We start from the raw sequence: 141,913 nt of genomic DNA on the forward strand, positions 1-141,913 counted from the left end.
AAATAATTATATACAAAAACTATCTAATTTTCAGAAGTGAAAAACCTTAACAATAATTAAACTAATATTCTTTTTTCTGCGTCTTCCACATATCAGCTAACCCCCACCCCACAAAGCACCACCCTTGCATATCTGTCTTTATATGTGCCATGCATACTTTGCAAATTCTCCTTTTAGTAAGTGAGAGCTTGATTGACGCTTTCGTCGCCACTGCTGCGTTGGTTGTTTAGCGAGCCTGCATGCCCTTGCCGCACCTCTTTTCATCGCTTTTCTTTCAAGTTTACTTTGCTGCACAACACAGGAAGTGTCGTTAGCTTTGTTTGTCATTTTCATTCCAAGTTTTTTTTTTATTTTGTTCCTTGCTGATTTCTAGGTACGAGGTTTCACATCAACGTCAGTCGATTATGACAATAATTCAATTATGCAAATTTATTTGAAATTGCGCTTGCACATTGCAGCAGGCAATAAATATCAGAATATAAGAATAACTCATGGCAAAAGTGGAAGTATCAGTCGGATGAAACTTTTAATCCTCTTTCATTTTCGATTATGTGTGATTGTGCTGTGATAGCACACAAGCGTGTTTAAAGTGAAATTTGCCGAAAGAAATGAAAGCTTTAAGCGTAAGCTTTTAATCGGAAAACACTTCGTTAGTTAAAACTGGCTCGTAAAGTTCAAAGGTTGCGTAGTTTGATTAAGTTGAATGCGGAAAATGCAAACGAATTTGAAGCTTATGGGCATTTCATTTTACGTAGGCGTTTACTTAAAACTGCGTCATGATTTTTATATTTTTTACTTTTAAAACTGTGTGGGCCACAACTCGTTTTTTGTTTTGTTTTGTTAGTTAAGGCTATGCATACTTGTATAATACAATTGTGTTTACCTTAGCTTAATCGACTTATTCTCAACCTATGCCCTGAGAGTTATTATTTTTTTTTTTTGACAGAATGGGTCACTTTCCTTTTTAGCGCAGATTTATATTTTCACAAATTTTTAACATAACGTATTGAATTTAACGAATAGCTATTATTTTGGGATCGTTGATGGAGTAAGGAAATATTTTTCATGCATTTGTCCCTACTTATGTATTTTGAAACTCAACACACGCATTTGTATATCTGTAAGGATGGCGAAAAACTAAGATAAAGTGTACTTTAATGCCACCTAAGAAATCACCTAATTTCTTAAAATAGCTTAAGGCCGGATCATTTCAAATCTGGGATAAAATGTGTCGTTTACCCAATCGTTAAATTATTAAGAAAGATGGGCACCTTGAAACTAAAGTTGTAGCTTTTCAGCGTGTAAAAATAACTACAACAACAGCTATCAATAAAGTTTAAAATAATATGTTTGGTTGAAGGCTAAAGCCATGTGTACATTTTAAGGCGAGTGAGGAAAGTTCTCTGGACGCCATAAACTTGGAAGTGGCCAGAAACGATTATTTTACATACAAGTATGACTCAAGCAGTTCACGACTTCTGGTCTTAGACCAAGTATCCTCTGCGTAGCCAAAAAGCAACTGTTTGAAGGCGAGCTAAAGTGAGAAGGCATAACATCCGCTCCTCAGGGTTGTGTGCAGGGCTTGGGAGCCGCCACGTATAAAACCCTATCAATGAAAAGAGCAAAACATCCCTGCTGTTGTAAACTCGGCTATAACTTAAAGGCTTGTTTAAAAATTTATACTTTTCTTAAATAAGTTTTCAGCGTTATACTTTTTTAAGTAAAATTCTTTATTATATTTAATTCTTGTGACAGTATAAGTTAGGTTAAGTTATCAAACTCTCGCCTCACTAGTAGAATTCGACTGAATATCAGCAATGACTCCCATATTTGCATTAACAAAAATTAAATCCAAGCATTGATTATCTACAATGATCTAATATAGAATATTCTCAATAACCATACTTCGAAAATCCTCAATTAATTTGCTTGAATTTTAAATACTTTCAACCGCACATTAGGATAGCTAACTGCACTGATTAACATATTTTCATTTTCCAGTCATTCAGAAATTAAATTGGCGCAATTATGCAATCAACCATAAATTGGCATAATTCACCATTCAATGTATTGTATTTATCATTGCGAAATATTTAATTTAATATACACTTAATTAAACGAATTCGAGAGCTATCGATTAAGCTTCGTATTTCGAATTCGAGAGCTATCAATTAAGCTTCGATATTTTATTGGCATTGATTACCTGCATTTTATTGGCCACACTGTTTGTATATGTTTTAATGCAAGGATACTTGTATTAAATTTTAATGAGCTAGACATTAAGGAACATTTTTAATCAGTTTAGTTTTGTAGCTTTTCGACAATGCAGATTGATGACTGTTTCTTTGGAAGTATAGAATTTTGAAGAGTGATGCCTAAAAAACAGACAAACGTGTATTACGTTAATATTGAAAATACGCAGGATTTGGAATATTGGTATTCTATCTTAAAAGTGTTAAATGGTTCTAGCAAAGGCAACGTTATGCCAGAAACCATGAAATTACTTGCAGTTTTTTGAAGAGTCATGCGTTCGGCTCCACAACATCCCTGTACCACCCGTTGGAGCATTCCAACTTCGATAGTTGTCTTACTAATACACCTTTAAAAACTTTAGCTTACATTTTCGATTTATAAGCGCAATTCTCTAGGAAAATATTTCTGCATTAAGCGAAATTTCAGAATCCAACAAACAGCGCTTACAACCCCTTTACCCGACCACTTTCCGAATTCTCTGCGAAATTGCTTATTATTCCTGTGCTCATCTGCCAACGCACAACTTCATTTAAGGCTATTCAACAAATTCTAACTTTTTCCATAAAATAAGCAAGCAATAAGTGTTCACCTTTAACAGCTGCTGCCAGCACGAATGCAACAACAACGCAACAAAATAGCAACACGTCGTCGCTGAAACTTTTTAATGCAACGTTCCGCAAGCTCAAGGTATTTTTATATTTTTCCCCCACTAAAGGGATAGTAAAAATAAATATGTGCTGCTTTATAATATAATAATAAACTTTGTACACACATAAAAAAAAAACTAAAATGCATACAATAACAAAATCGAATAATGCAATCATGGCAACATCTGAAGTGCCTGAGGGAACTTTGAGGCGTGGAAAAAAAGCTTTTGGAAATAAGGTTGTTGGACAACATTTGTTTATAGCATTAAATATTTTGGGAGATTACAGCGGAACGCCAGCAAATATATTTAAAAATAATTCAATATAAAAAATAGAGTTGCCACCTTGCTGAATATAAATTTAATTTTAACAGATTATGAGTGCTGCCAAAATTACACAAATACACAAATCTGCAACTGATTCACCACTTTACTACTTTCTCCTATAACTGAAAACCAACTGCAGCCTCCCAATTACCGAAACTAGACAAAAACAACAAAAAATCACCATATGTAGAACAACTTAATATGCTTCCAAGTCGGTGTTTACATTGCGAGCCGCCATCACTAACTTCATTCAGTCAACATTTGGAATTTGACAAACAGCTTCCGCATCCGGCTGACATTATCATACGCACACTAAAACGTTCTCGCTCGTCCGCATGTGTGAGCGAGTGCCACGCGAAATATGGCTTCGCCTGAAAAAACAATGGCGCAGGGGAGGGGAAGTGGTAAGCGGTAAGCATTTACGCGCATATGTAAAAATAGATAAAAACGGCCAGTTGCAAACAGTTTCAGAAAATATGCAACAGCAGTGCTGGGCAGACAGTGATTTGATTTATTGCCAATTTTATGTAGTGTACACTACCGTAGGCAGGCACTTGCAGCCAACTGCATCCACGGTGGTGCGAAATTGTTCGGTCAGTCGGTAAGAAAATCAAATTTATACTACAACTTCTTGCCTTAGGCCTACTTGAGGAGTGTAATTTTTAGGCAAATTTTATTTTTCAACTAAAAGCTTTCAAAAAAAAATAAGAATATAATCTTAAAATTTTAACACTTACAATTTGAACCTTTACTATTAATTCTAGCTACTAAATTTCATTTTCTCCATAAAGGACAGGTTCAAAAAATGTATTCTTCCTACTTTTATAGTTTGACATTTGAGCATTATACATATGCCCAGAAGCATTAATTTTGAGAAAATTTAATGCTTTAACAAAAAGCAAGCAATTTTCATTGAATTTTTTCTACTATGAAACACAGCTCTATCGTGGCAAATGCGTCTGCGAATTCGCATTCTTCGCTGCAAAAATGCGTTTGCGCTACTGGAAGTATACGATATATGTGTGCTTGTATATGTTTAATGCACACAGCAGCATTCAGCAGCCAAATATCGCGTGCAGATTAATGTTGATTTCACACCGTACCGCTTTTGGCGTGAAATTTAATTTTTTGCCGCGATATCTCAGCAATCTGCGCGAAGCAATAAGCTGTTTCCGTCTCAAACATTTGTCATTGTATTTTGGCTGATTTTATTTTTCGCCGACGCTTTTTTCATACGACATGCAACAATTGTAACAACGAACATTTTTTAGCCGCTTTTTGCTGAACTTTTCCTTTGCTGAACTTTTTTTGTGGCTGCTGACAGCCGCGTCAATTGCCACGCGCACATTATTTGAGTCTCCTCTTTGGCTCACCGAAATGCAATCAAAATTGCTACGTTTTTACGCCGCATTCTTCATTTTTAAATTTTTAATTTCCTTCTCGCTGCATATTTGCCTTCTTGCCGCCCGCTCATTCGGTATAGTGTGCGTCAGGGCGTATGAGTGTTGCATTTTCATCAGCAGCGTGTCAACCACAGCGCCGCCAAGTGCTGTCAGCGGAGCAGTGTTAACAGTTTGAGTGGTGGTCGAGCAACTTTAAGTGATTGCGCATAGTTGCTGCCGGAAATTGTTGCACGTAACACTTGGCGCTGTTGCAACAACTGTGAATACAGTTGAAAACTGTTTCTTTTTTTACTGAATTTTTGCGTCGCGGTTAGATAAGTTTTGCTTGAGGGGTTTCATAAAATCACATGTATTTTCGAGGCCAGTATGACATCTATATATAAATATGTATGAATGTCGTAGTTATTCATGTACTTCCTAAGCGGCAGTACACATGCTGTCCATAGCTGCTAGCGCGGGTGTCATTTTTTTGCCAGTCAAATGTGCAAAATTCGTTTAGCAGTTGGTTCAGTCGCTTTTAGCGCGTCTGGCGACAAGAAAAGCGCTTGTGAAGACTGCTTAAAAGACGCAGCTGTGACCTTTAGTTTAATCTATTCTTGCATATACCCACTCTGACAAATAAATGTCCACACAAATTCCTCAATTACTCGGTTTGAGTTGTTTCCTCTCTTGCATTTCATTTCATTGCTTCATTCTTCGGCTTTGCCTAACATTATTAGTCCGGCGTAAGTGCGAAAGCATGTTGTGGCCAAAAAGCCTATTTGTACTGGTTGGTTTTCATCACTTCTGTGTACCACTTTATTTCCTTTTTAGATTATTTCTTGTTTTGTTGTTTCGCTCGTATTTATACGATTCCCTCTAGATCTGCAAGGCGCTTAAGGCTAACGTTTGTGCCGATAATTCTACCGACTTCTTCAACTACCATCAACTTGTTAATTTGTGCAGAATTTATTCTCAGCTTTTACCTCTTTCAGCTGCTGTTGTTGTTGCTCTTTTTTTGTTTTCTTTCGTATTCCCTGACGAACTTGTGCGTGGCTGTCATTGCGCAAAGCCCACAAATTAGTTAAGCTGCATTAAAGCTCTGTAGCTAAGCCACATCAGATGCAAGCAAACATTTCATTAACACAAGTGGTGAGTGAATGTGTGCCTATATAAGCTTGAAGATCTTTAAAAATTTAAGAAAAAACTAAAAAACTTATGTAACAATTTCTGTAAAGAGAACCTCATTCCTGATTAAATATTTAAAGCTTTTCCAATGCATTATATAACCGGATTTTTCCGAATCGATATCAGCCCCGGCAACTCAAAAATCGCGAGGTAATACATACAAAGGTACATTAAAATATCACGTATGATATAAGACAACATTTAGGTGAAATAACTTGCTAAGGAAGCGATTTCTGCAAATTTTTTTAAGAAACCTTTGGCTAATGCTTACGAAACAAAAAGTTAAATATTTTAAAATTCAATTTCAACTAAATCCTTACCTAAAATGCAAAACAACGTATCATCAAAAAATCGAAATCGAGTTTTTTATTGCTTACGATTCGCTATGTAGTCTTACATAAAATTTTCAGCAGCCGCTGTCAGATATAACCAATATATAACCATTTCATAACCAATATATAACCACTTCGTAACCAATATATAACCATTTTATAACCAATATATAACCATTTCATAACCAATATGTAACCATTTTATAACCAATATATAACCATTTTATAACCAATATATAACCATTTTATAACCAAAACTCAATTTTTTTTTAATATGAGAACCTGCTCATATCCGTTATATCCGTTTTCCCTTCGCCTGTAAACTTATGAAAAATTGTGTAACATTATTTTGCGTTTTAGTTGACGATGTATGTATGTATGTATACTATACTGTACAATAGGAGTGTGCATGAGTGAGAAGTGGAAAAGTTACGTATACGCCATGTACTGAAATTTTTTTCATGAAAAAGTGCCTGGGAAATAGCTATCAGAACGAAGCTAATATAAATCATTAATTAAAACTGAAAAGTGAATACCCAAGCAGCGGTCAAAAAATAACAAATAAGCAAGATAAGCAAAAGATCTTATTCTCCACACATTTTTGCACACAAACTAACTGAATTTTAATAGTTGAGATTAAAATTTTTAGTAATATATTGTTTGTTTTGTATACATTTTATTAATTAAAATTTATTTGCTTTAGAATATGATGCGCATACATATATTTATTTTATGTTTTCAACTTATTTCAATTAAAAAATATTTAATCCAAAAGTTCTGATGTAAAGTACTTTGCAAACTATACATTTTCCTTAAACAGCGTCAGCACAAATATTTATGCAATTAAGTTGCACAAATGCTACGTACGCACCAATAAATGCTTCTTGCAAAGCTGCACATTTATTTTACTTAACTAACTCCACTCTGTCATCCAATTTGTTATTTCATTTTGTTTTCATGCTTCAAAAATAAACTTTAATAGATGCTTCGGAATCACTCAGCCGTTGAAAAGTGCTTTGTAACTGTACAATTTATTATTTGCCATCCTCCCTTAACACAGTAAATAACAATCTTTTATTTGCCATGTAAGAGAAAGCAAGTGCTCCAAAGCAAAAGGTGAGTAAGGGGTTTCTTTAAAAAACAAAAATATAAATAAAATGAAATACAAAGAATGCCGTTTTTATTACCTTTTAATTCTTTTGCCGCTTCCCGAACCTCTTATTTACAAAACAATAAAAAAAAGAGAAACAGTACAAACGAAAGACAATGCTTTTGCCTGTAATGAAGAAAGCACTGGGTGCGGCATTGAGCCGAAGGCAAAGTTGATATAAAGAGATTAAAAGAAGGAAAACAAACAATGGCCGCCTCTTTCTTAACTCTTGCAAATGCGAATGTATATAATTTAATGTGATTAATTACATTAATTTTTAATTACAATATACGCAAGTTGTTCTCAAGTACTCTTATATTGTAATAGATATATATACAAATATTTTTTTTATACATATATTTTGGTACATGGATACATACAGTGTGTATTTGGGTCAAAATCTATAATTTGAACAGGACAACAGTATCATATCTCTATTCCAAAATATAATAAATACGTGTACATAGCAGAAAACGATGGTTTGGACTTGGGGTAGTGAAGTCCAATTTTAGAGTATCTCAACCTTCAGACAAAATAAAACATGCGATATACCGCAAAATTTTAATAGTGTTGCCAATTGGCTGCAGATATCTTACTTATTATAAAGCTAACCTATATTTAAGTTAGTCGGATAGACTAAACAAAGATCGCTATGAGGTCTTATGTTCGACATTAAATATATCTGGTAGTGAACTCTTTTAAATTCTGGTTGATATACTGAGCTTAAATCAACTAAATATCCACTTAGTTGTCGGAAATCCTCATTAAACCCTTAAGAACTCATATAATGTCGGTGGGTGCAAATAGAATGATCGCAAAACTGCTAATATTTGCTTTTGGTGCTTCACTTACATGTAAGTAGCTCCGAACTGATATCAAACAAATTGTGACTGCAAAGCCAAACGTCATATTTAAATAACTGTACTGAGATATTTTCTACTTTAACAAATTGGATGAGCATATGAGGCTAATGCAACTCTAACCAATTTCTTATTTACAATGAATTACTATTTAGCTAAGCTAGCTGTTCAGCTAATTATGTATTACAAAAGGCCTACTAATGGTCCAAAAAAGACTAGTACCTAGCTCAATAAATTTTTTCTCAAGTGTAATGATAATGTTAGGTATCAAACCACATTTAACTAACTATAATTCACACACACATAAAAGAATTTAATCCTCAGGTCTAGCGCACACATGCACGTAAGCACATTTAGCGCTTGTCACATATTCACTTATCTATCGCATTCATCAGCCGCTCACATTCGTTATGCGCCTTTAACTTGCTCATTTCCTCAGCGATACGCTCATTTACTCTACTTTACACTAACTTTCGCTGACTATTTGCACAGTTGTTGTTTTAGTAATTTACAACTTACATTGCATTTAATAAGCCAGCACTTTGCCGCCACGGCGCTTAAATATTGCTACACAACTTTCATTTAATTATCCAAAGTTACACATAAGCGCGCGAAGGCAGTAGAACACATGTGAACACTTCCACGTATATGCACATATACATTTACATATATATATATATGTATATATATATATGAGTGTGTGCGTGAGTATTTGAAAATTTGCTGCACTTAATTCCGCCAGCGCTTTTGTGCCACTTCTTCGACGATCAGTTGGTTGCCACAAATACCAACGAATGACTTTTATTAGACACACTCGTATCCGCGCAATTGCACCACACGCCACGTGCCCACATACAATTCACTACATTCACGCCAACTCATACCTCTTCACACTTGGTATTTAGCCACAGGGTGTGCGGTGTGCCCACCCGCCGCCACAATTACCGCCATTGAGGCATGCTATGCTCCAGTTTCGAGCCGATTCAAGTGTTCCGCCACTCTACACCGCTCTTATCTTAAATGTCAGTTTGCCACTCGCTCGCTCAACGCCACGCTGCTGGTCTTCTGCAATTTAAACTTTTTCCTGATCAGCTTTCATACTTTTTCCGCTTGCTAACTGTGCTCTAGTAACCAACATCTCAGACTACATGACGGCATCGTTTTATCGTTTCATTTTTTTTATTTATTTCTTCTTTTTTCCTCTTATTTTTGCTTATTTAACGTTCATTTACTTTTGCTGCTTCACACACTCATTTTAGCGGCAACTTTCTTGGCTGTTTAATTCTCACATACCCACTGCGTCCCTCTTTTGCACTATGCATGTGGTGTGTGCGGCGTCCTTGTGCACATGGCGTATACGTAACATTACCAGCCAACAGCATGCTGAGTTTTGCATGCTTGTTTTCCAGCGGCACATATTATTAAAAAACAAATCTACTTTTATTTCTCTGACGACTACGTCTGCGTATGTAAAAGCAGCGATGTTCGCAAGCACATACGTTTCTCTGTGTGCGCGCTTGAATCTTGTTAATTTTTATTCCGTTGTGGCGGTATGCTCCGCTGCGTCGTGTTCGTGTGTGTGTGTGCGTGAAATAGATTGCGTTTATCTGCTTTTGAGCAGGGATTGAAAATGCGAGTACGTAATTGCCCACAAAGACAATTATGCTCCAGCGCACACATTCATCGAAAAATAGCTCATCAACACCTACAGTTACATATACACATATGCTCGCATATTCATTTGGTTTCAATTTTGTTTGCTAATACGTGTGTAAATATTTACATTGGTGCTTGCAGACAAAAGGGTGCGCCGTAAGTTCAAGGCCAACATTGCTAGCGTGTAATCCAGTTCCAAAGTTTGTGTGGCGGAATCAGCGCTAAGACGTTGCGGAGTCGCTTCGATAAACGCAGATTGTAATTATATACTCTTTTAAGGGGTGTACTTTGTGCTAACGAATAATAATTAAGCAAAGTGCGTGATGCGTGTCCTTAACGTATGAAATTAGTTCCACAAAGCAGGAGATAAATACATTTGCTGCTGCTTCCAAGCACTGTATCTGTATCAGAAATTGGCTTTGATATAAAAAAATAAAAAATATTATTATGATAAAGCTGACAAAACCTACATCCGAAATGTTCTTCATGACGTTTATTTCAGGCGGACATTGAAACAGTGCACTTAGCAATGTTGTACATATACATAAATACAGCATATTTTTTTAATTGTGATAACAGATTGGTTGCTGTCAATATTGGTTAAACTTAAATATTTTAGAAGGTTTAAGGTTAAGGTTGTTGTCTTTGGTTATGGACTTTAATGTAAACTAAGGTTAAATTTAAACAAAGGTTGTTATCTCGGCTAAATTTAATCACTTTCACTTACGTCAAAGAATGTAAACAAAGATGTCATTGAACTAAATGTAAAGAGAAGAGTCAAATAGTCCTAATAATAATGTAAACAAGGGGGTCATAGACCCCGTAAATTGTAAAAAATGGGTCACTGACCTATAGTAAAACTCTAAACAAAGGTTGTTGTATTGGTTAAATGTAAACAAAAGGGTCAGTGACCCCAAATAATGTCAGAAAAAAGGTCAATGATCTCGGCTAAATGTAAACAAAAGAGTCAATGACCTCATGAACTGAACAAAGGGGTTATTGACCTCATAAAATGCAAACAAAGGTTTTTGACTTGGCTAAACGCAAGCAAAGGTTTTTGACTTGGCTAAATGTATAGGGTCATTGACGTCAAATAATGTGAAAAAATGTCAATTAACTCCGATAAATTTTGACCCCACAAAATGTAAACAAAAAAACTAAAAGTGTAAACAAAGGTTGTTGTCCTGGCAAGATGTAAACACAAGAGTCATTGAGCTCATAGTATATAAACAAAGATGTTATTGACCTCGGTTAAACATAAACAAAAGGCTTTTGGCGGGAAAAATTTTAATAAACTTAATACATAGCAGAGCCACAACCACTTTTTTTAAATATTTAAAACTACACTACCTTATGTGATTCGTTCTACCTAACAGCAGTCTCTATTCATCTTTATCTGTATGTGATTAAACTGCCATTAGCTTTTTCTATTACTAACATTGCTTTCATTCGATTCTGTTTTAGATATTCGGAAGAAAAAAATCTTTCTAAATATTAAAGACCGACTTACTCAATGCCAACATAGTTCTATTTAAATTTCTTTTATTCTTTGCGACTACAGCAATCAAATTTGTGTACAATTTATGAATTGAAAACAATAGACGACCATATATTTATTAAATTTCAATTGAGTTCATCTTAAGTTGCACAACTGAGGCTAGCAAACTAAATGCTCACTAAGAGTTATTTGAAAAATAAAATATTTTTGTAATTATTTTAATAAATGCATAGGTTTTATTGGAATTGTTGAGTTAAATGCTTTTGAAAACTTGAAGAAACTTTGAAAGAAAATATCACTTAAAACCACTTGTATGTGTACTTTGACTTCTGAATGAAAATCAGCCTAAAAATTCAAATTTCTACTCCATTGTCCATTCCAGCATTTAATTTATCACTTCTGAGGTAGAAAATTTCAAGAAAACAAAAACGAAAGCCAGGCATTTATACAACGCTTGCACATAGTTCAACAGTTTGTAACTCTGCCCTTAAGCTATGTGAGCAGTACTCAAACCATTTGTTGGTTTTTAATTTAAGTTTCACTCAAATGGATGCATAAATTACAGCAGCACCTATGGAAGCTGCCCCTGTTACATATCGAACTTTAGCAATTTACGCAACCTTATACATGCATGTGCGTGTGTGTACATTAAGCGTAGATTGTCTAGCCTTCGTAATCATTGCAAACACGAACGTTAACAGTTGGACGCATCTGTTCTCCGGCACATACACACAGAATCCCACAACCTCCCCATATAGATATGCACATGCTTTGGATGCAGCCGCGTGCATGCGGTGTATGTGTCGATTTGCAAGGAAACGGTTGAAGCAAAATGACTCAATTTCATATGTACATGCAATATAATGCAACCCACGCAAACAAGCAGCACAAAACAAATTTACACGTAAACGCACCTCCTTGCACGGATATATGTATGTATGTGTTAACTTGTAGTATATGTATGCAAACAACGCTGCAAGACAACAAACAGTTCAATTGCACTATGCTTGTAAGCAGACCTGGTTACATATTTAACCATATCTACCGCTGCACTGGACTAAGACAAAAGTAGAACAGCAGATACGATGCCTGCTTTTGTTTTATAGCACCAGCTGGCTGTTAGTTTCTCCAGAAGTCACATGAGAGTTACTTATTCACTGGCCACGTTTTTTTTCGCCTGAAGTCACCTTCAGATTTCCAAATCAAATCATATCGCGGCTTAAGAGTCCCCTAACATCGTTCAGTCCTTGTGCCTGCTTTTCTCATATAGGGCTATTGTTCAGTTCAATCTAATAAAGCATATAGTAATTTTTCAGTTAAGGTTGTGTGAAAGGAAGAAACTCATGCTGCTGCAGCTGTACGAGTACATAGGCTGCTATATATATTTCTGGACTAGACAACACTAAGTGTTGCCAGGTGCAATCTGACATTTCCATTGGAAATTTTGACATTTTTTAGCATAACATCACTCAGAACGTTTTGTCATTTAATCGTGAATTGTTTTATTTACAGGGAATTAAAAAAATTCATCTCGGCCAAAAAATGGAATTAACTCGTGAACATTTTCGTGCGATCATTTTTCACAACTTTCGACGTGGATTATCACGACAAGAGTGCATCGATGAACTAAAATCTTTGTATGGCTATGAAGCACCATCCTATAGCACTGTGAAAAACTGTTACAACGAATTCAATCGTGGCCGACGCTCGCTCAAAGACGAATTCCGTGAAGGTCGTCCAAAAACAGCCGTTGTGCCAGAAAACATCGATGCCGTACGTGAACTGATAATGCAAGACCGTCATGTAACATACCTTCAGATAGAGGCATGTCTATGCATTTCTCCCACCAGCATACATTCGATATTGCATGAACACCTGGCCGTAAAAAAGGTTTGTTCTCGTTGGATCCCGCACAATTTGACAATCGCTCAAAAAAGGCTCGTGTGGATTGGTGTAAAGAAATGCTGAGAAAATACGATCGCGGTGCTTCAAAAGACGTTTATAAGATCGTCACAGGTGACGAATCATGGATCTATGCGTATGAGCCCGAAACAAAACAGCAATCGACCGTGTGGGTCTTCCAAGACGAGCCAAATCCAACGAAAAAAAAAAAACAAAAAAAAAACCATTTTCGTTGATAAATATGCCTATTTTCATTATTAGGCCAGAAATATATATAGCAGCCCTCGTACATATGTATGTGTATTTCGAAAATTATCCATAGAACAGACGATAAACAATTCAAAACTTGTGGCGGAATAAAATGGCATATATCGAGATAAATTCAGACCACTTCGGTCACTAGTATTGTAGAGTAGTACTAGGACAAACACATGATGTAGTACTGCTTTTTAAAAGATATGTATGTTCATATAATTTACATAAACAGTAAATGTATAGACTATATTCAACTGGAACACGTACGCGAATGTCAAGCGGAGCAGCTCGAGAGCGAGCAGCTGTCTCAAGCATTTACCGATAGCTGGCTTGAAATTTCTCCGCAATTTCGCTATTATTAGTAGAGAAGCTAACCATAAATCAACACTAGCGATATTTTTGATTATAATATCTTGAATTTCTGCATTTGGAAATTTGATATAAAAATATGTGAAACTTTGTTTGTATAAGGGGGCATTGTACTTTAGAATTTGGAAAAATTCGATTTTTTTTTCATATATTCAAAGTTTAGACCCTTAAGAACATAGTATTCTCCAAAGGAATTTTAAAAATTAAAATTATTTTAAGAGCTACAGTTACTTTAGTGACTCAGTACCTAGCCCGGTAGGTAGTAGACTCACTTTTTTAAACGCAGTAGTTTTCTCGAAACTACTTTTTTCCACACGGTACCGGCATTATCTCAAGTTCTATACAACCGATTTACTTGAAATTTTTGGAATCTTCTTTATATAATCCTTTATTCTTCATCTTTATATAATCATTAATCCTTTGTTTTTAATATTTAAAAAAAAATCAGGAATTTCAAAAAAAAAGCGTAAAAAATGATTTTTATTTTCAGGCAGTCGCCATTTTTCAAATTTTTTTTCGTGTTCACTGAGGTAGGGACTATAAAGCATCCTTACTGATTAAGAATTTCTTTTGATTATTTTTTCAGACCACCAGGAGAGTCACCAGGATACGCCATTTTTTTACACCTGTCTCTTCCCCCTCTAATTATTTTAATTTTTAATATTTTTTTGTAAATTTTTTTCTGTATTCTTAAGGTATCAATAAAAACAACATAGAAAAATGGGTGGTGAAAATATTTTTGTTTTTTTTAAATAAAATTCAAAAAAACTGCCCAAAATTTGATTTCTCGAGTAGAATACCCCGATAAGCACTCAAGAACTTTCGCTATTGTTAAGTTAAGCTCTAAAATATCGGTAAGTTTCTTGGTACATTACTTTGCTTATTGGAGATTATTTATAATCAGATATTTAAATAAGTTGCAATTTCCCGCTTGAATTGGCAGTAGTTGTCGCTATGAGAATTATATTCCGATCATCTAATGAGGCTTTTTAGGGTCCAAAAAATTCTGACAGCTTTATTTACTTTTAAGAGTGTTAGAGGGGCAAATAAAATAGTAGAAATTATTGATGGCCCTATCTAGAGTGAACTCTTACTATTAAGTTAAATCCCTTGTACCCCATACATGATTTAATTGGACGCTAAAACACTTATACACAAGTCATCTACCAGAAATTCTGTTGCAACACTAAATTCCATAAACTTTTAAAACTACAATAATTACTTTTTCGAATTTGTAAAAATGTTCTCTAAGGAAACAAGTATGTATTTACATACCCCTACTTTATACTAACTGCATACAAATTTCATAGTTTTTTATTCACACCTTAAGCCGCTTTTCATTTTCATCGGCTGCACTGCACGAATGGTCCTAAAGCTTTATGCTATGCTTCTCTTGGCTCATGCTCTTCACAAATGTTGATGCTTTTGCTTTAAAGTTGTTATATTTTAAATTCTTATACATATCTCGTACATATATATTACGTTTGTACATATTACGTAGTAGTCCATCAACACAGTTGTTGTTGAAGCTAGTAATATATTTACTGTCCCGACAATTGTTGCATTTGTTGTACATACTCGCCACACTCGACGATTAGTATTTTAATTTATGTAGTTCAGTGAGTTTTGCGGAAACGTAGTAAGTTTTTGGTATGCAACTTGAACAGACTAACGGTTGCCACGGTAAATTGTTATTGATGGAGACGTTTACGAGTGTCTTTTAAAACTTTCAACATACCCTAAATTACGGTTCTCTCCAACTGTTGAAGTAAACACTTTAATCTTCGTTCACTTGCTTACGCTATGCTCTGAGCTCACGTATTCCTTTCTCTCTCCTCCACTCTCTCCCTTGTGCGCAAAATAGTAATGTCTTATTTTTCTGGAATTTCGCAATACTTTCGCATTCAACCGCAAGTTGTGTGTAAATAAAAGCGTAGTTAAGAAGACACTTAAATCTGCTCACACTCAAAATGCAGTTAAGGCAACGATTGCCTTCGGACGAACTCTAAACTGAAGTATTTTATGCGTAAATGCAGTTTATCAGCTTTTGAGTGCGATAAACGGTAAATGATATTATGCAACTTATTTTTGACTTTAGGCGATGAGAAAATCTTTAAAGAGAAGCCTTTTTGTGGTAGCTAAAGAGGTATTTGTTACTCAGATTATTTTTTATACAGTTAAATAAGTTTCAGAAACATGTTATTTTGTTTACATGGAATAACTCTATATTAAATCCTTACTATCGGGAGTACTTAAAGGGAAACAAAAACAACAAATTCATCTATAGCCATAACATATTCCTACGTAAAGTGTTGTCTAATGTATTGCTACATAACCCTAGTCATTACACATACTTGTACAATTTAATGATTACTAAAACTTTCAAAAGAGAGGGAGAGGCGGGCTATATATACGAGTACTTCACCAATAAAACTTGCCTTTCTCGGTTCTAGACATTCAGCAACACAGGAAGGAGAAGTGTGGTAAGATAAGTTTTTATAACAACCAGAACCAACTGCACTAAATTAGAAGTACCTTTTATGCATTTAAAAAGGTTTTTTCGTTCATACGAGTACGATCCGAAAAGTAGTGAAGCTGACCCCACGTTGGTATCACTATCGCAAAAGGAACTACTGTGTAGTACATTCTCGCAGAAAATTAGGACTCAGGATGGTCTAGAGTCTCTAAGAGGGGAATACAATCACAGGCAGTTGTAATGCCGTAAACTAGCTCTATCCTCCTTCTCCTGAGACCTCAAAAAATCGCCATACAAGAACTTGAATCGATGTAACACGCCTACTGACTACTCTGTTGAATAATAAAGTATAATTTTGTAAAAAATGTGGTTTTATTAAAATTAGTTCGAACATTTCAGATACGCACTTATGTGTACTGCAAGATATGCGTACACCATTATTATTTCCAATTCCACCGCACATTTTCCACGTTCGTGAAATCCTGCGGTTAATTAACCTTTACAAATATATAATAAAAATAAATATTTACCTGCTCACTCCATAATTTCTTACTGTCGTCAACAGCGCTTGGCTTGTCGCCTATACAAAAAGGGATAGTTTCCTTAATTACTCACATCGACAGGGAACGAAAATATTTCTGCTCTGCTCTCAAAACCCATAAGCATCTATGAAAGTCGTTTCAGATATTAGCCCCGGTGAACAAAGTGCAATTACAAGCACGTTGTTACAACGGAAAACAATAAGCGCCCACATACATATATATGTGAGCTATATTTATAAAAATAAAATAGCCTACTTTTTGATAAATATATTTTTATTGCAATCAAAAGCACCCATTGTAAGTTTTAATTACGCTACCTTTGGGTAAGTGTCTGCACTTGAAAACCGCAAAGGCTTTCGTTTATACATAAATAATCTTCACTTCCAGTAGCAATTGCTGCCCACTACTAACACAAGCTTGCACACACACTCATGCATATATCTCTAGACGTGCACGGCTTATAGAAAATGCATGTGTATGGCTTCGGGAAATACATACATGTATACACGCACACACACACGCTCGAAGTGTGCCATGAAAATACAATCTCTTATTTACCGTTCGTCCACTCCGTTGATATTATTTCATTTTTACTTTGGTTTCTTATTCACCTTGACCAAGTTGCATGCAGTTATCCTGGTTGGTTACATGTGTGTGTATTATCTTTTAGTAACTTTCTCCATGGCATCCGACGAGCCCCAGCGCTGTTAAGCTTGTTGATGCTAAAACCGTTGCCGAGAATTTATTGCTATGCAAGTGATAAGGCTCCCCTCAGATCGGTGTAGCAAATGTGTAGTTTTTCTAGCGATTTTTTGTTAGTGTAACATGCATACATTCAGCAGTGCATGATGACTCATATATTCATATCTATAAATATATGTACTATATATATACGCATATTATTCAACTCACAGGTATACACTCGCATATTAAGCCACCTGCTATATTCAACCAAGTTGTCGGTCTATGTACTCTTGCAATAAGTTTTTATCGCAGCCAATGCACTGGAGAATTCATAGTTTTTCAATTTTACTGCTTTCGCAACACATACGCACACACATGCCGCTTTTCCTGCTGTTACTTTGTTACTTGTTTTTTGATAACCCTCGGCAACATGGTTTTATGGTTTTTGGAATTTCGGTTAAAACTATTGTGGCACCGAAAAACATGCTATGTGCATTAGCGCAAACGTTTTCAAGAGAGTCTCATTAACCGATTACTCTTTCGGGAAATAACGAGTGGTAAAGAGAGTAAGGATCCTTACCCAGCCCTAATAGCATTGAGGGGATTTTCTTTGTTATAATAATTTGTATAAAGTATTTTATGTGCTCATATATACGCACAAATCGTAATCCGCCTTAGTAGTCGCTTTACTAATTTCTGATATGTATGTACATAAGTTAGTTCGCATTATAAATTGAAGCCAAAATGTGTCAGGCGATTTAAAAAAAAAAAAACCGAAAAATACAGTAGGGTAAAGGATAATAAAACAAAAATTGATCTAACGTGGTCAAAGCACAGGGCTTTGGTAACTAATTTGATCTTCTACTTTTTGATAAGACTTCATCACCAAAGTATTCAACTTATAAAATTTGCGGTTCTGTACAAAAAGTGGTGGGAGGTCTACCAAAAGATAATGCGGCTTGCAGTAAATATTTATCAGACTTCCAGAGTAGTAGATATAGAGTATAAACATAGAGAACTGCTTAAAATACTTAAGGATCTTATTGGAACCTTGAAAACATGGAGGCATTACTTTTCGAATAAACAGATTTCGGTTGATTGTGATAATATATGTATCTTCCACAGCGTACAATATTTTTATGCAAAAGCTAAATGCAAAGACCTTGAAAGAAAATCGCTGCATAATGTAGGTCAGGGGTGACTTAAAAAATGTAACTCCGGTTCCACAAGACTAAATTAAAAACTACGGCAGCATAATTATCGGAATGCAAAACGAATAATTCGAATCAAAACTATATTTCTGCTAAACAAAGAATAAGACAACGACAAATAAGAAAACAAACCAAATATTGGCTAGTCTAAAAAGTATTTTCGTATTTCTATAAATAAAGAAATGTGTACCGTTTTGGTCGACCACTTTTTGCCACTTTTCCGCTGGAGACAACTTTCCCGAATTTAATTTTAAATTTCCACAATGAGAGAGATCTCAACACTGGAGATATACGACTGCAACGACATCTATTGACAAAATACGTAAAGACTTTTTCGACTACCCAATATGTTTGCTACAGTTAAGTGAATACGAGCCAATGCCGTTAGTTTCGAGTGAGCCAACGCCAACGAGATTGCTCGTAGAAAACACTGTCTTTTCTTTTAACGTTTTTGTAGAGTTGTAATATCTCTCAATGCTGTTAAGAACCCAAATATGCCAAGTGAGCTTCGTCATAAGCACCACTCAGCTAGATAAGTAGAGAGTGCAAAAGGCTAGTGACCGCATGCGGTCAGGAGTTAAATGATCCCCCCTTCAACCAACCATTCAACAACAGTTATAAGAATCTTTGCACCAAAACCCCAAAAAAATGTATTTATGAAACAAAAAGGAAATATGTTTTCCCATCTCACTCTGCTCGCCGGCCAAGTAACTGTGGGAAAATGTTTGATTAAATATTAAAAATTGATTTTCTTATTCAATCATCTTCAGCATTCCATTTCAATACACTTATTATTTCATCAACCCGTTACAAATGTATACTTATGGTTCAACGGCACGTAAAATCCGTTTCCACAATTTCATTCACCAACTGATAAGCGATACAACTTTATGTAAAGCTTAACGTTGCGCAACTGCTTTTAACGATTCTCTTGGTACTTTCTTATTGTACGCAATACAGGCAAAAATAAAATTTAAATTTTTAATTTCCCTTTCGAAACAATCTTTCTTACAAATGCACACAGACAGGCAATCACACACACACACCACAGCTGATTGGGATCACTTGCTCGCACACGCACCGTTTCGGATGTGGATGTGATTACAGTATACGGGTAACGCAAAAAGGTGACGGTTCGCTGCGATAAAGCCATTTTCGAATAAGCTTAATTTACTTTCGGCTTGTCGATGCGCCGTTGAATAAGTTAATCTTCGCGTTTACTTGCAAACGACTATCCAGCGCTGGCAGGCATTGTGTGGCAATTCAACACCGACAATGACATCGACTGTCGAACCGATTACCCATTCATATACGTTTTGTAACGTATATATTTATATCTGTATATTCATATATGTATGTATATTTTATATGTATATGAAGACAGATATGTATATGTAGGCAAATATACACATGTGGTGGAAATTTTATTTATACCCACACACTTGAGAGCATGTGTGTGTCTGCAAATATAGTACGCATAAAGTTTTACATCGATTGCCTGACTATTGTATTCCATATCTGCCAGCTTGGCAGGTTGCGGTTGCCGCAGTAGCGCCACTTCGATTACATTTACCCACTTCAGTTGCATGTGGCGCAACTCTTTCGTTATATGTATGTGTGCATGTGTTGGCAGTGAACGTGTTTGTGTGTTACATTACTTATGTTGCGTATGAAATGGTTGTTTTTGTTATTGTTTTGTTGGTTTCTCCTGTTTTGCAGTGCGGCACTTCGGTGGAAATTGCGCAATTTTTTTCTCGCAAAACTTTTCTGCGGCACACATATGCAGCTACTTTATGGAAACATATGTACATATGTATATGGAAATGTATAAGTGTGTGTTTTCACTGGAAGAAGTTGGGGCGGACAGTTTGGGTGAAATTCACCTGATATCTGTGCCTAACCGCGCCTCAGCTGGGATGTAAATCCGTTCGACGCCACATTGTTGTTGCGCTGCTTTAATTACCTTTCATACCTTTTAGCAATTTCCCATATATTGGTCAGGTAATAAAAGAATTACAAAAGCATACATTTAATACTCAGTTTAAAGTGCACTATGGTACTTCGAAGAATCGTTTGCATTTCTGCGAACTTGAAATATGATGTAGGTCACATCAAACCAAAAAGCAAGTGTAATGTAAGGTGCTCAAGTGGGCCACTGTATTATTTCTTAGTAAATATTCGATGTTAAAAGTTTCAGTCTCTACAAATCGTTTTTTACAGTAACTTTTCTAAAAGAAGCCACTGAAACACCTCCGCAAGTATATAAGATATCAAAAGGCCGTTCACAAGTATGTTAAAACTGATTAATGAGAGAGTAAGTAATCGAGATTTTATAAAATAAATATTCTTATCTTTCTTAAGACACGATAGCACAGCTTTTTGTTTAAGAGCAGATATTCGTCATCTCTTTTCTCATCCCCTGAGGCGTTCGTTTTTGTTTTTACTAAAATTTAATTAATAATTAATTATTAAATAACAGGGTACGTTTTAGATTTTTTTATAAATTTTACCTTTCTACAGACATTCCCCACAACAGATTAGTGCTACTGCTTGAACTATTATTGCTAATTATAGGTAGAGGAAAGAAGTTGACAGTTAAATATCTCCAAAACATCGATTTATCGCATTTTAGCCGAACATTTGGGCTTACGAAAGGTGTGTGCATGGTTTGTTCCGCACAAATTGACTGACGACTAAAAATAGCTCAGAATCCAACATTCGATCGACGCTTGTGACCAAAAATCACATTTTCACCAATAACCATTTCCCGTATTCACCTGATATGGCACCGTGCGACTTCTTCCTTTTCGGAGAAATGCATTTGTCCATGAAAAGAAAGTGTAATGCAACGTAGAGGCCACTCAAAGGACTTGCACCGGCATACTGGCGGCCGTACCGTCCAACGAACTAACACACTTGTTCGAAATGCTTTTGAATCGTACAAAAAGCTACATTGAGGCATAAGGAGACTATTTTGAATAAGATTATTGCCGAAAAACCATTTGTTCTGATTTCCTGCTTACTTTGGAACGCACCTTGTACATACTTGTGAATCCGCATTGCTGTGGTATAAATTTTATACTATCATTCATATAATATCATAATACAGTGAAAATTTTATTTATGATTGAAGGCGAAAACGTTTTCGTCGGTATAAAAATCCAATTTTTTCTTTTTCTTCATTTTCTCAATGTCGGGTTACCAGCCTTTCTGTCCAGTTAATAGAGTTGTCCACTTAATAGATTGTACTTAATAAACATTAACAATATGCACGGTTAATGGAGTAGTCCGCTTAATAGAGCGTCCATTTAATAGAGCTTTCACTGTATTTTTTATTTATGAATTGTTTTTACCATCCCATCTTCTAAGTTGGTTCAAGCCGGACACAGTGAGTTAAATTTTACTAAAATCGGTTCAGTAGTTTAGGAGTCCATCGCGGACAAATATATATAAAATATATATATAAAGATATATCTATAGAATAATGTTTGACGCATTCAAAATATTAATGGATGTCAAAATTCAATTATGAAAAATCAACTTCAGTTTCAGTGCCTCTTATAACTACCATACAGTGCTTCAGGGCTGGTTGAGGGGTGTCTGGCGGCACTGTCCCTGGCGGCGGCAGTATTTATTATAAGACTTGTATGGGTGCCGGGCCACAGCGGAATAGCGGGTAATTGCAAAGCTGATGAGCTAGCAAGGAAGAGCACCCTAGAGTCACTATCGGTAGAATGGGAACGGGTCAGTGCTCCTGTATCCTCTTGTGTCCCACTACTGGAAAGTTGGGCCCCGCGGATGCTTGGTCAACGCTGGGCCAGCATTAGTACTTGCGCTGTCGCAAGAGCATTCTGGCCCAAAATATATCACAGAAGATCTAATGATCTCTTTGCCCTCAGTAAGGCTAGCCTCTCTTTAGTAGTGGGGCTCTTGGCGGGCCATTGCCCTATTGGCACACATGCTGTAAGACTGGGAATCTTACCGGATGCCGTTTGCAGAAGCTGCTTAGATGAAGATGCAGCAGAAACTAGCCAGCCCTTCCTTCTTGACTGTCCCGCATTCGGGAGGTTAAGACTTAGACACTTGGGGGCATATACCTTCAGACATCCTACCGAACTGGTGGGTGTAGATATTAAGCGCCTTTGCCTAGCGTTTTGCCGAACTGTAAGTCCGAACACGGGATTTTCTATGGCATCACAAAGGACTACGTATAGTCCACGTGCGATCTTCGTTCAGCCATCTAATCTAACCTAACCTAACCTAACCTAACCTAACCTATAACTACTATGTATTCTATAGATTCTTCTAGGTCTTAAACTCGAACTTGCTAGTAACATTTTTGCACTTTAACTACTTGCTAGCTGCTTCGTTGTAAATATTAGACGGGTGCACATCAATACAAGTATGTACATATATCAGCATATAATGTAGCTTTGCCCGTAAAGCTCTTTCGTTTCGACGTCAGTTAATGGCATATGTGTTGTCACCGCAATTCGATTTCGGAGAAAATTTTCGAATTTGGAACATGTCTGCGTTGGCGTGTGCCCCACACTTTTGCAATCATTCCCAATCTCCCGCAATCGCAATCTCGTTCACCTTTGTGCGCCTCCAGTCAAGAGAGCATCGCATCTCGTGGTTGGTTGTGGCGCGCAACGCCTTTTATGGTTCAATAAAAATGCTACTGTAACGATACAAGTACATACAAAGGGTCTCCAATTTCAGTAGCCACAACAAAAGCAAAAACAACAACAGTGCATGCCACCCGTGTTTGCTTCGATAAAAAAAATGCTGCCAAAGCTTCGCTATTGCACACTTACCATACATTTAGTGAATAGCCGACAACAACGACAACAACAAATTAGGTTAAATTGTGGGTCAATAGCCGCTCTTAGGTTACTGTAAAGTGTAATCGTCCGAGCCGCCGCAGCACAAACTATGCTTTGTCAAGTATACACCTGAGCGTGTTTATATTTAGTTAGGCGGCTATGTACATGTGCATGTATGTGTGTGCATATTAAAAATAGAAGACGTGAGCATAAGCGTAGGAAAAATTAAAACGGCACTGTATTACAACAACAGCGGTTTAATGATGTGGAAAGTAAGCAAGAAATTGGTAAATATGTGGAAGATTGTTGCACAATTTCTTTATAAACTTTATGGGTATATAAACCGATTTTAACACGTATTTAAAACCGTTAAAAAGGTTGTGTTTATTAGTGATTATACTGAAGTAGTATACTTCCCGCCGTAAGCGCTCACGTGCTGCATATAAAGTAAATAGATAAAAACGAAATTGAACACAAATTCAACCCTTCTCCAGTTCCGCATTAGCACGAGATAAAGGAAGGTATGGCGCAGTTGGCAACCATACTAAAACATTTTCCTATCGATTGGCTCGAAGAAATACATCTTTAGTATAAACAAGCTCACAAATAAACTGAAAATACTCAACGCACCTATCGATTGACGTTTAATGGCTTAAATTGACTCAAAGCGGTGGGCTCGAAACGATCGTTTGAGCTTGCTGAGTGGCCAGAAGTCACACGGAGCTAAATACGGCGAAAACGGTCAAAAATTTGTCGAAAAATTCACAAAGAATCAATTCAATATGCGACGGTCATTTGCGTGGTGTAAAAGCCAAGAGTTGTCGGCCTATATTTTCGACCTCTTTTAACGAATATCTTCGCGCAAACCATGCATAACAATCAAATAGTACTCCCTGTTGGAAGTTTTGCCGGTCGGAAGGAACTCGGACTGCACCACACATCGATAATCGAAGAAAACTGTCAACATAACCTTGATTTTTGACCCGCTTTGACGGGATTTTTTCGACCTCTGCCTACCTTTGCCACGGTATTCGGTCGTTTAGTCGTGTACTTCCGAGTCGTAATTGATCCAAGATTCATCGCCAGAAATAAAAGTTTGCCAGTTAGTAATCTTACATTCAATACTTTCTATATGAATGATGGTTTCGCTTTTCTTTTTCATGTTTTCGAATTATTTTATATACTTTTACTTCGATCAGAGCCCAGTAATTTTGAAAATTACTATCCACTAAACTCTGCCTGTAATAATACCATAGAGGAAAAGTTCTATAGTTAAAAAGAGGCTATGCTTTAATTGAAACTTTTTGAGGAAAGCGACAGGGGGAAGGTACTTGTCAACATGAATTGGCATTGACATAATATTCTTCGTAAAGCAACCTCGGTTATACCTGTCGGCCAAATAAATTGAGCGTCAATGTCGACTTGAGCGAGCGTCATTAAATCCTTTCTTCCACTAGGAAAAAAAAATTGACAGACTGCACCAAACATATAATTAAGTGAAACTAAAGGGATTGTAGTTTAAGCTTTAATTAAAATTGTCACCGATTTTCCAACTGATTAGACGCCTTCGCCCTTGGGTAAATTATATTTACCTTAGCTAATGCAGCGAATTTCCATTGTACACACTAAACTAGGTATATACGATTATATAATGAGATCCAACCGTGTGAGACACTGTCGAAAACTCACGTTCAAGCTTTGCAATTTGCATTTTCGCAGTAGAACGTTTGCTGGCGAAATGAGCTGAGTGTGTCGACGAAATAGCTGCAACTCACTCACCTGCCGCACACCAAAGAGTCAACTTAATGACCTTTTGTCCAACAACTACTGTGATTTTCCAATGATAACTTTGTAACACGTCGACCGTCATGTTGGCTCTTCTGATTTCCGTTTTAGCCATGTCTACGCTCGTGTACACGTAATCCGCACAGCTAAGTAAACTCATTAAATGACAATTTTGCCAGCAACGGATTAGAAAAGCCGAAAAGCAAACACTTAGCAAATAGCGCAAACTGAGCGCAATGCGCTTAATGCCAACTATGGTACTACAACTGCATTTGCCACTATTGCTGCCGATGTGACATCCACTTGCCTGCGGATAGCCAACCGCAAACTACTCGGCTTTCACTTCCATCCTCCCGATATTTGGCAGTTAACGCCAATAACTGCTTACAGTGTGTTCATTTAAGATTTGGTTTTGGGTTTCATTGGCAATTGAACGGAATTCTTCGACGTGAGTTGGAGTGAAAAGAAAAACATTAGAGCTTGGCTAGCTGACGGAAAGGAAAGTAGAATATTGGTGACTTCAGTTTGGCGCTGTTGGCTACAAACATAAAGTTAGTATATTGCCATAAGAGGCTTTACTATGAACTATGTACAATTGAGGAAAGGACCAAGGTTCGGCGGATCGCCTTTAGAATTGAGAGTTTCAGTGAGCTCGAATAATTACAACTACCGATTAAGACGGTTTGGTTAAATTTTGTTTCCTTCGTCCACTTCAGCGGCTTGTGGATTTCAGTGCTTCTACACAACTCTTGGAAACTTCAAATTCTAAACCAAAGTTTCCGTCGATCTGTAAGTTGGTTAACCACATACATCTGACACAGCCTTCTGCTCATAAGTCCGAAGTTTTGTTGTGAAATAAAAAAGCTTGCCAGCTATTAAACCCAAAAGTAGTTTATGCCTATTTTAAAACCTTTAGTCGGTTAAATAATTTAAAAAATTTGGCATATTTGAATTTTGAGAAATATTTTTCTAAGTCGTAACTATGTTGTGGTATACTTATTTTCAAAATAATTGTTATTATATAGCAAATACTTCCAACGATATTTTCTGTATACCGCCCCATAGCAATTTCAGTTATTTGCATATTATTGTATTCGCTTAATTACCGTATTGTAGTATAATTATAAAAAAGTTGGAAGTGCTGAAGAAAGTTTGTCCCCTTCAGAACAGCCTGGTGAAATAAGCATCAATTTGCAAACACTTAAAAGTGAGCTCAAAAGGCTATATTTATTGCAAAGAGATATCTGTTTGCGTAGAAAACTGCCCCATTAGTGCCGCTGCTTGGAATTCCTAACAAAAACAAACAAACTGGTTCGAAAATAACTAACAAACAAACTACCTCCAATGGAAAATAAAGTAGTTCGAAAAGGAAGTGATGTGCCACATTTATAAAACAATTTATTAATCGGTTTTAATGTGACCATAGATTTTATATATTTTCAGAATTTGAAACTAGACTATAGTTAAAATCCTTTTCTTCTTATCTACTTCCGATTTTATCAAAATCTGGCAATTGACTTCTTTTTGAAAATTACTTATTTCTATAAAAAAACGAAAGCTACTTATTTGGAGATTTCGCATATCTAAGTGATTTCGGTCAACAATAATCAATGGCTTTGATATATTTTCTCTTTAACAATTTCAGTAGGCTAGTAAAAGAGTATTGAACCAACTTAATAAAAAAAAACAAATTTAACAAGATGTCTTATGTATAGAACACGCCTGTATGCAAAGCTCTAATATACCTTACAAACCCAGACTTTCTATATCTTGTCAAATTTTCTAAGTACGAGTATCCCTCAGGAATCATCCGTGTGTCCTCTCGCAACCAAGCAGAAAGTCTACAATGTTAATTACCACTTCCATACCTGAGCTCCAAATCTGACACGATAAAAAGTGATGCCGTCATATAAGAAACATGTGTAAAACGAGTATAATTGATGGTCAGTCAGATAGTCCGTTCCTTCGAAGTTTTCTTGCAGCTCGCAATAACTTATGATTCTATTTTGACTGTAGCGTCGTTGAAGATATTTCGATAAATAAATATTCTCTACGCTCTCATTTGGATATTTTAAGATCGTATTTATATCTGAAGCTATAATATAATTATTTATAGTATTCCATAAAATGAGATAATATAATGTGGGGAGTTTCTGAGTTTCTGAGCACTGTCACCATTATTTAATATATAAAATTTCCTGTGAGTATTCCTTTATATATGTATGTACATTGTTGAAAAGAGACATTGATTCGTTTAAAGCTTTTGGGACAAGTTTTACAAACCTTATGGCTTTTATGGTTGCTGTAAAACTTCAAGCTCATAAGAAAAGTTTTGTAAAGGTTTCAACTTTTACAGCAGTATTTGATGTTTGTATTAACTTAAAGCTTTTAGCAAATTTGTATGGTTTGTAACAAACTTAAAGCTTCAAAAAATTTCGTAACATTTTATGTTTGAATTTAAAGCTATTTTCCAACAGTTTATTGGGTTTGAACCAACTAAGGAATAATCTTCGGGCGAAATAAAGTTCTAAAACTGCTAAAACTCAAACTTTTTTTATGAAAGTTATGTATATTTATTGATTACATTTATATTTTCATAAGTTAGAACTATTTATTAATAGTTTTAGGTTTCTACGAAAAATGTTTAAATACATTTACATATGTATATGTGTATTTATATTTATGAAATGAAAGCAAATAACAATAATATCGTTTTGTTCAATAACGCTTTTCTCTACATCTTGTCATTTTCGAAATTTTGGTTTATATAAGCACCACGTGTTGGTTCCGGTGTAACTGGCGCTGTTGGAGCCATTGTTAAGGGTACGGCATATACTGGATATAATGGCGCAAATTCACATGGCCCGAATGCGTGTAAGTCATCTTCGTTCACATCGCCTCGCATGGTGTGCGTAGACTCCTCGTAGCAGGGTGGTGCTTTAAAAAATATATGAGAAATAAATAAAGTATTGAATTTCATCGTTTTAAAAGCAATTGGTTAATGATATTCGAATTTTCATATAACGAAGGTACAAACCTTCGAAAATATTTAAGTTGTCAGACCGATGGAAATCAATTCCACTGATAGATAAAAAAAACTGTTAAAGTTAAATTCACAATCCATGCACTGGAATGTGGAACTTTTATAAACAAAGTCCATCCACAACATTCCAAAAATGAATTATGGACATTTCCTTAGTAGCTACAATCCACTCTTATATTCCACTTGTTTTGTGGGAGAGATGTGGGCACTGGAAATTTCCTGCTATTGGATAAGGAGTTTAAATGCCAGGACGACATCTAACGTCAGATTTCTTGTGGAATATGCATATGACGGTTTTTGTCATCAGTATCACAAGTTTTCATAAAGTTATGAAAATTTTCTAATATTAACACATATAATAACATTTTGGAAGGAAACTTTGTTCGAAATTTCGAATTTATCCATAAATGTTTCTGCTTTGAAGTATGTATATCTGAAATGTTGTATTTGCGTATGGGTGCGTGGCAAAAACTTATATTCAAATTGTATTCTTAGGGTAACAAAAAAGAACCAAAATTGTAATTTATTCAATGCTCTGTATTTTAAAAAATTACTTGCATTTAGGAAAGACAAATAATTAAATATACATTCGATCGGATCTGTTTTTCTTTAAAATCGCAGGAAATAGTCTATGGACCATTTTGAACCACTTTGTCAAGAGAATATGGGTCTAACCCCGGTTTCGAGCCAACGATTGTTAAGGGGAAATTTTTTAGGGTTTTTAAAAAATTTTTTCGCAGGAGCATTTTGAGATTCTATTGATAATTTCTCATAATCGGACAGATAATAATATCACATATTTCCCATAGAGCCGGTTGTTCAGTTTAATTGCGAATTTTTTTTTGAAAATATCGGTCAATCTGTGAGATATACTTGTATTGTAGTCATTCGCAGAAAATCGTTTCCTAATAATTGTACGCCTGTATGTTTAAAATGGGTTGAATCGTATCAACCATCTTATTTGCGCAAACATCTCCGTTATGGATGGTAGAGGCGGTAGCGAGTTTTCATTTGCATTGAAAACGCAACATTGCTCAAATGAAAACCACAACAACCATGTCGTCACTACGGTAGGTCAGCATGTCGGTTACTAATGGAAGCTTAAGGAACAGATTCCACAAATGGATTCCACAATGAGAATACAATCCACATTTGGATCGTATTTTTCTTTTGGATCGTATTATACATTTGGATTGCATTATACATTTGGAACGTATTATAGATTCTGCGCAAAAAGTGAATGGATGTTTACAAAACAAATACTTCATATAATATACATACTGCGGCAGTTGTATTTGCATCTTTCTATTACTCTACATATGAGCGATGTTTTGGATAGTGTTTTCTGACATATTACGGAAACTTCTGAACTTTATAAATCCCGAGTTCGGGGTACTTTACAAGCTACATTATGTAGTTTGTACAATATCGAGAAAGTTTATGTGGAAATTCGTTCAAAACAAAGCTTCAACTACAACTTTTTCGATATTTAAATAATACTCACGCAATTCCGGGTAAATATCCGCTGGCGACTGAACCCCTGTTAATGCTATATTCTGCTCATCCACTACTTCAGTCACAGCTTGTTGCTCGCCGTCCTTGCTCATTTCATTACCCTGCAACAGCACTTCCTCAGTTAGTGCCGGCATACAACTACTGCGTGGTTGTTGTTGTATAACGGGTGGTGTTTGCCACAATGGCACATTTCCAATAAGAACGGGAATTGTAATGGTCTGACTAGAATACCAACCCTTCATGCGTGCCTCGACTTCCACCTGATAGGAAATGCGCATAATACTGCAAGACCGCAAGCAAGTTGGTGGTGTGGACGGTACAAGAAGTTCGTGCGTTAGCGAACGCGTGCTATTACGCAGCACAGACTCACTTTTCGCCGTCGTCATGGTAATACGTTCGAGGCATGAGTGTAACGCTGGCGCCGGGCTGGAATACCGAACCAACATTACGAGCGCATAACGCACTTCAGCCACGGGTATGTTGGTGTTATTGATGACCAGCGCAGTGACGGGTATGCGCTGTCCGGGCACATAACCGGCCTGCGGCAATTGTATTTGCATTTTCAGTGGGTCCGTTTTGCAGGGTCCACAGCAGTATGAACGATAATTCTCTGAAGTTATTGGTATCTGTGGTTTAAAATTGTTGGTAAATCATTTAGAAGTAAGTATGTGAAAATAGTTACAAATAGTATGTCATGCACTCACCTTTATTTGCGGTGATTCATAGTTAAGATCGAGCATTTTCATCACTGTGAAGCCGCGCGTATAAGTCTGATTGAATTTCCAGGGTATCACCAGTGTAACTTTAACTATATACCGAATGCAGCCATGGAGGCCCTCAAATGATGTCGGACAATTCTCTGGTAGCTTGCAGGCAAAATTATATGTGTGCGTACCAGTTTGTATTGTAAAAATTTGACCTATCGATTGGAAAATTAGTAGCTAATTTATTTTTGTAGTAGATTTTGGTAGTAGCTTATCACACACTTACTTGTTTCCGATCCCATTAGATATGTTTTGGATTCCATATAATCCTCACGTCCCGAAAAGTGTCGTGTTTTACCGAAACGTTTTTCTCGCCATTTTGTAATAGCAAATCCGGATATATTCAAGATTACAGCTGGAAGAAAATAAAGTATATATTTACTTGCTAATTCAAGGAATTTAAGAGTAGCAAATAGTTCAAATGCCAGCGAATGTTAAGCAGAACTTTGAAATTAAGTCGATGAAGGCTAACTCTCAGCTATCGTCTTCTCACAGTTCCTACTAAAAATAGCTCTTTTACAAAATTTTGATCCCGTAAATTTATGCGAAATCAGGTCTCATATTCATTACACCTCACTGCCTTTCCTTTCTACTCCTGATGGACCTCTGTTATATTGTATGTTTGGGAACGTATGTAAAAATATATTAATCGGCGAAATCGTTCGGAGATATTGCAGTTTATTTTAGAACCTTGATGAATTCGAACACCCAAAAGTTGTGAAAAAATCAACTATTATTGAAAGGATATTCGGCTAATTGGGTCGAAATAGTAATGAAATGGTTTATTTATGTGAATGTCTATATTTAACTTAAATATTCCTAGAATTAATAAGTGATCCTTAAATACGTCATAAGTCACATAAGAAGCTATTTTTTTAGATCTAAGATAAGGGACATATTAATTTTTTCCAAAAAAATGCATTGGTTTGATTTAAGCAAAAAACCGGTAAATGGCAAACCAGAAAGAACAGTCTAGTCTAAATTTTAATAATCGTAGTCGCGAATATTAATTCAGCAAATACCTGCACTAGATAACGATAAGCAAAGGTAGCAACCACATAAATATGAATGTGTTTGTGGCGATAAAATATCTACTAAAAATTAGCCAATTAATCTTTAATTTTCCTACATTCCAAAAATAAATATGTACATACGATACTTTGTTATAAACAAATTATACCAAATAAACTGAATGGAATTTTATCAAGTCGACTTATACTGTGAGCAATTTTTATGCCCTGAGCTGGGTATATTAATTTTGCGGAAAAGTTTTTAAGTTTGTAATACCCAGAAGAATAGTCCGTAGACCCTATATGCATATACACATGATCAGCATAAAGAGTTCAATCGATGTAGCCATGTCCGCTGGTCCGTCTGTCTGTATATATGTGAACTAGTCCTTCAGTTTTTGAATTAACGATCTAAAATTTTGAACACGTCCTTGCCTTTCCAAGAAACTGCTCCTTTGTCGGAATCACCGTTATCGGGCTACTAAAACATATAGTAGCCATACAAACTAGATGATCGGAATCAAGTGCTTGTATGGAAAACTTTTCCGTTTGACGAGATATCTTCACGAAATTTAGCATGGGTTATTTTCCATGATAATGATGTAATCTCCGATAGGTGCAACCGAAACAATGACGATAGAGAAGATAATAATGACTATGTTTTTTAAACAAATTAAGATAAGCTTGATGTAACACTCTTTTATTAATTGCTGAAGAGGACAATTACAAATATTATTCTAGGTTCAAAGAGGTAGTAGAAAACAATTGTACGTAAAGTTTTCCAAAGATTCGTTATTCATAGCTCAAGTCAACTTTACTCTATCTAGTCCTTATGATAAACTCTCTTTTCCTTTAAAGTGGAAGTTTTTTGGTCTGTGCAGCATTAAAATTACGGCAAAGTGATTATACCCTAATCAGAGCTTACTAAATTTTCCACGATGATTGTAACAACCAGAAGAAAACGTCGGAGACCCTATGAAATATACATATATATATCTGAATTATCAACTTGACGAGCCATGTACATCCGTCTGTATATATGCGAATTAATTGAAATATCGAACTGAATTTTTGCACACGTTCTTTCCCCTCAGAATGAAGTGCTTCTATGGAAAACTTTTACTTAACGAAATTTGACATGGTTTATTATCCAATATACAGTATCCGAAAAAATTGGTCAGATCGGATCAATATAGCATTTATCTGCCGTACGTACAAACTAAACGATCGGTGTCAAATTCTTGAAAGGAATCTTTTGGATCTGTGAAAATTATTATAGGTTTTACTTGTGATTTTTTTGTTATTATATTTCAAGATGTGTTATGTTATATTAAGTTTTGTTATGATATGTCATGTTATGTTATGTTATGTTATGTTATGTTATGTTATGTTATGTTATGTTATGTTATGTTATGTTATGTTATGCTATGTTTTGTTATGTTAAGTTATGTTATGTTATGTTATGCTATGTTATGTTATGTTATGTTATATTATGTTATGTTATGTTATGTTATGTTATGTTATGTTATGTTATGTTATGTTATGTTATATTATGTTAAGTTATTTTATATTATGTTATGTTATGATATATTATGCTATTTTAAGTTATGTTATATTTTGTTATTTTATGTTATGAAATTGTTATGTTAATTTATGATATTATGTTATGTTTCTATATTATTATTTTTAAATACTGAAAATTTCCCGCATTATATTATATAATTCAATTTGAAACTGCAAACGTAGCGTTATTTTGCCATATTAGCTGAAGTGAATGAGTAAATATTTACATACAGTGCATGCATTTTTATTCCCCGCAAATGTATAGAACTTCAGTGGGTAAATTAGCTTTTCAGATAAGATTAGTGACTGATAACCTTACTTGCGAAATTGCTGCTTAAAAATCGCTTATTCCACAGAAATTGAAGTATGATTCCACACTAATTAACGTTAGCCTTATATAGTACTTAGCGTTACCTTTAACATTTTTGGGTTTATCAGCCTTTAGCACCACCGCGCCATCCACCAATTGGTCAGCGAAATAAATACCGTGCTCATTCTGATTGAACTGAATATCACAAGTTACGACCATTTTGCTACGACAACCGACCGACTCGGACTGAATGTGCCAAAATTGGACAAAGCACCATTAGCTTGTCGGCACTTAGGGTAAATATCCCGCATTAAGCACATATACATACGCATGCGAGTGAAATACATGTGAGTAATTGTGATAAAACAATAACGTAAATGATCTTTCAGCTATATGTACACATACAGTTAGAAATGTTTGATATTAAAACAAAGGAAACAACAACAACAACAACATTACGGTTTTAGATAAGCGAACGACGTTCTTCTGATATGAAAAATATTTGGTGGCGGAAACGTTGTAGAATCGAAAAGCTTTCTGTTTTTTTTCATTCACATGCTTCACCGCTTGCGATTTTTGTGCGCTACTGCCGCTGATAAGTTATTGAAGGTCGCTTCGAAGAAAAGAAACAAATTTTGGCGTTGCTTTGCTTATAAGTATTTATTTATTTATTCACACTCTCAACTCTAAGTCACAGCCAAGTGCTATTTTGGGCTGATAAAACACCACTAGTCGCTACACCATCAACCCTAGGCCCCACATCAACTTCGTCTTTGCCTGACGCGATCGGACTCGGCACCTTGAAGACAGGATAACGCGGTGCAAATTCGGTTTCGCCGTATTCTTGCCCTTCATCAAGGTTAAGTTTTGCTGGTTTTATATGCAACGCAGATTCATAGGACGGCGGTGCTGTGAAGGAAGAAAACTTTGAATTATACATATAATATTATAGAAAGAGGATCTTTGAGCTGGATTAGAAGTGATTTGATATTCTCGCATGTACGAGTGTATAGCAAATGATAAGAATTGTGTGAAGGAAACAGATAAACCATCAGTGTTGTGAATGAATTACTTACGTATACTGGCATCTGCATCCCAGGGATTTGGCAGTGTAGGTGTTATGACAGAACTTGTCGCAGCACCGCTGCTTACTTGTATCGGGTTCTCTTGCACTGTAGACTGCAACTGGTTAGCTTCGGTGAACATTTTTTCGTGAACATCGCCGCTTTTGTCATCCGCCACGAATGAACGGTTCGTAACACCACTACCGCTGGGGACGAGGTTATCAGCAGACGCCACTGGTTGCTTTTGTATGACGCCGAGCAACGGCACATTGCCTATCGTGACGGGCACACAGATGACCTGATCCGTATGCCAACCCTTCACTTTTGCCACAACCTCTACTTGATAGGCAATCTGTATGATGCGGCATAAATTGAAGCATGTTGGCGGCGTAGCCGGCACAATGAGTGTATAGTCGAATTGTTTCTTGCAATGCACCGGCACACCATCACCTTTCAACTTAAGCACCGTTATGCGTTGGTTCTTCGTACGCGTCAGTGGTACTTGACTGTAATAGCAAACGAGCATTACCAATTCTATTTTGAGTTCTTCGACTTTTATCTTGGTTTCGTTCGATATGAGTACGCTAACTGGTATCGCTTGTCCAGGTACATAGCCACTTTGTGGCAAGGAAACGTGCACCTCCAATGGCTGTGTTTTACAAGGCCCACAGCAGAAGACCTTTTGTGCTTCCGACTTGCTAGGCACCTTCGAAATGGATTTATAGATTGAATAGTTAATTAATAACCAGTAATTGTTTGAATTCAACCATAATAGTTTACTCACTCGCAATAAAGGACTGTCGTAGTTTAGATCCATCATTTTCAAAACCGTAAATCCGCGCGTAAAATTCTGATTGAACTTCCATGGTCGCACGAGTTCCACCCTAGTTAAATATCGTATATAACCGTAGATGCCTTCGAAGGACGAAGGGCAGGTGATGGGTAATAGGCAGGCAAACGTATAGGTATGTATGCCTGGCTCAATCACGGCAGATTGGTCTGTTGGAGAGATATTTGAATTGGTTATAATGTTAGCTAATTGTCATAACCTTTCACAAAGTCTACACACTTTCGTTGGAGCTGAGCAAATAAGTCCTCGATTTGATATAATCCTCATGACCTCTGTAGTGTGTTGTGTGGGTTTTAGTGCTCGAACGTCCATGTGCATCGGTTGTTGTGCTGCTGGAGCTTTCCGTCCAACTAGTGTCTGCACAACCGCTAATTTTCAGCACGATGGCTAAAAAGTAAAATTTTCATAAATAACCACTGGTGGTAATAATTTACTATATTGTAATCAGAGATGTCTGTATTAGTCACTCATCTGATAATTTTAAGCAGATGAGTAATGCACGCAAGGCGTATGAGTCATCACCCCTGCGAAAGTATCATTATTGATAACATACTACTGCTTACAATTATTTATTCGAGAAGGGAGTAAGAAATAACGCTTACTATCTAAGTGCTTTTCGGTTTCCGGTGAGAAGACTTATTTACATGTAGTCTGTTATATTTAAAGCTTTGTCCAGACTTTGAGAGATATAGAGCGCTGTTGTTTCACAATCGCAAATTTCATGGAATTTCATTGATACGCATTAATTTTCAACGATAGTATGAAGCTCCTAGTTTAATTTTGGTTTTTGAAATAGTATTTAGTATAGCACGATCTAGGAAGTACGCTTCAAATGATAGCAATTCGATATCCAGTTCGCCCCCTTTTCGGATCGTTTTTATACTCTCGCAACAAAGTTGCTAAAGAGAGTATTATAGTTTTGTTCACATAACGGTTGTTTGTAAGTCCTAAAACTAAAAGAGTCAGATATAGGGTTATATATACCAAAGTGATCAGGATGACGAGTAGAGTTGAAATCCGGATGTCTGTCTGTCCGTCCGTCCGTCTGTCCGTCCGTCCGTGCAAGCTGTAACTTGAGTAAAAATTGAGATATGATGATGAAACTTGGTACACGTATTTCTTGGCTCCATAAGAAGGTTAAGTTCGAAGATGGGCAAAATCGGCCCACTGCCACGCCCACAAAATGGCGGAAACCAAAAACCTATAAAGTGTCATAACTAAGCCATAAATAAAGATATTAAAATTAAATTTGGCACAAAGGATCACATTAGGGAGGAGCATATTTCTATCTAATTTTTTTTGGAAAAGTGGGCGTGGCCCCGCCCCCTACTAAGTTTTTTCTATATATCTCGGAAACTACTACAGCTATGTGAACCAAACTCTATAGAGTCGTTTCCTTCCGGCATTTCCATATACAGTTAAAAAATGGAAGAAATCGGATAATAACCACGCCCACCTCCCATACAAAGGTTATGTTGAAAATCACTAAAAGTGCGTTAACCGACTAACAAAAAACGTCAGAAACACAAAATTTTACGGAAGAAATGGCAGAAGGAAGCTGTACCCAGGCTTTTTTTAAAGATGGAAAATGGGCGTGGCGTCGCCCACTTATGGACCAAAAACCATATCTCAGGAACTACTCGACCGATTTCAATGAATTTCGGTATATAATATTTTCTTATCATCCTGATGACATGTACGAAATATAGGTGAAATCGGTTCACAACCACGCCTTCTTCCAATATAACACTATTTGAATTCCATCTGATGCCTTCTCTGTATAATAAAGGGTGATTTTTTAAGAGCTTGATAACTTTTTTTAAAAAAAAAACGCATAAAATTTGCAAAATCTCATCGGTTCTTTATTTGAAACGTTAGATTGGTTCATGACATTTACTTTTTGAAGATAATTTCATTTAAATGTTGACCGCGGCTGCGTCTTAGGTGGTCCATTCGGAAAGTCCAATTTTGGGCAACTTTTTCGAGCATTTCGGCCGGAATAGCCCGAATTTCTTCGGAAATGTTGTCTTCCAAAGCTGGAATAGTTGCTGGCTTATTTCTGTAGACTTTAGACTTGACGTAGCCCCACAAAAAATAGTCTAAAGGCGTTAAATCGCATGATCTTGGTGGCCAACTTACGGGTCCATTTCTTGAGATGAATTGTTGTCCGAAGTTTTCCCTCAAAATGGCCATAGAATCGCGAGCTGTGTGGCATGTAGCGCCATCTTGTTGAAACCACATGTCAACCAAGTTCAGTTCTTCCATTTTTGGCAACAAAAAGTTTGTTAGCATCGAACGATAGCGATCGCCATTCACCGTAACGTTGCGTCCAACAGCATCTTTGAAAAAATACGGTCCAATGATTCCACCAGCGTACAAACCACACCAAACAGTGCATTTTTCGGGATGCATGGGCAGTTCTTGAACGGCTTCTGGTTGCTCTTCACCCCAAATGCGGCAATTTTGCTTATTTACGTAGCCATTCAACCAGAAATGAGCCTCATCGCTGAACAAAATTTGTCGATTTCGAACATTTCGAACCGAACACTGATTTTGGTAATAAAATTCAATGATTTGCAAGCGTTGCTCGTTAGTAAGTCTATTCATGATGAAATGTCAAAGCATACTGAGCATCTTTCTCTTTGACACCATGTCTGAAATCCCACGTGATCTGTCAAATACTAATGCATGAAAATCCTAACCTCAAAAAAATCACCCGTTATATACATTAGGAACCAATGATGATAGCGAAATAAAACCTTACAAAAATACGGTATTTGAGCTGAGGTATCCCTTGTGGAAAAATTGTCGTGATCGGACTATAACTTTTCAAGGTCCCTGATATCGAACACGAAGAACTCAGTGCCTAACCTAACCTAACCTAACCTAATTTTTCACCGAAAATATCGGTAAATCTCTCAGAATTTAATTCTAATTAATTTTACAGCAAAATAAAAAATATGTAAATGACGGATACTTAAATCTCGATTATCACTTTATCAAGCGAGAGTATAAAATGTTCGGTGACACCCGAACTTAGACCTTCCTTACTTGTTATTGATGTAAATAGTATCATTATACCCTGAACAGGGCATATTAAGTTTGCCACGAAGTTTGTAACACCCAGAAGGAAGCGTCGGAGACCCTATAAAGTATATATATAAATGATCAGTATGTCGAGCTGAGTCGATTTAGCCATGTCCGTCTATCTGGCTGTATATATAGTCCCTAGTTAGTTTTTAAGATATCGTGTTGAAATTTTGCAAACGTCGTTTTCTCTTCAAGAAGCTGCTCATTTGTCGCAACTGTCGATATCGGACCACTATAACATATAGCTGCCATACAAACTGAACGATCGGAATCAAGTTCTTCAATTCCATACAAACTGAACACATAGTTACTAAAAGAAATGCACCTGTGAAAGGTATATTAGCTTCGATGCAGCCGAAGTTAACCTTTTTTCTTGTTTTACCGTAATTTTGTACTTTAAAAATCTAATAATATCGCATTTTTCAAAGTTAGTTTTTTTATTCTAATGGTGCCTGCTTGCAAAATCGATACGATCCATGTCTTTATCTCGGTTCTCAGATGTCTTGACGGACAGCCAACGATAAATTCATAAGTCAAATGTCCCAATAGTTCGAAAGTCTTATATAAATACATAATACATAAACAGCAGAGTCCATCCGCCAAAGTGCGCAACAATTGAGTACTTTATGAAAGATTTTGTGTATCTTGGTTTGCGAGCTTACATAATACAACTCGTGCATGAATTGAAGCCGAAAGACAATCAAGAACGTTGCACGTTTGGTGAAAGTGCTCACAACGAGATGTCCACCAATCCCGATTTGCACAAGAAAATTTTGTACAGCGATGAAGCTCATTTTTGGAATAGATACGTATAAAACAAACTTGTAACATTTGGAGTGACGATTTGCGTTTCAATTTGATCAGATTTATTCTTCTTTTACTTTTATATAAAATACTTGCAGTAAAGCTCACCTTTTACCTGCTTCGGCATGTCCGCTTGCAGCGTAACTTTACCCGTCATGACTTGACCAGCAAAGTAGGTGCCGTAGGGATTATTGTCAAACTCAATGGCACATGTTACAACCATATTTAACACATATATTATTTATTTGAATATATATAACTATAAAAACACAATTTGGGGTTTTCACTTTGAGTATCAAATGGTAAACAATGCGTTCTATCCCGTGCTGTAGCGTCGTATCAACTGCTTGATTCGCAAAGAGAATACTAACGTTTTAGCAATTCTTAAAAATGCTTCACGACTACAATACCAATCGATTTCGGGCCAATATTTTCCCGTTTACTTGCACGCTTAGTTAAAAAGTTCGCCATAACTTTGCTCACATGTAGCTGCTTATCAGTTCGTTGATAAATGCTCCATATATATTTTAACAAATTTAATAACACGAAAATATCGACACACATGCTTACACTGAGTATTGTAGTTAGATTTTTGCATGTGTGCAAAATGTTTTGGCCGTGAAAAACTATATTTGTGTTGCAGAAATGTGATAACGCTTATCGAAGCGTTCAAAGCTTGGTGTTAATACAAAGTATTCACTTTTGTAAACTGTCAATTCTCAGAGAGTAAACGAAGAGATTAGAAAACACTTCAAAAAGTTTTAATTTTACTGTTATCATATGCACATATACAGGTGTAAATATTAAGCTATATGACAATATGACATGTTTCAGAAGACCGTCGTTCATTTGTCAAGGCAGATATGTAGAGTATGGACTTTTCTATATGTCATTAAAAAATAATTGAACACATTCTTCAAATAATTTATGGTATCTATTGGCTAACATAAATTAAATTTCGAAAAAATGTCATATTTTGCATTAAGTAGAGCCTAGTTAGTTGGAGTTTCCTTCTATAGAATCGCTTCTGCAAATACAGTCGTGACAAAGCTTTTACCATCTTGAAATGTTTTTGGACTAAGGCCATAGACTTTAAATTTCATTATTAGATCTCTTTCCTTCATCTCATCCCTCGTTCAATTAATATTTCAATGAGTTATCTTAGAAGGGTTTAATATACATATATTCAAACTGAATATTTTTTCTAGAATTCGAAGTATTTCCTCATCCCTACTTTAAGTAGCTATTAACCGCCTTTTAAGAGCACTTTGTATTTCAGTCTACTTTGCGATAAGTTACCAACAAAAAGAACTCGACTTCATCCACAGATTTGCGAGTGGAAATAACGAGCCACCAATCATCGCTGTCTACTTCCGTGAACCCTCTAAATTAGTTTGGAAAACATTTTAGTCCAGCTTACGTGGTATTACTCAAGAGGCTATTGGTGCTATATACTACATAAATTTTTTTAAATTGTAATAAAAATGTCTTTTCTCGAGAACTTTATATTTCGAAAACTGAAATTGTTTACTCAAATACCTTTTTTGGCGACATATGTTGGCCTCACCCGTTATTCTGATCGCTCTACATTCATAATAATTATTTGTGAATTGAAGCAAACACCAACACATTTATATTATTATCTTTGTCAGTTAACAAACAAACCACTAGCACGCTAAAGTGAGTGAGCAAAAGAAAGATAAAACTAACAATTGCAGCTTTTTTTAAAGCGCTTCCCACACATACACCGTGCCATCGCAGCGTCATAAGCACCTGCTCACATATTTAGGCACAAAGATTGCTTGTCCATTGCGGTGTAACTGCGTGCGCCGCTCACCTACATTATTAACTATTATTATTATTGCCTCAGTTCACCGCTGTTGCGGCTGGTGTGCGGTCGTGCCATCTGCAATAGATTCCGCAGCGTTCGCGTTGTCTCAGTGCTAACGCGCATACAGAAAAACGATTAGAAACGAAGTCGCTACTTTTTCAAGTTGAAGTGCAGCAGACACCTCATACTTTTTGGCGAACGTACATATTTTCGTGTTGGAATTTTTTTTGAAATATAATATAATAAAACAAATTTGAGTGATTGTTGAATTTTATTTCGATTTCAAGATGGGCGATGCTAAGAAATTTAACAACTGTGTTGTTGTATTTGATCAAAATGATTTCGGCACTTATTTTACCGGCCAAATTGTTAGTGGTAAAGTGATTATAACGCTGGAGAAGACAAAAAAGTTGAAAGGTAAAAAATCGGAAATTTATGTTACCAAATCATGTTGAAATACAAATATGAGGAATACAAAACCGTTGATATATAAGTAGAAGAAGAAGAATGAAACAAGTGTGTAACGAGAATCACTATTATATTATAATTTCAAATATTACTGCTAAGTTTTCTAATTAAGTTTATTGAAACACTTATTGAAAGCACCCGCTTCAATATGCCAGTATATACTTCGCTCAACCACTTTGGATAGAGATTTCTTTTACACACTTCTATGAGGCTAGCAATCATACTTATTAGCTAGATTAGCATACACTTCAAATCTGATATCGAGACAAGTTAAATGAAATTGTAATGGCATCAAATAATTTCTACAGACCGCCTGGTCATTTGAGATAGTACGAGTACACTTACATATGTATCTACCTTACCGGAAATGGCTAGCACTCTGAACAGTGGATGCATGTATTCTTGTTCATCAAGTATAAGTACAAGTTGACGTAGTAACACCTCATTTATAATGCTTATCTTCAAACATATCAGCGTTTTATATATTATAAATCCATAATTATAAAAGCATGTCCGGTGGAAAATAACTTCGTTAGAGTATAAGAGAGTGAATTTGATTATTTTACATTCTTGCCAAAAGAGCTGATAAATTGTTTCGAAGATATGCGATAAAGTTCCAAATATGTTGAACAAATGGTCATGAGAACGTCTTAAGTTAAGGTAGCATATTTTGAACCAAACGAGCAAGAACTCTGTTAGGATTTGTTGCATGAACTTAAGATCAGCTTCGCATGCTGAAACTACTGCAAGTTCTCGAGAGTTTTGAAATGATTTATGCATTTTTTTCTATTTTTTTTTTTTTTTTCAAGTAATGCAACTCTGTATGATTGGTCTATTCTTGACAGCGGAATATCACCTTTTCAGTATTTCTCTCTGACACTCTTTTCTATTAGAGTGATATTTGAAAACAAAAATACCTTAAGGCCTTATAAATTCATGTTTTAAGTTTTTAAATCCATATCCAAGTGGGCGCTTTCTCTTGTAATATTATATGCTTGAAGAGCAAACAGATACTTACAGACTTAAACATTTTTCCCAACAATCTTAGTTGCTTAAATTTCTACTTTATTAGTAATAGTTTCAATGAATTTCTTCAAAGTTTTAGGCTTTCCGCTTTTGTAAGTGATTACACTTGTATGTATTTTTTGCTGATATTTGGCCGCCTACGCATTCATCGCTTAAAAATTACTCATAAGTGATTCAGTTAGGCCAAAAATTGATAAACAAATATCTATTTTCATTACTGAATCATATCCAACGCTAATTCAGTCTGCTATGTTTGATAAATGTTGAGTTTGTGTCAAAGCTTTACTCTCTTCTAAATGAAATTGGTTATGCACTGACTGAATCTGATATTAGGTACATAAATTCCATATGTGCCTCTCAACAGTGAGAACATAGTGATATCTTTTAAAACAAAATATATGTCATTATCTTATCTTTACTGTTATCCATTTTTGTTTATGAAATTATCTTATCACCATATTTATCATTCACGTAAAGAAAATATTTTGTTTTAAATCCAGTTATAGACAATACTTTAAAAATTATAATAACACATACATACTTATGTAACATATATCTTAAAGAATCGGAATTTTGAATCGACTAATAATCTTTATATACCTTTCGAGAGCACTTTTCTGCGAAATTTGGCAAAACAAATTTGCGCAACTTAGGAGCACGATCCAATAAGTACTTAATTTCACCGCCCAACGGCGCCATTGTCACAAAAGAAATTTAGTTTGGTTTAGTACGTTAGGCGACTATAAATGTGTTGTTTAAGGAATCATTATTCTAAGAAATATAAAACTGAATTACTTGTTAGAAGAATGTGGTTAGTAGGGTCCCATACACCAAAGCCATATTCCAATATAGGTCTAGCCAAAGTTGTAAAAACTGTTTAAGAAACATACGGAGATCTAAATTTTTCAGGCCAACGTTTAACAAAACTGAAAACACCTTTTGATTTGAAAATTATGGATGAATGAAAGACTAAAATTAAGTTTATCGTTAATATAAGTCCCAAATGAACAAAGTTAAAAACTAGCTCTAGTCTATAGTACTTTATTACATAAGGAGATGTGTAAGCAGATCTAGGTGAAAAGCACAGTACATTTTTTGGCAAGCATTGGAAAATCATTTCTATAATAGACACCTTTCCTCAGTTGAAGTATAGAATTTAAAAAAGCTCTACGTCGCTGGCATATAATAACATTTTTGATAATTCTATTACAGAATAGATATCGTTAATAAATAACAAGAACAGAATCGAACCGAGATGACTACCTTAAGGGAATCTGAAAGAGTATTCTGAAATATCACTCGTTGTGTTTTATTGTATAGATAAGAAGATATCCATTGAAGACATTTCTGTTGAAAGCGCAGACGATAGAGTTTAGTTATGAGAGTCGAGAGTTTTAGCTAAGAAATAATTAGCTGCAGATAGGTCATCACAGTAAGTTGACGCGGAAAGCCACCATGATTTTTTTTCTGTGAACTCAAACGATAGGAGTTTTCACAGTTTAGTGTCTTACAATAACACGAATGTTGAAGATAGCTTAGACCATATTGTCCACCAACTACATTCGTATACATCTCTAAAAAAATATATGATACTCTCTTCTAATATATTTTTATTCAACTTTGCTTCTACACTCTTCCCACTTTTTAGGCATTAAACTACAAGTTTGTGGATTCGCTGCTTGTCAATGGCGTGAAAAGTATGGAAAAAAGATAGCTTTAGCAAAAATTAACCCAAGGGACAAGCATGTGTACTTTGGTCGCGAAGATTATATAGCGTCTACGACATATTTGGTAGGCTCGGAGTTTGGCAATAATTTTTCCATGGAGGAGGGCACTTACACCTATACATTCTCTTGTCCCATACCACCTCACTGCCCATCTTCCTTTGAAGGCACTTACGGCCATATCCGTTACCTCGTCAGGGTTACTTTCATAAGAGCAGGTGCTGCTGATCGTGTACATAATGTCGGTTTCACAGTGCTCATGCCGTTAGATCTAAATAAAGATAGTAAATTGTTAGAGGTGAGTAAAATCAATCGGGGATCCTATGGTATTTAGAAAGTATTTATATTTTGACAGGCTCCTGCTAGCAATGACGCTATGGAGAATGTTTGTTTCTTTCTCGCCAAACCCGTACATTTGACAATTTATCTCCAACAAACTGGATATGTGCCCGGTCAGTTTGTCTTGATCAGCGCAGATGTCGACAATAAATCCACAGCAGATTGCAAAAAATTAATAATAATGCTAAATTTACGTGCCACCTACAACTCAGAGACACCTGCTCTGCATACTGTCTCAGAAAAAATCTGTCTTGTCAAGAAAGTATGCGGTCCTGCACCGCGACAGACGCGTAAATCCTTCGCTGAGACTATACGCATACCAGCAACTGCGCCGACTTGTGAGCACATCAGCAAAAATGTGCGTGTCTCGTACGAGTTATGCGTAATGGCCGTAATGAGTCCCCTGATGCGAAATCCAAGGACTACAATACCGATAACTATAGGCAATGTGCCGTTAGCAATAAGTAGCACAATAGAAGAAGAATTCCTGGAGGAGAGAGAAGTGGAAAATATGCAGCCGACAACATCGCGTGCTGTTTTGCCAGAAAACAGTTTGGAGAATGAAATTGGGGCTGTTGGCGGCGCTAGTGAGGATGACATCAGTGAAGAGGAAATTGAACTGCGTAAGTTTAATTGCTTTATGGAGGAATATAATTCCGATTATGTTCCTTGGAATCTCATATTCACAAATAGAATCTTTAAATCTTCATGTCAGAAAGAAATGAGAGAGTTTTTAGCAAGGAGAGCATGAAAGTTGGTCCAGAACCTAGATTGCAGCGCTAAATGCTTCATTAAGCTCTCAATCGTTTCATATTAGTTAGGAGTTTTGTTCCATCAATTAATTGCTATCTAAAAAAGCTGCTAATTGAGAGAACAAAGACACTAAGTTATCGTTAATACTTGTTGAATATATTTCCTGAGTTTTTCTCAAACGTGCCGAATGGCAGTTTAAAAGACGGAGATATATTAGAAATAACAAATTGGTATAATTTTTAAAAAAATATTAGCAAACTTGGAAGCAATATATGGATAGATTGAGATAATCGGAAGATCTCAGAGATTGCATTTAGGGCATGGCCAATATCTTAGTATTATCTTAATATCTTCATTATATTTTCACATATCTATTCCGCTCCTACTTAACTTATAAATTTTACATTTTTATGCTTCACTACCTTTATTTTTTCTTCGCTCAACAATCTTGCAGCTCCACCATCCTACGAACAAGCGATGTTCATGAGCACAAATATCGCTGACAATGATGCCAATACAGTCAGCGTAGATGCACCTTTCACACCACGCTATCCGGTCTATAATATAGATGAAAGTTCTCTGGCCTTCAGCAGTATGGGTTTGAGCCCACCACCGAATTTGCCACAAAAACGACCACGTCGTAGAAGAAGACGCCGACCGGCAGAAAATCCAACAAAGTTCGCCAAAGATCAACTGCCAACTGAATCGCCAATACAAATATGAGATTGAGAAACCAACTGCTCGAGGAAATCAAAAACCAAAAGAAGGCAATGGATATGAAGTGCAATATTTTACATATTCAATATTATTGTATGAATATAATTGTTAGCAAAATAAAATTAATATTTACACGTATGAAGAAGCAAAAATTTAGTTATGAATACTAAATTCCGGATGAAAAGGTACATATGAGGTACACATACCACCATAAGATGTTAGTCTTCTTCCGGGTTATCGCGCCGCAAAGGCCAATTATGAATTCACTATATAAAAAATAATAAATAAATTAATAAATAATAATGTTGAGCTTATTATCAAAAAAATTATAAAGAAGTTAGAAGAATGTTTTATTGTAATGCTGTATTTGGTGTGGAAAGAACTGTCACTATACTATACTAAAAAGTAATATTTCGCCTAACTTTGAAAGATCGATTTCTACTGTAGAATGTTCGTGAGAGAATCCTGCCCAACACTATATTGATACATATCCATGAAGAATTAATGTTTTAAACAGAGTCATTGGTTCAAATCTTCTGTCCATAAGCTCCACTTCGTTCGATTGTCTCTTGAATATTTGCATATATATTTGAAGTAAATAACTTCAAAATCCTCGATTAGATCCCAAATTGCGGAACAAACTTTTTTTGTAAGTTAGGGACCGAGTCTCTGAAGAAATTACTTTAGTAAAGTTTAATAATAGAATCCTATAAGCATAATATATCTATCATCATTAACAAAAGTATTTCAAATTTATTTGCTCAACAAAATTATTTCCACTATACAAATAAAATTATGGCAACTCTGTCTAACATCAGCTGTTAAACTGTGATATTTAGCCGGCTCGCCTAATAAACAAACATGAAAATCATGTGAAAACAAAAAACAAGTTGATGACGTCACTTCTAATGGCAAATTTCAGACGCTGCACATGCATACATACATACAAGTACATATATGTTGCTCCAACAATGCTGAGGTACTGAACAACTCACGCGCTCATTAGAAAAAACTTGCGCTCTCCATATACATATATAGCCGATATATATGTAAATGTGTAGGTGAAATGCTCCAAAGTACCAGTGGCGACAATCTCATTTCTTTCATTCTTTCTAAACAAACCGAAGCTAGAGAGTTTGTTATAATATGTTTTAGATAGTCAGTGAGACGGCAGTGCGCCGGTTGCATCGACAGCTTGGAGCCAAAATAGACTGTGAAACAGGCCGTGTGGACCTACAGTATACGAAATAATTATATATTTGTGAATACATATCTATAATATGTATACATTGTGTGTTTTAAAATATAATGTACTCAAGAGTAAACGCGTAGATAAGAGTGTACTTTGGGCATAAGTTATTTTGTTAAAAAGCTTAAGTGAAACATAAAAATACATTAGAATATCTGCATATATAAATAATATATATATTTATATATATATAATGAATATTCTTAGTGCCGCGTTACGTTAAATTATTGCGTCTGTCAATTGTGTAGAACATGGTGCCTTCGCATAACTCATTGATACATGTGAAAATAAATTTATAGTATTTAATTAAAGTCAATTTGTTTACGCGCTAAAAAAATCTTTAATAAATACAAGAACAATGCCATCGGAGTGTATTTTCGAATTCGATCGGCCCCAACCGGTTTACTATAGCGGAGAAATAATTAACGGACGCATTAACTTGCATACAACCAGCGAGAAGAGCGTTCGAGGTAGGCGGATTTTTGCTTGCAGTTAATATTAAGTATAGTATAACACATCAGGAATAATTAATAAAATAAATTCGATTAAAATACTAAATAAGCTACTTACGAATTTTTCGAATTACTCATGGTAAAGTAAATTATATAGAAAGCATTATTGCCAGCATATTTGTTGAACAAGCGAAGTTATTTATCTCCAAACAATAATTAGCAATTGATCTGCTATTCACTGGAAACTAATAGCATTCACTAGAATTGCAATTACAATCACATTTATATAAGTACTGGCGTATGTATGCATATTATACAAATTCATTAAAGCTCTCAAACACTAATTGAACAAGTATTGAACAGATTTTATTATTGGGGATTCCTTTTTGTAACGTTTGCTTCTCTGAAGGCAATATCAAATATTCGATTGTGTTTCTGAAAAAAATTCGAAATATTTGCTTTTAATGCAAAATAAATACATATTTGAATATGATAACAAGAAGCAGCGAAACAAAATTGTCAGATATGTTGGAAGACCTTTATTGTTATTTACATATCAAAATATAAAAAAAATAATATTCCTTACACAAGACAACTACTATTTGGTTACACTTTTATAATAAGTAAGTAATATTATTAAATCCCAAGATTTGAACTACTAGACAAGCTGAAAAGCAATAATGTCATCCATACTGTTTGTAGTTAGACGTAACCTTCATAAGACAACAGCTGATAAACGCCTGATAGCAGATTGGTTTAAAAAGATATAAAAAACTACAGTTTGTTAATGAAATACTACTTTCTGATGGAAAAAATGCTACTGTTATCAAGCGGGGACTAAAGCAATGATTCATTAGTGGAATTGTTGAATGTTTAGATATACATACATGGAAGACCAAAGAACCACAAAATATCCACAAAAAGGTTTTAATAGGCCTTAAAGTGAAGTTCATCGACTATAAAATGGAGTTTCGAAAATATTAATGAAACATATTGAACTAATCGTGATAGCTTAAACTAAAACTTTCGAATCACTTTCGTACTCAAGATTTTCTGCGGAAGAAGAATGCCCACTGCAAAACAGTTAAGCTACATCGGTGTTTTGGAACCAAACTATTGTAGTAGTTATGATGTGCTTGATATCGAAAATATAATAATATTTAATGATCATTATGTATATTGACTAATAAAGAGCATTAAATAAAAGATTAATTTTCATAAAATTATAAGCAGAAACGGGAAAATTACTTTCGGAGACCTGAAGATCACATTGACAAATACTTGTATATTGTAGCCTCACTGACGTTGAGCCAAAATAAAGCTTCTGTAAAAATAATTTAATTATAACTTGTCACCAAATATGTTTAGATATTAAAAAAGTAAAAATTATCAAAATTCCAGCCAAAAAGTACGAACACGATGCCATTTATATACACAGACTTTCTTTTTTTTTTTTTGCATGAATAATTCCTCAGCTTGCGATCTTCCAACTCGTTTGCATCTTTTTTTATTTCTAGTATTAATGATAATGAACTTGAAGCATGGAATGCCAATGATTATTATTTTTTGTTTATTTTAGCGTATGTGTACGTATATACGAGTATATTGCAAGTAATACCATACAAGAACATCTGCAGTATATATTTTGAAATATTAGGAATGATTATTTTATTTTTGTTTTGCTTGAATTACTGTAGATAGCATTTATGACATCATTCTTTAGACTCCCTCGGGATGTGCACATTTACATGCACATACAAATAAATCTAAATGTACTTTTTTCCATTCCTTCCCACCAAAATCAGAGGTCTACATACTTTTTGTGGGCGAGGCGAAGGTCCGCTGGGAAGAGAGCCGTACACGCTCTAGGGATGGCAAAACCGAGCACTATAATGAATATTATCGCGCTGATGAAACTTATCTACACTCGAAAACTTGCGTACATGGCGACGGTACGCTACAACCCGGCACATATACTTACACCTTTTGCATACCATTGCCACTTGAGTGTCCGACATCGTGTGTGGAGAAATATGGCAAAATTGCATACGAACTCTCGCTGGTATTGAATCGACCATATCGGTTCGATAATGTGTTCAAAAAACCACTAACGGTTTTATATCAGGTGAATTTGAACATGCAACCGGAGTTGTTGGTGAGTTTCTAAATTATAAACTTTTATATAAATTTTTATATTAAATTCAATACTTCCAGATACCGATTAAAAGTGAGGACATTAAATACTTTTGCTGCTGGCCATGCTCTTCCGGCCCAGTGATATCAACGCTTACCATACCATTTGGCGGTTATGCGCCCGGCCAGAGAATCAAATATCAACTCGAAATAGACAATCAATCGACCGGCTATGATTTAGCTGATGGCATCGAATTAAAACTGACACAGATTTACAGCTTTGAAGCACATACGCCGCATAGAAAGACGCGCTATCACAGCAATACATTGGCACTCACCGAACAGGGTATGCAATGCTTGCGACTGTCTAAGCGCTTGATTGACGGCACACTTCTTATACCGCCTGTGCCGCCTACCTCGAATAGAAATTACATCATTGGTGTACGTTATGAGATTAAGATGTCCATCAACACCGGTTGCTGTCACACAGACTCCGAAATAGTTATACCCATAACAATTGGAACAGTACCATTGGCGCAGAGCGCCACCAATCCACAGAATGCAATCGGTTTGCTGCCGACAGCGCCAGCAATTCCCGATACACCCGGCACACCGCCTGGCAGTGATGCGCCACCAAACTACGAAAAATTCAGTAAGTGAATTCAGCTTAAGCGTTGTACAAGATTTTTAAAACTTTTCTTATAAATTTTTCACAGAGCCACCGTCTTTTGACGAGGCTACCACCATTGGTGGAAAGTTTATTGATCGTGATGTCGATGAGCGTAATCGCACCGATGAATTCATACCTCGGTATCCGATGTACACGAATTTCGCCGTGCCCACAGCACCGTCTGCCGTAGGTGGTGATGAAGCCGATGCACCACTGCTGGTATCGCCTACTGCGGCTTCAACGCACAATGAACCACCACCTTATCAGCAGGAAAGTCAACAGTCTGGCCAACCGGCGACACGCGCCACAGCTGGCTATGGTTGGAATAGTTGAAGCTGTGCAACCGCTTTTCTAATGAGTTAAATATGTTTATCAATAATATCAATGATTTTCTTATTGAAGCGCGCCTAAGCGTGCATATTCCTGTCCCAAGCCATACTTACTATAAATCTTACAGTTTATCTTTGATATTCAAACCGATTTTGCAAACTTTTTGTACATAAACTTGCTTAAGCCATTAATAAACCAGCTTCTGTAATATATAAACTCAAAAAAGTTCGTTTTTACAATTTTAACATTTATATGCTTTTCCAAATAGTTTTGATGAATGCTTGACTCTTCTCGAGAGGATAAAAAGTCGGTGAATTGAAATATAGTACATCCAGATAAAAGGAAAAGGGGTTAAGGGGACGCTTTTATACTCACAGTGGCTGTCTTGAGTTACTGAATTTTGACTGAACATTCTGTAAAGATGGATTATTAGGGAAGATGGATTTGAGCGCTCATAAATAAGGTCCACCAAGTGCAAGTGAATCCTTGTTAGTGTTAACATAAAACACACGTTTTAAGAACCTTACTCTCAGTAAGAGTTAAGGTAATCATCATAACAAATAGTTAGACTAGAAAACGAGTGTATAAATTCTTATACTCGAATATTTTTCTTTCTTTTTCCCACACTACAAAAATATTTGAAAGCTTATCAAAACAAAACTGAAAGTCATTTGAAAATAAAATACAAAAGTTTATATGTATTTAAATAATTAGAATTTTAAGCATTACATAGCAATTTTCATAATGCCCACCTGCGAGTTTACCTTCGATCGTGATACGGCGGTATATGTGTGTGGTGAAAAGCTAAGCGGCAGTTTGGCGGTAGCATTCACAAAGGAGAGATTACTTGAAGGTATTTCGGCACACATTTTATTAAAAAGTGTTATGTAATCCCACGTAATGCTTCAACACAGATATACGCATAGACTTCAGTGGTAAGGCTACCGTTAGTTGGGTTGACACAATGGCACGCTTTCCAAAGCTCTACTCCGCTGAGGAGACATATATGGAGATGGAAACAGTCGTTTTCCAAGGCGGCCTACTGAAGCCAAACACATATAATTACAGATTTAATTACCTTATACCCGATATATGCCCGACAACGTGTACGACAGATATCGGACGCATTTACTACGAATTATCTTTAATACTGTCATTCCTAGACAAGACACACGACAAGAAAGAAACACGTAAATTTACACACGAAATACTGGTGGTGCAGGTGTTTAATATCGATAAAGTACCCAATGCATTGGTGAGTTATAAGGTATTAGTACAATTAACCGAAATTTATTCGAAAACTATGGTTCCGATTCAAAACCCAATGCAGTTACCAGTCATACGTAACGATGAGATCTTCTTCTGCTGTTGGCCCTGCTCGGCCGGTCCGATTTCGATACATTTGAAGACAGCATCGGGCGCCTACATACCCGGCAACACTATAAACTTCTCCATTGAAGTGAATAATATGTCGAAGCGTTGCGAATTTCGCACACATATCACCGCCTCCTTCATGCAAGTCTACAAATTCACAACGCAAGTGCCGCGTCGTCGCACGCGGTATATTTCGTACATTTTGAATAGCGTGGAACACCGCATCATTGTCAAAACGGATGACATCGCTTCGCTGGATGAGAAATTCGTCGTTCCGCCGCTGCCGCCTTCCACTCAGGGTACGCATATAATTTCTATTAAATACGAGTTACGTCTAGAGACGCGCATCAGCTATATCACACAAACAACGTCGGACTTGACATTGCCCATACTGATAGGCACGTCGGCGGATATAACACCCGAGCACACGGTGAGTCCGTCAGCGGTATACATAAAATATTATTGCATCATATATTCCTAACTGTTATCACGCTCTTTTCTTTTATCTAGAATACGCTGAGGAAAAGTAGACGCTTGTAACGCCGTTATGCCAACAATTATCTATGCAAAGTTTGCGTTTATTTTAAATCTGTAATACTTATGTATAAAGCTAAAGGAGATACTTTTATGTGTTTATATATTATTATTTAGATGCATTATATAATCGCTTATGAAGATCCGTCTATAATACTTTTACGTTCCTTCCTTTTCTTTTTAAATTTTGCACAATCCCAGGTAGGCGTAGCGGTATTTTCAGGGGTTTGATCTTCGCTGGCATTGTTTTGAAGCTCCTCTGTAGCGCTTGGCAGTGCTGCTGCAGTTGTCGTAGTGGCGACAGCATTTTGCACACCTGGCAGACTATCTATGTCATAGTAAAGATATGTTGGTTGAAAAACGGTTTGCTCCTTATTGAATTTGGATTTTTTTGGTTCTGCGTTGAATTTCGTTTTCGGCAAATGTTCTGCTTCGCGGAAGGACATGGAGCCTGAAATAATGAAGGCTTTTTTATTATATATAGAAACAAATGGATTATCGCTGTAACTCACGCAAATTTAATTCACAAGCACTTTGTATGGGAGATTCCGGCTCAGGTGCTGTAGCCACCGCAAAACAATCTTGAGGTTCCCTTGTTGTCGGCACATCAAACTCCCTGCATTTCATTGGCAAATTCTCCACGCTGTGCATTGCAGAGACCGCCGTTGGCATTGTGCCAGAAAGTGCCTGAACTTCTTGCGGTGCCCGCAGGGATATGGTGCCCACAACGATCGGTATCTTTGCTTGCAACGAACGTTTCGTATTGTTCGTGCTCAGCTGCACACTCAACTCGTAACTTATTTGCAAGCACTGACAATCGGCTGGATCGGTATTCGGCACAGTTTGTGGCAAGAAAAAGGTTTGCAAATGTTGCTCGTTTCTTTCCCGTAGACCATAGAAGAAGTGTACAGCTTTCGCCAAAGTGGTGTGGAAGTATTTGGTTTTAGTTTTCTTGTGACCATGCGCGGCGGTTATGCAAGAAATTTGTTGCAGCTCATAGGTTAATTCGTGTAAACGCAAGTTATCGGAATTTTCTATGGATACGTGTACTGAAAGTTCTTCACCGGGCACATACCCAAACTGCTGTAAGTTTACACACATTTTCAAGGGGTGTTTGAAAAAATGCCAAGGCATATTCTCTTCGACGAGCACATCACAAGCTTTTTCGGCGATTTCTGGGTATCGACGCAGATCGAGCGGCTTGAGCACTTGCAATTGCTGTGTATACCATACCTCACGTTTGTTCTTATGGTCGATGAATACCTCAAGCATATAGCGTATGTGACCGTTGGCACTTTCAAAACTGGATGGACAGCTTTGCGGCAGTGCAACGCAAAATGGATATGTGTAAGTGCCACGTTCAATGATTCTGCCTGTTGCTGCACTTGTAGAGTGTTCAGTTGAAGATATGTAAATATAAGATGTAGATGTATATTTAATAGTAAAAATATACAATTCCTTTAAGTGTACCTTCCTCGGAACCGACAAAATAATTTACATTGGACAAAAAGTCTTCTCGATTGTTGTAAACTTCAATGCACTGCTCAATAGGAGGTCCAATGTCTGAGGGTTGCTCCGACTCATTTTGTTCATTTATTTTCTTAACTTTCTTCGGTGGAAGTATTCTCTCCCATTTCACTTCTGCAAAACCCGAATATTTGATGGCAAACGCTATTGTTGTGTTTGTGTTTTTATAGTTGTTATATCGTATGAAGGATTCCAATTGTTGCAATAATGAAGTATTGAATTTAGTATGACTCATAGTTACCGAGAAATTGTAAATCACTTTATACCTTTGATAATCAGGCGTACCTCCATTGTTAGCAGCACATGGCCGGTGAGCTTATCGCCGGGTGCATAAATACGTTTTGGGTTATCCAAATGAACTTGACACTTTAGAACCATGGTGTTTTCTATATATTCTATGTACTGCAAACTGCAATTTTTAGCCACGCAAAATTCCTTCAAACATGCTCTTTTCACTTCCACAGGCGCTGTTGTACTATTTTTTGCAAATGTTTACTACATTATTGAATCGATTTCGCTTGATTATTACCTTTCATTATCTTATCATAAGTCTTTTCGCTTCAAATTAGATAAACACACTTCTACATACGAGCAATCAAATCTTTATCTGCAACTGACTTTTCGGAACGGGCGAATGTTGCAACGGTTAGAGCCTAATCGAAAATTATTTGTAATCAACAGATAAGTCAACGTATATACATATATGTATGTATGTTTGTATACACTTTAATAAAACATAATTCACAAGCAGCTAGCAATGTAGCTTGTACTGTTATTAACAGTAGTCTGTTATCAGTATTAAGCTTTTATGCGGTAAAGCTCTAAGTTCCCGAACAGTAGGAGAAACATTAATTTAAATTAACAGAATTCTGCAACTCTTCTGTTAATTGACATCTGTGCTTTAGCTCTTTACAAATTTATCCGCTTTTGACATATTTAAAGAATTTTAGATCCTAACATCGTTGGAAGTTTTGAAAATCTAATAGTTGTTGTTGCCGTTTTTTCTATTCACACTGCCAATTGGACTTTAAAAACTAACACAGAAACAAATTGTGAACAGACACTCTTGCTTCCGGGATAAGGTAGAGTCTGGTGTAGTTTGAATGTCGAAAAGATTATGAAGTAGTGAACAACTAAACATTGCCTTATCCCATTGAAATCTTTCGTGAGGTAAGAGAGATATCGCTGACCTTCTGCACAGAGGCGGAAAATATTTCGAGGAGTCAAATGCCTATATAAAAGTCAGACCTATTTAATACAGGTATATGTTAGTCGACATATCTAACTTAAACAGTAAAACAACTATCTAATGATTATATAACATTTTATGAGAACAACTTTAAAAGCTGATTCCAGGCTCTTTGAAATGACGACGATGTTGGGTAATGACATGAGCGGTCGGCAATCGAAATCCTGACATTGTGGTATGTTTTTTTATGGAAAAGAGATTTAAATTAAAAGTATATGTTTCTTATATATTAAAGGTTTGAACATACAACTTCAAAGCAAAAAATTAAACTAAAATAAAGTCAAGTCATCTCCCACGAATTGATTACATACACATATGTATATATATGGTATATATTATTATATATATATATTGTCGAAAATAATCTCAAAGCTTCTACAACTAAAGTATTAAATCGTATAACGTTTTTACACTAATACTAAGGCATCAAATGGACATATTATGTAATATAAGCATTATAATAATTTACAAACTACAAAATGAGGTATTGGCATATTGGCGAGTGGCAAGTTGCAGTTTTGTCTTTTGGCACTTTTTGTTTAATTCTTTGGCACTTTAATCGGTTTTAAGTAAGTTCTATAATTTCCGTTTTTTTAGAAAATGTCCTCATCATCGTCATCATCATCGCCTTCATTGGCGTCTTGCACATGCTCATCGGTTTCGCTCAGCACACCACAACTCGAAGCAAAAGTGTCCAGGCTGCGTCCGGTGTGCCCAGTGCCAAGCGAGCCATAGGAATGGTAGTAATTCAAGCTCAAAGCCGAGTCTGCAGACATATTAATGGCCTGTGTTGAGGCAGCAACAATGTCGTATCCAGGAAATTTGGGCAACTTAATTGCACGTTGTTGTTGTCCTCGTGGTTTCGAATCTGATGAGTGGCCAACACTGTCCAGAGTCTGTTGACTGCTGAGCGTGGCAAAACTGAAGGATGGAGGTACTGAAATTGATGATAAGTGTATACGTTAGTTTAAGGAAAAGACTTTGAAATGTCATTGTTATGAATTCCCATTGCTTATAACTTACAACAACTATCATATGAGGGCGGCTCATCGTCGTCGTTGTTATTGGATATATCTTGAGCGCGTATTCGTCGTGATGTGGCGCGGCTACTGGCTACTGGCTGGATCACATCATCGTCATCGTCATCATCATCGCCCTCACCATCCTCTTCGGTCTGATTAATTTCCGCCTGTACACTCCACTGCTCACCCGCCACATCACCATCCTCCTCCTCCAGCGTAGATATATCACGGCTGCTGATTCTACGCGGCTGCGTGGTCACCAATTGTACACCGCGCTGCTGCAGCGGAATGGTACCTATCACCACTGGCACCGACAGATCTGTATCATAGTGAAAATAGCCAGTCTTCAACTTTACTTGCAGTGTATAGTGTACAAAAACAATGTAATTGGGATTAAGAGTTGAACGCGGTGTATCGGAGGGCACACATACGGTGCCCTGATACATGCGTTTGGTCAGACGTAGCGTACGCTCCGTAATGATGCTTTTCGCCAGTGTTTTCGTATAGAAGTTGCGTTTATAAGGCTGTCGTGCTAGGAATATAAAGTGCTGTTTGAGGGAGGCCTCAACGCTGGAAATGTCATAGTGCGGCGACTGGTTGTCCACTTCCAGGAAGAACGTGATTTGCTGACGTGCCACGAAACCATTGTAGGGCAGTAGTAATGTGTACATAATGGGTCCCGAGGTGCATGGCCAATTGCAGAGATATTTCACGTTCTCGTCGCGTATTGGCAGCTGTTAGGAAACAGTTGTAAATAATAAGACAAAAATTATTTTTACCATGTTTTTGAACACTCACCCCATATTCCGGGTTATGATTCAGGTTTAGTGCCTGCACCACTGTTATGGGCTTACGGAATACCTCGTCAAATGTCCACGGCTTGGCGATGGTCAGCGAGATATTGTACGCTATGAAACCATAGGGACCTTTGCATGAGGACGGACAACCGGATGGTATGCGCAAGCGCAGCACGTAGACATGTGTGCCCGCACGAAATTCGGTACTATCAAAAACATTGGTGCGCGTATATAAATATTGCTGATGACCACAGTAGTTGGCCGAGTCACTTTTGCCGCTGAGGGACCACTGCACCCGAGCCTCACCTTCCAGTGTTACATAGACAGCTGCAAAACGGCATGAAATAATTTATATATAAAAACGGATCTCAAACAGAAATTTAAACCCATAATTATTATCTTACGGTAGATGTTAGAAAGGAACAATATATACTTCGCATTAGGTAGTTTAAAATAAAAAATGATTTCTTTGGCGATATTAAGAAAAAAAGTTGACACCTTATGATTGCTTGAGGCTGCAACTTTTTCGAATAATATATCGAACAAAAATATTTGAAAATTAAACTTTTAAATTGTTGCTATGCCTTCGAAGTCTTTTTAATTTATTCACGTAAATTTTTCAAACAAGCAATAGCTTTAATTATGAACTTGTTACCACCTTAAGCTGTTTCCTCATATTATTGCTTGATATTTTATTACTTCATATAAATAATTTCTTTTGATAACAACAGCTGATCTAATTGAAATTTTTGTAGCCAAGTTTACAATTAACTCATATGACAGTAAGTTATATATTTCAACAGTTGATTGAGTAAGGCTTGTTTGTAAAAATCTTCTTAACTTTTCTGGATTTTTTTTTTTTCGTGGATAGGATATATTTTGCTGGTTTCCTATCAAAAGGGTGAAAAACCAGTTCTAGCAAGGCGAAAATTAGCCAAAATGCTGAATTTGATTTGCAAATTTCGTTCTGGTAACTTTGATCTTAAGGATACACCACCTTTTGAGAGTCATCTTGAAGCCGATGTGTGATAAAGTCGATGGTTGATGCAAAACTTCGAATAACAACTCGAGAGATGACTGAAAGATTTCATAACAACATACAATTTTGCTTCGTTGCATTAAGGACGGAGATTTTCTTAACAAACGGCAAAGAAGTGATCCATTATTGATGCGCATTGCTACTGGCGACGAATAGTGGGTTTACAGGAAACGCAAAAGATCGTGGTCTTAAAAGGATGAGCATGCTCAAACCACTTTGAAGGCTGAAAGTCACCGAAACCGATTTGTTGTCTGTTTGATTGGAATCCAATTAGATATTTTCTTTTCAGCTTTTGCTCGGCAATACCACGAATAATTCTGAAGTTTATTGTGATCAGCTAGACAAATTGAGTGTTCTAACCAAACCGAATAGGCCAAATTTGTTCAATAGAGAAGGCACATTGTTCCGCTAGGATAATGTGGGACCTCATACAAGTTTGATGGATCGCCAAAAACTTTTGTGGCTTGAGTGGGATATCCTACCACACCCATCATATTCTCTAGACTCGGTAACCTCGGACAAGTACTTTTTATAGGTTCTTTCAGATATTTTTTTTATCGTTTCAAATCGAAATTACACCGAATAATTCATCATTTGTTTCGTGTGTTGGTGCGGGAGTTAAGGAAATTCGTTGCGCTACACAATTTCGTGGCACTAGAGAGATTTGCGAGAAAGTTTCACTTCAAAAAAGTTTAAATGTATTATATTATTTCTCTATCTATTTTATAAGCTATTCTACAGAAAACGACTTATTTTGACTATTTGATATGGGATGGTGACTTGATACAACGCCTTTCTCTTCAAAGGTTTCTTAGCTGCGCATGCTGTACTATTTATGTACAATATATACAACATGTACATATTATGACTGTGTCCTCTTTTTTTTGAGTTTTGACCTTTTTTGCTTAAATTTTGTAATACACCAAAGGTTAGAAACAGGATCACAGTTATGTATTAGGTAATTACTACCGTGCAATTTTTTAATTAAAACTCAAAATTTTTGATAGGAATTCTCAAAAATAATACATTTGTGAGATTTGAAATAACAGTTTTTTTCAATTTCTGCTATAGAAAAATGGTTTTTTATTATTCATACACCAAAAAACACAAAACTTATAGTTTTGCCAAAATATACAAAATATAGTAGTATTTTTCACAATACTTAGTTCTATTGCACAACCAGCTTGATTTAAAATTTTTGCATTCAAATATTATATAATAAAATTGTAAACCATAATGTTTATTTACACAACATAATTTGCCTTCAGTTTTTTTATGCTTTAATTTTCTTTGTAATAAAAAATTACAAAAAAAAAAATATTGAAATAAGTTGAGTTTAATTTCATAATTTACCATTCACACGCTTCACTTTTTCCGTTTTCAATACGATGCGTCCGTGAATGTACTCGCCACTATTGTAGACCGCATCCATGCGGTCCAATTGGAAAGAACACATTGTGGGCATTTTCGAGGCGAGAATTCTTTACGAAACCCGTGTAGAGATCAAACAGTACGCATTCGAAACATAGAATTTATTTATTTTTATTGTTTACACTCTCATCAATCGTTAGCCCTGCTTTTGAAACTTTTCCGTAATGAAAAAATTCGAACCGTTTTTTTCAAAGACAATGACAGTACAACAAGCGTTTTGTTGTCCTTTCTGCCTGCCAACATGTATGCTTAACTACGACTATGCGACTAAAGCGCTCTGCCATATTAAGGTCTGACTAATGAACAACTTGTGTGCACACACACACAGTTACTTAGATGCTGCAAGCACAGTGTTTGCGGCGCGCATTGTGTCTGGTTGTTTACGGTCTCCATTCTGGCCCGTAACGAATCAATAAGTTGGCGCCAGAATGCCTTCGAATTCGACAGCGAAGAGAAAACAACAACTAGGTACACACAGCGCCGTAGTGAGGATGTATAATAATGACTACAATAACAGTATGCAGTAAGTGGTCCAGCATCAATGCGTGGCGGAAGGAATTTGAGAGTTATCGCCTGCTCCCCGCACACTTGAGCGCCAAACAGAGACTGAGATCTGCTTTGGTGTGTATGTGGGGGACTGTCAAGGCAACCGCGCTTTGTTTGAGACCTCACGTTATACCTTAGAGCGAAAAGTTGTAATAACAAAAAAAAAAAGAACAGCAAATAGTCGCGTTAGTTAACAGCAAACGGCGACAGCGTTTTACAACGCAGACTCATTTAGTCTGGCGATTTTTATGCGTTCAATGCCATTCCCGCTGGCAGTCATTCATAATGGTGGTTGCAATCGCTGAATGATTTCGCGATGCTGTTGTTGTTGCGCCCTTAATTGTAGTTACGCTAAGTTTGATTGTTTTAAAATCGTTCAAGCTACGCTATTTTTGGTGGGGGTGAGTGTCTGGTAGTTTAAGACATCACTTTCTCCCTCTTTGTCACTTGCTTAACTGAGCTAAAATTGTACATACTCAATCTATAATGGAGATTACAAGAATTATACTTAACAAATTGTAGACCGATCTTTTGTTATATTGGATAACTCTTAACGATAGATCAAAACTCTCATATTCGCATGGTGCACATCCTAAAACTGTTGATAATAGAACTTGCTGTTATCTTCAGATGAACCAAAGCTGTCACAAATACAAAAGTTTTCTTACAAGAACTTAATTCCCATCATTCAGTTTGTATAGTAGGTATATACCACAGTGATCCGATTTGAACAATTTCCTCGGAGATAGCTTTAGACAATAATCCGCGCCAAATTTAGTGAAGGCGTCTCGTCAAATGAATGAAATTTTCAATACAAGCACTTGATACCGATAATCCAGTTTACATCTATATTTTATGCTCCCTGACGTTTCCTTCTGTGTCTAAAAAACCTCTTGGCAAACCTAATTAACTCAGTTCATGGTTTGATAAATCGCCCAAAACCAAATCAAATATTAGCTCTTAATTTTAATAACAATCCCGTTTTATGCGTTTGAAGTGTTTTATTCGGTACGTTTCGGGACTCTCACGCCACTTCATATAAACACTACTACATTAGCAACTTTAAGTATCAATGTGCGGTGCCATAACGCGTTTTATGCCTGCTTTGGCCTACTTTCAGGCGTAAAATGATGTCACAGGCATATAAACAACGCGGTTTGGTGGACGTTAAGTCCTTTATAAAGACAAATGTGTTTGTTTGTGTGCTGCTAATGGCTTATAATACAACCTTACTTATGTAAATGTGATTTGATTGTATTTCTTACACAAATATTAATTCTGTGGCATGAGTAGAGATGAGGTGGTACATTTGAAATGTGGTGAAGTGCGTTAATGTGGTATTGTTTGATTTTCCGTTAATGAATCCATCTTGTGTAAGCAATTTCTTTCTCTTGTTTGTTATTATAAGATCTGCTAAGCCAAAAAGTTTAATTGATTATTGAATAAAAAAGTCGATAAAATATTTTGAGTGAAGATTTTTGTTTTATTAATTTAATATTAATAACATTTATTTACATTTATTTTAGTTAAAACACCATTAGCGTACATATAAGTAATATAAATGACAAAGTTTTAGAAAGAAATCATATTTTGTTAAAAACTTTTCTTAAATCATCGTCTCATGTTGGACAATTGTTATGCCAAAATTGTTGTTGTACAGATGTCTGCAGTACAAGATTCCTGCTCGCAATTATGTTGTGCAGCTTGTGTCTGCAATACGTTGACAGATGTCGAAAAAGTATTCAAAAGCAACATCGAAGCATAATCGGGCAGGTAATAGAGCAAATCGGCATCCTTTGCACTACTTTCATTTGGTTTATCACATATTAATTCATCAGTGGCTAAAAGTAGAATAAAGAAAAATTGTATTGGAAAATATTTGGGTTTCTCTTTAAATAATGAAAAATGTAATTAAAAATGCTTTCAGGTAATTTTTGGTGTCAATTTCAGTAAGAGATTAGCTGAGAGAGCACTTTTAAATTTACTCCAAAAGACTATAAACATATTTTATTTCTACGGAATATTATTTTCCAAAATTTCGTAAAAAATTTTCATAATTCAATTATTTCTCACACCCACCCAAATTATCGTAACAGTGATACTGCTCTAAGTCCTCTACGCATTGCTGCGCACTGTTAGGCCGCATACTTTTCGGTGGCACTGTACCAACTACAATCGGTATAATCAACTTCTGCAAAATGCGCTTTTTATTGAATAGCATTGCTTCAATATGATAACTTGTATGTATGAGGCTCTTTTCATTGCCGTCCCGACAAATGTGTGCCGCTAAGGGTATGCTCAATTGGCCGGATACCATGACGTATGATGAACTTATCTTCTGTACATCACTATTTAGCACTTTGAGGTATTCTTTGCACTTCGCTTGCGGTTTCGAGGCACGAAATGTGGTATGCTGACACAGATTCACATATAACTTGTTGCATGCGGCAAATTTATGCTGGCCGCATAGTGTGTAGGCGATATATTGACCCGGCACATAGCCAGTGCCTGTGGGTAGGGTGAGGAGCAGTGGCGCGTGTGCGTCTGACGTTGGCGCGTTGGCGGCCGTCAGCGTGTAGGGCTGTTGGTTGCAAAATGTATTTAAGGAAATAATTATATGATTTTTTTCATTAGTGGTTGCCATGTATTTCATACCTACCTCACTCAACTCTACCGCCGCGCTCAAATCCACGCGGTTTTTTACTGTTATGCGCGCATTGAAAACTTTATCGGACACCGATTTGCATTGCAACGTTAGACGTACGTAATAAGCGCGCTGACCATACTTCATATCACAGCTGGCTGGTGCATTGTAAGACAAATCGAAGCTGAAATGCTGCACACACACTTCGGCCGCTAGTAAGCTTGTGCGCTCCGTGAGTGTATGTGACCCATATAAGCGTTCCTGTTTGTCACTGTACAACACTTTGTTGTCCTTTTCAGTGCTGTCATTGTGCAGCAGCAATGCCTCCCTGCTTCTCTCCAGCCACTCCACTTGCTCAGTGCCAACCAAAGCGATTTGTATGCCTGTTAAAATGAGTGAAAACAAAAAAGCATAAAAATGAATAAATAAAGCTGCTGCTGTATTCAGAAATTTGTGTGTTAATGTGCTAAAACAAATCAGTTGTCTTGATGTTTTATCACATTTTACTAATAAAATGCACAAATGTTTATTTGTACGAACGTAACTTGTTGCTTGTTATCGCTTCGTATTTATTTTTATAATTTTCTGTTTGTTTTACGATTTAACGGTTTGCGAATTTCGCCGGTGGCCTTTGAGAATAGCAAATTTTTGCAAAGTGCTAATTAATTGCTTTTAAAAGCAATTAACGTTTATCTAATCATATGGATAACAATCTTTATTCTTTAGCTTTCTTTACATGAGTCTGAAATTTTGGCAGAATGCACTTCACACTTTGAAAAAATTTCCTGAGGTCTGTTCAAATATATATATAGATATATACATAAGATAACAAATTACTAAAAGCAAAAAAAAAAATAGTGAGACTTTTTTTATAACTTTAATATTTTAATTTATTCTTCAAAATATATGTCGCTATTCTCACAGTAATTTCCCTGACCGCAATACAATTGTGCCAAGTTTTTTCCAATCTTCGAAAAAGTTGTTGAAATCAATTTCACTGCGCCTAGCTAGTCACGTTTAATGTCTTCAATTGACTTAAAACGGTTTATTAGAAGCGGTCGTTTAAGTTTGCTGAAGTCACACGAAGTTAAATCAGGCGGAGACGGTGGTTGCGGCAGGATATTGGTTAAAATTTGATGAAAAGCTCACGAAGAATCCATGCGGCCCCTTTTTACGAATAGCATCGCGCAAACAGCACATAACACTCAAAGAGTATTCCTTGTTGACAGTTTGGCGGGTGGGCAAGAATTCGGAGTGCATCTTACCTTGATAATCGTAGTAAACTCTCAACACAACATTGAGATTTGAGGTGGTTTTTTCGACTTCGATTCAACTTTGCCAAGCTATTCGGTCGATTGATCGTCGGTTTCCTCATACGCTAACTCACAGCCAGTAATAATACGTTTTCTGACATTATGGTAGTCGGAAAACATTGTTTCACAGACGTTAAGGCGACGCTGTTTCTCGAAAAAATTGAATGATATGTTAACCAAGCATACATTTCCATATCTTAGGCTCAAATTATCTTTCAAAATCGTTTTCACTGATGCTTCGAATATTCCAACGATACCAGAGAGATCTCTAGCAGTTAATCATCGATTCTCAACCGCCAATTACTTTATTTTATTGACATGTTGATCATCAATTGATGCTGATGGCTGTCCTGGTTTGACCTTCTTTGAATAATGTGTACCAAACAAAAACACTTTCTCGCGGCAAACAATTATCACCGAAGACCTTTTCCAACATTCTGAACGTTTTGGCACCAGAATTTTGATTCTGCATATAAATTGTAATGGAATTTCTTTGCTGAATAATTTCAATTATCTTAAAAATATCCAAATGCACTTTATGTACTTTAGAAATACAAACGACAAATGGGTTTTCGCACAAAATATGTATTAAAAAGTCGTACTCTTTTTCCCCATTGCGCAAAATACATTTAGATAATTCAATGTGTGCGTTTAACCCAAAAAATCCAGCCGCTATAATTCCAGTTAGTGTTTTGATGTTATTCAGTAAAGATTTAACAAACAAATGCTTTCAATAAACATATTAAACGCTAATTGCTAATTAGTGTTAATGTCATATATGTAAATCATATAAAATTATCTCTACTGTTAATCAACTGAAAGAATTGTGCTTTAATATATTTACATTACGTTATTTGTTCATACCTTCATGCCATAAATGTGTTCATATCAGCAGCAATTAAAGTATTTGTCTCTCCTGATATTACAAAAACAAGTATTTCATTCACTGGCTGTATTATATGTAGTTATGTTTTCCTGATCAAAGTATTTGTCTGCCAAATGCACAAAAAAGTAATGCAGCTGAATACATAATTTGGTAGAAACCTATTCTAGTTAATCTTTTGCTGTCTTCGATTCGCCATTTCTTTACTGAATTCTGCTCTCTTGTCAAAAAAAATTACATGTAAAATCAACCATAAAGTTGACGAGTTGATTTCGCAAAAGAGCGTATGCGGATACCCCAATAAAGTGATGCAGTCAATATCTTCAATGCTTCCAAGTTTTTTTTTGCAAGTTTTAGATCAAATTATCTATCATAAAAGGTTCAAATGAAAAATGGAAATACAAATTTGCTAGCAGTTTTAAAACTACAATTACGGTAATTTATAGAAAACATAAAAAATGTCTTTTATTGCGAAAAAAATCCTCCACTAAGAAAAATCATAAAACTATTACGCATGCGTTAGGTTGCACCACAAGTGCTGCGTGTTTCTGTTTCAGTGCAGAAAGTAGTGCAACACAAAAAACTATGAACACCCCGGTGATTTTTGCTAATTTTTTCAAACATACATATGTATTTGCTGGAGAGTAACGGCAAACGAATCGAAGTCAGCTTTTTTTAGCTAAGGCTGTGAACTCGCCTAATAGAATTTTTTCAGCTCGGTTCACTCCTTCTTTGTTCGCTATCTTATTAAAAGATTTGGTCATTGTACCGGTTATAAAATCATGTATAGTCTCTAATTCTTTTTCGTGACATAATCATTTATTCAAAGAACTAATAAAACAATTTTCAAGTTTGATACTCCAAACTAATGAAAAATTATATACCTTCGGTTAATTTTGTAGAATATAATAAAAAAAACGTGAGATGTCTCTTTAAATTTTTTTTTTTAAGCGGTCCGTGCTAAGACATTAATATACACACTTGTCGTCTTGGAACAAACAAAGAAGCAGAAACAAACGTCGTTAATCTACATGAGAATACCCACAGAGGTAGGTAGTGAAATTTGAAAACACTGATTCCCTCAAAAAAATGTTTATACCCTAAATAGCGTATATTAAATTTGCCACGAAGTTTTTAACGCCCAGAAGTAAGCGTTGGAGACCCTTTAAAGAATATATTTAAATGTTCAGTATATTGAGCTGAGTCGATTTGGCCATATCCGTCTGTCTGTATATATACGAACTAGCCCTCAGTTTTTTAGATATCATTTGAAATTTTGCAAACGTCATTTCTCTTCAAGAAGATGCTCATTTGTCGGTGTTACAAACTGAAGGATCGGAATCAAGTTCTTATATGGAAAACTTCCTCATTTGACGATATATCTTCACGAAATTTGATATGAGATATTGTTCATAAAAATAATGTTATATCGAAAGAAATTGTTCAGATCGGCTCACTATAGCATATAGCTGCCATACAAACTGAACGATCGGAATCAAAGGCTTGTTTGGAAAACTTTCGCATTTGATGTGGTATCTTCACGAGATTTGATATGGATTACTGCTTAAGGTAATAATATAATCTCCGAAAAAATTGTTCAAATCGGATTACTACGGTAATCCATACAAGTTCCACTTTTTTATAAATAAATAGTTATTTTTTTCAATTTGGAACTATTGTTACATTATTGGTTGTTTCATAATTTTGAATACACAAAAATGGTTTTTGACTACATGAGCATATTTTTTTTTTAGATATTATGCTATAATATCGACCACTAAAAAATATTTGGCAAACCAGATGAGTTATATATCTACATACATCCCTTTGCTACAAGGCAATGGAAAATGCTCACCTTCGATAGCCAGCAATTTTGTGCTGCTCAATATAATGAGCCCGCTTATTTGCTCACCACTGTAGTAAATCGGCGTAGTGCGCGAAAATTTGAATTGGCAAGTCGTTGGCATACTTGCGTGTAGGTTGTTACGTTTTTTTTTATTAATCTTACCCACTCGTTATAGGTATCAATAATTATTTAAATTTTTATTAATCAAACGAATTTTTTTACCATTAGAATGTGTTGTTGTTTTCTACGAAAATACTTTTATGACAATTATTTATTGTATTGTATATGTTATTTATTGGCTTTCAGCGTGATTTTATTGTTATTGTTGTTGTTGTTTTCAATTTTTAAGCACTTTCAATCACGTCAAAGCAATTGGCATCAGCTACGTTGTAATTCACTTAATACGGTAAACGATTGTGCTGCGATGCGATGAGCCGCCGTCTACGCCGCAGAATTCTACAAATCGTGCAATCGAACAAATTTTAATATTTATTTATACATAATTTGAAATGAATGTGTTCACTTTGAATGAAAAAATCTGCAACCAGTTATTACTCCGTTGTTGGATTATTCCAACAGGCACTGCACGGCACTTGGGCGCAACTGAGGCGTTGGTTGATAGCGCACAGCGCTGGTGATGCCGGTTTGGCCCTCAGCAGCGCGGCGCTACGGCCGACCGGGTGTGCGTCGCAGCTAATCAAAACTTGCACTCGCAACTCAACATGTTCGTTATTATCTGTACATGTACATAAATATATACACATACACATACATATTTATGTTTATGTCACGCGAGTCAGTTGCCATTAGACGCTTCCACAATTCGCTCTACTGATATCAAACGGGCGTCTAATTTGTATGGAAGTTTTGCGATTTTCGGTGAATTTGATGTTACGATTATCGTTGGTGCTGCTAGACGAGCACTATATCGGGTTTTGATCCGCGCTTGGCGATTGTTGTTGGAACGAGCGGCGGCATGCAGGTGGCGGCCAACAGCTTGGCATGACCGCTAGAAACTGCTGCAGGAAATATGCAATTGAGTCAACTCGAGTACATAGGATGAAAAACAGCTGTGCAACTAATTGTTTACTGTTTATGTATATATACGTATATATATATCTATATATATGTATGTATAGCTGCGCTGCTATTTGTTTATGGCGCTGTGTACAAATAAACTTATTGGTATCCATTTATTATGACATTATCTTTCGGAAGCAAAGAGCTTTGATTTGAAGTCAGTTAACGATATGTAAACAAACACTCAAGCATATATATTGATATAAATATATATATATACGTATATATGCATATGGTTTGAACTGATTTACGTAGAAACGTGTTTCTAACATAATGTGAAGACTGCTTGGCAAATTCTAACCAAAATACAATTTTGTATAACAACAAATGCACTGCAAATATAAACAATATTTATAAATGGTAAGCGGCAGCAAAGTCTGGATGTATACAAAGGTTAGTTAGATATATTGTATGTATGCACTAGATGTGATTCTTACCTGTCGAACTTTAGTTGAGTGCAGAAAGTGAATCTCCACAACTTTTAGGCACCTCTGAACCATATTTTTTTTTTATCAAAAATACATTGTCTTGTAATAAAGTAATTTCGAAAATGTTGCTGTTGGCTGGATCACGCTTTGTGTTCTCTATGCACTCATATACATATGTTCTTTCTGCCTCTAAATAACAAATACTAAATTGCTAACTAATGAACGACCTATTTCCACTAATTTGCTTAAAGCCTTCCTTCATATCCGACCCCTTTCGATCTTATGAATCTATCCGCACTTATAGTCATGTATTTAGTTTTTTTAGCTTTCCTGTTCATAAAATCATTTATCAGTTACGCTTCATATCTTTGTGATAATCCCGCCAGCTAAAATGTATTTCTTTATTACTTAACTTTTGTTTTTGCTTAGATCGGTATGGGTCCTAACAACTTTTGCTTTAATAATTATATTGGGTAGCCGAAAAAGTCTTTTCGTATATGGTGTTGAAAAGGTGAGATTCTAAGCATCACTTACCCAAAAAAAGTTAAATTCGGAGAAGTTGAAAAAAAGTTACAGCTGTTCTAAAATGAGTGAAATAATGAAGAAATTCGCTAGATTTAGAAAAATTTGTACAAAAAAGGGAAGAATGCCACGCAGGCCGCCAACGAAGTTTGTGAAGTTTACAGAGACGATGCTGGATCAATTCGTGTAGCACTACAGTGGTTCGCTGGCTACCGTTTTGGAAATTTCGATGTGAAAGATGCATCACGCTCTGTCCGACCTATCGTTGAAAAAGTCGATGAAATTATGAAAAGATTGACCAGGACCCTCACATAAGCAGCCATGACACCGCTATGGAACTTAGCACTCATCATCAAACAGGTTTGAAACATTTTAAGAAGACTGGCTGTAAAATTTGTTTGATGTTTAGATATCACATGAATTATCTGTGAAAAATTTAATGTACTGAATTAACATCTGTGATTCTTTGCTGAAACGAAACGAAATCGAAGCATTTCTGAAGCGAATGGTAACAGGAGACGAAAAGTAGATCAAATACGACAATAATGTGCGTAAGAGATCATGGTCCAAGCATGGTGACGTGATGGCGACGAAAAGTGGATCAAATACGACAATAATGTGCGTAAAAGATCATGGTCCAAGCATGGTGAAGCTCAACAAATGGTCGCAAAGACAGGATTGACGCCTAGAAAGGTTATGCTGAGTGTTTGGTGGGTTTGGAAAGGAATCATTTACTGTGTGTACTGCTCCAGCCTGCCGGAACGATTGGTTCTACATTTTACTGTCAACAACTGATGACATTGAAGCAAACAATCGAACAAAATGGCCAGAACTGATCAACAGAAAGCGCTTCATCTTCCATCAGGACAACGCTAAACCACACACATATTTGATGACTCGGCAAAAAACAGGGAGAGCTTGGTTGGGAAGTTTTGATGCCTCTACCATATAACCCTGTCCTTGCACCATCGGACCACCATTTGTTTCGGTCAATGCAGAACTGCCTTGAAGGAGTAAAGCTGGCTTCAAGGGAAGCCTGTGAAAATTACTTGTCGCAGTTTTTCGCCGAGAAACAAGAAAAGTTTTACACTCATGGAGTAATGTCTCTAACGGAAAAATGGCAAATGGTAGTCAACCAAAGTGGTGCCTATTTGGTTCATTAAAGTTTATTATACATACATATAAAAAAATAAGTGGAAGTTTAATTAGAAATACGAAAGAACTTTTTCGACTACCCAATATATATATATTATGTATTTCAAAAGTTTACTACAATGCTTTTTTCTTAAATAAAAATAACAGTAATTCAGAACAAACTATTTTTAACTAGTATAAAGCTCCGATTTCAAATCCTTGCAATTTCAGCTGCGAAATAAACACTTTCTTTATTCATTTTAATAAATTTCAAATTTTATTTGAGGAAAAAAGTGTGAAAACGCACATTTAAAGGCTTAATAAATAACATATATGGTACTATATAAATAATTAGGGAGACTTTTTGGGAAAGTGTTTGTTGTATGCTTCAAACTTTATTTATATATATAGGCTTGTATCTGTTACCTAAGCGATAAGTATGTATTTATATTTAAATATATTTTTTAGGAATTGCTTAATTTTAAAAACTTATTCGATATATTGATTTGTAAATTTGAAAATAATATTTAGCCTAAAAGTATAATATACATAGTAATATAGATAAATATTTTTGCTAAATTTTCTTATATTTGGTGTTGGGTTGCTGTAGAGACAATTTGAGACGATCGACAAAAAATGATGACGAGTTCAATGTGTTATATTTTAAGCATTTACAAAAGAGTTTTTGACAATTGGTTCGGAATAATTTTGGAGTTTGTTTATATATTTTACAACTCTAAAATATTTACTTAATAACAATTAAATGTAAATTTTACTTTCACAAAATAAAAATCATTTGCAGTAGTAAAAGTTTGTTAACTTTTTATAGAAAGTTATTTTGAGTTTTTGTCAACCAATTTTACTCCAGCGAGTTGCTTTCATGCTGGTCGATAATGGGTGAAACATTTATATATATTGCCAAGATGATAGCAATGCTGAGATGAGCTTACATTAAAATACTTAATTATGCCTTACGCTATCTAAACCGCAATATATCTATTTGCTCGGATAATGAGGAAACCGCCTACAACGTTGCTAATAAAAATTTAATCGTATTCACACCGAGTATTTATGGGCTACACATCGAAGACGTTTATGTGGTTTATAAGGTTTACTGTGCGCTATTAGTTTTGCTGTTAATTAATTCACGTAATTGATTTCAAGTTTCACGCTTTTCATACAAAATATGCGTGCTTACACAATATCAATATTTTATAAATAATTTATTTCTCTAATGCAAATTTTGATTTTAAACGTTACGCAGTTATATTTATTTGCTATTACATTATCGTGAACAGCGTCCACCGTGGCTCAATGTAAAGTCCTGGAATGGTGTTATGTTCACGATTGAACGAAATTATAGAGGAATGGAACTGGTCACAAACATTTGCTGTTTATTTGTGAATAACCAAGCGCCTGTCATATAAGGTAGAGCTACTTTTGCTTTAACGGGTATAAAGTTGTGTGGGTGTCGTACAAAGTACGCTGAATTTGGAGCAGAAAAAAGTAAAAATCGTAGCTAAATCATTTAGGAGCAAGATCAAACACTTAATCCAAACAAATAACTACCTCACAGTTGTGAAAGAAATTCGTCCCTACAAGCTCACTTGAGTTGAGCTTAAAGCAACTCAAGTTTAAAACAACTAAAGTTTTCGGCATTGTAAATTAGAATTGTTATGAATTGAAATTGTATTGGGAAAATTTCAATGATTTGCACCACCAATTGCATTGGCAGTTACTTCACACATAGAAGATTTTTCTACTCACAGGCTAGTTGTGAGAAGAAAATTTGATTCAGTTTAGCGCGAAGTTTCTCCAAATTTATTTTTAACTGCTTCGCTGCAAAGTCGTGGATCGAAAATAAAAACGATTACATTTTTACATTTGCCTAAGATAAATTCCAGACTTCACAAAAAAAGGATTTTTCTCTCGATAGTTGTATTCATATCTATAGCCAACGACTTGTTGTGACGGGTAGACGGCTAAAAGTCTGCTACTTAAGGAATTAAAGTGCCCTCAAACTAGTACCGCTGCTTATAAAGTATTTGTATATTTGTTAATCTTTATTTGTTTTAATATTTTTCAGTTATCTAAATAGCTATTTAACTATATTAAACTATTTTATGAGTACTAAAGCTTTTACAGTGTGTTTTTCTATGAATGTGCGCGTGTTCGTACGATTACATGTTGTTGCTGGCACAGAGTTGATATTATATCTTAATTGTTTAAGTACAAGTGAAGTGTGTAAGCATTATTACTATTAAAATATATGCATATGTATGTATAAGAAATTATCTATGCATTTTCGACTAAAATTCGTCAAATTCCACTTTGCCACTTTAAGAGACAAAATTTGGTATTGAAAAGGACCATAATGAAACAAGATCGGTTTTCGTATGTATAAATAAAAATATACAAGTAAAAGTGTGATAAAAATCGTAAATTTCCTGCAGTGAAGTATCAAACTATATGTACAAGTTCATAACGAAAATACTATATAGTTTAGCATGAGCTACTTCTGGCTCAAATATAACTACTCAGCAAACCACCAAATTTTAAATGGAACTGGTAAATAATATATTGCTTTGCAATCAAAAATTTCGGACCAAAATGAACCAGTCAGAAAAAGAAATAATGTAATGTCGTAAATATATTAGTTTAATATCGTAATATTCTATATAAACTCAAGCAGTATAAAAAAAAATGCTAAAAATATTTTTTGAATTGAAAATCAAGTACTTCTAAAAATTATATTGTTAATAAATTTCCAAAGTAATCTTTTAATGAGCTAATCTTTAAATTTTGATTATACAACTGGCTTAGGTAGAACTGACCGAAAAGGAAAAAAACAATATTTTAAGACCACGTGTTGTAAAAAAGAAGAAAATAATTTTTCAAGACTACGTGATATAAAAAATAATGTTAAAAAAAAAATAATCGACTCATAGGTTCAGTTTCAACTCATTCCATATATCAGTTAGTTTAGAACTAGTAATTAATTTCACTGCAGGCATATTACACGATATTAACTACATTAGTTAAGCTTATATGGTTTACATATTATTATATATATCTAATAAGTATTTACATTATTTCTTCTCCTTACGAAATACATTGAAACTGGCGGCACTAAGCGGTTGATGTGGTGAATCGGTCGAATCCGAAGACTGTAACTCGATACGCAGTTGCGAGGGCGACTCATCGTAGAGTGTTTCTATTTGAAGCGTTAGAGTAGTATAAGTAGAAGTTGTCGTTCGTATATACAGTGGACGCATGAGGGACAGAGACAGTGGGAATGTTAGCGAGGATTTTTTGCAATTGGAAGCACAGTTGGAGTGTTGCGCATGGCGAGGTTGTTGATGAGCGATTATTTACGTGTTTGATGAGTGATGCGGAGAGAGTAAAGGAAGACGAAAGACAGATTAGCATTTATTTATTTATGAATTTCTATACTTAATTATTTTTAAATAAAAAATACTTGTGCTAAAAATAGATAACAAAACACATTGCTGGTGAGTTTAAACGAAGTCTAAAATCATTTACATTCAAAAAGTTGTACTTGTGTCTCTTAAACCGCTACCATTAATATTAAGTATTTATTATTTGAGTAATTTCGAAATGTGAGACATTAATTTTGATAAATTTATTGGAATTATATATTAAAGACGTAAATAAGTAGCTAAAAATGAGTGAATTTAAGACGTTCTTAGCTTATTGTCAAATAATATCTAAGAAAATAATGAAATTGTGCAAGCTTAAAACGCTGTTCTTCTCGTAATTTAAACATTTTCTCCTAAACAAAATTATAAAATAAATTCATATGCATGCAACTACATGCGTCAATGTTGCCACTTTATTATGAATTTCGCAAAAATTGATTTTTGAACTACTTATTTCAATATCTGATCTTCTACATGAAATAAAAATTCTGTTTTTCAATTCGAAATATATTTTCGATGCGTCTTAAACTGAAACAAAAATACCTTTAACCTTTTTAATCACTAGTTTTTAACCCAGTTTCAGTCCCGTACATACATATTTGTATTCTTCGCATGTTATAAAAATAAAGAAAAGTGTCTAGTTGTGTATGCAGAAAGCAAAAGTTTCGGAGTTAGTTTAGTGTAACGCCCACAGAATGATGTTGTTTGTAGCACCTATAAATCTGTATCAAGCAATCTAGACCAATTGGGTTAGAAAAGTTGAAAGGATAAGGCCGAATACAGCCGACTCCAGTGGTCGTAACTGTCAAATACCCTCTAGGAATTATATATGGTTCTCTTAGAACTACGTATTTTCAGAAATTTTCGTTTAGCCACGGTTTTGTTGTACAAAGATTACTAAATATGTACCTAAGTGGCATTCAATTTATTAAGGTATAGTTTTGCTCTTTTATTAAATACTTTATAATAAAGATTAGTATTATGACTATATTAAGTGCTGAGTAAACTTTTTTATGTTTCACAAAAAAATACAATACAATTTTTTTGCTTTTCAATTTGTTGAACTGACATCATTTAAAGGCATATTTTCAGTTAGTTGCTAAATATTATTTGTAAGGGCTGCTTCTCTATGTTATTGGTTGATATAAGGATGCTTTAAAAGCCAGTTAGTGAAACTTCAATTCCAATATCTTTAGCTACTACATATTGAAGTTCAAAATTAGTTTAAATACATATATTCTGGATGACTGTTAATTAGTTTGTATTTATATGCATTTGTTTTAATAAAGTTCTAACAAGTAATACATATATTGAATTTATATTAACAAATTATGCTTCAGATTATGACTATATTGATGATTGTATCTATTTACGTTATGATTGTTCGATTACTTAATATTTTATATTTTCAACTTTCGGCAGGCACACATACAAGCAGTCAGGCGTAACACAGGTGGCAGATATTGTGTCAGAAGCTTAGATTATAAAAAACAAAAAAAAAAAACAACAAGGAACGAAGTGCATTTTCAATTATTTTGATACTTAGTGGCTACAAACACGTACTTAAAGTAAAAAAATTACATAAAATTATACATACATATATATTATTAGTTATATAATTAATTATTAATTTATTTTATTTTCACGTGCAATTAATTTTTTTAAGTATTTTTGAAAATAAGAAATTTAAAAAATTTTCGCAATACTTTTTTATTCGGAAAATACCTAGCTAAATATCTTAAAATATCTAAAAATTTATGCAGAAATTATTTAAAATTTGGCTAGAAAATTTAAATAAAGAGTTTCGCATTCCCACATTCTCAATACTTAAGTTCGAGCATTCGAGTCGCTACATACAAAAGAACATTAAGAAATTAAATTCCAAGTAAATTTTATTCAAAATTATGGCCTGAACTGAAAATTAGTTTTTTTGCTTTGTACTCCAATCGTTCAATTCTAAATATCGGAGGTAGAATCATCACTACCGGGCGGTATGATTGGCGTCTCGTACTCATAGTAGACGGGATAGCGTGGCTTGAACGACTCGGTCGTTTCATTGGAAACAATACTACTTAAGCTGACATTTTGCAAATATTCGCTGTCATCACAGAATTTATCACTTAACGCCATGGCATCTTCATACGAAGGCGGCACTGTAAGAGAGCAAAATTTAAGAATATCACCCAATTAAATGTGTTTCAGTTAAACGCACTCATGAGTTTGTAGTCGGGCGGATTGTCACCATCGGTTATAAGCAGTGTGGGTATATCGCTTCGGCCAACATTCGACGCTGCTTCAGTATCGTTACTCTCCTGCGGTGCTTCACCGGCAGCCTCTTCACCATTCACAACTGCTGACTGTTCCGCGCTCTCGTCTGCACTTTGCCCCATCAGTCTACGTCCACTGTAATAGCCACGTCTAACGGCATACTGGGTTTCTAGTAAACTAGGCAAGCCAGCCGCTGCTGCCATGCTATCTATAATCGGTATGCTACCAATTGTTAACGGTATTTTCAGTTTCATCTTCCAATGGAAATCCGTTGGCTTAATTATAATCTTGATTAGATAAGTGATGTTAATTGGGCATACAACTTTCAACGATGACGGCGGTATGGAGGGTAAACTGAGATATCCGCGATAAACTTTACGACTCCAACGCAAAACATTACCGAATTGTTTGCGTGCGATGAGATGTTTATCATAACGGTATTCATGCTGTGGATCATGCGATTCGTAGCTGACTACTTGCTTCAGTTTGACCTCACAGTCCGTGATATCAATGGACGATTCGTTGTTAATGTAAAGGACGAAATGAATTTTTTGGCCGGGTGCGTAGCCGCAATAGGGTGTGGAGAATTTCACAGTCAACGGTCCTGTGGGACAGCAAAAGCTCCAGAATCGTTTGCGATCGAGGATTTCGAGGGGGACCTATATATCAAATAAGTGGTTATAAGCACATTTAAATGAAATACTATCCATACTGCTTTTTTAAGCCCACTCACCCTGTAAATCGTGTCCAAATTCAAATCTAACGGCTGTATTACCGTAAATGGCAACTTGAAGACTTTAGGATATCGGGCTGGCCGATCAATTGTGGTGATAATCTCATAATGTATCTGCCCATATTTGCCGTCGAATGAAGTGGGCAGATTATCTGGCAGTATTACGTGAAACGTATACGAGTAATCGCCGGCCGACCAGTCCATACACGAACTGCTCGCACACGATCCGAGCACATATGAACGCGACGATAGATATGAGCGGTAAGCGCGGCACATAGCGCGCTCGCTATCGCGCGGATAACCCTTTTTTATCCAGCGTATCTTCGCATAGCCGCTAACTGTGATGTGTATTGCTGGAATGCATTGCAAAATATAAGATTATTTACAAATGTATGGCTTTAATATGTTGTAGCGTATATAGTGAAGATATTAATGGTCGGTTGCTGGGACTTAAGCTTTATGCAATTGATTACAGCCTCGATAGAAGATAGAGGAATAATCAGAAATGTGCTAATTAGAAATAAATATAGCGGCCTTCAATTCATATGAGCCAGAATAACTCCTAACAGGCAAACCAATTGCGACTCCTAAAATATTTTTATGATTTCAAAATTCATTTCAAAATTTCCAATTTGCTGCTTGAAATGAAGAGTTTTAATCCCTTTTTGATATTCTTGGCAGAAAATATTGGGCACGTGCCAGCCTATTTAGGCAATCAACATGCCAACTGACTCATGCCAACAAAGTAGACAACCTGTCTGAGTAGCTTGCCTTACGGTATTCATTTGATACCAAGGCTTGATATAAAACTGAGCGTACTATTTCAAAAATGTAGCAGCGAATTTCAAGAATAGTTTACAAATTGAATTTATCATGCACACTAATTACATTAACGTTGTCCAGCAGAACACCGTTGATATGTATGTATTTATATATGAGCTATCCAGTCTCTCTTTATTTATGTCCTCTATACAGGGTGTTCTGAAAGTTACTCATTAATTTTATTATTAAGTTTATAGCCAAACTTGCTTTTAAGAGTGCGTTCAGGTTTGGTAAAGGAGAGCCTAAACTCTTTATCACTGGCATCGAATGTCTTTGTGATAAGGCTGGTATGAGTGCTAGGTCACAGCGGACTCGCAGGCAATTGTAAAGTTGATGAGTTAGCAAGAAAAGGCGCACTAGAAGCGCTATCAGTAGAATGGAAGCGGGTCGGTGCTCTCGTATCATCCTGTGTGCTTGGACCACCATCGATACATGTGCTATCGCAAATTCCTTCTGACCCAAGATCGATCACAAGAGATCTAATGATCTCTTTGCCCTCAGTAAGGCAAGCCTCTCCTTAGTTGTGGAGATTTTAACAGGCAATTGCCCTATTGACGTCCTTGCTGTAAGGCTGGGAATCTTACCAAATGTCATCTTCAGAAGCCGTATGCAAGAAAATGAGGTGGAAATAACTCAACACTCCTTCTTGACTATCCCGCGTATGTGAGCACATACCTTCACAGCACAGGAATGGCGGGAATGAAAGTTAAACGCCTGTGCAAATTTGTATTGCCTACTAAGCGTTTTGCTTATTTAAAAGTTCGAATACAAGAGTTCTTCTTTTCTATAGCTTCACAAAAGACGACATACAGGTATAGCTGTCCAGGTGCCATCTCTCTAAATCAGCCATATAACTCAGCCTATTTTACAATATTTTTTTCATTATTAAATTATTTTCTTTAATCATAGTCCTCTTTATATAATATAAAAAAATTAATTTTTTTTTATTAAAAAAAAAGTTAAAAGTGTGGCAACCCTTCTCCTAAAATTAAACTGCTCAAACAGGTGGTAATGCTCATAAAATAATTTGGAGTGTGTTTTTCTAAAATTTTCTACATTAAACTTTCAATTTTGTTTACTTTTAAATTATTCGAGTATTGCTCGGCAAACTTTGTAAATTTTCATATTAGTTCAGAATTTCGGTGGGTTGCACGAATATGAAGTTTATAAGAGGAAAAAAATTAGTTACTTTAAATTGTGTATTAATGAAAATCATTGTATAAATTGGCCAAATGGATCGCCCTTTATATTTAAAGCTTCATAACGCATATATATAATATAAATATAAGTATATAATGGTGCTATATTTCCATGGAATGTACACAACCATTTTCACAAAACTACAATTACTGCAAACAAATGAATTTTAAGCATGTACAAACAACGAACAAGTTATTAGTTTTCACTAAAGTATATCCCTCGTATATATATAAGTATGTACGAGTATGTGCAATTGTGTAATGGCAAATGTCGCGACAATATTGTGTCGTCATCTTCACACACTAAATCTAAGAATATACTATGTTGAGGCTGTCTGCTGATGCACATGGTATTTGTAAATACAGAAAAATTGCGGTTATTTGTGATAATATGCCAAGCCCCTGCTGTATTTCAACAGTTTTGGAATTATGCAAACAAGAACCCTTGGTGAATAGTGAAGGCGTAAAATATTTCATTATTTTTCTTTCGTGTATAAAAACACTTATATATAAGTATATACTTCTTGGATATAGAGTTCAGTAGGTCTAATCTAACTGTCACTGCCGAATTAAGACTGGCATTGTAAGAATATTATTTTCTTTTGCTAATTCTCATACCAACAGTTTAATGTGAGGTAATGTTCGAGAACCTATTGCTGATGGTAAAGTAGAATCCAGCAATATGTCGATATATATATATATATATTTATATCACCAACGATGCATAATAAATAATGAAGGTGTTTTATAACTGTATTATGATGCCAAAGCTGGCAAATCACAACTAATTTAAAAACATAAAATCAACTATTGCCAATTTTTATACAGAAAATGGTATAATTTAAGGCTCTCAAGATCTCCGTAAATTTTTCAAACCAACTTGCAATATGCAAATAAGAGCCATATATGTGGCAGCATTTCACTCGCGACCAGACCTGAAATAAACTAGGTAGTATATGGGAACCCCTAGAATAAACCTTGAACTGCCAAAAATGTTAGATGGTGCCTTTAATCTAAGGTAATTCTCTATCTAACATTTATAAAATCATTATAAGAGTGACAAAATGTTTATTTTCGGCTTTAAGCGACGTTTGTGGTAAACCTGAACACTATTGAAGCTCTGAAATATACTTGTATTTTTGTTTAAAATCTATGCAACTCTAATAGAGAAAAAGCAACAAATTTATTTATGTATATTACAGAGGCAGATGAAGGCTTCTGACGGTTCTATTGGAAGGTTGCTCCCCCATGTTATTTATTATACTGAAAATATAACTAAATCGTTGTTACTTTTTTACAACGAAATCATAATAAAATATTATGAGGGTAGCCTCAGATTGCCAGCAGAAAACAACCGTTCCCTAATCTTAAAAAGAATACACCAACCTCTTTGCTAGTGTCTACAAAATAAACAGGAACAATTTCATAAAGCTCAATCCATCAGTTAATGATTTTGCGGCGAAAGATCGTTTTCTTTCTGTGTTAAAAGTAGGTCACTTTTATATCTATTGAATATATCGCTGTAGCTTCCCTTAAGGGACACGTTGTGATCCGCATGCAGTGCTAATGGCACTAAATAATTGCTTAAGCCCCAAATGCACCCACCAGACTTTCAATCATTTGATATATAGGTATATATAAACTAAATATAATATTGTCTTTAGTTTCAAATGTAGTCGCTATTTCTCCATTTAATTACGGTCATAATTCTGCAAGCTCATATTCATATATGGGTGTGCGCCTCACTTCAACAACCGTACATACGTGTGTATGTATATACGAATGTAAATTAGGGCCAATGACCATTTACCAACTCCCACACATTTCACATGAAAACTAAAATTAATGACGTAATTGCCTTGCGCTTCGCCAGCAACAAAATGCAAATGCAAGCAACTGAACGCATCCTCAGCTTGAGCTGGGTCAGGTCCTTTATGTAGCGCCAAGCAATAGTTGTTGGCAGAAAGGCGAGCAACATGGCGCGACACAACACGAAAGGAATGCCAGAAGCGATTACATCGGCGACAGCGTCAACACACATGCATATATATTTATAGACATACATACATATATCAGTATGTTGCTTAGATGAATATGAATAGAAATGAGCATGAATTAATAATTGTCCCCTGTGTGTCTCTAACTGAGTTATAAAATATTTATACTAACAGCATTGACGTACATGTGTGCCCTGTGCAGCGGGTGCAGATATGCGCCTGTGTATAGGAATTCTTATCTGCAACTTTAATCTAATTTACAATATTAAAAACAGGAAAAAGCGCTTTAAATGCGCGGCGTGCCCGTTATGGACGCATATTTACACATACACATTTATATATATATGTATATCAGTTTCTGTATCATTATTTTACATATAAGAGTTACTGTTGCTTACCTTTAATGCGCTTTGTTGCGTCGACGCTGAGGTCAACAATGCCGGAAAGCTCCTGCCCAGCATAGTAAACACCTTGAGGATTATTATCAAAGGATATAAGGCACTCAATGGGCATATAACTATATTATTCACCAATTTAAGCAATTTGAACTTTTCTCTGCAATATATATTTGTGTGTGCGTGTGTTGTATGTCAAAATGAATTGTATTTGCGTGAGCTTATTTGTTTAAATACTATAAGTACTTTTTTTGCTTTGTGTGTTGTTGCAAAATCTGTGTGAGTATGTCAAAACGCACTGCAAATCACTCTGTTGTTTAAATTTTCCACTGCTTCATTAAAATCTCACTTTTTTTAAGTGTGTGGTATTACTTCGTCGCGTGATTCAGTTGGATTTTTAGGTTACTCATACGCCTAGCCTGTCTCATTATACTCGTACATGCACTGTATACACAGATTTATGCATATCGCACACAGCAGAGATACATGCGCATAAATTATACTTAAATGTGAACTGCTTGTACTATACTAATCACATATACATTTCCTTGTACATATGTATTCCAATTTTTTATTAAATTTTATAATGTGTATATCTAGCTAAAAATTCGACTGAAGTGTGTTTATATAATTTGCGTTTTGCTTTTCCGTTACTTTAGAGCACTTTAATCAAATTTATTGCTAATTTTAGCATAACATCCATTTTATTCGCCTTAAGTGATACATATTTTCACGGTATATTTTTGCCTGTGCGCACACACTTAGGTATTTCACTAATTTTGCCTATTTTTTGTTGTCTGCCACAGCGCCACTTTGAAATTGCTTTGCTTTAAAACACGTTCCGCACGCTCGTATGTCCAACAGCCGTTTATGAGTAAAAATGCTTATTTGATTTGACAGCCTGGCACATCGTCATCATTATCCTTGTACCGCATTTTGTTTTTTGCCTCTATTTTGCCTGCGCTCTTTACATTTGCTCTCGCACGCTCTCTCTCTCTCTCTCCTTTTTCGTTTCTTCTGTACACTGTTGTGTTTTGTTTACATCCAGTATTGTTTACATCACTTTCGGTTAGGGTTGGTAACTTCCCAAAATTAGTATCCAAAAGAAATAAAGAAGGAATAGGCAATGTATGTATGTTATTTCAAAATAAAAGTACTTAGATTTAAAGAGAGAGTAGCTGTCAATGCATCAAGCAAAAAATACATTTTTGAGTTTTCATTTGAAATTTTGCCGAAGAGTTTGTACATGTTACTTATTTTTATAGAAATGTTGTATACAAAGAACTTATAAATTTTCAAAAAAAAAAAATATTTTTTAAAGGTGTTTTCTATATGTATTATTATGGTTTTATATCTTATTTGACAATATTTTTCGTTAATTACAGCTTCTAGCTATTTTTGAGCCCATATTTTCTAATCTGAAAATGCATTACTTTTTTCTTTTTTTTACTCTTAATAGTTTTCTATAACAATTTTTTTAACATTAGTCAAAAGAAGCGTTTAAAAGTTAAATTGGTACGCAGCCTGACCCTCTTAAAATATGTATGTATGTATATAAGATATTACTATCCTCAAATGCACACATTTTTACAAAACTAGTTTTTTCTTTGAGATCATTTTCACAATTGAAGTCCGTTTCCATTAATAAATATTATGATATATTTACAATAGCGCAACGAATTTAATACTGGCATCTTCTACCAATATGTTTCCATGAAAAAATTCGTTATATTCCTGCAACTACTTCACAAAAAAAATGTTTGAACCAGCACATGAATGTAAGGTGACGTTGTTAAAGAGGTTTGCAAGCTTATAAATCCACGCTTCTGTTAAAACTGACTATGTTGAGTTAAATCGAGATACTGCGCATTAACTGTAAATACTGTAAATCAAAAACTACTCGTAATTTCCGAATAAACAGTTCTTATTTCATATAATAATCGGATTTATGCTCTTAAAATACAAGTATACTTAAAGTTTTCTTAACAGTGTCTGTTAAATGCATTAACATCGACATTTAACATGTCCCTGTTAGCTATCTGTTTATGTTAAGAATTTAATCTAAAAAAATTTACCTTTTAATTCGCACAGTGTATTCAACTATACGGCAAATAAAGTTTTCAAAAAAGCTCTCTAGTTAAGAGCTTAACTTTTGACGTCAGCTGTGTGTGTCACATTTGAAATGAAAGCACAAAATGGAACTGTCAAAAACAGCTGGAGCACAGAATGGAATTGATAAACGCAATTACACTAGTAAACAATTACACAGCAAACAACCGAAAAAGCAGTCAATCCACACACACTCAGTAGGTAATAAAACAGAAAAAATAAAATAAACAAAAGTAAGTGTTATCTGCCGCAAGACAGCTAAACTCCGCTGTAAATTTATACAACAATTAACCTTACAATCACCTTTTCTACGTTTTCAACCGATTAGTGCGACTGCAACAGTTACTAAGTGTGCGTAAAATGTCAACGTCAGTAAACTTATCAGGTATTCATTATTATATGCGCAAAAAATATCATTCTAACTGAAAAAATTAAATATCTTACAGCGCTTCGCCTGAAATACCGTGAGAAGAAAGAAGTTTTTCTAGAAGAAAATATTAAAGTGAAGCAACCCATAAAGCTATTCCGCGAGTGGCTAGAAGAGGCGGTGAAAACCGAGGAGCTGCTCGAACCAAATGCCGCTTGCTTAGCAACAGTAAATAAGTAACAAACTTTAATATTTTTCAGATTCTATTAGTTACATACATTCACATATTGATTTATCTATAGAGACGGCAAGCCCTCTAATCGCTTTGTGTTACTAAAAGATGTCACCGACGAAGGCTTTCGTTTTTTCACCAACTATGGCAGTCATAAGGCTCAAGACATTGACGGTAATCCAAACGTGGCTATGACACTTTATTGGCTGCCACTACGCCGTCAGATACGTATTGAGGGCGTGGCTGAGAAGATATCCAAAGAAGATTCACTCACTTATTTTCATCAACGTCCGCGTGCCTCTCAAATTGGTGCCTTGGCTAGCGAACAAAGTTCGCGTATACCATCCCGTCAGCATTTGGATGAAATCGAGAAGGAAATCAAAAACAAATTGGGTTCAGATGGCGAAGTGCCACTGCCCAATTGGGGTGGTTATCTAATACGACCGCATACCATTGAATTTTGGCAGGGACAAACCGATCGCTTACACGATCGCATACAATTCCGCCGTGGACCGGAAATTGAGATGGTAAGGTTTTAGCAGAGAATGCTAATGTATGATATAAGCTCGAAGATAGTGACTAAATGCTAATGAACATTGTGTGGATTTTACACTCTGCTATGAAAAAACTGCAATTTAAAATTATGACAAATGCTATACAGTCCTAATATAGAATTATCTAGTTAAAACTTTTGGAAAACAATGGTTTCAGTATGATTAAATATCGCGTAGATTGGCTAAGTGGGGATTGTCAGGTGTTTAATTTACTATTGATATTACGATCATATTGATCTTTGATCATTGATATTACTTTCATTTTCACCATATTTTTAGCAGAAGAAAAGGGAAAGAGTGTATTTTTAGTTTCGGAACATTTGCCCTTGTTCTGACCAGACGAACTCTTCTTAAATATATAAAGATTAAAAAACTACTTTAGAGTGCATTGTAATAACTTATATTTGCTTTCACCACTTTCTCAAAATAATTATATTCAAGCATATCTGAAAAGAGTATGTTTTAATTTCAGGAAGTCGATGGCAAGTTGACACATAAAGGTGAAGACGGTTGGGTCTACGAGCGATTGGCACCATAGGCATGACGCTGGATGTGGACTAGTGCTGTGCTGTGAAGCTAGACTATAGCCAAGAAAACGGAAATTTTGTTTTTGTACTAAAATAATTTGTATATGTAAAATTAAAAAGTAACGATAATAAAATGAGGCACAATTCCATGTAAATCAGTTTGAAGAAGATTTTTAATTACAAGCTTCCAAGCTACATAATACGCGCAGTGTTTACGAAAAAACGGTAATTTTCATTAAAAATGTTTTTTCATTTGTCTACATAAATCTCTCGCCTTCAAATAGTCCGTAATCGATGTTATGCATTTATGCCAGCATATCTACCAATTGTCCCAAGACTTCTGAAAGTCGATTATTTTCAACTATCCACTTTTGAAGGCTTTATATGAGCCTTTTAAGGTTCTCTTTATTCTTACAAAAAGTCAAACGTAACATTGTATGGCAAATATGTAGGCTAGGGTAATGTTATAATATTTTTTCTGGCCAAGAATTCATGAACAAATTGTTTGATAACAAACAAAAATAGCCAAGCTTATAAAAACTCCCCTAAAAGCTTCGCCTTAAAAATCGCTCACTCGAAAACTGTTTCTAAAAAATTTTTTAAAGAAACTTCAGGTAAGCTACAATTTAGTATGCACTTACGTATATACATACCTATATTTATTATATACTATATAACAAAGCACAGGCAATGAATATTTGGAGCCTTAAAGAAGGGCGAGAGTTGACGTACGTTTAGACAAAATTTCTAAAAGTATTATATAACGCACATGTATTGTTATTTTTGCCTTAATTAAAAGTTACCCGTTGGAAACCATTCATAGTCTCTGCTAACAATACACGCATGCATGCTGTGTTGTAGAATTAGAAAAATTTGTGAACAAAATGCACGAAAATAGATTTTAGGACAGTAAAAATACTAGAAGGGTATGAAAAGGTCGATAAGACGCTAATTGGTGCAAATTACTTTGAAGATATTTTAATATTGCATTGCGAATTTAATGCGTAATCGTAAGCCCACTTGCATAGGAAACCATAGCAGCGTACCCTTGGCATTCAATCACGAATTGTGCTAAATTTGTGTGCAGAGAATTAATCTTTTTTATCGCGGTAGGTAGGTAGGAGTGCAGCACTGTTCGTAGAACCTTCTGTATCTGTCACGTTTCATCTTCTCTCTCAAGCCACTTTGAGGTTTCGATGAAGCTACTTATGTCTGATATGCTTTATTAGAAATCCATTCAAGGTTGGTGCTTGATGGATTCCAAGTGTTTTGTGTCGGATCTCTGCTAGAGCTGGGCATTCACAGATAAAGTGGAAAATTGTTTCGTTGTTCCCTGCTATTCCACAGCCTCGGCAGATGTTGTTGTAGAGCATACCCATTTTGGACGCATGTTCCCCAAATTACCAGTGTCCTGTTGTGGTAGCTGTTACTCCGTAGATAATTTTCCTTGAACTATTTAGTAAGTCGTTGGTTCTTTTCCCGTCTTATGTTGGCCATTATTGTTTAGTTATGATGCATTTTGTAATGTTTTTCCATCTGTTATTTGCAACTTGTTGAAATTGTCTATTAATCTCTCCTTTGATCGAACCTAGCCGGCTTGGTATTAGCTCCGCCTCGAATTCGTTAAGGAAAGCTCCTACCTTCGCCAACTTGTCTGCTTTTTCGTTACCGAAAATGTTCCTGTGACCGGGAACCCAGATCAAGTCTAGTTGGAACTTGTCTTTTATTGAGCTTAGTGCTTTCTTGCAGTTGTGGACTATACTGGAATTTGTCATGGGCGAAGACGAGGCCAGGAGCGCCGCCTGACTATCCGTAAATATAGTTGCTTTATGTATATTCTCGTGTTTTTCCAATCGAACTTCGCAGGCTTTTTCTATGCCCAGTGCTAGCTGAGTTCGATAGGCGTATAGAGAGAGATATGCCTAGACCAGCGGAGAATACCCCCGTGCCTACTCCGCAGTTTATATTGGACCCGTCGGTATAGACTGAGATGGTATCCTCCTCTTCTATTGAACCTCCTCTCCATTCTCGTCTAGATGGTATCCTCACGTGGAAGTGACTATTGAAATCCAGCTTTGGGAGAATGTAGTCAGATTTATTAATGGTGCGCTTTTAGGGTTACACTATGCCCGTAGCTCTGCTGATTCCAACCACCCAATTCTTTTATTCTTATAGCCGCAAAAGCTGCTGTTTTGTGAATAAATATGTGCATGGTTAGTTGATGTAGGGCCACATTGAGCGCGTCAGTCGGACATGGCCTGATTGTACCAGTAATACCCGTACATGCTGCTCTTTGTGTTACATTTAATTTTCTAATATTGTATTGTTTGTTTAGCGCTGGCCACCATACCAGAGCTCCATATGTAAGTATAGGACTTATGACAACCGTATACATCCTCATAATTATATTAGGTTTGAGGCCCCAATTCTTGATGACGATTCTCTTGCAAGTATAGTAGGCCATGTATGCTTTATTTATTCTTTTTTCTGTATTTATTTTCCAGGACAGTTTGTTGTAAATCTCCACCGCCAAGTATTTAGCTGTGGGAAGTAGAGTGAGAGTTGTACCGTTTAATACCGGAAGTTGAAACTGAGGGATTTTGGTTCTGCTTGTGAATAACATCAATTCTGTTTTATTCGGGTTAGCTCCTAGTCCATTGTTCTTAGCCCATAGGTTTAACCTTCGTAGTGCTCTTTCCATAATCTCGCTGACTGTTGAAGGAAACATGTCTGATACCAACAACACTATATCGTCTGCATATGCTACTGCTTTCACTCCTCCACCGTTTAGTTGGAATAGTATTTCGTTCAGCGCTACAACCCATAGAAGCGGAGAGAGGACCCCTTCTTGAGGCGTCCCTCTACTCACATAACTTGTTTGTGTTGCAGCGCCGTTTGAAGCTATAATCTTTCTATTCTCAAGCATCGATAATATCCATTTGCCCACAGTGTCATCTATGCCACCATGTGCCAGAGAATTAATTATCGCATTTAGTTCTATGTTATTGAAAGCGCCCTCTATGTCTAGGGCAAAGGCTATGTTGATTTCATTCATTGCTTTTGGATTTTTTACTTGACTTTTTTACCGACATAATATTAATAATATAGTATATGTATATCAAGATTTTTCCTTTATAATGAACAGATTATTCAGAATTTAAGAGCTAGATGATGATATGGTTAGATATTTTGGAACGATTTTATGAAACAGTGGCATGTTCTGAGTGTATCAGTGGTCAATAAAAGGCCACAGGGTTCAGCACAAAGTTCCATAGCAATTCTGCCCAAATTATCGCTTGTACGAACGATTTTTTTCACAATTTTTTTTTAATTAAAGCGTGCCTATCTCTTTCTATCTCTCTAATGCCGGAACATCTGAGGCTAGTGAAGCTGAATTTGTGATTTTGGATCATTCTTTTAATAACCAAATGAAATGCAAATACCTTCAGATAGAATCTTTATAATATCATGTTATATTAATCCTTACACTTATCACATTAGGAAGAAAACCATTGAAATCGTTCAAACTTTTAGAGAAACATGTTCTTTCGAATTGAAAATTTTGCTGACTGCCTTTGGCTATTACCATAATTCTTGAGGCAAACTGTCACTTTGGCAGTCCCGTTATCAAACTGTACATTCAAAGAATCTTGATAATAACTAGATATTATCTAACAAAGCACTAATGCTTTATAACAATAGTTGCCCAATTTCAATAACATAAAATACAATTATTATTCCAAGTTTTGTAAGTGTGTTGTACTTTTCGTTCACTCACCAGCCAAACTGTCGCCTCAATAGCCTCGTTATCAAACAGTCGTCTTGCTTTCATGTGACACGTGACAAGTTACACAATAAGTAGGGTGGCGGTTCCTTCCGACAGTTGGAGCCACCGTACTCTCAATAACTTTTTGGCAAGTACCCTCGGCATAGTTCTTTCTTTAACGCCGCTTTTGCCAAATTTTTGTTTTGCTCGCGATTGACAATATACCATACATACACGTACATATGTATATGTCGTTGCATTGGTGACGCCACAATGGACGTTTTTCAATTTCCTTACAACAGACAACCGCCGTGGGACTTTGAACTATTTATGTAAGTGTGTAAATGCGTGTAAGTATGTTTGATAAGAGTAGAATAGGAGTGTCTGTAATGAAATTGTCCTGAGGCAATAACAAATGGCTCTGCAAAAAGATGGCACCTGTGATGGACGCGACGCTAAGGAGCATACAGCAAGGAATTGTATGAGGCAGCAGAAGAGCCAAAAAGGAAAAAGCGTGAAAAGCGTGAAAAGAGAGCAGCAGCAACCTGTTTGTGCATGCGCACATTGTCGCCAAAACTCACTGCTTCTTGCTCGTTTTGGGTGCATGAACCTTTGAGATTTTTTGGATTTTTTATCAACAATACACTCTATAGATATATATGTATATATACAAGTATATACATATATATATATGTAAAGCGTGTTAATATTTGTAAATTGTGAGTAAGAGACATAATTTTGCGACAGCAAGCCGTGTGTAAAAAGTAACACAAAGAGCGCGTACACAAAGAACAAAGTAAAAAGCCGACAAAGTTTCAAAGAAGGATAAGGGAGTGTTTGTGTTTTTCGCTATTTTTTTTTTACAAGATTGCCATTTTCCATTGATTTCGAAATAACTTGCATTATTTTAAAATATTAAATAGTGATTGGATTGCAACAAACGGTTTAACTTGTGTATGATTTGATAACTTTTTTTTTTGGATAACTCAAGCCTTCAAAATTTGTTCACAAGTGCCTCAGCCACTTCTTTTTCATCCCTGCGGTTTTAATCACAAACTCTAATTGAGGCTTAGAAGCAAGCATTAGTTATATTTTCTCCACTGATTGTAATCGATGCACAATCTTGCTGCGGAGAGTCCAACTGAGTTTCATCCTCATATATAAACCAGAAACGTTGCAGGTGGCGATCATGGACTTAGACTCTCTTAGACTTTGAATACCACGAAATTAACTTTTTTCCACTGTAACAAAATTGAGAGAGCAATCATTTTTGGCAGAGTGTTTTAGCCTTTCGTTGATATACATATATTAAGATACTTCGTAATAAGTGAAGCAAGGCGCACACCTTTAAAAGTCATCCGATAGATGAAAACACTTTCAAAGAGCTATGTTCGGTATCAACTTGCTTTACTTCTGTATTATACTATAAGAAGATTTTCGATAAGATAAAGCAAAAAATGATGGCACTGCGATGAAGTACTAGAGCCAGTAAAGAAGTAAAATTGATAATATTTATCCGGTCAAAAAACAAAAATTCTTTTATCAATTGAAAGCAAAGCGGACCTAAGCTAATTGAACGATTTGTTTAAAAGCCAATGAAATAGTGACAACTCTGTGCACCACACAACCAATTTCACCCCGCTCCTGTCCTTTCCATTTTAATTTTCTTTTTTCCTGCCTTGAAAGTGCACAAAAGCAACAGTCACGCGCAGCAACAGTCGGCAAACCCGCAAACAATGCCGATTCAGCATTATTCGCTAATGTCCGGCTTCGCAATGCGGACATGGAAGGCACGTTTTTTCGATTCCGTTTTAGCCATTATATTCGAAATTGTTCGCATTATATTGAGTGGGAGCGCAGGCAGGCATCCTGCCAGGTAAACCGGGCGACACGAACGAGAGGGTTGCGTGTGTAGACGCTAACAGCCGCAGAAGAGAGTAGTGAGTTGTGTACACCAGCAGTGGCTGGCTTCTTTATTGGCAGGGCAGGAGTGCACAACACACACGACGAGTCAGCAGCGTAAGCAAGGGACGCGAAGTAACAGCAATGAAAACGCAAAACTAGACAGTTGCCCAGTGGCTGTAAAGCAAATTTGACTACGATTTTTGCGCTGCTTAGTGTCTTGGTGTTTTCATATACATACAATTTTTTTATAAAAACTTTATGCACTAATTTAAAATAATTCTAAATTAGCTTAAGCATACCTCAAGTAAAAACTAGATTACTGAAATACAATTGCTAAATTGATTGAGCGGTGTATCTGTGCCAATCTAACAACGGTTTGTGGATGTGTGGATGCTTTAGTGTTTGTAGTGAGTGAAAATTTTAGTGCTAACTTGAAATGGAGTTTTGCTGAATTTCTGCGTATACTTAACCAAAAGTGCTACCACTAATATAATAAACATAAGAGCAAAGCTTTTAAGTGCTAAGTGCGTGTATGTGCGTCACAAAGTTGTTGTTTTAACGTAACATTTTGCATTAAAAAAATCTTGCTAAAAATATTTTACACAACTAAAACTAAACTTGCTATATTTCCATAACTGCGTACGCCCTAAAGTAGGCCACAAATTGCTTTCATTTACGGTGGTTTGCATCAGCTGTGCACAACGCTCAATTTATTGTATTACTGTTCTACTAAATATTACCAAAACTTGTGCATTTTACAACAAAAATGTAAATGTAACTAAACAATTTTGCTTATAGCCACTTGACCAGGCCTCCTACACTGCGCGCTTCTGCCATTTGGTTTGTACAAAGCTGTAATGGCAACATAACGAAGTTATAGTTCAAAAGTCAATTACACAAACGAAATTCGCTCACTGACTGCCAACGGCAAAAACCAATTAAAAAGGTTAAATTTTCGGTAAAGACAACTAAAACTGTTTAACACACATACATATGCGCATATGTACAAGTGAAAAGGACATTCAGAAGCGTGCGTAAAATGAAGTGAAAGAATCAGCCGACAATGAAAAAAGGAAAATTCTAACACAGCTGAGCACGAGGCACGGCCACCTGCGGCTGCTTGTCACGTTTGTAGATATGTCAACCGGCATGTAGAGGTAGAATACACACATACACACGCGCGTACAAAGCACACAGCCATACAAGTGGGTAATATGCACAAATTGCTGCATAATTCGAGGCGCATTCATCACTGAACAATGAAATCAAAAGGTTGTATTTCAAACCGTTATTATTGGCTACACAAATTAGATAACATCGTTAAAGCGACGGTTTGAAATTAATTAACATTCTTAAACAAATGTCACACAAAGCTACGCGATTGGAAGAAATGTTTGCATAATTATTTGGGTATGCGAAAATTTAAGAAAAAAAATTGTTTACATAAAAAAGTGAAGTGAGTATTATGAATATGTAGTTATGAAGAGGAAGTAAAGGTGTTTTTGAAAGAACAAATGGTGGTGTTCAACATTGCCGCCTTCATAAACGATTCGCAAATAATAAATTTTCGACAATTATTGTGTGTGTACAAAAAATCACACAAAAAATCATTTAGTGAAAAAAATAATATTAACACTATGAAAAAATAAAGTTTTATTTAAAATTTAAAAAAAATTTCAGTTTATTTTGAAGTTTAGTTTGGCGAAAAATCATAAAAAATTTATCATAATTTATAAAAGTTTATTTTTGAATAAAAACATTTCCAAATCACCTTAAATGTAATAAACCGTTGCTTTAGCTTATTTAAAAGAATTAACTATAATAGAAAGAAGTCAAATAAAAATCAAAGATTTAATAAAATTTTTTTAATGTAAATTGTGCACGAATTTGATTTAAAAAAATCAGTTGAAAGTGTTATCATGTCAAAAAGAAAAAAAAACGTTATACATTTTTCTAAATAATAGTTTCAAAAGACAGATGGACAGGCGGACAGTGCTAAGTCGACTTACTCGTAGCTCATTATATATATGTATATATATATTTTATAGGGTCTCCGCCGTATAAATATACTCTTTACGAGGTATAAATATTAAAAACTTCAATAAAAATGTGTACAAATTCTTTAAAAATATTTTTATGAATTAGATTTTCTGTTATGAATTAGAATTCTGTAAGAACTCTTAAAAATATGCTCTTACCTGTATAATAAAAATGAATTAAAAACAATTTTAAATATTGCCAAGCGTTTATTTTGCTTAAAAATATATGAAATATATTTAAGCAGCAAGAACTTAGTAAGAATTTGTTCATAAATGCTAATAAAAATATTATTTTGATTTATTTCTGTTCAAGTTTAGCTCTCTTGAATATTGTACAAAATGTGCGAAATTGATTTTGTAGTTATTAGTTAACATATCTCATCTTTTTTTAAGTATTTAAATCGGCCAAAATTTTAGTTTAAATTTATGCAATAAAAGAATACAATCAAAGCGCTCACTTGATGGCAAGACTGCAGCGAATAAACGCGAATCACAAAAACCAACGCGATGTGCAAACAATTTCAAGCACGCCTGAAGGTATGCTGCATAGTTGACGCATTCTTTTTCAGAGCCCACCAACAACTTCAGCAACAATACGAAATCACTGAATAGATTGTCTAAGTGTAGTTAACATACATATGCAGAGCAAACGTTATGCTCCCAGCAAATTCTAGCGTAGTTAAAGAAAAAAATTAATAAAATAAATCATAGTAAAGCAATACATAAAACATGAACACAATAATAGCATAAAGCGGCAGCGCAACCATAGCAATAGAAATACAAAAACTTGAACCTACAAGTGAAATCACACACAAATGCATAGCACTGCTAAAACTTCTAAGAAATACTACAAAACCAAATATAAAAAATAAACAAACGAAATTTTTCAAAAACTACATACAAGTTCAGTTACATTTGTGCCTACGTCCAGTAAAGAAAAAAGGTGCAGAAAGCATTGAAAGATGTCCAATACGAAAGACACACTGCACGTTGGGTCATACCTTAATTATGGCGCGCAGGGTGGTAGTCGCGGGTTAGCCGCTGCGGCTGCAATGGCTTTTGGTCGTGGCAGCGCTGCCAGTAGTGGACGCAATAGTGCTTGCAGTTCGGGCAGCGTTTCACCCATACCGACCATTGCGATCAGCACTGGCGATGAGTCGTCCGAGTCGGAAATCGAAACGGAGCCGGCGCGTATCTTCCATCGACGTCTCTCTACGAAAAGGAATATTAATGCGGCGGTAAGTGTTGCGCTTATTTGGGTGTTCCTCTGGTTTGATGTTGCATTTATTTAGAGCATTTGTTAAATATTTTTAAATTTGTTAAATTAATTTTTTTACATAAAAGTGGAGTGTAAAAGAATAAGACACGAAAATTACAAAAATGTGCTTGGTAGTTGCCGGGAAGTATTAGACTACAATATGCATCATAAATTGGTGCATGATTACACATGATTGGTTTAGCTATGGACCAAGCTATTTCTCATCGTTTCTAATGGTACTTGATTCAAAGGTCTTATTGTTCCAAAATGGGCACGCAAAAAAGTATTTAAAACGGGCTCATTCTTTCACTATACTTCACTCTCTACAGCTATAATCCTATTTAATATATTTCTACTATAAAGCAGCTGCAGTTACGACCGAGAAGGTTTTTTTTACTTTTCATTATGACAAATTTAATTTAATTTAATCCAAAAATGCTGACAATACTTCGCGTACCTGAGGTTACTCATACGCCGTGGCATACCTCCATTGCTTTCGCTTTACAACTTTAAAGCAAATATCACAATAATTTAATAACTATTAAATAAATTATACGCACACACAGCAATTTTACTTTTTCCGTTTACTACTTGGTATAAAAACCAACGTATGCCAATGGAAATTATGTTGCAAGATAGCTAATTTGATAATAAATAACATGCCAACGCTGCAAAAGTTGTATTTTAAACATAATTTTCTTTGATGTTACCGCTATACAGTTATTTTTAATTTATTAAAGCCAATGAAAATAAATTTATACATATATAATTATATAATAAATTTAATATGTATGAAAAATTATTTTTGTTTTGTCAACCGGTGTCGTTGCCTTCGTAGCAGGGCAAGAAATATATCAAAAGCAAAACAGAAGAAAACTCAATTTGGTTGAAAGAGAAGGCCAGATATCAATTCTTTTCAGATAGTGATGATATAACAAAAGATATGAAAGCTTAACTGTCGTACCAACCTGATCTATTCAAGCATCATATTGCTTAGAAAACGTTAGATAAGTTCACGTTAAATGAGTATGTATCAAATGTCCGACACTTGGAAGCTAAAAAGAAAACATTTCGTATAAAATAGCCTTTGAATTGATAAATCTGAACACTATGGCCTTTTTATGATTTCAAACCCTTAGACAATGCTTGCTAAACCAAAATTGGCGGCAATGAAAATGAAGGAGTAATCGACAATAGAGAGACCCATTTTGCAGAAAAAGACAAATTGTATCACGCAAGTCGTGTCCAAAAGCTAAAATCTCACAACTGGTAACTATATCTTTATATATATGTTTTTCTAGAAAACTATGCCAAATTTTTCAGTTTGCCTATTACAGTAAGTATCGTGTATACAAAGCATTGTTGGCATATATATACAAATTAAAAGAAATTTACAATGGCTACAGCACGATTTTTCACCATACTAACTCCAAATTTTCTTCAGCCTTACAGGTATATCATATAAAACTTTTAAAATTATTTTCCATTGATTTATTACACTGTGATAGCTTTTTTCAAAAAAAACAAAAAAGACAAGATCAAATTCGACGGTTTCCTCCTATTTCGGGTCCTACGAATCGAACTGCATCATTACTTTTTTGAGTTACAATCATGGTTTCATACAAAAATTTTTGTTGAAGTTTTTCATCAAAGTGGCCCCTGAAATTTAATTTTTAAATTTTTTTTTTTTAATTATTTATTATTATTTTTTCTTAATTTTTTTTTTAATTTTCAAGTTTTAGTACAAAACATATTTTAAAAATATTTCAAAACTTATTTAAGGCACCCTGAGAGCGCTTTATTGCAAAAATAAGAAGAAGAAAATGTAAGAAAGCTCTTCACAAAAGAGCTTTTATCTGTATTTATCTTATCTTACAAATTTGCTTCCTCTGCTAAAACATCCATCATTATGCCAAACACTGGCGTCTTCAACACATACTTATGCTGCTCATCTGTGCGTGTCCTTTGGCATTACGTTCGCTTTCTTGACAATGTTTGATGCTTTCTGCTTCGTAATTCACACGTGCACTACGCCTAAAAGTGCGCAGTGAGTAAAGGGGAAAAAAGTGCCACAAAATGAAATGCCAATAACCGGAGTAATTACATTTTTATATGAGTGTGATGGTTAGCAAAAGTTGTAGCGTTGAAGAAGATGAAGATGAAGCAGAAAACGTTGTAGGAAGCCAACAAACAGAGATGCTGTTTATATACAAAGGTTTTGAATAACCGATTATGTATTTTCATTTTCTAAATTATATTTGCTTTATGGAATATTATTTGAAATAAAGTATAGCAAATTTCCATCTGAGAGCATACTATATATTCTAAAAACTAGTTTAGTAAAGAGTGAAAGGTGTTTTGAACGGGGCGCGTAATAATTTCGCTATTCACTTCAATATCAAAACCATAGAGCTAAATTAGTAACATACTACTACGAGTATGAGTAACAAATAACAAGACTTTTTCATAATTTTTAAATTTATTTATTCAACAAAATCTATTTCGTCCGCCTTAAAGTAATCTCTCTTGGCTCCAATACACTCGTGCCAACGTTTATTCCAATTCCTTGAAACAATTGTTAAAGTAAATTTCCAGAATAGCCTTCAAACCAAGAGTTTTCCGCCCATAATTACGACCTCTTTTTACGAGCATATTCGCGTAACCGACGCATAACACTCAAATGGTATTCCCTGTTGACAGTTTGGGTGATCGCAAGGAACCGGATGAAAAAAATATTTCGACGAATCGGTTTTCTGGCGAAATTTAAATTAAAAAAACTTTCTGATTGTTGCTCACAGTAGTAGAAATACAAAACTGTGTGAGCTACATGCATACATTTCGCTTTAAAATGTTTCATTTCGTAGCAAGAAGCATGCAACAATGTTTCGATCAATTAAAGACATTTCCGACATTCGATGGAAATTGGTAAATATTCCTGACGCTTACAGAGCACATTCAACTTTAACTAAAGCCAGTGTGCATGAAAGCTTGTTACCAGGGCACCGATACTGTGCTGCGTCTGTTGCCACCAGTTCAACAAAGACATGCCCATGTCAGTGTCAGTGTCAATTTTGACCCAATTTGCATATGAAATGCGTCGGTCAGTGCTGGTCAATGTAAATACCAGAAACTGTCACAAACATTCAACTCAGCAACTGACTGAATGAATAAAGGCTGCAGTCACCAACAAGCAGCAAATATCCGCATGAGTTCGCTTAGTTATGAGAGCGTCATGAAATGGTGGTTTGTAGGATGTTTTTAAAGTTACAGAAATTTCTGCTGTTAAAGTCACATAATTCAAAATTACTATTTAAACTACGTAGCGAAATTACAAAGATTTACGGAAAACAAGAAAAAATATTTACTTCGTCTAAAAAACTTTATTCCGATTTTGGTCAGCCAGTATATATTCCATATCGGTTCCGAAAAATAAGCAGCTTATTGTAGAGAGAAGAATGAAAGCAAAATTTCAGATTATTACCTCAAAACCTGAGAGACCAGTTGGTGTAGCTCATCATGCTAGTCGCATATATTTCTATGCTCTTTATAGAGGTTTCGACGTTTCATTTTTGGGAATGAGTATATGTAAATAATCATAGTCAGCTAAGAGGTAGATTTCCGTCTTAACGTAGTTAATTCAAGTTGCCAAAGAAATTTTTATATCTAGATATGAATTAATCTATAAGAGTTACTAAAAACTACCTGATTAGACTTTTAAGAACCACACTACTATATATATACATATATAGATATGTATAGCTATATATTATATGTATACATTTAGCAACACTTCGGAAACATAATTTATCATGACTTCGCTGAATACTCGCAAATACATATCAATTAAGGTCGTTTTACGCAAGACTCCAGCACAGCATGTAGTTCCATTAGTCTTAAATAATTAAATTAAATCGTGGAAAATTCGATTATGAATAATTTTGCATTAAGAGATATTGTTGTGGGCATTTTAACAGTAATACGAGGGAAATTATCGTCTCATTAATTATGTTTTGTGTGTCATGTTTACTTGAATATTCGAGCGTCTTGTAACAGTTGTTATTAAATTTTTAAAGTCTCGATATTGCGCAACAAAACTTATACTTACTTATGTTGTTGTTGTAAATATGTATTAACTTTTTTATCATAGTTGCATGAGATCTACAATTTACCAATACCGTTTATATGAAATTCTATGGATAGTTACCTTTTTTCAACTGCACACATAGAAATACATAAATATATAGGCAAACACTAACATATATACCAACATATATATTTAATTTTCTGCGAATGGCAAACAGTCAATCATCTTTGCGCTTTTCAATAAATGCAATTGGATCGGGTTTTAACGCTATTTACTCAGACCGATGATTTGACTGCGCTTGTGTTTACACGAATGGCCAAAGCAAATGGGATGCTCACACAGCAATTTAAACGTAAATATTGGAGTAGAAGGCCGGTAGGAAAGTTTTAAGATCGATTGTGAAGGAGTAAAAAATTATTGAAATTTCAAATACTCTCAAGAATTGTTTAATAACAAGGCAAAGTGAAGCTCATATTTCGATGGTAAATGAGAAAAATTTCAAAAATCACCCAAAACTATCTCAAAAACTTTTTAGTTTGATATTTCAACATTAGCGCTAGTCACATCGAGTCGATAAAGCAATAAAGAAATTTTTACCTTAGATAAAAAATAATAATCTTCTGATATCAATAGCTGCCACTTCTATATCGTTTGTCGGTATTACTACTTTATATAAAAATTACGTGTCACGTTGTTTGTCCGCGATGGACTCCTAAACTGCTGAGCCGAGTTTAGTAAAATTTAGCACACTGTGCCCAGTTCGAACCAACTTAGAAGATAGCATAGTAAAAAAAATTCATTAATAAAAAATACAGTAAGAGGTCTATCAAATGGATGCTCTATTAAACGGATATTTCCATTAACTGGACAGAAAATCTGGTAACCAGACATTGAGATAAGAGCTTTAAATTAAAGTTATTTTTTGCAATGAGCTTTATTTGTAGGAACATATTCACCATCAAACCTCAAGTACAATCCCTTGGATTCTTATAACTATAAAAACGTTTTCGTCTTTATTCGTAAATTAAATTTTCACTGTATTGTATAGTTCATTATGAGAATAATAGTATTAAATGTATACCACCGTAACACGTGGCCAGATCCACTAGTATATACATATTTTTTTTCATTCGCTTTCCACTTGGTCTCTTTCACCTGTTTTGCTCACACGAAATATTTACTCGAAGTTGTTTACTCGTTTACCCGCTTGGTGACTTTGTCAGCCACGCTTCTGTTTACTCTACGTTCTTCTACTATGTCTACTCATTTAGTTATGTATATACATATATGTTTAGTTATGTATATATATCTACAAACAAAGTGCAACTGCTTTCAAAGCATATTCACTTCCAGCTCAGCGACCCCTTTTGATTTGTGTCAACTTGTGCTTTTGTTTTTGTGAAGTCATAAACTTTTCTCCAACCCCTCATTCTCGCTGGAAATGCTTTAATTGCATTGTGAACGCAAAAGGAAATTATTGACATTGAAAATATTAAATATGGCATGCCATTACTCTGCTTAGCAATTAAAAAGTTTGTAATTTTCTAGGACCATTAAACTTGCTGGCTCATTTACTTAGGCCGTAGAATGCATACACCCTGTAAGTAAAGCAACTAGTTAGAAACTAGACGCTGACTGTTGTTTACTGATAGAAACAACTTTTTCCTTATGTGTTGGTGTCTTACGAGATATCAGATTTCGGTTATAATATAACAGGTTTTTACTGATTCGGAACAGTTACTGAACTGTTTGCTCCATTTTTAATCTCAGGAAAGATTTTACTTTAAGTTTGCTCAGTTTATTGCAAGAACATTTTTCAATGATCTAGCATTGATGCCCTTCTCTTGTATTCTTTCTTATGAACATGCATAAGTCTGGTGATTTTCCGACCAGTTCGCTTTTAGTTGTTATCAGGTATGGTTCCGTTCTATTTTCGCACTTCTACTGTGTGGTATATATAAATATATGTATATATGTGAATTTGTGTGTAAGTTGCTACGAATGTATGTTTGTATATAAGCATGATAAATTTAAAAGCTAGCGCATAAGCATTTGTGTACTTTTCAATTAATACTTTATCAAGAGTTACGATCTGGTTTTTATTTGCTTACTTCCATTTAGGCCACAATCAAAGAGGGTTTCCTGTTAAAACAGATATGGTCATTTCAGCGTTGGCGTCGTCGCTATTTCCGCCTGAAACAAAATAAATTGTACTACGCCAAAGATATTAAGGTACGTAAATTTTCAACTTTTTAATGCTTTTCTGACAGAATAGAGAAGAGAGGGATTAAATTTATAAGGATATGCGTATTTATCATAAATATAAATTTGAACATTGAACTAATTTAAAAATACATACATAATTGTATATGGTATGTATGTGCCGAAGTGCATGATACTTTCTTGACTGAGTAAATTATCTGATTGATTTAAAATACCTGCAAGATACCTGGTAAGTTAATGAATTATCAATTTCGTATCATGCTGCCTAACTGAAAGGGATTACAGCTCAATTTCTTTACCGTTATAGCAATTCGTGGCATTTTATTTTATATTTTTTAGAAGAAAGCCTCATTTTTCTTTGAAATTTTCATATAATTTAAGCTGAGTTTTGAAACAGAAAAGTGTGAACCTGGTGTTAAGCACCTAATACTTAAATACATTTCCAATTTTTTCATACTCCAAAGAAACTAAATTGTATGAATCGACATATCTATAAAGATATGTATTATCCCTATTTTATACTATTTAAGTAATTGCTTTTGTGAAACCTAAGAGAGCAAATAAATCACTACAATAAACTACTATAATTTAAAATAACAACAAAAACATAACATAACATGCAACAGCACCTACAGGCATACCTGCATACACAGCAATCTGTCACCGACACAGCGGCAACCAGCTGAAATTTTCAGTGGCAACCGTGGTATATAGTCACAAATTGGATTATCACGCACATTTTGCGAACTTCAAAGAGCAGAAATTTCCTGCTTCACGTCTATTCTAGCAAGCAATTAAGGCTAAGCGGTTGCTGCTGCAGAGCAGGCGTTAACTAATTTTGTCTTGTTGCTATAATTTGGCGAGCAAAAGGCGTCGTCTATTCAACTTAATAATAAAACACTTGAATGGTAATATAATAATAAAAGAACTAAAAGCAAATGTAATATTGTTATGGCGGTACCTGTATATGAGATTTTGTGTCTTCTCGTTCAATAATAGACACTTGCGAACTTCAAAGAAAACTTGAATTGTGCTTATAAAGAAAATCAACGAAAATTTGCTGGTTATCTCTTCTGCTTTTGGGGCAATTGTTAATTCAATATATAATAAAGATTAAATTTGATGTTAAAGACGGCGAAATGATACGTTTTCAAGCTTAACTTCGGTAGTGGCTTAGGTGCTGAGGCACTTGCGGTTGAATGCCAATATATTACATTTGATACATATGTAGCTAACGTACTCCAATTTTATGCATTACATTAAATATCTAACATTAAATATCAAAATTTAAAAATAATGTGAGTAATAACTCAAACATCTGCGAGCCGCTGAGACTATGCCTGTGCGAGTGCAAGGTAGGGTCATTACTGGGCGGTGTTTTAACAAAAGCTTTGCGGTTGTTTAAGTTGTTATAATAATTTATGAGCAATTTCTATTGTAGCTGTTGCTAAGCTTCATACAATACATACCCGTTCACCGAATTCAAAAAGTATTTTTAAAGTTACTCATACGCCCTTGCAAACCTCATATTGCACGCCATTTTCTAACGACCAGGCAAGTGTTCGTCCGATTTTATCCATTTTAGGCACAAAAAAATGCTGTTATTAGAGAAATACGTTCTCCGAATTTCATTAAAATAACTCACACATTGGCGGTTATATGGGGCATTAAGTCACCTGGAAGGTCGACATCTCTATATTAGGTACCATATATGAGCGCTAACTGATAAACCAATTCAATCCTTTTTGGCACCAGGGTATGTTAACTCTTTCGTGGAATTTTAATAATATAACTCACAGTTCAACCGATATTTTTGACATCAGTAAGCTATACGCACTATGGTCCAAATTCAGACTAAAACACTTAGAGTCCGATTTTGACAATTTTTAGAATCGATATGGTTATATTAATGACAGTATTTCTGCTACCTTGATTCCAAATATATGCATTGTGGCTTGAAAGGGAAAGAATCAAATGGAATTTCAAATTGCGTTAGATGCAAAGCAGGCGTGATTGTAGCTCGCTTGCGCCCATTTTCACAATATGACATATGATCGTCACGATTATGTTCTTTAATAAACTTGATCGAAATTGGTCAAGTAGGGCCGGAGGTATGTTATTTTACCTAAATGTGTTCGCTCATATGAATTTCCTTTCGCTTCATCATCCTGATCAATTATATATGTATATATAAACCTATATCCATTTCGATTATTTTTTGTGAGACAAACAACCGTTAGCTGAAAAACTTCAAACTTTTAACATGTTGCGGGTTAAAAAAATTTAATAAGTCAAATTTTAAAATTCTATGAATAATTAATTTAACGGTTTCACTCAAACTCCTAACAAACTTTAAACTCTCAATTTCGCAAAAGTAATTTTAATTAGTTTAGGAGTGGATTTAAACACTAATCAGAGCTGCTTTGTAAACTATACTTATTTAATCACTTGTTCAGCGCTGGTTTACAGTTCATCATGAACACAGCAGTCTCTGCTAGAATTTACTAAGAAGTGCGGACTGAAACCATAGAATGCCGCAAGGCATGAAAACATGAAATAAACAAAACAAACGGTGAAACGTAGAAAACTCGTAAACCGAAAAATGAAAAATTAAATGCGAAAGTTGAGGCAAAAAAAAAATTAAATAGTGAGCAAGCTGCAAAAGCGTATGCACAACTCAAGGTCGTATTAGCATTGAGAAATGTTTAGCATTGTTTTTTTTTTTTACATTGCATTTCAGTCTGCATTGTTGCGGTGTGTCTGTTAGTTTTTAATAAATGGCAGGCATTAACTATATATGGATGCATATATCACTAGAATTATTCTTATTCATAGCTTGGCATAGTGAAAGTTTTGAATTCATGCAGTTAATATATTTTGTCTTTTTTATATAGACCAGAGTGTATATGTGTATACATTAAATTACAGCTCATTCGATGCATGTGTATAATTTTGGGGTTTGATTATAACAATTTAACATAGTTACAATCTAAAATGACGCTACTCGGCGTATACGTAACCAAAATTACCGACTGTATAATAGCAATTTGAATGTAAACGCAATTCCTTGTCTAAATTTTTAAGATTAGATTAGATTTATGAAAATTTACTCCATAAAAAATCGCTTAGAAACTCTGTAACAAAAGAATATGTATAATTAATATTATTTATTTATCATGAAATTATTTCGCGCCCTTTTGCTAATGAAAATGTGTAGAAAACCCGAGTGTCAGAAAAAACGATATAAAAATATACACTTAAATTCGTTATTAATCAAATTTTGAGATTTGAATTTAAATATAGAGCAATCTTAAATATTTAAGACGTTATTTTTCTAAATTAAGCTGGAGTAGAGGACGTGTCTTATGGAACTTCATGCTTGATGAACTATATATAATTGATATTTTCCACAGAGCTTTAATCTGTAGTTGCTACCAAAAGTGGCAAATTATTTTAGTATTAAAAAGAAACGAACATATTTTATAAAGCTACACTAACAAAACTTGCAAAAGAGATTGTTCCGTGTCCACTGGTCGTGAAATATGGCAAACATATCAATGTAATGCTAAACCAACTGTTTATATCTATATTTATACCTATATTTTCTAGTTGTTTGCATAAACTGTCTGTGGTATAAAGACATATAAGTATATACATATGTTTTCATTACAGACAATCATGTTATTCTATTCATCGAAAAAATGTGAGCGCTACGTGTCGCAATAAAAAACATAAAAGTATTGTATATAAAGCAGTTAATACTCACTATATACATATACAATTTCGTTTCCTGCCAAAAATAAATATGTATATTTCAATTGAAAATATTGGACAATATATGCGTATATGCGTAAAAATACAATTTACCACTGAGACAAAGAAAGTCTACGAAGATAACCTTATTTGAATAAAATAATTTGTCGTTAATTATTAATAGAGTGTTGAGCACAAACTCCACGAAATAATAAAATAAACAAGCGAGCATCACAATACAAACGCAATATAGTATCTGACACCTGCCTAATCTACACAAAACCCTAAATCACTATTACCGACTTAAAAGACAGACGTATTGAGGGAAACAACGCGGACGTAAGAGCTTAAACTAAGCACTCAGCGATGGTATTGAAGTCATAAAAGCGTGTTATGCTTGAACGGTGTTTTCATGCGGCGCTTCATATTTTCCAAACATTTGGAATATTGACGCCTACAAGTGTCCATGTATGTGTGCGAGTGTGGACTGTAATTTGTTGAGCTTTTGCAAAAAGGGCACAGCATACAAACACGTACGGCACAAATGTTGTACGCCCGTCAAACATACACACCGACGACCGTCGACTATTTGGCACATGTGCACCAAACAAATATTTCTTACGCCAATTCACACACACATACATATGTACACAGCAGCACACTCATTGCGCTTTTATAGTCACCTCATTTTTCGTCCTTACTTATTTTTTGCGCTGACAGGGAAAAAGGCGGAAACGTGCACATTATTCAGCTGGCAGCGTTTCTTTTATATATCTCCATACACCTTAGTAGCTATGTATGTGTATAATATATATATGTATATGGTTATATTTATATGAAAGCTTTTAAATATTTATGCTTTAGTCTTATGTTTAAGTAAATATATTTACATGTCTGCAATGCTCGCAAGTACAGACTCAACTACTGCTACATACATACATATAACGGGATCGCTTATCCTGTTGCAGTACTTCTCGCTTTGAAAGTAGTGACTCATGTGTACCATTTGCACTCACAGTAGTCCATACAGTTTTCAGTGGCATTGCAAGCAGATTAAATGTCAATTTTAGTCGCATTGTTGTTGTATGTAAATTTATATATGATTATTTGCACATACACCAGATCACATTATGTATATACTATACATATATATATATAACTTTAAAATATTGGTTAGTCGAAAAAGTCTTTTCGTATTTCGTCAATAGACTTTGTTGCTGTCTTCAGTGTTACCAATCATACCATATAGTGTGGGAAAGGTGAAATTTTAAGCTTTACTTAACCAAAAAAAATCGAAGAAGTTGAATAAAAGTTACAGCTATTCAAAAATGAGTAAAAATAATGAAGAAACTCGCATTGATTTGAAACTTTTGTATAAAAAAGGGAAGAAAGCCACGCATGCCACCCATGAAATTTGTGAAGTATACGGAGACGATGCTGTATCATTTGGTGTAGCACAACAATGGTTCTCTCGCTTCCGCTTTGGAAATTTTATAATTTCGACTTACACTGATGAAAATTTTACTCTGGGCCTATAGCGGAAAATGGCAAAGAAGTCGACAAAAGAAAAAAAGAGATATAAATATAAAAAAAGTTTTAAATTAAAATATGATTAGAAATACGAAAAGACCTTTTCGACTACCCAATATATTAAGTCCTTCGCATTAATTTACTGCTTTTCTACCTTTGTGCCCAAAACCAGTTTCACTACAATAACTATTCAAAAATTTACTATAACATAACTCATTGCTTGATATTATGTCTCCATTTGTGTACGTTTGAAACTATGTATTCACCTACTTCTGTATGCTCGTGAATATAATGAGTGTGTGTATATAAACGTGCGTATTAACAAACGAACAGACAATACATTAATACACATAGACGTATATCCAGCTGAATGTAAATCGGTACTTTGCCCTCGAAAACAGCTCGATGTGGCGGTGTGGTGTGGGGCAAATGTACAAAAAGGATTCACCAAGCTGATGTTGTGATTGTTGTTCTTATTTCTGTAACCATTATCCTGCTTCTCACGCTCCGCTTTTTGCTTTCTTTACTTGGCGTGTGTATTTATACGTAGTTGTTGTAATTTACGCACGCTTATACTGTTGTTGTAACGAATTCACCACACTACAAAAGATAAACATAAAGCAACGGAAACGCTGTGCGAAGTGCTTAACAGTTTTGACGTCATGCTTATGCTCGGAGAGCAATAAAAGTGCGGAAGCTTTGCGAGCGTAATGTAAGCTTCGGTTACTATGGCGATGTTTGGAAATACGCCAAGGAAAAAGTTAGTAACCGATTTTTAAATGCAAGAAATTCCTTTAGCGTTTCAGCCATTTTGCGGAATTGCACGGAAAATAGCGCAATCATTCGATGTTTTTCAAAATAATTAAACGTTGAATTTGAAACATTGATTCGATATTTTCTATATTTATTCAATGCCAGCGCCACCTAACGTATATAAATATTTTTATTTTACAAATATTCAATTTAGCTGATAGTTTTTTTAACATGCAGTCGGCGACAATACCAGCGCAACAACCCTATTTTTGCCTATTTTGTCTTTTTAGATGTCACGTGAGTAGGATTATTGACATTAGTAATGTATTCTAAAAATTATTTACAATTATTTTAAGAAAATTTAGTCAATAATAAAGTACGTGAAGTAAACATTTGTAGTGAAAATGCCATCGTATCGAAGTTTTGATGAGGTGACAAAACACAAATTATCTTGCTAAAGTAAACTGCGGCCCCGAATATTGATATTGCAAGACGATTGCAATGTCTTCGATCATCACGCGTTACTTTCGAGGCAAGAGAGACATTTAAAAAAAGATCGTTTTACCTCTGCTGCAAAACTTCGAAAAACTCTTTGGGCCTATAGAGAGCGAATGTAGATCTCTGAGAATCTAAAGAAGATTAAACACAAGGGTCTGAAACCTTACAGACCCGTAAAAAACCCTTTTCGCTGCGAATATGAGGTCTTAACAGCAAGAATGTGATAAGTACCACGATACATGGACCTCTGACGAATAGGAGAATATAAAGTCTTTGAACAAATAGAAAATTAATTTCACTTTGAAATAAAAAAAATTTCTTCTAAATAACTGTAATTAATTAGCTATTTGAGAAAATAAATTCTTAGAATATATACCCCCAACTTAAGCTGCTTCAATTTACAAAATACTTACTGTATAGCACTTAACTGTATATACAGTATAACCGTCATACGAATATTTCGCAGGTTTTCAAGAGAAAATGCGCTCAGCATCTTCAAGCACATGCATATATTATACGCTCTCATTAAATAACCATGTGCTCTGTACACGTCATCGTATCCTGTTACACCTGGGCATAGCAGCGGATCGATGTAAACATAATAAGTGTAAAATATAAACGCAAAGATAGCGTAGCTGCTGCACACGTGTTCCAAGATGCTTGCATACTCGCACTTTTGCCGCCACAGCCAGTCGGTCAGAGGCAAGAGCTTTCAACGGCACTGAGAGTGTGGTGAATTTCGTACACGCGCCTATAAATGCACGAGCACAGCACCGCGTGCGCTCAGTTCAAATTCACATACTGTACCTACAACTTGACAAATAGAAGAAGCTAAATAAAAGGATATATATAAAAAAAAACAGAAAAAAAAAACAAATAAAAAATAAAATGTTGTATCTTTTGAAATATATATGTATTTTTGTAATATAAGCAAATCTATATGTTTAATATAAAATTTAGCACAATTCAGTCAACAAAAAAGTTAAACAAATGTAAAAATATATAAAAAAAAAACATATATATATATATATATATATTTATATGTTGTTGTGTGTTTAGGTAATTAATATCTCATATAAATCATGAGAATCCACAAAAGTACCGTAACATTCGGTTAGCTTCTATGCTACTCTCAACATCTGCAGCCTGCAGCCTACATCTAGGCGTTTACATTTGAAGTGACTAAAAGTGCTGATATAGATTTGATTATCATCTTGTGCCCTGTGCGCTTGTCGGCGCCAGAAGTGTGCACTAATGGATGCGAGTTAATGTGTAGAGCGCGCCGCCTCGGGACATTTTAAGGTGATGCAAATAAGAGAAAACATTAATTCCGCCGACATTTCAGGCAGCCTCTAAGTGAATGCAAATATACAAACATAAATAGAAAGTGAAAGTGTAGAAAGGCTACATATCTGGCTTAACACTTACAAACAAATATAGCACATATACATACATACAAATTTACATTTTCCCATTAAGTGAAAATAGAGTAAATTTTGAGCAGAATTGAGTAGCGCGCCTCAGCTAACGGCCATCTATAAAAAGTTACTTTGTTGCGAGAAGTAAAATATTAATCACCTAAATGGACTTTTAAGGTAAGCAGCTGATTTTGATTTTTTTCTTCTTTTGTACTCTCAATCATCTGCAGTAAATTAGCTTAATAGCTCACATTTATATCAAGAGAGTTTTGTAAATTTAGATGTAACAGGTCAATTGAAAAGTTTTTTTTTGGCGCAATAATTTTTCTTTAAAATAGTTCGCTTTAAGGATGATACGCTAATTATAGCGATTCTCTAACTTTTCGACACATATGTATATGTATATGCCTGAAACGTTTAGAATGGGTTCATCCGGTGCAGCCTACTCGATTGGACTACAGAATGAAATAATGGAGCCATGTTTTATGCATTGTCACATATCGAAGCAAAAGTTCAGCTTATTTTGCTTGAATATCTCCAAATTAGAAATCAGAAATTATTTGGCAATATTCTGCTTCACGAATCAGCCAACTTTATGTTGGGCCTCAGTTGTTGCAATAACTTCTAAGCTCATAACTTCAAACTACCTTTTTACAAAAAAAAAAAAATAAAAATACTTAATAGCAAATTTCTCAACAAAATTGTTTAATTAAATATTTGACAATTTGATATGCTACCCAAATACTTCAATACTAAGCCGTCAACTTATAGTACTTTCTTATTGAACTTTAAAGGAAAGCAACATTTTAATACGAATGGCTTACTTTTGCAGCATTTATTACAATAAATTTTCCGTTCTTCCGCAGTTTATGAACTGCTTTACTACGTGCATTCGTAAGAGACTTACACTGTAATCATTTTATCTGGAATTGTAAAGAGTAATTTCACATTTTTTCCACCGCAATTTTACGCAAACTGCAAGACACTTAACTCGTCGGAAGAACTCGAAAAGTACATTGTGTGATGTCAGCAAGTTTTGAGCTTCATAAGGTCATATTAGCACTGCTATAAAGTTGGCTTTCTTTTTTATTGTGCCTTGCTTTGCTGTCGTTATTTTATTATTATTATTATTACTATTAAACCGCTTAAAGTCTTTACTCACTTAATTTAATAGCGATTATCATTGATTTCACATTTTGCAACAACGTCATTTTCTGGACAACGTAGTTGCGTGCCTCTCGATCTACTTGAAAATCAATTGAAAATTTCTGGCACGTACGCACACTTAGAGACAAGTCCAATGGCGACTGGCACAATATAAAAGCATGAGAAAAGGTATCTTAATAAACATACACATTGACGATTACGAGTATATAAAGTGTTGACTTCCTGGTGTTCCGTATTCAAAGGAATATTACCATTAAAGGAAGTAAAGAAATTAAAGCAACAAGAAACTTTAACTTCAGCTGCACCGAATCTATAATAACCTCTACAAGTTTATTTCATTTAAGTGCAAATATAACTGTTCAATTGAAAAGTCTCCGGTCTACCTTGGTAAAACGTTTTTTTTCAACATAGTACGCTTAGGGATGATACGATTTGCGAAAATGGTCGCTGGTAGGGCTAGATCTGGAGAATACAGTAGATGCGGAAGCATTTCGAAGCCCAATTTATGAATTTGCCGTCGTTTTTACTGACCTGTGGTGAAACAGCATATTCTTTTTCTTCCAGTGCTTCCGTTTTTCGACGATTTCGTCCTGCAAAGGGTGCAATAATACTATGTACATAAGTATGTAATAGTTATTGCTGATAATTATTCGTTTTTCAAGGTAGTCAATAAAATTGATTCCATCCCATCCTAAAATCAGACGCCAACTGTTATGTTTAGAATGGGTTCATCCGGTGCAGTCCACTCGATTGGACTACAGAATGAATAATGGTCATATATCGAAGCAAAAGTTCGGGTTATTTTGCTTGAATATCTCCGAATTAGAAATGAGAAATTATTTGGGACTTCGCGATATTTTTGTCAGTAACGGCCTTTTTGTGTCGTCCACTGCCTTCATCGTCAGAAAACCTTCATGAAGTAATTTCAAGGAATGGTGCCTAGTTAGCAATTCTTGGCCGTATAAAAACCCAGGTCCGTTCCGGTTACTTAGACCCGACTGTCGCCGTAACAGCTATTTAGGCCGTCCTCGCTGTTCATATCGTCTCGTTCAAACTCAGCAAACCACTTTTCAACGGTTGATTTCCTTGGCGCGACTATGCAAGTGCTGTTAACCAATCCAAACCGTGGCTTTTTTCTCACAAAAATCAATGCTTTATTAACCCATGAAATTCTTTCTTAACCATTTTTTCGTAATAACAAAAGTTGCTTCACTAAAGATAATATTTATACACCCGCCTTTCGAAGGTTAGGACTAACTAAAAATTATTTGGATTTTATTCTAATGGCGTCATCTATGCCGCAGGCCGGGAATTCGAAACCAAACGGTTGAGTTTAAAAATTTAAACTGCTTATAAACTCCTAAATCTATCGTTACCTAATTTGAATTACCTCAGAAATTTGAATTTCAATTGTTTTAAAATTACATAACCCTTTAAACATACAGTTCAGCGCCTTCAAAACGACAAGGCCTACAACTGACAAAAAAAAATAGTTACAAAGTCATAAGCAAATATAGAAGTTAGTTGCCAGCTAACACAGGTACGAAACACCACACATACATGCAGACAACTGACATTATGTGTGGTTCCTAAAGTCCATTTCACGGTGATTTATAGGTATACAAACTTGCAACATTGTTAGCAAATTGCATATACGATGTGAGTCACTCATATTCAATAGGGCAAGTGACGTTGCAGGCTATATAGTGCATGCGAGTTGCTGTGAAAGGGATTCAATGCGGCCCAGCTTAGTTACACAGACTGAATGTTACTCATTTAACCTTTTGTGTTTACGGACCAGCTATGGATATACGCAAGTGAATGTAGATGTGTGTGTTTGTAAATGTAAATTTGTAGTTATATATGTAAAACATCATGTCTTATGCGGACTTGATTCCATGGACAAGTGTAAGGCAAACAAGGTGGAAACCTTTGCAATAAAAAAGAAAAGCTCTAAAAAGGTTAGTTTAAAGTGTTTAATGTTGTTGTAGTAGTTGTGTAAGTATTTACTTAGACCAGAATACAAGACCGTTCCGTCAAGGATGTGTGCGAATTTATTCGAAAATAATTTGGTTTTTGTGAAAAAGTCGTTTCACTTTTAATAGCAAATTGTTTGATATTATAATATTTGTATCTCGTGGGATTTAAGATTATCTGCTACACAATTCTCGAGACTTCTACCCTCAAAACTGCATATAAAAAAGATTAACTAATTTTTACAGTCTGCCTATGAACGTTATTTTATCCGTTTAATCGATTTGAACAAAGAAATTTTCATAAAATTTTGTATGTTTAAAAATTTTAAAATTTTAAAAAATTTAAAAAATTAAAATTTAAAAAAATTACAACAATAACCCAAGTAAATGTATTGTTCGAAAGACACCAAGCCACCCATCTATCTTTTAGAGTTTAGTGTTAGGATTTTATATTAGTATTAAGTTTACTAAAGTCTGGCATGGCGGCATTCATATTGCGTATTAAGACTTTAATACATCTTTTGGCATCAATGTACATACATAAGTACATATATTGGTAATATATTCCATCAGTATGGCTTAATTTGTGCCCCAGCTGCTTCAAATTACATCTAAATATACATTATTATTGTTTTGTTTTGTTTCTTTTGTGTGCTTGTATACATGTTTCGTGTGTGCTTATTAAAATGTTTGCTGAATTGCCCTCAATTATTGACGCAATTGTTTCATCATCAGCACATGCGACAACCTCTACACCAATCAATAAAGGGATATTAAGCTCAAAATTGTTGCTGTATACCAATCAGTCTTTAAACCGCAAACAATTATGAAGCTGCAGCTGCAGTTGTGACAGAATTGATGCATAGGTAAGAGGTAAGACGAGTGTCGGATTTGTGGATGCCACTTAATGTTATGCTCAGACTGGAGTACTGTCATATCCTCATAAGCAATAATCCTTGCTCCATTCTCTTGGGTTTTCGCGTGAAATTTAAATTAAAAAGTCTTACCATTTCCTGCCCACACATATACTATTCCATCACAGCAGCTGACTAATTAGCTCTTGCTGTCAGCTTTACAAGCAATGCCCACAATGTCCGAATTTAGCTGAATGCAACACGCACTGAATAAGAATGCAGTTACTACTTGCTAACAACCAGCACGCACGTATGTATGAATGTACTCATCGGTTAGTTAGCGCGCAATTGCTGCAACAAAGTATACGCAGTTATTACGAATTGAGACTATATTGGAATGGTGCTTAATGCTACTCGCCTGAAAAGCCACATTTTCACAATTAATTCGCCAGTGCCCTGATTAAAAACTAACTTACTTTCGGTCAACTTTGTCGAATTTTAACCAATTTAGCCTTGACAAATGCACTACGCGACCGCCTAAACCATAATTACAATGTCTCAGTGATACACACTTACATACCATACAAGGTCATTTGCGAATCATGAGGAATATTTCCGCAAACATACCGCCGACTTACGCTCATGCTTCTAAATTCTAAATTCTCATTTCTCATAATCTACAACATTTTGCGCGGCACATCAAGAGCCAACGGTAAGTACATTTTTCCACGATTTACCTGACGCAAATTCTTTGGCTTCATACATATATATTTGCTTAGTACATATAATAAAGTATAATAAACGAAATGTAAACTGCAAAACAATTTCAAGAGAATTTCATCATTCAAAGCATCCGCATGGCGGCCTTGGAATTTTATAGTGTGTGCGAATGAGGCGTCACATCGGTATCCTGGCTGGCCCAGTGGTACGGTTATTTTGTGGTTGAATGCTATGCGCGTCAACATTTCTTACCTTTATGGTGGTGGTGGGTGCATTTCAAAAGTGCGCGCAGTGGCTGCAGTAAACCGGATGATGGCAATTACCGACTAGCAGTTGCAAGGTTGCATATATGTACGTCGCATATATTATACGAGTACATACTCATGTAAGCACATTGGTATGTGCGCTCTCTTTCCATATGAACCAATACAGTCCCTTCAGAGATATTTTAGATACATTAAGGTAACTGTTATTTTAATGGATTCTTTAATGTTCAGTATATTTCAATCCATTAAAGGTGTAACTCAATATGCATGTATATATATGTATATGTATGTGTTTTATTTACAATTATGCCAGCATTAAATTTACTGAGAATTTTTAGAATACAATGCGTAAGGTGAAGGTTCAAATGTCAATTTGCTGAATGCCAAATGCCAAATGCCAAATGCGCAAGCGTTCAAAACCAATAAAGTTACATGTAGAATATAAAAAAAGGAAGCAAAGGCTAAGTTCGGGTCAAACGAACATATTATAATGATATAAATTTCAATGATCAAAGCGGAAGGTATACATATATAAGGCTCATATACCATGCTCATGTTGCAAAATTTTAAAAGTACCTTAAATCGAAAATATTGCCTAATAATTAAATATGCGCTATTCGTCAAAATTATGAATGGATTACGGTTATATTTGGTATCTTACCTAAAATATAGGTCTAATAATCGCTTACGATTTACAGTATTTATATGAAAAGCAATCTAAGTAATACACATTTCTAAATTCATTGTCATCTCAGAACTGTGGGAAGATACTTGCATGTATTATCGAAATAAATAATGATTTTTCTGGAACTGGCATTTCTCTGGTTTCGCCCAACTGCAATATCATTCCGCCTAGGGAGCCAAGAAATAAATTTACGACATGTTTTCTTAATTTCCTATAAGGTTTTCAAAATTTGTCGCTTGAACGAATAAACAAAAAAATATAGACTTGACTAAATTGACTTCTCCCGTCACGCCCATCATTTATAAAAGTCGAAAAAGTCTTTTCGTATTTCTAATCAAACTTCAACTCAATTTTTTTTTATATTTACCCTAATAAATAAATATTTATACAAATAAATTTATACTAATAAATTAATAAACAAATATGTACCAATTTGGTCGACCACTTTTTGCCATTTTTCCGCTAGAGACATTATTCCATCAGTGTAAATCGAAATTTCAAAATTAATTTTCACAAAAACAAATTTTGTATAAAATGCACAAAATACTAATTTTTATTGTAATTATTAATTATAAGATTTTATGTTAATAATAAAGCTTTAATTTAAATAAGTCGATGCCAAAAAGTTCTTTAAGAACTCATTCCATTTTATGCCACCCAAACCTGCCCACGGCGACCTAGAAGCTACTCACGGTTCAATTACTTGTGACAAATTTGGTGTTCGGTCTGAAGAGTAACGAGCTTCGTGCCGTAATATTTACATTTACATTTGTGCTAAAGTAAAAGTTTGTTCCACATTTTTCTTTTTAATTTTCCTTAGTAATTCAGCGTAAAATTTTCCAATAATTCACAACAAAAAATACAATTTGCATTAAGCGTTAATGTAATTACTAACAAGAAATTCCAAGTTTAATTTTCTAAAGTTATTAAAAATTAACTTGACGTAATGGAGGTTTTTTGCACTGTGTAACCTTTCTTTCGGCATTTAAACTTCATTGGCGAACGCATCTGTTGGTCCTCAGGGCATAGTAAGTTAAAAACACTCGCTTTACGGACAACAAAGAACTTTTCTAAAAGTGGAAGTCTAGAGGAAAGTTCTTGCTACACCAGGCTGGAATAAATAAGTTGCTGCAAATGTTCTGAAACCTTATATGTGTATGTATGTGTGTGTATTGGTGTGATTTAAGCTTTGGCCAAATGTTTTTTGTTTCGTGTGTTTGTTTGTTAATAACTACAGCTTAGTTATTTCATAACAACCTTTCTGTTTAATTTAATATTTATGTTTTGTTGCAAGAAAAGGATACCGCCACAGCTAAATTGCAGTGCGTGTTGTTGACATTTTCCCGTTTTCATCAAAAGGTTACGAGTTTATGAGAATATAAATGAAATTGGACGGAACATATTTAATGTTGGCATTAAGGGCGGTTGTTGGGTTACTTCGTGCAGAAACAGGCGTGCTTTTGTGGGTTTTTCATGACAAAATAGTTTAAAACTTTTAACTAAAATCAATGGTATATTAAAGTATCGCGTTTGTACAATGAATGCTTATAGTTTTCAAGACGAAATATTAATATATGCAATAATGCCAGCAATTATTTTAACATGTCTCGGTCTTGGCGGCACACCTCAATTTGGTGCTGGAACAATGGAAACCAAAATGTCATCGGTCATTCGTAGGACAATAAATTTTCTTGATCTTGATCACTCAGTTTGTATGGCAGACATAAGATATAGCGATCTGCTATCGACATTACCAACAAACGAACAGTCTTATAAAGAAAAAAAGACGTGAGCGAAATTTGAAATATCTCAAAAACTGAGAGATTAGTTCGCGTATGTAGAGACATACTAATATGACTAATTCAACTCAGATCATCGCAACTGTCTTATAGGTTAAAGTAAAATAAATAATGATAAAAATAAAAACGTTCGTTTTTTTTATTTAAATTATATAGCGCTTTTTGGGTATACAGCTTTCTAAAGAATGGAATAAAACCAGCTGTCAGAATTATGTTCAATATGAGTAGTTTGGTACTAAAGGCTATATAATATAACACTTAGGCCACTCATCATTTATGGTATCAAAAAATCCTACGAATGGATGTAGAATCGAAATGCCTTGAGGTATTGAAGTCTCTTTTTATGTTTTTACAAAACAAGCTTTTACTTACATTTTACCTATACTTACCTATCTACGCATTAAACAGTGGTATATGTTATTAAAATCTCAATTAAACGGCACACGCTACCCTAATTATGTTACGGCAACGCCTACCAGCTGAGCCGCTCACCAGTAAACGCGTTTATTATTTTGCTAAAGCTTGCCTTCTTGATCGAAATGTCATGTCTAGCAGCCTAGTAAAACCGCAAACAACACATGCTTACACACATATGTTTATATTTATACATATGTGCATGTGTAACGGTTTTTTGTCATGCCACTTTTTAATAAAAAATGCTGCTACTCAACATATTAAGTACATATTATTTGTCAGCGCCTAATACTTCTTCTTCTTATACCGTGTCTACAAGAGAAGTAAATACCGTTACAGGCAACTAATATGTATTTCAACTCGTAATAACGTTGTTAATGATAATTTAATTTCATCATATATTTTCTGCTTTCAAGGGATTCGTACTTTGTTCCAGCTAGCTATAAAGTACTAGACCAAGATTTTTAATATCGTTGAGAGGTAGAAGCGTGGAAAAAACGATTTAAATACTTCGGAAAGGTATTCAACACAACGTTTCAAATTAGATATCTAGAAGAGAAAAAATGTTAATTTTTTTGCGTTTGCGACAAATATACATACATATATGCCAATACAAGTACATATACCCCTTACAAATTTATGCGCATAAGCGGCTTATAAAAGATACAATTTTACAATCATTATGGGAGATAACATACATATTTCTTATCCAAGCATACACTCTACATATGTAAATATTTGTATTTGTATATACAAATATATATATTTGTATATATATTGTAGTATGTGTATTCATACATATATTCCTCTAAAGCTAACCAATTTAAGATCCTAAATAAATACCATTTTTCATGTTTTTATTTTTCGTTTTTAGAAAGGGAACTTCAGGGCTTAAAAATGGGGACTTGCGCAGTTTTCAATGCATTCTGAGCAAATATAATTAGAGAATTGTCATATTTTGAGTAAAAGCTTCAGAATCATTAATTCTAATACCATGAATTCCTTAGAAAATAATTATTTCTACTATTGTTGCTTACCATGAAGAGCATAAAGACAACTTTTGTGCAAAATTTGATTTTTTATCGCCTGATTCGAGCTCATGACCAGCATAGTACAACAAGAAACCAATATATATTATCTAAAAGTAGTTTTATGTATATTCAAAGTTAAGAAATTGGCGAATCTTGTTAAAAATTCAAGGACATAATCGCATAGCAGGGATTAGAAGCTTCATGGCTGCAGCATGAGCTCAATGCATAAGGCCTACCATTTAAATTGTCTTAAATTTGGTAAAATTGAAGAATGGCGAATCGAACAATTCACTGCCATAAACCTGTAAGCTAATAAAATCCAAGAAAAGAGTTTAGCACACGATTTTACGAGATAAGTATCTATTGTACTATATGTGCAAATATATAGAACGCGATATTTTCACAACACCTGCTTGGCTATACAGTTTTAATTTCCACTCAATAACCACCTGCGTAAAACTCATTAATATAGCAGCTTTCTCACACACACCCGCACTCGCTGAATCCTCAAAGTTACCCAAATGAAAATATATCCATCTTTTAGTCATTTAATGCGTGAAACTTTTCCATGCATCAGTTACACATACATATGTGTGTATAAGGATTGTGTGTGCATTTGTATTGCCGATAGGAAAACATCTGCTTATGCTCACCATGCACACAACTAAGTTATGGCGCTGGTGCATGGAGCTGGTGCATGGAGCTGTGCTGTCAATATGTAGAGCTGTGTATGTTAAGTGCCTTGCTAATGCTTCGATGGAAAATCGAATTTACGCCAAGCACTTAACATTTCTGTCCCAGCTCGTCTAACCACCGGCGTCTATCCTCCGGCGCTTACAATATACAGGGTAGGCCATTTAAAGTTGACCCATTTGTTTCTAAAAAAAAAGAACAAAAGAAAACAATGTTTTTCGTTCATTTCAAAAATAATTTATTTTGGTCCAAGGGGATTTGTTTCAGCTAATATTTAAAAATTAGATCGCGTAAATGGGCACCTTTAGCTTTGACAGCTAAATGCACTCTTTTTTCGACATTTTCCATGACTTTGGCCAATGTTTCGGATGATATGGCGGCTGTTTCACGTCGAATGTTGGCTTTCAGTTGAGCTAAGGTCTTTGGCTTATTAGCGTATACCTTGGATTTCAAATAACCCCACAAGTAAAAGTCTGGTGGCGTCATGATGTCTGACATGATGAGTTTTCGCCAAAAGTCAAGTTCGTTTTCAGCCATTTCGATGGCCCATTTGCCAAAATTAAGGCGTCGCGGATAATCAGCTGGGTTTAGTTTTTGTGCCATTTGAATTTTATATGGAAACATCTTCAAATATTTATGAATTATGCGTCGGAGAGTGGTGCGAGAGATGTCTAATTCCTGAGAGCGGCGATAACTCGATGTCGATGGAGTCTCCTCAATACTGGCTCGTACAGCTTCGATATTTTCATCAGAACGTCTTGTGCGTTGTCTGGATGCATGACTGGCATTACTGAGATTACCGGTGTTCACAAATTTTGCGTATAAAGACTTAATTGTGTTCTTAACTGGAGCACTTTTCACTTTATTTTTTTTGCGAAACGCACGTTGAGTTAACACAATTGAAAAGTTATTTTGAATATAAAGCTGAACAATTTCAGCGCGTTCTTTTGGAGTGTACTGTTCCATGGTATAAATTGTCTTCGAATGACGCTCCTAACGCGGTATGACATTAGCCGATTTGTCAGCGCTGTTAAAAGTTACAGCGTTGCCAGATGGGTCAACTTTAAATGGCCTACCCTGTATATATTGTATATACCGTTATGTGTATGTGTAAACAGGCATTTCACTTTCATTTTTGTACTCACACAATCAGAAATCGGAGCGAAATCTGCGCGCGTGTCAGTGCGTGTGTGTGTGCCTCTGCGCAAATGTGAATATTCATGCATATTAAATCAGTAAATCTACGAAAATTGCGAAATTTTTTATGAAACTCGTTACAGCTACAGCATACCACTTGTGTACATACCATACATATGCCAGTGTGCGTGTGTGTGTGTGTGCATTTTAAGTGGCTGTGAATTGTGGCACTTTGGCACCTGATCGGCCTATATAGTGAGCAAATAAGAGTTTATGGATGGCAATGCCTGCAGCATTTAAACCTTATTATTATATTATGAAGTTTCCGGCAGTTACGGCAAACATGGTTTTTGTATGTGTGAGGATGTAAGGTAGGTTTTGTAGGTGTGAGGAAGTGAGGAGGTAATTTTGAAGAAACGTTTTTTGCCACAATAAATGTGGTGCTAAAGTTAATTCGAATTAGACTTCTGCTTCAATTTATATCCAGAACACTTCTAATGCTTTTTTATTGGACCAAATTTACCATGTTGTCTCCACCATGGCTCTAACAAAATCAGATTAGCGAGGCTGATTCAGTATATAACTGACAAATCAAGATTACTGCGCCTAGTGCTTGAACCAGAATGGACAATTGATGCAAATTCGAAAACTTTTTAGTAAAAAAAAAATTACATCTACATATTTTAAAATTATCTATTGTCTTCTTTATGGCAAGAGCTAGCTTGAAAACTCGTTAACTCATTTAATTTTTCAAAACTGCTTAATTCACTTCATTATAATATAAAAATACAGCTTCAGATTACGATATTAAATGTAAATTCTAACGAAGAGCCACAAAAGTTGACAGTTTGCTGTGATTAGCTCAGTATCACATAAATATCATACTGAATCCGAAAAAATGTCTTAATTTTTTCAAATCGCTCATTGCACATAAAACTCTGCTGACAGACCAGGTTTTTTGGCTGCGTCAAAGCTAGAAAGTAGCGAATCGAACAAGCTACACCAGCTGTTCCAATAGACCATCTATACTTAAGACGAAGTCTTATGCTAAAGCGACCTGGAAAACATGCCAATATTTTCGTGTTTTTTTTTTGTTTTTTCATTGAGAAACTCTCGGTAAATACCTTTATAATAACTAGTTCTTATATTGCAAATCAAGACCTAACTTCTAAGAATCAATAACTAAATTCTTTCTACTCCGATTTTTGACAGATATCTGGCATTGAAGTCGAAAGCAAGAGTAAAATTTTTCTAGAATCCTTGTAAACAAACTTGGCAACATTTAAGAAAGTATTTTAAGGAGTACTTTATCTTCCAATATATCTTTATGCTTTCGTAGATTGCATCTAGCTCGCTAGGTTTTGCTTCCAATAATAATATTTTTGACAAAAGTAGACCTTATTAAAAACTGTATCCCGCCAGCTCGAAATGAAATGGTGCAAAAAATGGAATTGAAACGTTGTCCCAAATCCATCAAAACGATGGAAAATTGCATAAGTCGAGATTGGATCTGCTTCAAATTATACTCCAGACTCCCAGATATTTTTGTCTCCTCGCAGACCTAGAAATAATTGCCCCTCTAGAGAAGTTGAGCGACAATATAGAGCTGATCGCTGACACCATTAAACCCACTTCTGAGGGAAACGAAATATTACAATGAAGTTCGAAAATTTGCTACAAGCGGCGTACCGTTATCTATGGCAATTATATTGTAAAATGAAATAAAAATTTGCTGTTCATCTTTAAATTAAAATTTTCAGCCTTTTTCTATACCTCACTATATTATTCATCCAATACTAAGCCCAGTTTAAACAAAATATTTATTCGACAAATGTCCATATTTACCTATTTACATATAGGCAGAAGATTGAAGCTTTCATTTTGTGTTTTACCATGCAGAATGTCAACACTCACAAACAGTTTACACATATCTATCGGAATGTAATTGAATAAACTCAATAGCTATTGGAGTGTCACGTGTTAACCATTCACATGCAATATTTAATCACTTGATTGCTTTAATTGTCGCATTCAATCAAACGGTTATTCAGCGAACTGAAAAGTGAAAAAAATTTATATTGCAATTAATAAACCATAATTGGGCGTTAATAGCAATTGAAGTGTGAAGGGAATATTGAGTCTAGACCATAACCACACATGAGCACAAAAATTAGTTTTGGTGCAATTCACTTCAATCGTTTTGTAAAATGCGACATATTAAATATTTCTGTGCAACACAAACTGATTACATGGAAATTGTTATTCGTATATGCCAAACATATGCATATATTCATAATTTCACTTGTGATATTTTATCCGGAAAACAGATGACATACGAGTATTTATTAATACCAATTAGAAAACAGGTATGCATAACTCTACACTACATACACACCATTTGTTTCAGTACAATGTTATTCTAAGAAGCTGCATTAGCAGGCAAACCTGCGCAAACTACACAACTGATAACATTTCTGGAAATCCTGAATTCGAAAGAAAATGCTGGCTACAGTAGATTATGAGTAAAGTATAAGCCTTGGGCACTTTGGTAAATGATGTGCTGAATTCTTAATTAATAACTGATTTATTATGAAACCGTAAGTTCATTGCACTTAACCTTTGAAAAACACGTCTGGGTATTGCGTCGCCTTTGAAAATTTTTTGAATACTGCTGTATTCCCGAAGCACTCATAAATCGATTAGTTTTAGTTGGGGCTGTTGTTAACTTTATTGCACCTGAGCTGGTGAAGAATATGCGTGAAAGGATAAGGCGAAATTGTGCTAGATCAGCTCGAAATCTAGCCAAAGAGCTGAAGGTTAGCCGGAAAACCATCCGAAATGTTTTAAAAGAGGACTTGGGACATAAACCTTACAAAGGGAAGAGGATTCATGGCCTTACGGAGCGTCAGAAGAAAATGCGACGGGAAAGAAGTGGTTTATTGCTTCAGCGGCATGCAAGTTGCAATATTGTGTTTTCTGATGAAAAACTATTCATATTGCAAAAAAGTCACAATCCCCAGAATGTTCGCGTGTATGCAACAAGTATGCAGGATATCCCAGCAGATAAATTAGCCGTTCAGAGATATCAAAACACAACGTCTGTCATGGTATGGGGGCCATTTCCGAAAAAGGCAAGCTCCTGTTCCTTTTATTCAGAAAGGTGTCAAAATCAATGCACAATATTATTGGGATGAAGTGCTTGTCAATCATTTTTACCCTCATGCATCTGAGCTCTTCGGCAACAAACCATATTGCTTCCAGCAAGACTCTGCTCCGGCTCATAAAGCAAGAATTGTTCAGCGCTGGTACAAGGCTAATTTGCCATGTTTTATTCCGATTGATGAATGGGCTCCATCTTCTCCGGATCTGAATCCATTGGATTTCCGTATATGGGGATACATGCTTGACAAATTAAAAAATTTGAAAAACATAAAATTGGATCAATTCAAGCGTCTTTTAATCAAAATTTGGGACGAAATTCCAGATGAAGTGGTGCATGCCGCCTGCAAAAGTTTTCAGAAGCGTTTGAAGCTGGTCAAAAAAATCAAAGGTTACCGAGTTGAACTTAAGCAGTCCTAATGTAAGCCAACAGTCTTTATAATAAATAAAATTGTTTAATTGCTCAAAATATTAAAAAATAAATTTCTACAAAAAATAAAGCGAGACAGTTATTTGGGCCCACCCTGTACAATATAAAATGCAATTGTATAACTTGGGTTAACATGTACATTTTGGATAGGAAAATGAAATGAAATATCCATGAATACTTCTGGCATATCGATCCGAAGAGCTGAAAGTTTATCAGGAGCAGAATCAGATGCGAAAACTAAATAGTTTCTTTCGACTATCTACGTAATTACCAAAGGCTCTCTTATTTCGTTCAAAATTAACTTAAGAATATATATGTATATACTAGCTGACCTAGCTGACCTAGCTGACTAGCTGATCTTCCAGTTTATGTCAACAACATAGGCATTTGTGGCAGCTAACATTGCGCCTGCACTCAAGGAATCGTACTTACGATAATTTGGCCAAAGTTCGTATAAACATTCGTGATGAGTCCATCTTTCGTGAATTGATAAACGACATATGGAATTGATATCAAACCACCCGAGGTATCAACCGGTATTGGCCAATTTCCCATTCTTAGCGTATACGATGTAAAATGTCTTCGGCAATGTAAATTTTGGCCGTATCCTATAATTGACGCGAATTTGAACGATGATTATCGCGAAAAGTGCGCGAACTTCAGTGACATTCGAAGTAGCTATCGCATCGTCCTTCGTCTGTTTCCAGTGATTATCATGTTCTAGTAATGGTAATTGCTGGCATGATTCTCAAAAAGTTGCACGCACCGTACCATTCACAGTACGTAATGACCGCGTACATTAATCAATAGCAACTGAAGGTAGAAGCAATTGTCGTTTTTCGGGTGAATTGTGTAAATTCGTCCTTATGCATTAGTTGAGAACACACCTGGATGTCCATCTACTGGTTGGCCTTGCTTTCTGCGTAAGTATTTCTTCGACGATGCATTCTATGTATAATATCAAGACAAATCTGAATAGAGGAAGTTCTCGCAAACGGATCACTGATGAAAGTTGAGAAAAAAACTCGTCAATGTTAGTTTTGTTGTTGGCGGTGTTTCCACTGGCTATACTGTATTCTCTGGGTTGAAATAGACTCTTTGGCCATTCTCCAAATTAACTGCGAGAGGCAGTTCATGAATTGCAAAAGTAAATATCCTACAAAGCGCTTTATTGCAGTTCACGTATCAAGACCAATAACCGCCATGTTGCTTCCTATGGTGACATAATTACAAACGTATTTTATCGATTACACCAAACTACGACAACTCGTACAATACGCAACATTGACATGACTTCGAATAAAAATTTGAATGCTAAATGTTTTGTCGTCTGGTGAGCGACGCCGATACAGTGGATATACATCTTTTCTAGTTTGTGTTTCCGAAAGAAAAGTACGTGGATACTGTTTCTAGGATTGTGGGGTCCGCAAGGTCCATGAATCTTATTGGTTTTCATCACTTCGTATAATACCACATTCCACCATCCAAAGAAGAATGTGTGCGTGCGGCAAACCTTTCTTTTGCCACCCAACAGGAGTACATCTATCATCTAATAGCACCATATATGCGGTGCTTCCAGATAATGTCCATCGAAGCTGTTGCTTGAAAAGTCCTGCTGTGACATCGTGACGATCGCTTTCTGATTGATCGCGATCCATAATACCGCACGTATGTCATCGCACCCTGGGAGTACTCGATTATGTGCCGTGGGTTGCCAATGTATATTGATGCGAAAAAGAATGCCGACCGATATTAGCGGGACCTCTTCATGGCATCGTGACAAATTTCAAGCTGTAATTGATCACTTTGTGTGAAACACACATAACATTTTCACTGAATAATTTTCAAAATTTCTTGAAGCAAACGCCAAATTTGAACGATTTAAATAATTGAAAAACAAAACAAAAAAAAAATGAAAAAAAAATTTGTATGGAAAAAATTAATATTTTGGAATTGTTAAATTTTTCGACTTTTCCTCATGAAAGACATACAGGTTTTTTATTTCTAAACCTTTCCCGATCCACACAGAACATTCTCTGAAAAATTCAACGAAATTGGTTCAGTCGTTCCCTTAGCGTTACTAATAAACAAACATTCATTCGTTTGTATGGGAAAAGAAAAGGTCTGTTTTTAGGGGTTATCAGGCAATTATTCGAATTTTTCTTACCGCAAAAACCATCCTTGAGCCCCAACGAACATTTAAAAAAAAGAATTGGCAAAATTGGTCCAGGCGTTTTTGAGTTATGCGCTTACCAACACATTTTGCGATTAATTTTTATATACATATATATATGTACATACATATGTACATATGTATACAATATTTCAAAACAGGAAAAATTGTCTGACACCAATAGTTTTATTTCGATTTTCAATCTAAATTGTTTAGCGTAATTTTTTCCGTTTGGTAACTGTTTTCCTTTGCAAGAGGAAGCAAACCAAGTTCAATTTAACGAGCGGTAGGAAGTATTGCAATTCCCTGACACTGAAAACAGGATGCAATTAGAAGTGACTAATAAAGTTATGGATTGTGCAAGTGGAAAGTTTAGAAAGTCAATGATAAGTGCAGAAGACATACTTGTATATGTAAGGGTAAATAGCATCAAGAGAGGTTAAGTTTACATGTACTATGCATTTTTGATTATTTCTCGAATCTCACTGCAACTGTAATTGCGAATTGGTGAGAAAATTTTTAGAAAAGTTTTTTTAGAGAAACAATTTGATTTGACAAAAATTTTAACTTTGTAAGTCTGAGTAAGTTTTCTCGAGCTTTTGCTGTCAGATTCGGCTCATTGAGAGTTTACCGCTACTCTCACGCTTTTGCAGCAGTGCACAAACGATCTGGAGAATGCTAAATATGGGTATATGTTTAAATATTAGCAAAATAATCAAAACCACAACTAAATATGGAAGATATGACTAAGAATCGCGCACCGAAATTTGGTGAGTTTGGCCTTCGTCACAATCAAATGAAATAAAACAAATAAGGAGGGATTAAGTTGGCTAAGTGGTGTAACCGAAAAATTTATACTCTTATAGTTTTCAGGTGTTGACACATTTTTACATTAAAAAGTATTTTGTAAAAAATCAATATTATTTATGCAATGAAACCGTCAATGGATTTGCTATATTCTTCTCTTATACAGTCTGTCAAGTAAGAGCGTGGTTGTTTGAATTTATAAAACAAAATTATTTAACGAAAATTTCATATTTATATATATGTACATTGTACACATTGCAAACAATGATGCAATTCTGTCAATAATATGTCCAGTCACCACCTTCGTCGATAATTGCCTGGCATCTCCGAGGCATGCTTTCTACTAATTTGACGGCGTATTCTAGTGGCAAGGATCTCCAGATCCGACGAATTTCGTAAGACAACTGCTTCAAAGTATATGTGCGTCTTCAACGAAGCTTCTGTTTAATATATGCCCACACATTTTCAATAGGGTTTGCATCGGGCGACTGCGACGGCCAATCCAATGTAACGATGCCAGATTGAGTTTTCCACTGAGTACAGAGCTTGCTGCGGTGTTTAGGATCGTTGTCCTCCTGCAGAATCCAATCTTCATTTTTTCTGATGAACCATCGTTTGGCAGATAGCAGTAAAGCCTTTTTGTAGATTTTTATCATTTTCTCCGCATTTAGGTTGTCAGAAAGGAGGTACAAAGTGCCAAATCCCTGCTTTGAGAAGCACGGTCCGCTGAACAAGCCTATTGGTGGAAGTTGACCAGGCTCGCGTGAGGAGAACATATAATATGAATGATGATATTAATGAATATAAAACATTCATCAGTAAAAATGACATTTTCAAAATCTCTATCAATATTCCCATGCGCCCAAGCGAGTCGCTTTGTCACAAGTTTTTCAGTCAACAGAGGCTTCTTCATTGTGTTGTGCCATTTCAGATCATGAGTATGAAGAAGGGTTCGGTTAGTTTCGTAGCATATATCTAAACCTTTTGCCATTAATTTTGCTTGTCCTTGCCGCAGTGTTAAAACAGGATTCCGCAAAAATGGATTCACTTTTCTTTTTTCATCTTTTTTGTTCACTTTTCCTATCGAACCACGTTCTGGTAAATCATCGACACTTATAGCCATTATATATCGCTGTATCCACTTCTGTACAATTGCGACATTTTGGGACCTTTCGGGTGGATGCAAAGGAACACAGCCTAGTAGCGCGACGCGTACTTAGCACTAATGGCGCTTAACGTGATTCTCTTTCAAAAGATCAACGACAACTGAACCTTTGGTGACAATGCATCAAGGACAAAGCTTCCCTCTATCGGCTCGCGATGGAATTAGAGCGAAATCATTCATTAACTGTCGGTAAAGTCGACCACGCTCATACTTGACAGACTGTAAATAATAGACTCACTTAGTTTTATTTATATATACCATTTATATATACCATTATATATATAATACATATATAAATGTATATACTTGCATATATATTTATCTATCTCGATTAGTTTTATGTGTTACTGACAACCGTGAGGTGAGCAAAAATATTATACCCTCTATTTCAACATGTTGCGAGAGTATAAATATAAGCAAGAATGCTCTCAATGAAAGTGTAGTTGTACGTACCCTTTAGAAACATATTATGTAAAGCTGAATTTAATGATGCAAACGCTTGGCATTTGAGTGTTTTACGGTTTGATGAAGTCAAGCTACTCGATTTTCATTGCATTCCTAATAGGAATAAATACATATTAAGTAGGATTTCGAAGTCTGATTTCCATTTCGTTAAGAAATCAATTCTAGCTATATTGCCAGTATCAGTATTTCAGCCAAATAAATAAATATATGCAGATATTATATGCTTGTTAACCTTGATTACATTTAATTGTATGTATGTACTTTTGAAGTCACCAGAAAATGTATCTTTAAGAAAATACTTGTACATTCTATTCCAATTAGCGCACGCCAACATGTCTGTGTTACACTCTTTCAGTTTAGCGAGACTGTTTTCAGCTACAGCGCCAATTTGCAACTTCTAGGAAGCTGCAATATCTTCCATCAACCGAAAAGTTTGCTGTAAACAACCTATAGCATTTCTGAAAATAATTGTTCTAAAGGGATTACAAGTGCAGGAATAAGCCTTGTACACTTACGCAGAAACGCAAGCAACCGAATTCTTAATTAGTATGAAATTTCTGCTATAAATTCAACAAAATATGTAATCGTGATAGACAATCATGAGAGTAATTTTTGTTATCCACGAACAAATATTCCAGTGAAAAATGTGGTTGCACTAACAATAAACCTAATTTCAAAACAACTTTACCCAAACTTAGCCTCATACGCATAGACTTATTTATATACCCAAGAACAGACAAGAATAAGCAAAAGATACAATTATAACGACCAAATATTGTTCTCTTCAATAATGCCGTAAAACTAAATGACTGCACTTCAGGCTGAAATTGTGAGCATAAGCTGCCTCAGGCCATTTTGCTTCTTCAAAGGTTGTTTGAAACAATGAACCCCAGAGAAACACATCATGTCTTGGAACATAAGCACCACAGGACATACTACAAGGATACTTTAGGATAGTATTGAAGGCGCACAGATCTAAAAGCTCCTACTTGTAGACAAAGGAAAATGGAAAAGGTGGGGTTGGTGGAATGCTGGAACATTATCTATGCGAATGCCCGTCTGCCGTATAAGAGGGGACATGTGTATTCGCCTGCTCTCAATGCTCCAACTTAAGAATGATTAGACAGTTAGGTGCGAAAAATCGGATTTCTAAGCAAGTCTATTGATTTACTGCATACGGATGATTGGTTACCACCCGGAAGCACAATGGGTCTATTGATTGCCTAGGGCGACCGTCTATGATCTCTCTTTAGAACTAGCCAACCAAAAATCCAAGACAAATTTATTAAATATATTCCACTAGAGGACCCGTCCACGCTTCACTGTGGCTGATACATAGATAATACTACTACCATCTATATGATTTCTATTATTTGGATTATAACTATTAGTTAATGAGATATAATATTTTGTGAAGCAACTTGTGTTAGTTTACAAAAAATGGATCAGAAAGCATTTCGTGTGTTAATAAATCATTCGGCTTTTTGGGGAAAACACTGTTGAAAAGATATTTGCTAACCTGGAAACAGGCGAAATGAGCAAAGTAGGTGCCTCGCAAGTTCATAATCCAACAAAAACAACGAATAACTGATTCTGACAAGTGTATTAGTGCTCTCTAAACGGAATAAAGCCGAAATTTTTCGTCAGTGATAGAAACATAGCTCCATCATTTCCCACTGGAGTCCAATCGACAGTCATTGTAGTGGACTGCACATGATGAACCTGATGAACCGTTTCTCAGGCGTGGAAAAACGAAAAAGGCGACGGTAAAGGTTATGACATCAGTCTTTCGTGATGCACGTGGTATAATACATACTCAACGACTGATTACTGAGCCAGTTATAATCTAATTCACTGCGTATTTGGTTGCAGTTCTTTTCTTCTATTTCACATATTTAGCAATTGTATTATTTTTGAGAAGACTCTGTTTAAAATTGTACGTATATATTCAAATGATTCCTACAAAAATAAATTTTGAAAAAATGCTTATGATTTAAAATATAATTTTTGTTTTTATGAGTTGTATTAAATTTTGGCATAAAGAGATAAAAGGTATCCTATGTCCTTACCCTGGTTCTAAGCTACCTCTGCACCAATTTTCAGCCAAATCGGTTCAGCCGTTCTTGAGTTATAAATGGTGTAACTAACATCAACTTTCTTTTATATATATAGTATATCGCGTGCCGTATAAATAATTTTAATTTGGCTTCATCCTAACGGGAATACTGTACAAGTGTAACAAGTAATGAAGTTTATACTTTCTTAAAAAAACTTTAACTTTCTGAAAAGTTCGAAGGTCAGTGGGGGCAGCAACATTTAATTGCTTTTCGAAACTTTCAATGGCATCATTGCACTTCTGCGAATCGTTGAAAAGTTGCAATGATATACGATTTTACGCGGTAAAGCAAGCAGAAAGCAGGAACGACGCTAAATGCAAAACAACAAACGACCATTCAAAAAGCATAAAACTAACTTCCATAAAAGCTAACTGAAAGCTAATTAAGGTCGCGTCAAAATAAAAAGTCGAAAATGAAAACGTCAGCAAAACATTAACTCAAAAGCTTTAAATATTTCACCATTCATATCTGTGTACTTTATTCGTTTTTGCAATATTTCCTGTACGCGTGTTTACATACATATTTATGTATGTATATGTATATATATTATACGCCTACTTATATGTTTACGTGTATATATACAACTGTTTGGCAGGCTCGTGGTCAGCTTTAGCTAGCTCATTCCATGAAATCCTTTTATTCGAAAACTAACGAAAATAATCGTGCAAAGTCATTTAACCGCAAAAGGTCAGTTGAATGAAAGAAAATTGTAGACAAGCCGATTTGGCCAACTTCCACCAGGCTTAACAGCTTAGCTTAAACAGCATTTAAATATGCCAAGGTTTTTCATTACACGTATTTGAAACAAAACCAAATCAATAACAACAGAAACACTGACTTTTAGAGGGTCATTCGGAAAATTTGAATGATATATATATTTTTTTTAGTAGTTGCTGTGAAAGCGATATATTTTTAGCGGTAAATACTTCCTATGTTATTAAATTTTGATAAATTATTTTACAAATACTTAAAAACTCCTGAAGTTTATATCGAAAATACGAGTTAACTTTATAGAAACGAACATTTTGATTACCCAAACTACAGAGTATCGGCATATAACCAAATGCACCTCACCTGAGTGCCCGATCACAAATGTATAGCTGTGAAAGAACTGGCTAATGAGTTCGTTTTCTTCGTAGCTTGCATTAACATGGTAAGACCTAAGCCCTTTCTCGTGATGCGTTCTTATACCAATAAGAAGCTGCTCCGCTACGAAAAATGAGTACGCAGATAGAGGTAATGGCAACAACTCTAAGGCATGTGCCATGTCAAGTTGCTAATGGGAGGTTACAACCTCAGCAGATTTAAATAACCTCACTAAGGACAAACTCAAAGCACTTATATAACCAAAGCCTTGCTTCTTTTGCAAATTGCCGATTCAGCGACAGGAAGCCTGATACTCCAGAACTCCTACTGACTGACTGCATAGCAGTCTGGAGACGAAGGATAAAAGCCCGTGGATCCAAATAGGGTTCACATCGCCTCACTAGCACCTAGCACCTGTAAAATATCAATATACTGGGGCTATGTGGGTCGTTGTGAGGAAGCACAATAGACCTAAAGTCGCGGTGCAATCCTCATCTATTTAGCTTATCTAAGATAAACTTATTAAGATAATATAGGTCACGCGATTTCATTGCGAAAATGTATTCAAATACCAACTCATATAGAATTTTCCATAATTTTTCTATGTTTACTTCGAAATAATAATTGAATACTCCTAAAAGAACAACAAGTGTCGAAATATTTCTTAAGAAGCATTTTTAGTATACTTGTAGTATGTCACACTTATTTGTATTTATTATATTTGACAGTCATGCTTAACTCAATAATACTTCACAACCAAACGGATGCATTTCATCAAATTCCATTAATTCATTCTAACAACATATCTATCGATTACGCATTTTGGACGCACAGTACCGCTGAAGCAAATAATAAATTGGGTTCAGCATCTTTTCCGGGAATTTCACCGCTTTTTCTGTTCAGTTCAGATTTCAAAAAAGATACTTAAGAACTAAAGTATAATCTGCATTACAGTCAACTAGTTTTTTTCTTTAAATTACAATTTTTTATTCTACTAGAACCAATTTATTTTTACTGGTAACCCTTATATACTTATGTACTTGAGTCTTTTTACGCTTGTGGCTGTCAATACCTACAGAATAAGATATCCAAACAGCCGGCTTTCTTACTCTCGAGCCAATATCATGCTTTATATACGATGCGCAAATATTGGTTGTATACATATGTATATTCATCTGTGTGTATGTGCAGCATTTGCGCAACATACTACATACTTAGTAGTAAGTATATGTATATATAAAGACGTTCACTTCAAGGAAATATGTGCTGATAAGGAATTTAAAAAATTGCTATTCAAGCAATACAAGAATACGAGAATAAGGCGTAGAGGTATGAAAATAAAACTGAAGAAAATGTTTGCTGAATCGAAATGAAAGCAATTTCACTTGGCATTTCGGCTGGAGTGAAGGCAATTGGTATAAACTTATTATGTGAAATTAGTATTAGTAAATTTTATTGTTTGACAGATCCTGGAAATATCCTATCCTTCTCATTCCGCATATTTTCCGGCATGTCTTTGTTGACCTAAAATTATGCACATACAAGTATTAGCACCCATCTATGTACGTGTGAAGCGCCTGCTAACTTAGAACGTAGTAACCATAACCACAGAGACCGCAAACCACATTAATTAATTCTGAAATGCGAAAGTTCTCAGAACACATACATAATGTTATTTGTGAATCAATATTAATGTAGCCAAATTACAGATATTTAGTGGTGTGAAAACGACCATTTAAATTGTTCAAGCAAGCAAATGCATCCATCGGTTTCTATCATTTTGGCGAGTAGTCGATTGCCTCATCCTATAATTAAATAAATTTACAACAGAGGATTTGTAATAAATGGCATACGTGTGTGGCTTTTGTCGAAATTACAAGCCACAGCAACATACTCCAATACATAGTCGTATTTGCATAGCAAATGATGATTGAAAATGAGAAGAAGAGACAAAATGTAGCGGATAATTTGCGTAGGTAACGTTGTCCCTTCCTTCAGTTTTGAGGAAAAGCTGAGCAATAATGCCTTTAGCGGTTTAAAATCATCATATTGAAAATTTTGTTTTTGATGAAAAAGTTCTGTATAGCTGTTTATTCAAAACTGCTGTCATCGCTTGTGCACACGTCATAATTTTTGTGAATTAATTTCCTCAGTTTGAGATGATTTTCGCTAGAAAACCATATTACTAAAGAGCATAATTTGTAACAAATGTCACCACGGAACTAGAAAAGCCACAGTAAATAAGGGTTAGTCAACAGCAGACCTTAGCAATCGCAAAGCTATACATATGTTTCTGAACGAAATCTTAATGCTTCCTCCCAGAGCTACACACAATATACAGAAAGAACATAATTTGACGCTGGAAAGTGTGAATGAACTTCCACACATTCTTTCGTAAATTCTTTCTTTCTCGTTAACAACAATTCACATTATTTGTTTATTGCTCATTATAGTAGCAACCAGTGCGGGAAACACGCCAAAGCATATACACGATTTCATTCAATTGCTCTGAAAAGCGCTCACCTTGCAACTTAAATACACACGACTGCTTAATTACAACAAAACTTGCTAAATTTCGGCTACCAGTTTATTACTTGAAAACTTTTCTGCTTCACGCAAATTGCTCAACATCGTGTCAGCAACCAACACACTAGCGAGGAAGGTGAATTAGCAAAACTTTATATGCTTGCCTTGAGCGCGTCAAATAACATGCGGTATGTGTAAAAAAACAAAGTTACGGGCGATATGTAATTACAGATCTTTGTGACTTCCACTTTCCGTCATTTAGTTGCACACCAAGCGCTTTGCATAAGTGTATGTGTGTTATCTTAAACGATTCTGCTTAAACTCGCCACCTTGCCATCTTGCCACCTAAGCGTCGTATGTAGTGTACACTAATACAACCAAAAAGGATTTATTTAACAATTTTATGTGTGCTACGTGATGAAATTAAAGAAAATCGGTTAAGCGAAAAGCTTAAATTTAAATGAGAGTAGTTAATCTGGGAGAAAATAGAGAATAAACTCATAGCTATGTACTTATACATACATGTGGTTAATTGGAAAAAATTTAACGCCAGAAACCTTAAATATAGGCTTAGACGATTCGGAAAATAATTTTCCTCACGTTTACAAATTGTTTATAAAATTATTGAGAAACATGTTCATAGAATTTTAAATGAAAATAAGTGAGTAGCTCTCAGGTTAGAACCCGAGCGAGATAAATTTCAAACGCGTTTTTTTCCAAACAACTTTTTTGCATGTTAAAATTTGGCTACTTCACAATTCTTTTTACTGTAACAAAAAAAATATATTATAAGACAATTTCGTCGTCTTTAATCTCCGATGCGTTAACTTGAGTCTTTGAAATGAGAGGCAACCCTGGAGTAAAAGACTATTGCACTATTTGGAACTCACACAGTCTTTAGAGGCGAGTATAGCGCTTTTTAGCAAGAAGCAGAAAAGTAGCTGTCGAGCACAAGACATTAACATAACCGGTGTGCCGCTGGCGCTTGAGACTGACTTCCTTTCTGTTTCCTCTTTGTAAAGTTTTCTATAAAGGCTGTTGTCCATCAACTTGGCGCTGTTGACTTGTTGTTTTGCTCTCCATGTTTATGTGGCATGAACAGTCATTTTGAAATATTTTAATTAAAATCACTATTATTTTGCAGATTTACATAAAAAAAAATAAAATAATGAAGAGGACTAGTACTAACAAATTACTTTTCCATGCGTAAATGGTTGAAGCATTCACTGTAAGTTTAAGCTCGAGTAGTATATTTGCAAATATTTTTGCTGAAAAATCCACAACACACAAAAATGGAAATTTTTATGTGGGTAAAACTTTTTAAACAATTAATCAGCTTACTATATTGATAAATACGTATAAATTTTAGATTTAAAAAATAACAAAAGAGTATCAGCACACCTTTTCCTGCTCTTTATAAAGCTATCTATGTACATATACACCAGCTAATAGAAGAGGTTTGCTAAAGAGTAAACTAATGGTGGTTTGTCTCTGACTTTTGCTCTAACAGACAAATTTAATGTAATTATGCTTTTGATGTAACTGTACTCATATAAAATCTCTTCGAAGGGAAGCAAACCAAAAAGAAACCAAAAGTTTGGAAACTCTTATACAATATTTTTTTGCTTTGACAATCGCCTGCTGCTGCTTTTATCGAAATACATTTTTGAAATAGTGTTGTTACATTTTTTAGAAGCTTTTCCATGGAAAGGTATATAATTTTTATACCCCCAAAAAGCGCTTTAAAACCTACTGACATCAAAAAAATAATAATATTTTGACTTGAGATTTTTTGATTTAAAATTATTGTGTTTTTTGATATTATATTAATGAAAGGAGAAAAAATAAATATCTTTAACAAAAAATAATTGTGTATTTGGGACATAAGTTGGTAGGTTTACACCAAATTTCGTGAGGGCCAAATATATTTTGCACAAGACAATAATAAAAAAAGCAAAAATTTGGTTATTGTAATTTTTCTAATAAATTTTCAGGTTATGTGAAAAAAGTTCATAGAAGATATAGACTTTTCTATTACCTACATCATTGTCATACTTGTATAACTTTTTACACTCTTGCATCATGTTGCTACAGAATATAATAACGGGTGGGCCATATAAAATTTTAAATTTAAAAATTCAATAAAAAAAACGTCAGTTTATTTGAGGAAAACAATTTCGGTCAAATGACCACCACGGCTGGGTTTACAGTAGCTTATCCGATTCACCCAACTTTGGAGTACTTTCTCGATGGTTTCAGGCCTTATGGCAGCTACAGCAGCTTGAATCTCGTACTTTAGATCTTGAATTGTTTCTGGATGGTTGGCGTAACATTTATCTTTAACAGCTCCCCACAGAAAATAGTCCAACGGAGTTAAATCGCAGCTTCTGGGAGGCCAACACACATCACCTCTTTTGCTGATTATGCGATTTTCGAAGATAGGGCGTAAAAGATTGAGTGTAGCGTTTGCTGTATGGCACGTAGCGCCGTCCTGCTGGAACCAAATGTTGTCCAAGTCTTTCTCTTCAATTTACTTGAAGAAAAATTCGTTTCGGTTCGCGATATCGCTCACCATTGATGGTTCCGGTTCCTTCTTCATTTTCGAAGAATAATGGGCCGATGATTCCACCAGACCAAAATCCGCACCATACAGTGATTCGTGCTGAGTGCATTGGCTTGGGGGTTTCTGTGCCCAAATGCGACAGTTCTGCTTGTTAGCGTAGCCATCGAGGTGGAAATGAGCCTCGTCTGGAAAGATGATTTTTCGGTAAAATTGACCATTCTCGGTCAAACGATCTTCTGCCCAATCTGTGAAGTGTAGAATAGTGAATTACGACCCATTTCGTAAAGTTTAGACTTTTTTACTGAATATATGTCACTTTCCGAATGGTATTCGACATTTCCAATGTCGAAATATAGATAATTCAAATTTAAAACGTTAGATGGCCCACCTAAAGGTTAAATATATCACCTAAAACAAATCGAGCTAGATATAGGGTTATATATACATATATAAAAGATCAGGAATGCGAAAAGAGTTGAAATCCTGATGGCTGTCTGTCCGTTCTTGACGAAACTTGGAATGTGCATTCCTTGTCTAAAAATAAGTACATGTTTGAAGATGCGGACCTTACTGCCTTTAGTTGACTTGTTGCCGAAAATATCGGTGAATATGTGAGATATACAAGTATAATATATGTGAAGTTCGAAAAGAATCATTTCCTGATGATAATATGCTTGAATGTCCAAAATGAACTGAATTCGATCCATACTACCGGGTGATCCGGTAGTTCCGGGTGATTTTACGCCTCATTATTCGGTCAATATGTGAGTTGTCTCAACGAAAATAAGAGAGCGTGATTTAGTAGAAACAGTGTATGTTTCTTTGTACCTAAAATGGATAAAATGGATAAAATGAAATGAAATGGATGAAGCCTAGCTCTTATATAATAACATCCGAATTTTCGAACATTTAGTTGACTTTGCTCGACATAGCTTGGTACTGCATTGAATCCAGGGGTAGTTTTATTAGTATTTGGCATGTTAGTAGTACATAAAATAGTTGAAATTGGGTCGATACTTCCGCTTATTCAAATATTGTAATATAAAACTTTGCAAGCACCTGATGGAATTTCCGCGACTTCGATCCTTGCTAGTTGCAAGTATATAAAATGTTCGGATATACCACACTACTTACTTTTCTAAGCTCTTTCTTACTTGTTTACTATAGGCTTCGTTGCTTTACCGGAAATCGAAATAAACCATTCTTAGCCCTTACTAATTCACCGCCTCCCTTCCCTTTCCTTTTCCCGACTAGAGATAGCCCAAGCGAAATTTCATCTCACATATATATGTTGCTAATTGTAATATTCAGTTCGTTAATAAATGGCATAAATGTGAGTAAACGCGTATCAAAGGTAGACTCATGAACATCAGTATTATAATATCCAAAGTCACGCATACGCACCGTCACCCACCTGTCGACAAATGGATATAACATACAATGTATATTTATGAGCACACGTGACTGTGCTACTTCGTTGTAAAAGCCACACTTTTACTTGCAAACTTTTAGCTGGTCATTAGTTGTTACATAACTATTATTATTATTTCCCAGTTGTTTCGATTATCATTAGCAAAGTTGTGTTAGCATCAGGTCACGTAAGCAATTTGACGGCACGATGTGGCTTAAGTTTATGCCAAAACTTTCGCGAACAACTTATATGTATATAAAAATATATATAATGAGTTGTAAGCAAGACTCAAGCTTATATATACCCGCGTACATATACATATTTGTATCTCTATAAATTTTTTCCCGAAATAGTAAAAAAAAGCTTGTGTTTAAATTTTTTAATTTTCACATTTTTATACACATGTATTTTTTGGTAGAACAATATTAAATATCTTGCGTTAAAAAGATGATTTCTTGCTGTGTCAGGAAATATCAACACGTCAGTGCTTATGCTGACTAGACAGGCAAGCCTTGACTGCACAACACACTGCCTTGTTAGACTCAAATTTTATTTACAAAATTGGAGTGAAGTGCCATGTGAAATTGTTTGTACTATTTCAACTTGAAAAGTCAAGACAATTTATATGCTAAATTGAACAATAACCGAAGTCTGCTTCGACTTTCCATCAACGAGTATTTATTTATTTTGTGTTTGTAAGTAAAATAAGCAAGCAAAGTGGCATACAAACTTTTTGTCATTCAATAATGATGCAGCTATTATAGTACATACATATATGGCTATATATGTACACTTTGTGTTCTAACTTGTTGGCAAAAGGCATCTTGAAAACAAAATAAGATTTTTTTCCTAAATTTCAATAGCTGAGAGCTCATGTTGCCCTTGTTATGCCACTGCTTGTTTATAAACTTCTCGCTTTGTGTATTGCATGTGTATAGCATAAACCCAGTTATTAACCGTTATGCGGAGGTTCCCCTACTGTATTTGCGCAAAAAAATATGAGAATCAGTCCAACTTGCTTAGCGCCAAGCACCGTCAGATTGAATGAGAATTGAGTGAGAGTGCGGCTTAGCTTCGTTGCTTTTTCACTTGCTTGTAAAAGTGTGTGTGTGTGTAAGCGCCAAGCGTTATGCAGATGATATTCCCATGACAGAGAAATGCCTAACGGCTGTTATCACATGCTTTCTGCATTTTAATGTATTTGAAAAAAAAAAAATAAAAATAAAATACAAACAATCAAGAAGAATATTAGGTGAATTTTGATTCGTAAAAAATATGCGCCCACACACTTGAATTTTCAAATGTAAAATATTTACTTTTAAAACATTAAAAATGGAACAAAAGCCAAAAATTTTATGCATTTCCCACGAGAGTAAAGTATTTTTGTAATTTTTTAAAATATCGTTTTTATGCTCTATATTTATGTTTATGAAAATACAAGAAAAAACGTTAGTACCCTTCACAGGTGCACTTCTGTTAGTAACTATGTGTTTAGTTTGTATGGAAGCTATGTGCTATAGTGAGCCGTTCTGAACAATTTTTTCGGAGATTACATTGTTGCCTTAGAAAATAATCTATACCAAATTTCGTGAATATATCTTCTCAAATGTAAAAGTTTTCCATACAAGAACTTGATTCCGATCGTTCAGTTTGTATGGCAGCTATATGTTATAGTGGTCCGATATCGACAGTTCTGACAAATGAGCAGCTTCTTGAAGAGAAAATGACGTTTGCAAAATTTCGAAACGATATCTTAAAAACTGAGGGACTAGTTCGTATATATACAGACAGACGGACAGACAGACGAACATGTCTAAATCGACTCAGCTCGACATACTGATAATTTATATATATACTTTATAGGATCTCCGACCCTTCCTTCTGGGTGTTACAAACTTCGTGATCCATACCATATCTCATTTCTTTCGACAGAAAACCCAAAAACCCAAAAACACAAGGAAGGAAGAATTCATATTTGTCAATAACTTTCACTTGCCACATTTTCTATGTACACAGATATATATGTATATATGTATGTATATTCGCATAGCCTAATAACAAAGCTGCTCATGCAAGCCATACAAACAAGCGTACCTAGCACACATAACTGTGTGAGAGGCAAGATGATGTGCCTGTGGTGTTTGCTTTTATTTGTGTTTTGCAATTTCAATTTACATAAACACTGAAGAGATAACGTGGATGTCAGGTAAATTGTGGTAAACAGCTAACAATTGCCTGCAGACAAATAATATGAAACTTCTTAGAAACAAAAAGCAGCTTAAAACTGACTTGTTTTTAAACACTTGCAACATGTTGATGCAGAGTATAATAGGTTTGTTCACCGAAAGATGAGTTAGTAATTATGTTATATGCATATATAGGAATGATCCGGATGACAAGATGGGTTGAAATGCGGTTGACTGTGTGTCTGTCCGTCCGTGCAAGCTGTAACTTGAGTAAAAATTGAGATAACTTGATGAAACTTGGTATATGATTTGGTATTGATGGGCGTAATCGGATCGCTGCCATGCCTACAAAACGCCATTAACCGAAAAGTTTTGGAAGTCAAACTACAGCCACGCCTACTGCCTATATAACACAGTTTTAAATTATATTTGAAACCTTGCAGTATGCAAATCAAGAATATATATCAGGAAAATTTTTGCACAAATAGTGCATTTAAGGTGTGCCACTTTGTGACAAAAAAATTGCGTCAATTGAATCAAAAATACTTAATATGTCGACTTAGTGCTTAGAATTGACTATTTACTGAGATTTATAATTGAAATTCAGATGGGATCCTTTCCTGACTCTAACATGCCTATGTAATACAATACTTACTCTCATATGCCTAATCTCAGGATTTTCGAACTTGCGGGTGACTTTGTACCGCATACTTGTATATCAGGCAATATGTGAATTATATTAATAAAACTGAGAGAGCGTGTTTTTCTAATAAAGGTGCATATTAGCGCTTAGAATGCATAAATTCGGCTGAAAATTTGCCTTAGACTCGCCTTAGCTCTTCCTTACTTGTTTTAAAATTTTTGGTGACTTTATATTTTGAGGTTATTTTTTGAACAAAAGGTAATATATTTAAAATGTGGTCACATTCAGGTCGATACGTTTTCTGTTTCCATTTTCCAAACCAAAAAGTCGACATTCCTGCTTTCTATTTTCTGTTTGAAAATTTAAACTTTTAAATATGTTACAAAACCATCACAATTGAGCTTTGGGCATTACTTTTAATTTTTTTTTAATTTCTGAAAGGCAACTTTTGTAATTTTTTTTATTTTTTCCAAACTTTCCCTTGTCCTTCACAAGCGTAGAGCGCTCATTAGTTAGTAATAATGAAGTTTTGAATGTAAAATAATTAACTGAAAATTTAATTAGTAAATTTAATACTACGCAAAATCGTGTGATCCCTTCAGTTGAAAACATACAAATAAATCGTTATTGTAAATGCCACATTTGCCAAGATTACGTATACCCTACGTATCCACTTGCTTGTATGCAAATATTGTATTAATATTCAAAAATACAGGTATTCACACCAAATACTAAAATGTGTAGTTTCCCAATAAAATCAAACATTTCATAAATACTTTATTCAAAAATCCCCTATCGTATAACCAGCATTTACGGAAACCAACACAAATTTACAAAAAAACATTTCCCATATACATATTTTACTGTAATCACATTTTACTTCATTGTTCTGTCCTCAAAAATATCATGTAAAAAGTTTGATAGCTATTATTCAAATGCAGCTAAGCGTACTCTAGCCTCGCTTGGTCCTTGACAGGCTGAAGCAACACGAGGTGCCACACAAGCAAAAACAGAAACAAAAACAGTGCATATAGAGACATCGCCATCAACAATAATATTATCAACGACGACAAACACTAGATATATACTCAACGTCAGAAGCATATACAAACTGGCTGAGGGAAAGTTATTTTGAAATATTCGAATTGTGCCACTCAGCTTTTGTAGCTGTTGCTTGTTGAATATATTTTTGGCTTGACTGTTGTTGGATATCTTCAAGTGCAGAAATTTCGAAAAGTAGATTTGTAATAGTTTGATGTCTAATAGAGTTTAACATTATGAGCTAAATATTATGTACTTTAGAAAAACAAGCTTTAAATAAAAAGTAATGACTATTTGTATATGTATTTCTTCTCAGCTGTTACTGACAGTCATACTAACATAGAAATAAATATTTTCTGCCCACATTTCAACGAAATATTCCTGCTTTAAAAAAATGCCACACTGGCTATAACTAAGGTATGTGCAGGTACTTACTCAATTTCAGCTTAAACTTTAAACAAACCTTAATGTTAAATAAGTTTAATATGAAAATACATTCCAACTAATGCAATTTGATATTTTGTGTGGCGCTGAAAGGCATTTTTAATGCGACCACTGCATTCTTAACCGAATGAATAAAAGTCTTTAAAGGAAAATTGCAAATCATTTGAGATAATAATTCAGATATTTTCATGTGTAGTAAAAAAAGCGTAAATATTAATATGTTTGATAATCAAAATATTTTCAATTGAATTTTTTCTATGGCTGAAAGCTTTTGAGGGCAACAACGGAAGTTTTTTAAGTGTTTATTGAACAAACATACAGATAGTTGTAATATAGCTGAGTACACAAGTAAACAAAATTACAAACATGCTTCTGAGAATAGAGATATTGCAGCTATTTACTAGTTTACTGCGTTTTGTATGCTATATAAATGTGTATACATACACATATTCATATAAATGTTCGAAAAAGGACACAAAGTAGACTGAAATCGGCGAATATTATTTTTTCTTCTGGAAGATTTATTTAAATTTATTTAAATAAATACTAAAATAAATAATAATAGAATTATTTAGACCATCTACTAGTATTTAGTATTTTTTTGTAATTTTTCTCACACAATTAAATTGAAATCCAGTTCAAAAGTGACCCAAAAACCTGTTTAATCCA

The 141,913-nt window shown here is 35.1% G+C and overlaps 11 protein-coding genes across 14 annotated transcripts; 5 read left to right on the top strand and 6 right to left on the bottom strand.

Moving 5' to 3' along the window:
* Positions 1-27,891: 27,891 nt before the first annotated feature.
* Positions 27,892-33,811, bottom strand: LOC105230306 (arrestin domain-containing protein 17). The gene is made up of 5 exons (XM_011211005.4): positions 33,652-33,811; positions 30,891-31,019; positions 30,605-30,819; positions 29,890-30,526; positions 27,892-28,279 (listed from the first exon to the last, which is right to left on the bottom strand). Exons 1-5 carry the CDS (start codon positions 33,764-33,766, stop codon positions 28,077-28,079), a joined length of 1,299 nt encoding a protein of 432 aa, XP_011209307.2. The 5' UTR covers positions 33,767-33,811; the 3' UTR covers positions 27,892-28,076.
* Positions 33,812-34,188: 377 nt separating this feature from the next.
* Positions 34,189-39,753, bottom strand: LOC105230307 (arrestin domain-containing protein 17). The gene is made up of 5 exons (XM_049448336.1): positions 39,464-39,753; positions 35,681-35,848; positions 35,396-35,610; positions 34,624-35,317; positions 34,189-34,456 (listed from the first exon to the last, which is right to left on the bottom strand). Exons 1-5 carry the CDS (start codon positions 39,576-39,578, stop codon positions 34,239-34,241), a joined length of 1,410 nt encoding a protein of 469 aa, XP_049304293.1. The 5' UTR covers positions 39,579-39,753; the 3' UTR covers positions 34,189-34,238.
* Positions 39,754-41,210: 1,457 nt separating this feature from the next.
* Positions 41,211-46,243, top strand: LOC105230308 (arrestin domain-containing protein 17). The gene is made up of 4 exons (XM_011211008.4): positions 41,211-41,603; positions 44,329-44,702; positions 44,760-45,366; positions 45,951-46,243. Exons 1-4 carry the CDS (start codon positions 41,474-41,476, stop codon positions 46,217-46,219), a joined length of 1,380 nt encoding a protein of 459 aa, XP_011209310.2. The 5' UTR covers positions 41,211-41,473; the 3' UTR covers positions 46,220-46,243.
* A 1,100-nt stretch (positions 46,244-47,343) lies between these two features.
* LOC105230302 (arrestin domain-containing protein 3) lies at positions 47,344-51,258 on the top strand. Its single transcript, XM_011211002.4, has 4 exons — positions 47,344-47,932; positions 49,720-50,069; positions 50,129-50,699; positions 50,764-51,258. Exons 1-4 carry the CDS (start codon positions 47,821-47,823, stop codon positions 51,048-51,050), a joined length of 1,320 nt encoding a protein of 439 aa, XP_011209304.2. The 5' UTR covers positions 47,344-47,820; the 3' UTR covers positions 51,051-51,258.
* A 341-nt stretch (positions 51,259-51,599) lies between these two features.
* LOC105230300 (arrestin domain-containing protein 3) lies at positions 51,600-53,065 on the top strand. 3 transcript variants are annotated; one of them, XM_029551970.2, is made up of 3 exons: positions 51,600-51,900; positions 51,962-52,851; positions 52,932-53,065. In XM_029551970.2, exons 1-3 carry the CDS (start codon positions 51,792-51,794, stop codon positions 52,959-52,961), a joined length of 1,029 nt encoding a protein of 342 aa, XP_029407830.2. In that variant the 5' UTR covers positions 51,600-51,791; the 3' UTR covers positions 52,962-53,065. The 3 variants fall into 3 exon arrangements, with proteins under 3 accessions (XP_029407830.2, XP_049303863.1, XP_049303862.1); XM_049447906.1 differs by having other exon boundaries at positions 51,962-52,302; positions 52,378-53,045; XM_049447905.1 differs by having other exon boundaries at positions 51,962-53,045.
* Positions 53,066-53,080: 15 nt separating this feature from the next.
* LOC105230301 (arrestin domain-containing protein 3) lies at positions 53,081-54,967 on the bottom strand. The gene is made up of 4 exons (XM_011211001.4): positions 54,749-54,967; positions 54,426-54,626; positions 53,468-54,334; positions 53,081-53,406 (listed from the first exon to the last, which is right to left on the bottom strand). The coding sequence occupies exons 1-4, from the start codon at positions 54,858-54,860 to the stop codon at positions 53,090-53,092; spliced, it is 1,497 nt and encodes a 498-aa protein (XP_011209303.2). The 5' UTR covers positions 54,861-54,967; the 3' UTR covers positions 53,081-53,089.
* Positions 54,968-56,082: 1,115 nt separating this feature from the next.
* LOC105230299 (arrestin domain-containing protein 3) lies at positions 56,083-60,473 on the bottom strand. The gene is made up of 4 exons (XM_011210999.4): positions 59,943-60,473; positions 57,552-57,877; positions 56,755-57,487; positions 56,083-56,668 (listed from the first exon to the last, which is right to left on the bottom strand). Exons 1-4 carry the CDS (start codon positions 60,052-60,054, stop codon positions 56,325-56,327), a joined length of 1,515 nt encoding a protein of 504 aa, XP_011209301.2. The 5' UTR covers positions 60,055-60,473; the 3' UTR covers positions 56,083-56,324.
* Positions 60,474-62,026: 1,553 nt separating this feature from the next.
* On the bottom strand, positions 62,027-67,977 carry LOC105230298 (uncharacterized). Its single transcript, XM_011210998.4, has 4 exons — positions 67,262-67,977; positions 63,226-63,593; positions 62,646-63,147; positions 62,027-62,407 (listed from the first exon to the last, which is right to left on the bottom strand). Exons 1-4 carry the CDS (start codon positions 67,371-67,373, stop codon positions 62,202-62,204), a joined length of 1,188 nt encoding a protein of 395 aa, XP_011209300.2. The 5' UTR covers positions 67,374-67,977; the 3' UTR covers positions 62,027-62,201.
* A 4,342-nt stretch (positions 67,978-72,319) lies between these two features.
* On the bottom strand, positions 72,320-82,999 carry LOC105230297 (arrestin domain-containing protein 17). Its single transcript, XM_011210997.4, has 6 exons — positions 82,937-82,999; positions 81,274-82,352; positions 76,858-77,210; positions 76,069-76,783; positions 75,842-76,009; positions 72,320-73,630 (listed from the first exon to the last, which is right to left on the bottom strand). The coding sequence occupies exons 2-6, from the start codon at positions 81,386-81,388 to the stop codon at positions 73,506-73,508; spliced, it is 1,476 nt and encodes a 491-aa protein (XP_011209299.2). The 5' UTR covers positions 81,389-82,352; positions 82,937-82,999; the 3' UTR covers positions 72,320-73,505.
* Positions 83,000-83,450: 451 nt separating this feature from the next.
* On the top strand, positions 83,451-85,218 carry LOC105230296 (pyridoxine/pyridoxamine 5'-phosphate oxidase). Of its 2 annotated transcripts, none has more exons than XM_011210994.4 (5): positions 83,451-83,580; positions 83,708-83,764; positions 83,826-83,982; positions 84,049-84,505; positions 85,005-85,218. In XM_011210994.4, exons 1-5 carry the CDS (start codon positions 83,466-83,468, stop codon positions 85,068-85,070), a joined length of 852 nt encoding a protein of 283 aa, XP_011209296.2. In that variant the 5' UTR covers positions 83,451-83,465; the 3' UTR covers positions 85,071-85,218. The 2 variants fall into 2 exon arrangements, with proteins under 2 accessions (XP_011209296.2, XP_011209298.2); XM_011210996.4 differs by having other exon boundaries at positions 83,512-83,612.
* Positions 85,219-93,099: 7,881 nt separating this feature from the next.
* LOC125776170 (diacylglycerol kinase eta-like) lies at positions 93,100-101,020 on the top strand. The gene is made up of 3 exons (XM_049447068.1): positions 93,100-94,007; positions 100,233-100,343; positions 100,961-101,020. Exons 1-3 carry the CDS (start codon positions 93,732-93,734, stop codon positions 101,018-101,020), a joined length of 447 nt encoding a protein of 148 aa, XP_049303025.1. The 5' UTR covers positions 93,100-93,731.
* The last annotated feature ends 40,893 nt before the right edge of the window (positions 101,021-141,913 follow it).

The sequence above is a fragment of the Bactrocera dorsalis genome, chromosome 2, assembly GCF_023373825.1.
Source record: "Bactrocera dorsalis isolate Fly_Bdor chromosome 2, ASM2337382v1, whole genome shotgun sequence".
NCBI classification, from domain to species: domain Eukaryota; kingdom Metazoa; phylum Arthropoda; class Insecta; order Diptera; family Tephritidae; genus Bactrocera; species Bactrocera dorsalis.

Bases quoted from the DNA above. Each gene is read 5' to 3' on its own strand.
- LOC125776170 (XM_049447068.1), top strand. From the start codon at position 93,732: ATGTCCAATACGAAAGACACACTGCACGTTGGGTCATACCTTAATTAT. The intron at 94,008-100,232 runs GTAAGTGTTGCG...ACTTCCATTTAG, and splicing joins AAAGGAATATTAATGCGGCG to GCCACAATCAAAGAGGGTTT. The intron at 100,344-100,960 runs GTACGTAAATTT...AACATGCAACAG, and splicing joins ACTACGCCAAAGATATTAAG to CACCTACAGGCATACCTGCA.
- LOC105230300 (XM_049447905.1), top strand. From the start codon at position 51,792: ATGCCCACCTGCGAGTTTACCTTCGATCGTGATACGGCGGTATATGTG. The intron at 51,901-51,961 runs GTATTTCGGCAC...GCTTCAACACAG, and splicing joins AAAGGAGAGATTACTTGAAG to ATATACGCATAGACTTCAGT.
- LOC105230308 (XM_011211008.4), top strand. From the start codon at position 41,474: ATGGGCGATGCTAAGAAATTTAACAACTGTGTTGTTGTATTTGATCAA. The intron at 44,703-44,759 runs GTGAGTAAAATC...ATATTTTGACAG, and splicing joins AAGATAGTAAATTGTTAGAG to GCTCCTGCTAGCAATGACGC. The intron at 45,367-45,950 runs GTAAGTTTAATT...ACAATCTTGCAG, and splicing joins TGAAGAGGAAATTGAACTGC to CTCCACCATCCTACGAACAA.
- LOC105230296 (XM_011210994.4), top strand. From the start codon at position 83,466: ATGGAACTGTCAAAAACAGCTGGAGCACAGAATGGAATTGATAAACGC. The intron at 83,581-83,707 runs GTAATAAAACAG...TCAACCGATTAG, and splicing joins AATCCACACACACTCAGTAG to TGCGACTGCAACAGTTACTA. The intron at 84,506-85,004 runs GTAAGGTTTTAG...TTTTAATTTCAG, and splicing joins GTGGACCGGAAATTGAGATG to GAAGTCGATGGCAAGTTGAC.
- LOC105230301 (XM_011211001.4), bottom strand. From the start codon at position 54,860: ATGGTTCTAAAGTGTCAAGTTCATTTGGATAACCCAAAACGTATTTAT. The intron at 54,627-54,748 runs GTATAAAGTGAT...ACACAACAATAG, and splicing joins GGTACGCCTGATTATCAAAG to CGTTTGCCATCAAATATTCG. The intron at 54,335-54,425 runs GTACACTTAAAG...CTACAAGTGCAG, and splicing joins TTTTGTCGGTTCCGAGGAAG to CAACAGGCAGAATCATTGAA.
- LOC105230302 (XM_011211002.4), top strand. From the start codon at position 47,821: ATGCCATCGGAGTGTATTTTCGAATTCGATCGGCCCCAACCGGTTTAC. The intron at 47,933-49,719 runs GTAGGCGGATTT...CACCAAAATCAG, and splicing joins CAGCGAGAAGAGCGTTCGAG to AGGTCTACATACTTTTTGTG. The intron at 50,700-50,763 runs GTAAGTGAATTC...AATTTTTCACAG, and splicing joins ACCAAACTACGAAAAATTCA to AGCCACCGTCTTTTGACGAG.
- LOC105230299 (XM_011210999.4), bottom strand. From the start codon at position 60,054: ATGCCCACAATGTGTTCTTTCCAATTGGACCGCATGGATGCGGTCTAC. The intron at 57,878-59,942 runs GTAAATTATGAA...GCCGTTTTGCAG, and splicing joins AAAAGTGAAGCGTGTGAATG to CTGTCTATGTAACACTGGAA. The intron at 56,669-56,754 runs GTAAGTTATAAG...CATCAATTTCAG, and splicing joins GCCCTCATATGATAGTTGTT to TACCTCCATCCTTCAGTTTT.
- LOC105230298 (XM_011210998.4), bottom strand. From the start codon at position 67,373: ATGCCAACGACTTGCCAATTCAAATTTTCGCGCACTACGCCGATTTAC. The intron at 63,594-67,261 runs GTGAGCATTTTC...TCATTTTAACAG, and splicing joins AAAATTGCTGGCTATCGAAG to GCATACAAATCGCTTTGGTT. The intron at 63,148-63,225 runs GTAGGTATGAAA...TGCAACCAACAG, and splicing joins CGGCGGTAGAGTTGAGTGAG to CCCTACACGCTGACGGCCGC.
- LOC105230297 (XM_011210997.4), bottom strand. From the start codon at position 81,388: ATGCCCATTGAGTGCCTTATATCCTTTGATAATAATCCTCAAGGTGTT. The intron at 77,211-81,273 runs GTAAGCAACAGT...AATGCATTCCAG, and splicing joins CGCAACAAAGCGCATTAAAG to CAATACACATCACAGTTAGC. The intron at 73,631-75,841 runs GTAGTGATGATT...CGCTTCAAATAG, and splicing joins GACGCCAATCATACCGCCCG to AAACACTCTACGATGAGTCG.
- LOC105230307 (XM_049448336.1), bottom strand. From the start codon at position 39,578: ATGGTTGTAACATGTGCCATTGAGTTTGACAATAATCCCTACGGCACC. The intron at 35,849-39,463 runs GTGAGCTTTACT...TTTACTTTTTAG, and splicing joins CATGCCGAAGCAGGTAAAAG to CCATCGTGCTGAAAATTAGC. The intron at 34,457-34,623 runs GTAAGTAATTCA...CTTCCTTCACAG, and splicing joins GGATGCAGATGCCAGTATAC to CACCGCCGTCCTATGAATCT.
- LOC105230306 (XM_011211005.4), bottom strand. From the start codon at position 33,766: ATGGTCGTAACTTGTGATATTCAGTTCAATCAGAATGAGCACGGTATT. The intron at 31,020-33,651 runs GTAACGCTAAGT...ATTTTCTTCCAG, and splicing joins TAAACCCAAAAATGTTAAAG to CTGTAATCTTGAATATATCC. The intron at 30,527-30,604 runs GTGAGTGCATGA...TTTAAACCACAG, and splicing joins ATGAATCACCGCAAATAAAG to ATACCAATAACTTCAGAGAA.